Source organism: Neofelis nebulosa, chromosome 14, assembly GCF_028018385.1.
Source record: "Neofelis nebulosa isolate mNeoNeb1 chromosome 14, mNeoNeb1.pri, whole genome shotgun sequence".
In the NCBI taxonomy this organism is placed as follows: domain Eukaryota; kingdom Metazoa; phylum Chordata; class Mammalia; order Carnivora; family Felidae; genus Neofelis; species Neofelis nebulosa.
This window is the reverse complement of record NC_080795.1, coordinates 44,492,227-44,636,405: the sequence shown is the minus strand read 5'-3', so window position 1 is coordinate 44,636,405 and position 144,179 is coordinate 44,492,227. Positions and strand designations below refer to the sequence as shown.

Genomic DNA, 144,179 nt, shown 5'->3' with positions numbered 1-144,179 from the left:
AGGGTTTATTTTATAAGACACGAGAATCAGAAATCAAAAAGGAAAATGTCAAATTTTAAAACTTCTGAAAAGAAGGTAAGTCAGGTCATAAAGGATTAATATTAGAAATATATAAAGAATTCTTTAAGTCAATTTCTAAAAAGGACAAAAAGCCCAACAACAACAACAAAATGGTAAAGACTTTAAACCAACAATTTACAGAAGAACCCTGAGCATCAAACATACATGTGAAAGTTGTGAAAAGATGTCTGAGCCTCACCAGTAAATGGGAATATTCCATTTAAAGAGTACAATTCAATTTCGTGTTTTTAGCTTGGTAAAAATGAAAAATTATGACAATACCAAGTATTGATAAAAATGCAGGGGAATGGGAATTCACCAGGTAGGTAAAATCATTTTGGAGAATAATTTTGGCAAACTCTAATAAAACTGCAAATACACATATCCAACTGAACTGAACATTCCATTTCTGGGAAACACTTCCCTTCTTAGGGAAACTTGTGTATTTGTTTTAGAAACACTGCTTCCAGAAACCAAAAAAGCCTGAAACCACAAAATGCCCACCAGTGGGAATTTGGGTAAAACGAGTAAGTTATGGAGCGTCCATATGATGGAATATTACACAGCAACCAGAAAGCATGGATCCAATCTCTATGTAGCAAAGAAGCCTGATGCAGACAACACAATGCTGAGTAATAAAAGCAAGGTGCAGAATATATGTAGAAAATGATACCATGTTTCATACAAGTTTCAAAGCATGGAACATTGTTATATACTGTTTATCAATACATGGATGTACAGTGAAGTTGTAAACAGAAGGACTGGGAACACGTAGAATTCATCACAGTGGTGACTTTGGGAAGGAAGGAAAGGGAGCAGGTCTCTGGTGTGAGGACATAGGGTATTTTAACTCTGTAATGTTTTGTTTCTTTTTTAAAAAGATCTGAAGTAAATTTAAAAATGTAAGCATTTGTTCATTTTGGGTGGCAGGCACATAGATTCTTTCAGGGGTTTTGTTTTATTTTGTCTTGTTTCCTTAAAAATAAACAGATCTGGGATCACTGTGCCTCACTCTCTTCTTCCAAGGCTGGGCTCTCCCTCACTTCTTTTCATCAGGGAGTCAGGGTCTCCCGCCAATCACGGGAGAAACTTGTTGGCAGACCTTCTCATCTTGTCTCTCAGAGAGTGTCCTTTCTTCCCATGATGCCCAGCTTTATCAAGGAATTTAGCTTCTCTTGAGTTCCTCTAGAACTTCTAGTGGGCATAATATTGACACCAAAGCATCCATTCTTGTGATCTTAGTGGAAAAATCATATAATTTTAAGAGGGCAGTGAGTCAAACTCTGAAATTAAAAGTGGAGGACTATTGCATCCGTATGGTCACAACAGGAAACAGGATTCGCCCCCAGAGGGCTCTGAGACTATTACAGAAGCGTGGGCAGGGTTATGGGAACACGCGGTGGAGCACGCAGAGATCAGCAACGTGGGGAGTCATTACCACCCTAGGGCTAAAGGGAGGAGGAGAAGTCACGGTGTGACTTTGCTCCAGAGAAAAGTGAAACTACGGAGGAGACACTGCCTAGTGGAAGCCAGAGTCATGGAGGGCCTCAACAAAAGCCCCAGATGCCCCCAAAGCAGAAAGAGGGTATGGAATAGGTGAGAAGTACCCTGAGTTATCTTTCCTCCCAGCCCCCACCCCATTCCAGGTGCCTCCCATTGACTGAACCCCATTGGAACGAGTTACAGGGGATTCTGGGAGATGTAGTCCATAGGAGGTCAGTCCCCCGGGGCTCAGAGTAGGGGTGAGCTGGTTTGGGGGTGCGAGCACCTGGTGGCTAACCAGCCTAAGAGCTAGAAAAATCTCAGTCATGGAGTTAGTGAGTGATAGTCACACATTTTAGTTTGGAAGAACAGGAAAAAAAGAGACTCGGGCCAGCTGCCTTTGGAGAAAGGTCAGTTAAGGAAGTGGAAACCAGAGAGGAGAAAGGAATATGGCTTGGGATTTGGGCTCTTGCTGCACCTCTGGGAAAAGAGGCTGGCAGACCTCATGAGGCCCAGAGTGAGGGATGGGAGGAGGGGTGCAGAGGCTTTAAGGTGGGACCAGAAGGAGCTGGCAGGCAGTGGCTATAAAGCCCCATCTGTTTCCTCCAAGTGGGAATTAGTAGATAGCCATGATTGCTGAGTGCACGAATGTGGAAGATGCAGGCAGCTGATGGAAAGCAGGTGAGTAGGAGGAAAAAGGGCCTTGTGTGAGACCTAGCACCTGCAGGTAGGAACCACCCAGACCACCCTTCAGCCTGAGGCTGCCCGGGGCCCCATAGAAAACAGCACTTATCCCACTAACCAGGCTCCAGGAGGGCTAGAGATTCCTTCGGGAACCCCCAGTACCCTTCAGGAGACAGACTGACACTCACCAACTCATTAAGGAGATTTCTCTCAGCTTCTCGCTCCCCTGCTGAGGTCTGCTTGGCTTGACTGAGACACAGAGAGAAGAGCAGCGGGGGACAGCTCAGGCCAGGGCCACATCTGAGTGTTTTTGTACTCCTCTTCTATGCCCATCAGGACGTTCCCAGTGTCTGGTGGCGTGTGTGAATTTAGAAGCTCCACAGTTTAGCAATGGCCAATAGTGAAAGGAGAAGAGCCCACAGGTCCCTCCCTTGGCTGTGACATTTCTGTGGTGTTATGACTTCCACTCACCCCAACCTGAGGCTGCTGTAGTCAGGGAGACACAGCATCTCAGCCTCTTAAATGTGAAAGGGTGGCTCTCAGTCTTCGTGGGGGCCCCAGGCCCTAACTATGAAGTGCCATAGTTATCCATGCACAAGACTGCATGCTCTTTGAGGAATGGAGCTGAATCTGGGCTTTAAAAAATATTTTTCATTTGTACAGCACATATGCAGCTCAGACACTGTTGAATTTCATCTGGTCTAGCCCCGTCCCTTCAGAGATAAGGTGACAAAGTCCCGGTGAAGGGAGGCATATTTCCTGGGGGAACACAGGACAAAGCCTATACTAGAACCCGAGCCTGCATTCCTTGACTATTTGCTCTTTCTACTCTGGCAGCGTGACTCTCCTCGCTGTCCTAAGTGACTTCCTGGGGGAGACTTTCCACCAGGTGAAGGGCGTAGCATCTGGTCTCACAGGTTTCCTGACTGATGGCTTCCCCACTACGCACAGATGGGCTCTTCCTGGCATACAGCTGGGTGCCATGGAAAGCTCTGAACTCAATTTTTTATGGGAAAATGTGTGCTGCCGACTCGGGCTCCCGGGGGACATTTTAGCTGCATGACTCATGGGATATTCAGAGATCCTTGCTCCATTTAAGGGTGATCTATTTACAAGCATGTGTAGGTTTTTTAGAATTTTACAGTAATTTGTGGGGAGGGTGGAGTATATATTCAGAATGTATGGGTCTTTCCTGGACTGTAAATAAAATGTGTGTGTGTGTGTGTGTGTGTATGGGTGGGGGGAGAAAGAGAAAGATGATTATGTAGAAGCTTTCTAGAAACATAACTAACTCCTTCCAGATCTGAAAGGATTTTCTGCAGATTAGACCTTCAGACTATCCTTTTTGGTTTGCTGATGTTGTGCTGGCTGAGGGAGCAGACACAGGGAAGAGATGTGGCTAAGTGAAGGGAGCAGCCTCTCTTGCACAGCCTGGGCTAAGCCACAATTCTGTGATAGCTGTTCAGGCAGAAGCAACACACTCTTTGTCTTCTTTACCCTAGTTTCTAAAACTGCACTGCAGGACGCTCTGTGGGAGGCAGAAGGAGCTGATGCCCCCTCTCCTGTAGGCATCTACCCTACATCTGGGAAGGGATGGACGTCATTCCAGCACCTTCCCCTGGGGAGTCAGCTAGAGATTTTGCTGATGGAAGTAGACTTAATCTAGGAAAGGTACCCCAAAGTGTCCGTCACCCTGGTTGCTCTAAAGCACAGTGGGACAGTCCTGAGGGAAGGGGAGTTTGATGAGCGGGGTGATGGTGGAGGGTCCAATGGGGCTGTCACAGACACCCTAGCTTACTCAGACTGGAAAGGGGGTGTGCAGCCATCCAGATGCTCCAAGAAAAAGCCTTAGAGCCATTCTCACTCTCTCCCCTACCCCATCGAATCCATCACAAGTCCTGTCAGTACTAATTCCCAAACCTGTGTGTCTCCTCCCATCTTCCCACTGAGCTATCCTCATCTGAGCTCATTTTGGTGTGAGAGGGGCTTTGAATTCCTCCCCAATCATCCTCCTTTGCTCTAACTACATCTCTTCCTGGGCCAACCTGCCTTCAAACACCCTGTGGGAAGAAATACTTTTGCACAAGTCTCCCCAGAGGGAATCTTTGCCACCCAGAATCCAGTCTCACTGGCTCCACTAAGGAGCTTGTGTGGCATCTGCAACGCCAGCTCCAGTTTGCAGAGGACTCAAGCTGGCAGCAAGGACTGAGCTGAGATCACGAAGCCCTTGGGACTGGCTGGAGTTCAGAATGCTCTACTGCTTGATCTGAGAAGCAAAAGAACTCGCCTGTGGCTCCCTTGTCCTGAAACCACAGGGCCACATTCTGAAAGCCTGTTCCCACAGCTCACTCTGGCCTGATCAGACCGGTGAAACCCCTTCATTTCTAGATCCTTTCTAAAGCCAGCAAACCAGGGGGTCAAACAGCCAATGTCCTGATGAAATAGACACCATTTACACAAGATATGTTGCTCTGTTGTTTATCGTGGTGGCCACAGCAGGGTTAACTCAAACAGAGATAAAGTCTGTTTACCCTTCTTGTTATGGTCACAACTATAGCTCACATCTATTGTGATGCTTACCTGGTGTCAGGCACCGTTCTATGCAACTCATCAGCTAATTTAATCCTCTCAACAACTCTGAGAGATAGATAGGTATTGTCACTGCCCCCTTTTTTTTTTTTTTTTTTTAAATTTTTTTTCAACGTTTTTTATTTATTTTTGGGACAGAGAGAGACAGAGCATGAACGGGGGAGGGGCAGAGAGAGAGGGAGACACAGAATCGGAAACAGGCTCCAGGCTCCGAGCCATCGGCCCAGAGCCTGACGCGGGGCTCGAACTCACGGACCGCGAGATCGTGACCTGGCTGAAGTCGGACGCTTAACCGACTGCGCCACCCAGGCGCCCCTGTCACTGCCCCCTTTGAACAAATGAGGAAACTGGAGCATGGAGAGCTTGAGTAACTTTCCCAAGGTCCACAAAGTCAGTAAGTGGCAGGCAGCCACATTGTATGTGTAGACAGGCTGCAGGACGTGTGGGCCTTAAACTCCCAGTAAGCAGCTCTTCAGCTTCCAAGGGCCTTGTCCATCCCTGAGCATTCATTAGAGCCAAACATATAATCTCTCTGGCGTCCACTGTGGTTGGGGATGGGGTATTTGATGTAATCTAATACTCTGCTTGTATGCATCCTGCAGGCTTCTCTATCTACAGGAGTTGGACAGTAGTAAATTATCAGACTGATGAGATCAAACGTTGACCTGGTGATTCAATATTCTGCAGAGCTTAGGTCCTATAGATGTATAGGATGTAAGAAAGTGAACGGAATGTTCAATTTTGTGACCCTCTGACACCCCTGGAAAATGTTTTAGCAATCCCTGATCTCTATTTGTTTACAGTCTTTTGCATAAAAGTAGAACTGAATACCTGTAATCACATAGCCTCAGCTCAAATGACCTGTTAACAAAGCTTTCTAACTCCTGGAATCCCAGGTGAATCACTAGCCTTGACTACTCTACTCTGACATTTGATTAACAGAGACAATGCCCTTACACCCTGAAAAATGGCTGCATAATAAAATATTAAGGTAATGGAAGTGCCTGTGAGAGAGAGCTCTTGAAGAAGGAGGGATATTCCTTACAGCAAAATAAAGCAGTCAGATCCATCTGTCAACGGATGCACCACGCACAGGCCAAACTGTGGCATCATTAATAATATATTTTATTTGACCAGAAAAAGTTATCCCCAAAAGCCAAGGCAGTCTTTTGATAGTCTGGGGGAAAGGAATATTTTCACTGAGAAAATATTGAGCTCCTAGAGTATGACAGACTAGGAATGGGGACATAGCAGGGAAAAAGTTGCATTTCTGTGGAGCTGGCAGTCTAGAGGGGACAAGGGACAGATCATCAGGTAATTATGCACAGCATGCAAAAGGTACAGTAGGGATACGCACAGGGTGACAAAGGAAGGCAATATCGGGGGTGTCCCTATGAGTCTTGGGTAGTCAGAAAAGCCTTCCTTGATGAAATAATGTCTAATTCACTGTCCGAAGGGTAAAACAGAAGCAGGGATGTGAAAAGAGAGCCTTGGGTGTGTGCAAAAATCCAGAGTGAGTGTGGAAACTATAGGGGGCAGAGCAAAGGGGAGCAGAAGAGAACACGTGCCCAGTCTGTGGGGATCCCTCAGAGACGGGAATCTGGACAAATTCTAGCCTGTGTAAGGAGAAAGGACCCAGGGTACATTGCAATGCCCCCAGAACTGTTTACCTTTCCTATGCCACTGAAAACACGGTCCATTCAGGGAGCTACAAAACCTCCTGAAAGGGCAAGACATGAGATCCAGAGGTAACCTCAGAGAGGGGAGTATGGAGGGCCTCATCACTTATGCCTGAGGTGGGCCTTTATCCTGTAAGCAGTGGGGAACCACTGAAGGATTCTAAGCAGATTCTGATTGGGAAAGATCCTCCTGGCAGCACTATGGAGGGTAAATTGGGGAGGTAATCAAGACCAGAGGTGGGAAAGCCATTGCAGTCACTCTGGAGGGAGATCACAGTGGCCTAATCCTGGTATAAAGTATTCAAGACAACACTCATTTCTTATTTTCATCACTTCCCCTTGGGTTCCTATGCTTTTTGGAACTCTCTGAAGTCAAGACATTTGTTTTTATTATCAACATTCAGCAGGAATAAAGGGACGGTGCCCAGTTCTCGCCCTCCAAAGCTCACTCACATCTCTCTCTGAGAATATCGTGACTTTTTTCCCCAGCACAGGAAGGAAATACCATTTCCCCAGCTCTTTTTAGGGGTGGGGGGAAAGTCATTCTTCATTTGCTTCTGGGAGATGTTTGTCTTTGGACAGTGTTTGGATTCCATGAGTGTGTGCGTGTGTGAGTTGCAATCCAGCTAATGGGTGGCTCTGCTTTTCTTGGTTTCCTGGATGCAGGCAAACTTCAAACAGTGCAGTTTCCTCCTGATGCTTATCTCCACAACCCATTTCTCAGAATGTCTTGCCCATTAACTTTCAAACAGCACCATTTTCAGTGCCAAACTGCCTGCTGCAAGGTTTGGAGCACCACTGGAGCATAAAACAATAGCATTTCTGCCTCCATCTCCCTCCCATTCTTGCCCATCTTTCTCCTCGCCCCCAACAAAATAAAACAAAGCTTTACACTTCCTGAGAAACACCCCTAAACCAGAACCTACCCTTGGTCCCTAAAAAAGATTCACGGGTCATCACTGTAATGCATTTTAATGCATTTACGTTGAAAATGCAGGGAACACCATTTTTGCAAACGTGTTCCCCAAAGATGTCAGAGATATTGAGCAAAAGAGGCAGGATGACCCAGTACGATTCCATAGATGTCCATGAATCCTTCAGTGGCTCCCCATTGCCCTCAGGAAAAATGACCAATCCACTGGGTATCTGTGTTCTTTTGGACAGTGACTCCCTGCTCTTTAAGCCTTAGGGAGTTTCTATTGGGTAATCTGTGAACCAGGGGAAGAGCTCCCCCTGCTGGCGGGCAGCTCTGTTGCACATTAGCTCCAATTGCCCATATACTCTACTCTGCATGGCGTGTGTTCTTGGAGATTTGTGCATTAAGTTGATCATGTGATAGGTGCTCTTGGAGTGTGCACTTTTAAAAGGAAATCCATGGTAAATCCTTTTGTGAGTCAAGAAATCCTTTTGTGATGGGGAATAATCATTGCTCTTCCCCAGCCCTTCATTTGTTGATGCTATGAATTGGGGGATTTATTGAAGGGGTTCTCTTGATGCTGGTGTTCCTGTTGAAGACCTTGAGCATGGTTCCTGGGAAAAGGCCATGGTAGTTGAAGCTGAGCCTAAAATGCTGGCACATATTACATTTCCATGGTTTGCTGAGGCTCCTTGTAACCCAAAGCTTGTCTCTATGGATTGTCGGTGCTTCTCAAAGCCTGACTGGGGGATGTTGTCAGCAGCCCCAAAAGTCCTCCACTGGCTGATTTAGCTGGACCAAAGCACACATTTGGAAATGGGTCAACTCCTCCTGTGGGCCTTGGCTATAGAATGATCAGGAGGGAGCAGAAAGAGAGAGGGCAAAGAGAAACACCCCCTCCATCAGAAGGGTATCAACTCCTACCCAAAGGGATTGTGCCTGTCACAATTAGGGCTGTTTTTCCTCCTTCCAGATGTTGTATGTTACAGAATCCTTTTTTGGTAGGCACACACATGGCAGCCTTAGCAGCAGCCAGTGCCAGCCTGGAGGCCTCAACAATGGGGGCTACAATTGAGCACAAAGTGTGATGTGCCATGCACTGAGGTATGAATGCTGTGCTCTAGGGACACCATTCTGTGCTGTTCCCAAAAGCACAGACCCAGTTTTGCTTTGTGAATTCTTTATCACCAGTTATAATGAGGCCCCTGTTTGAGCCTGGAGACGGGGCCCAAGGGAATGTGTAATGGGGTTAAGCTTTACGGCCTGATGGCTTGTTCTCTTGTGATTTGAATCCTTTCTGTAAGAACCCACCTTCAAGGCTGGCCTCATGGTTTCACCTGCAGGTCCAGGAAGATAGGCCCTGAGTAGTTCCCAGAGTAGACCCCGTGGAAGTCAAAAGTCTAGAGAGGACAAGCTGCTTCTCTGTAGTTGATTGGTGTCCTGGAAATCACGAAGGAGACTGTCTTGTGGGATCCCTGCTAACCCAGCCATCAAAGGGGGCCAGAAACCACTGAACTTGAAAATTACGTTCACAGCACCTTGAGCTCTGAGCAAGAAGGAAACCCAGAATAAAAAGCACAAAGACTCTTTCCTTCCTCAATCAGGAGGGCAGACAGGCTACATGCATTCGAAAGTGGTTATAAACACCAGGCCCACCAACTACAATTTAGGAGGTCTTCTATGTAATCTGCCCAGTCCCAGATATTTTAATTCTATGTTGCAGGGAGGTAAGTGCCAGCTGGCCACTGACCGACCATGCTCAGGGTTCAGTTCTAAACAGCACTGTTTGGGAAAAGCTCAATCTAAAACAGACAGCTCTGGACGTGTTTAGGTTTTGCTTTCTTTCCACTTTTAAATATTAAAAATTGACTCCAGCTGTGGGGTAGAAAGTAACGCCTAACCTATAAAAACATTGACAAATAAATCACAATGCAATTTGCTGCGCATTTTTGTGAGGTCTAAACACCAGTTCTTGAAAGGAATTTTCCATTATTGCATCTTGGGAAGATAACTTCTTCATGAAAAATTCATTTGACTTTTATATTTCATAAAATCATCACATCGCATTCCCACATTTGGGATCTGCATGTGGGCTGGAGCACCCATGCTTTCAGCTTGGCTTTCCAGACTCCTAAACCTCTCTTCTATGACTTTTGCAGGAAGAGGGACAGCTTCAGGAGCCTTATCTGGTTAAGCTGCATTCCCTGCCTGAGGCCCTGTCCTTCTAGAAACCAGGCTGAGTCTCAACAAAGGACAGCTCTTTTTGAGCTGGATTGAACACCAAACACCCTTAACCAAAAGGTCCATGTATGCACCACACTAGGCACCAGCCCCATCCAAGCAAGAAAGAAGCTCTCAACTCCATTATTTCTTGGTGGTATCACTACTAAGAAATAGCACTTTTCTTTCTGAGGTAAGGATAAAAAATTCATGGGAGGCCCAGAACAGAGGAGGGGAGAGGAGTCTGTGTGACCGACTTAGTACTACGAATTAGACTTTAAGTGACTTTTTTCCAGAAATGATGCTGATCCCAGCCCTGTTTACATGGTATCAGTCAATAAGGTAGGCTAACAAACAGCTCTGAATCTCAGTTACTTATTTCTACTATTATTACATGCCCATTGCAGGGCCATTGCACTGTAATATTCATGTCAGGATCCAAACATCCACTGTCTGAAACATTGTCAATGTTCATGGCAAAGGGAAAAGGCCATCTTGGAAGGCCTTTCATAAGTCATTAAATGCTCACAGCCTATTGGCCAGAACTGATCACATGGTGTGATCCAACCTCAGGGTATGCCAGAATATAAAATCCTACCTGCCCAGAAGACAGACAGCTGGAAAGACTTGGAATGTGGCACTGACAGATATTATATACAACACATCCACCTAAATGTGGAGGTCCTTCTGTGATATCTATATTAGTCAGCAACCCTTTAAGGCCCTGGCCTTAAGAAGATCGTAGTCCTGGGGAGGGGGGCGCATGGGTGGCTCAGCTGGTTAAGCATCTGACTCATGATCTCGCGGTTCATGAGTTCAAGCTCCACATCGAGCTCTGTGTTGATAGCTCAGAGCGTGGAGCCTGCTTCAGATTCTGTATCTCCCTCTCTGTCTACCCCTCCCTTGCTAACACCCTGTCTCTATCTCTCAAAAATGAATAAACATTAAAAAAATTTTAAGAAGATCATAGCCCTGGGAGTAGAGCTGTGGGAATCCAGAATGGGTCAACTATAGTCAGGCTTGTAGTGAATACCCTCTTGGGGTGTCTGCCTTACCCATGTACACCTCTGACTGCTACATCCAGCCTATCTACTCAGAGGGGGTGGCTCTTAGAGTTGCTGTCATGTTGGTACTACACAGCCCTCCCTAGACACAGCTGATTAGATCAGAAGAATGCCCCTAACCAAAACTGAGCCACTAGGATTCTCTGTCCCAGAAATTTAGAATTGTAGTTCAGAAACAGCTAGTCTGGGGCCCCTGGGTGGTTTAGTCGGTTGGGGGTCTGACATTTGATTTCGGCTCAGATCATGATCCCAGGGTCATGGAATCAAGCTCCACACTGGGCTCCAGGCTGAGTGTAGAGCCTACTTAATATTCTCTCTCTCTGTGTGTCTCTCAAATTAAAAAAAAAAAAAAAAGCTTTAAGAAACAGCTAGTCTGTATGGCACATGTAAATTTGGGAGCTCTGGTAAGGCATTTTCTGCCATATGCATGGAAAAAAACTAACGAAATTAAACTGCAGGACAAAAAGAACAATTCAGACATACGGGAAGAAGTGAACACAAGAAAGCCCATGAAGAGAGAGAGAGTGTGTGAGAGCAAGAATAGAGGGTAAGGGAGGGAGAATTATAGCTTGTGTGCCGGGCATATAGCCACTTGAGTCTAGCATAAAATCAGCACCTGGTTGACAAGGAAGTGTGAATGATGTACAGGACAATACGAATACCCACCACAGAAGGCGATTACTTAGATCAAGGGCACTGAGTGTCTGAATCATTCCTGTTAAAATACTGACAGTCTTGGACAAAATAACACTTGACATCATTACCAGTCATAGCTACTTTATGGTGGATACATTTAGTGAGTTAGGTAGCCATTTGGTGATGTCCTTAGGGAAAAGAGCCCAGGATTAGTCAAAAAGATATATATATTACATTCATGTCAGGATCCAAACATATATTTATATTTATATAAATATATATATATATATATATATATATACACACAATTATCAAATATATGGGGGAGGAGAGGAAAGAGAGAGAGAGAACATTGGATTATAGAGCTTTTATTAACCTCTTAAATCTGTATTTCTTTTCTTTCATGCCAAGCGCCCTGGTTCTCAAGGACACAGGGAATGATAGATGAGAATATTCCACAATTACTTATTTATTTTATCCCATATTTCATACACAGCAGTCTCAGAATAACAATACCAATCCTGCCATCATTATGATGACCAAAACCACTTTTAAATGTTTTCTATATGATCTCTCCATTCCCCCCCACCATTAAGAAATAGTTGTACTGTATCTACATTGTCAGAGCATAGAGCTATTAGATACTTTACTCTCCCTCTAAGCCTTCATGTAGTCTTAGTGTGACAAGTAATTACAGTAGCCCCCTTTTCAAAAAAAATTTTTGTTCGTTTATTTATTTATTTATTTAGAGACAGAGCAAGAGGGAGAGGGGCATACAGAGAGGGAGAGAGAGAATCCCAAGCAGGCTCTGTGCTGTCAGCATGGAGCCCAATGCAGGGCTTGATCCCATGAACCAAGAGATCATGACCTAAGCCAAAATCAAGAATTGGACGCTTAACTGACTGAGCCACGCAGGTGCCCCTACAGTAATCCCCTTTTATCCACAGTTTTGCTTTCCACAGTTTCCGTTACCTGTGGTTAACCTCCATCTGGAAGCAGACAATCCTCCTCCTGATGAGTATATTGTCAGAAAGTCAGTAGTAACTCAACACTATAGTCACAGTGCCTACATCTTTCACCTCACTTCATCTCATCACGTAGGCATTTTATCACCTCACATCACAAGAAGAAGGATGAGAACGGCACAATAAGATATTTTGAGACAGAGATCATATTCACATAACTTTTATTCCAGTATATTGTTATCATTGTTCTATTTTATTATTGTGGTTGTTAATCTTCTACTTTGCCTTATTTATAAATAAAATTTTATCATAGGTATGTATGTATGGGAAAATACATAGCACATGAGGGTTTGGTACCATCCAGTTTCAGGCATCACTGGGGGTTTTGGAACATATCCCCCATGGATAAGGGGGGTATATATTTAATGTATATATGTAATGCTCCCCACAAACATCTCTCTGGTTGCTTTGTTCATTGTTGGTTCTCTAGTAGACTTTTTTAGGGAGGTCTGTGAGACCAGTTTTCCTAAATTGTCACATGTTGATAGTCTGTACCCTTTGCAATTGAGAGGCAGGTTTGCTGAATGCAAAATCTTGGCTCACATTTTCTGTTCTTCATTGTCTTGCACATGTCACTCCATTTTCTTCTGACATAAAGTAGTACTGTCAACGTCTGATGATTATTTTTTTCTATTTTATGCCACATGTTCTTTCTCTATTTTTTACTTCTATTGCCCCAAATATTTTTTCTTGTTCATTAAAGTCCTGTGATTTTTATTAAAATATATCATGGAATTGGTCATTCAAGCTAGTATTTCCAGGAACATGGTGTGCTTTTTCCTTCTTATGAATTGACCACTTTGATGTTGTAAGATAGCCTTGTTTCTTTCTGGTAATATTATTTGCTCTGAAATCCATTTTGTGTACTATTAATATACCAACTCTCCCTTCCTTTTTATTATTTTTAATTGTGATAAAATATACATAGTATGAATTTAACATACTATTTTAAAGTATATAGTTCAGTATTATTAAGTACATGCACATTGTTGTGCAACTAATCTCCAAAACTCTTCATCTTGCAAAACTGAAACTTCATTCCTGTTAAACAAACTCCCCATTCTCCCTTCCCCCTAGCACCTGGCCAATTACCTTTCTACTCTCTCTTAATTCGATTGCTCTAGATACCTCATGTAAGAGAAATCATACAGTAATTGTCTTTTTGTGACTGGCTTATTTCACCTATCATAATGTCTTCAAGGTTCATCCATGTCATAGCATGTGTCATAATGTCCTTACTTTTTAAGGCTAATATTCCATTGTATGTATATAGATTTGTATGCCCAGTCATCTTTATAGGTATGATATTTTGTTAATACAATCATCTGTCAATGGGCACGTGGGTTGCTTCCATCTTTTGGCTATTGTCAATAATGCTGCTCTCAACATGGGTGTACAAATACCTCTTTGAGAGCTATTAAGTGGAGCTGTTGGGTCATATGATTATTTTATGTTTAATTTTTTGAGAAACCACTATTCTGTTTTCCATAGTAGCTGTCCCATTTTACATTTGCACCAGCGGTGTACGAGGAAGGATTCCAATTTCTCTACATCTTCACTAAAACTTATTATTTCCCTGGGTTTTTGTTTGTTTGATATTAGCCATCCTAATGGGTGTAAGTTACTATCTCATTGTGATTTTGATTTACTCTTCTCTAATGATTAGTGATGTTGAACATCTTTTCATGTGTTTATTGGCCATTCATATATGTTCTCTGGAGAAATGTCTACTCAAGTTCTTCCCTCATTTTTAATCATGTTTTGTTGTTGTTCAGTTATAGGAGGTCTTTATGTATTCTGTACACTAACCCCTTATCAGATATATGATTACAAATATTTTCTCCTATTATGTAGGTTTCCTTTTTACTCTGTTGGTTGTGTTCTTTGATGCACAGAAGTAAAGTTTTCTTACGATTGCTATGAGTATGTTTTATCTTCTTTCATTCTTTTACTTTAATCTATTTGCCTTTGTAATCCATTCCAATAACCTCTGCCTTTTAATTGAGGGTGTTAAGACCATTTAAATTTATTGTGATTATGGATATGAGTAGGTTTAAATCTATCATTTTATTTTTTTCTATTCATCTCATCTGAATTTTGTTGCATTCGTCTCTATTTCTGCCTTGTTTTTGGATTAATTGAATATTTTCTATGATTTTATTTTATCTCCTTTGTTGGTTTATTAGCTATGACTATTATTTAGTCATTGCTTTTAGGGTTTATAATTTACATCTTTAACATATCATAGTCTACCTTCAAATAACATTATAGCATTTAATGCATATTATAAAAGCTTTACTTCCATCTCTCCCTTTCTGGACTTTCTGCTATTGTTGACATACATTTACTTTTACATACACTATAAATCCTAAAATACACTGCTATTATTTTTTTCTAAACAGATAATTATTTTTTAAAGAAATTCAAATAATAAAAAAAATATACATTATACACATGTACTTACCATTTTTGGTGTTCTTCGTTCCTTTGTATAGAACCATACTTCTATCTAGTATCATTTTTCTTCTGCCTAGGATGTAGTGCAACATTTCTAACAATGCAGGTCTGCTAGTGATGAATTCTCTCAGCTTTTTATATTTGAAAAAGTCTTTATTTCACACTTTTTTTTAAAAGATATTTTTGGTGGATATAGAAGTCTAGATTGATGTGACCTTCTTTTTTTTTTTTTTTTAATTTTTCTTTTATTTATTTATTTATTTATTTATTTTTTAATATATGAAATTTACTGTCAAATTGGTTTCCATTGATGTGACCTTCTTACTTGCATTGCTCCCAAAAACAAATTTGTCCTCATTATCTTGTTCCTTTGTATGTTAAATGTCTTTTATCTCTGGATGATTTTGATTTTCTCTTTATCTGTGGTATTGAGCAATTTGATTGTGATGTCATATGGTTTTCTTCATGTTTCTTGTACTTGGGATTCATTAAGCTTCTTGAATCTTTGAATTCTAGTTTTCATCAAGTTTGGAAACATTTTGAACATTATTTCTTCAATAACTTTTCAGCTCCTGTCTCCTTCCTCTCCTTCAGGGACTCCAATTACATGTCTATTAGGCTACTGAAGTTGTCCCAGAGCTCGCTGATGCTCTGCCAACTTTTAAAAAATTGGTTTCTTCTCTCTTTTTCATTTTAGATAGTTTCTATAGTTACATCTTCAAGTTCAACTATTCTTCTTTTTTCTGCAATGCCAGTCATCTCATCCAGTGTATTCTCAATCTTAGACATTGTAGTTTTTAATCTCTAGAAGATCAACTTGGATCTCTCATTTTCCATGTTTCTATTAAATTTTTGAACATATAGAACACAGTTATAAAAATTGTTTTAATGTCCTTGTCTGTTAATTCTAACATCTGTGTCAATTCTGGATTGATTTCTACTGACTGATCATTCTTCTCTTGTGGTTATGTTTTCCTGCCTCTTTGCAGGCATTATTTTTAGGGCTGTATAGAGTGTCAGGTATGTTTCTTCCAATCTTCTCACATGGTTCTTTCCCAGCTTTGGATAGTACTGATCAATACTTGACTGAATGCCCTATATGACTCTGATCAGATCTCTGGAGTTCTTTCTCAGTATTCTTTCCTGATGACTCTCTCTCCTTTTGGTCTTAACTGGCCTCATAACTTCGTCTCCTCAGCTTGAAGAATCCGCCAAGTTCCTGCTGGATTTCTCCGCCTGTACCACACCTTGGAAACGCTCACAAGGCAGCAAGTTGGGATAATCATGGGGCTTACCTCAACTGCTTCCCATATCTTGGGAATCACTGTCCTTCATTCCTTGATGAGCAGTGTCTTGAAACCAATTGTTTCATATATTTTGTCCAGTTTTTTTGAGTTGTTTCATATTGGAGAGTAAATCCAGTCCCTGTTACTCCATTTTGGCCTGAGTAGATGAGCAATGTGCCTTTTCAATATTATGATTTCAATATTTTTTCAGGAATGTTTTCTTGAATTATATATGTTAGTAATTTTTTTCTGTTCTCTTTAATTTTCACCTTCAGCGATTTCTATTACCTGTATATTGGACTTTCTTTGCCTATCTTCAATATTTATTCTTTTTTTCTCAATTTCTTTTAACTCATTCTTCATTTTTTTATTTTAAACTTTTACTTTAAGGCATTAATTATTGTGCATTTTGCTCTCACTGTTCCTTATAGTTCAGTCTTTGTTTTTGAAATATTTTTTCTTTTATTTTTACATCTTTCCTGAGTTCTGTCAGCTCATTTCTGAGTTTTTCATATTTCTTTATTTTTTTTAAGATTTTGTTTTTAAGCAATCTCTACACCAACATGGGGCTTGAACTCACAACCCCCCAAGATCAAGAGTCACATATCCAATGAGTCACATATCCTGACTGAGTCAGCCAGGTGCCCCGGGATTTTTCCTATTTCTGACCTGTGTTGTTCTTTCAAGTTGTCAATTACTTCCTTAATGTCTTTTGCTTTATTTGAGGTAATAAGTTACAATTTTGATCTGTTTTGCAGATGCATCTTTCCAATGTTTTTATTATTTGTAGGGATAGTATTCTCATTGTCTTGTTTTTAAATAGTAACTTTGTATGGGCTTTGAGTGTTGCTTATTTTTATGTGACATTAGTTTTCCTAAGCATTTAGATTGAGGCAGGAAATGAGGTCCAGGAAAGCTTTTCTAACCACTCTGAGCCCCCTCATCTGTTGTTGTGCAGTGTTAATAAATACATGAGCCTGTTTTCTGACACTTTGGGACTCTGTTCTTTCCCTTGATATTGGACTGGACTTTTTTCCCCATCTTTTTATCCGCTATGTCCTGATCAATTTTTATTACATTCCCATAAGTTTCTCCTAACTGTGGGACTCTGTTGTGCAAGAGAGCTCTGGGTTGGGGTTGAGAATTCAAAGAGCTAGACGGATCCAGCCTCTTCAGTCATTTTTGTCATGGGCCCTGTTATTCACCTGGGTTTGGAAACATCAGCATCCTCCCAGTTTCAACTGCCCTTCTCCAATTGGCCCACTCTGCTTTCCAGTGTGTACCTGTTGTCTGTTTGTTCCCAGGTTTACCAAACCCTGTACACTTGCTTCTCTCTCCTTTGTCCCATACTGATACTGCTACCATGCAGATTTGTGGCTATGAACACCTTGTCTTCATCTGTTTGTATTTGGGGGTTGGTGAGGATACCTTGTTACCTAGTTTTGTTTAAATGTTATCCATGGGTTTTTCAGTTCCACTATCCAGTTTCATTGTCTGTTTTCATGAGGGGATTCAGACAGATTGAAAACTCTGCTGCCATCATCACTCATTTTTGAAAATTCTGTATTAGTGTCCAGTATTTTGAAAGAGCTAGCTCCTTGCTCATTGGCAAAGCCCTAGACAGACCAAAACCAGGGAAGGGAAGTGAGAGATAGGTTTCCTACTAAGAGAAAACAGAGAAAAGCATTAAATGGTTATCCGAAGCCTTCAGTTTAGGTGCTGAGTGTAAAGGGATGGTGTTGGTATTTAGAAAGCTGCTTTGTTTACTTCTACTGAGTAAGTATGAGCTCATTTTTTCACTGTGAGAGTCAAGATGACCTGTGATAGTTTGTGCATGCATTGTTTGATCTAGTATTCATAGAGCTCAAACTGCTTCAGGCTCAGTAACTTGTAGTACCTTGTCTTTTGTTTTTTAATGAAAATGGTCTATTTCCACATTCTTGCTGATACCTATGACTTTCAGCTCTAACATTCTGTGCTTCTAAGGATCTCAAAATATTTCACAGATATTTTATGTATGGCTCTTTTACTGACCTTTGGAGATGCAATTCTGTATTTCAGCTGCCCTATATTTCACTAATATTGGTGATGGAATTAGAATCGCAGGGTGAGAAATTGGTAATTGTCCCAGACTTCCTACTCATGCTTTCCTGCTTTAGCCATGTTGCATTCCCAACTGAGTTTGTCTATCCCACTCTTGAAAATAAACTCAGGTCATTTGTCAAGGGGACAAAAAGGCACTCAGCAATCAGTATGCCTAAATTATACTGAGAATATTTCCCTATTTTTCTCCTTTTGAGCTGTTGGACTTGCCTGGCAATCTGACTTCGTGGAGATGCTCAGAATATTTGCTATAGGTAACTGTTCCATGTTTCATTTGAACCAGATATATAGGAAGCCAAGGAAGAAAATGGGATGGATTCCCAGATATGAAGAACTATGACATTGGAGAACATGGTGGAATTAGGGTAAACTTCATCTCCAGATGGAAACCGTGCCTTTCTAAGATGTCAGATGATTTGCAAAACGACTGTATTTTCTTCAGTGGTTTGGAACAATGTCCAAACAGGTTGTTCATGGTTCTAGCGTCCCACAGAGGTCAGTATCTTTTCAAAATCAGATTCAAAGAAAATGCACTTCAGAAACTAAAAGCAATTTTTGAGGCACACTAGTATTTACTGTACATCTCTAAGATGGGGATCCAATTTCTAATCCTAGACAACACAATGTCCGATCAATTTTTCACTTACCTCCAGTTATTTCACTTCAGAGCTACTCTGCAGCATCTAACTCACAATGTTCTCCAAAACTGTCCCTGACATTCATCCAAAGGGTCTTCATACATGATGCTTTTCACTATCATTATTCTCTGCCCTGAGGCCTCACCAGAAGTTGCCACAGGGATTTTTTTTTTTTTAAACGTTTTATTTATTTTTGAGACAGAGAGAGACAGAGCATGAACGGGGGAGGGTCAGAGAGGGGGAGACACAGAATCTGAAGCAGGCTCCGGGCTCCGAGCTGTCAGCACAGAGTCCGACGCGGGGCTTGAACTCAACAGACCGCGAGATCATGACCTGAGCCGAAGTCGGCCGCCCAACCGACTGAGCCACCCAGGCGCCCCAACCACAGGGATTATTATACCCACCAGGCTGCTCCAGAAAAAGCAGGAGAGCCTCCAGCTCCATATTCCTTGGTCTTCTTTTGCTGCCCACAGAGGGAAGCTGCCAGGATCACTGGGAATTATATTCCTTGCTTGCTCTGCTTTTTTGCAAAGTAATACCAGGAGAGAATTATTAATGGATAAATACCCCCCTTATATATTTAATCAATAGCGGAAAATATATTTGATAAAGCTTCCATATGAGCCCCTGTGGTCAGTGGTGAGAAGGGGCCTAAGAGGCTGGACAAAATTATTACTAGCCAACCCAGTGGGTGAGCAGAGCTTCCAAAACACAGACCTCTGAGGAAATATTGGGGAATGAGTGTTATTGCAGAAGCTGAGTGTATGGTCCAGGCTCCCTAACACCCCTTTGGGAAAATTCAGGTTTGCTTATAGTCCTCTTACAAATGCTTCAATGTTACCTGGGGGTGGTTTAAACGTAGGGAATAGACGGCAAAAGTTGAGGAGGTGTTATGCAGTGACCAAGGGTGATCAAAAGCTTACAAGTGGGCCTAAAATATAGGAACATTTGGAAGTCAGAGAGAGGTGATGTGGCTCAATTAAGCAGGTGGTTAGCAACAGGATGGTCCATCAGGAGCAACAAGAAAGTAGCAATTATCTATACATCTAGAAGGTATTGGGGAACCCAAGGCTCAGACTCATTGGCAGTGCTAGAAAGATCAAGGCAAATATTTTTGTCCTGGGAAAGTAGAGATCCTGGGTATGACAGGTACTCAATGCAGGAGAATTCGATAAGGAGGCAGTGACCAGAAATAGGCCTACAACAAGGAGACTAGTCACAGGGAGTAAGGCAGAACCTAGGTTTTAGAATTCAGAGGAAATATCAGAGAGGAGTCCTAGGAAAACTTAGTGAGTCTGAGCCCCCCAAAGTACAAAGTGTAAGTAAGTACCAAGTGCCATGTAAGACATGCTGCCCGATATCCATCAAGAGCATGAGTTGGGTTAGAATCCTGGTTCTGTGACCTCCCATTTTTGTGACCTTGGAAAGTTAAATTCCAGCCCAGTTTCCTATCTCTAAAAGGGGGGTAGTAATTCCTACCTCACAGAATAGTCATAGACATTGTATGGCACAATCACTGTCAAACACTGGTACTACCGAGTAGGGTTATAAAACATGTTAGCTCTTCTTCTCCTCCTACCACCACCATCATCACCACCATCACTGTATCTTACCCACCCATTCAGAACTGGACTGGCCCCAGAGCCTGGACTGCTGATTCTGCAGACGAGTGTTGGGAAGATGTAGGCACAAGATGCACACACACAAATAAGATGGCCCCAACTTACTCAAGCTTGTTTGTAAATCAGTTGTTTGCCACTTAGAACCCCTGTCTGTAAAAGCTATACCGTAAACAATGGTTGGGTTTCCAGGCTAGCCCACCCCTGCCTTTTTGTTCATGAGACAGAAGCAAAGCATTGAGACAGCATAAGGTGAGGCCACCACATTCACTCCACCTTTGAGGGCTGACCTTCAAAGGAGAGAACTTGACAGCAGAGAAGTAGTGGGAATCCACTTGAGATGAGATGAGCTCATAAGAGCCACATGAAGCCTCTCCCAGAGATTCATGTTCCTCTTAGAGCCGTGCTATGACCCAGGGGTTGCCCCAATCCCCCTAGAATGGCAGCCCAGATGTTCCAGGGTTGAGAGCTAGGGAGAAGGGGGATGATGGACCTTCTTTGCTATTATTCATTATCCTCATTCATCTCTCCTGCTCCTGCTGAAGTAGCTCCAGTGAGTGGGCACATCTGTTCCTGCCATGTGCCAGCTGTTGTAAAAGAATTAAAAGTCCCATATAAGGCCATGATGAACAATTTAATGATGTGACTGTGAATTAGGGCATAGCAGCAGAATTGTCATTTCATTTTTGGACTTAGTTTAGTTGAGCTGACTTTATGCTGTCTGACCAGTAAATGAGCCCTGCGATGCAGCTCTGTGCAGGGACAGGCAGAATTCTCCCGGATGGAGAAGAAGAGGAGGAACAACAACAAAACTTGATCAGGCCGCTCTGTGCCAGAGGAGAGGCAACAAAAAGTCTCAGATTAAATGGGAACTGCAGCAATACCCGAATTATCCGAAATTGCTGGAGAAGAAGGAACTCAAATTAATGCATTTTTTAGACAAACTGAAAGCAAATACTTTTTCCCAAAAATGGAAACTTCTAAAAGCACATTCATCATTGTTCCATGCTGTAATGGAGTTGTGTCCCAAGGAGCTTTTGAGGCATGTAGGGCTATTTGCCCTGGCACTAAATGACCCCCAACTAATGTGTTTTTCTATTTGGAGTCTCTTGTCTCTTTTTTGCTGCCAGCTACCACTTCTCAGTGTGTCATCTCCCAACATGTCCCACTCTACTTGCTTGTCTTTGAACTCTGCAGAAACAGAAGGTTACCAGGGAAAACAAGAAGATCAATATGGTAGAGCAATATCCATCAATTTCATTTGATTCTAAGGCAATAGAGTTGTGTTAAGGGTAGCTCTTCTTCTTCACCCTCTATATATCATCACTGCCACCCACCTGCCTAAAACATACAGAACACACACACACACACACACACATACACACATCATTGATCATAAAGGCCCTGACTCAGTACTTTTCTCCATCCCAATCCCTGCCATTACTGCCTTTAGGCCTAGCTCTTTCAGTCTCTCATCTGGCCCATCTTTTAGAGGACCCTGCTATGGCTCTCCTACAGCTATGTTTCTTCCCAAGGAACAAGGAGTCCCAGGAGCCAAAGCTAGAGTCCCATAGGGAGCATATGCCTCCTCTTTCAGAGCCATGTTCTGGGTACCAAGGACCCTGGGTGTCCTTGCCCAAATGACCCTTTGCCCTCTTTTAGGGCCTCTTTCATTTATCTGTCCTCTAGAGGGTAGACAGTGTTACATGTGCACTCTTAGGGTTAGCCAAGTCACTTGTGATTGAAGAGGTGAACTTGGATGTGCAAGCTGAGGTTGTACAGGTTTAAGGGTAAGCCCCCACCCAACTTGGAATGGAACAGGGCTGGGGTTGAGAAAAAAGAGTGGCACCTGAGTTTGTACTCCTGCTGAATCTGCACAAATCTTAGGGGTGAACTCCATCCCTGCTTGATTCTAAGACTTTCCGATGGCTTTGTGGATGGCCCATCTAAGACAGTTCTAGTTTTTTGGGTTGTTGGCTCCCTCAACTCCAAGCACCTTCATCTGCACTTCAGATCTTAGCATTGCCCTGAACTTCATGAGTACTCCCAAAGTTGCTGGTACTAAAGCACACCAAATATAATTTGCTGACTCAGGCTATTCCCCTCCTAGCCTCTGCCGCCTTAGAGGCACTGAACCTAGAAAACTCAGTCCTCCATTCCTTTCAAAATCTGGATTCCCTTTCCTTACCATTCCTGTAGTTCTACCCTTTGCTGTTCCTTCTTTGATATCCAATTTTATTTCTTTGATGAGCCTAGAGAATTTTTAAAACACAAAGTCCTCTATAAGGAATATTTACAAGGCAGATTATCTTCTCTACCAAAATAAATAAATAAATAAACCCACAAAACTCTGAGAGAGAGCAGCACAGAGGTGAGAGAGAAATACTTTTCACATCTCAACAGATCAGACACATCTCTCAAAGGGCATCCAGACATCCATGGGCTCTCCCTGGCTCAGAGGGTTGCTACCTGTAGTTCAGTGTCTTCTGGGACATCCTGTTCCATTTCTTGACTCTGTACTTCCCTCCTTTCATCACCTAGAGCACCTCTTCCTTGCATCATGTTAGTCTCTCATCTGGCCTCTGTTCTTTTTTTAAAAATATTCCTAATTTTATTTTTTTTTAATTGAAGTATAACAGACATACAGTATCCTGTTAGTTCAGGTGTACATCATAGAGATTCAATATTTTTACCCATTATGAAATGGCCTCTGTTCTTTAAATCCATGCTTGATGCTCCAGCAAGACAAAAATCAGGTTGTCTTACCCCCATGCTTGAGACATTACACTTTCCATGCAGAAGAGGTCTCCCACTCCTTGGTCAGGGCGCCAGGCCCTCCATGACCTGACCTTTCCATCTCCCCAGACTCACCTCTGATCCATCCCAGCCCCAGCAGCATCATATCATATGTAATTCCTCTCCCACATCTTGCCAGAACTTGCTTCTGTAGCTCGGTTTATGCCGCTCCTCTGTCTGGACGACCACTGCTATCCTCCTACTCCTTCACTGCCCACCCCCCTTCACATCTGGTTGTCCCTTTGCACCCAGTCCAGGTATCATACCTTCCAACCTTGTTTCTATCTCCTAGCAAAGGCCAGGTTGGTGGCCCTCTGCTGGCCTCGCACAGGACTGGTAAAGTCCCTTTATCTTAGAATGTATCACATTGCAATGAAATGATCCACTGCTGGGTCTTTAAGTGACTTTAAGTACCTCTAAAGTACGGACTGCATCTTTTTCACCTCTGTGTCCCAGCCCCACTGCACTGAGCACTCAATAATTGTTCGCTGAACAGATCCGAACTGAGAAGAGTATGTGGGTTTTTGTGATACTTATTTCTGCACTAGTGACTCACTCAAATATAGATACCTACCTAGAGTTCTGTTCACTTGCTTCTGGGCTAACTAGGACTAAGGCTGCCAGAAGTCTAGCTAGTAGATGATCAATCTTAATTAATTAAGCAGTTAATTACAGATTTATTGAGCATGTGCTGTGTGCCAGGCTTTGTGGACAATTATACAACCATACTCAAAGGAACAAAACACAGTCCCTGCCTTCAAGGAGATGGTTTTTCTGGAAATTAAAAACAACATCGTTTATGACGGAATATTTTTAATACAAAGGACACTTAAAAATTCTCTTTTCCCTTTCAGTGTCTGAAAATGTTTGATTATCAGTTCCCCTAACGTTCCCAAGCCACAGGGCTTTTGTTTGGCAGCCCTGGTCTGCCCGAGAGGACTGGGAAAATCAAATAAACTATTATAGGGGAATGTGTATTTTCGGGCAATAAAAAGACTCTGGATGTTAGAAAAGCAACTAAAGACTAAAAGGAGAAAAGGTGAAGACCTGTTTCTTTTTCTTTTGGGAAAAAAAAATCAGAACGACCCACTTAGAGAGATTTTTTTGGAATAATTTTGTTCCATAACAATGATCCTGTGGCCCTAGGTCAGTGGTTCTCAAACAGGGGCAGTGTTGCACCCCAGGGGACATTTGGCAATGTCTTCGTACATTTTTTGGTTGTCACATCTTCGGGGAGGGGTAGTGTACTAGCATCTGTGTGTTGGATGAAGGCCAGGGATGTTGATAAACATCCTATAATCCAAAACCCATAATGAAGAATGATCCGGCCCAAAATGTCAATAGTACTGAGATTGAGAAACCCTGCCCTATGTTATAGGGTGGGATTAACACTAACTGCATTCCAAAATTCCACAGAAACAACCAAATGTAGTAATGGCCCTTGGTAGTCACAAGCTTGACCCCTGGGTGCCTCTGACTCATGCATAAGGGTAAAGCCGGGACTTTGACAGGCCAAAGCAGAGCTCTTGGATTATTTTTATGCCGTAATTAGTTTTTAAACACTCTCGTCCTCCTTTCCTTTCCCTGCCCCCAGCTGCCTTTTTTAAAAAAAGGAAATTAAATAAACAAGAACAACCACCAAAATACCCGCTGTTTATGTCACTGGCTTTTTCTCTTTTTTCCTTGCTGATGAAGTAAAACACAATATAATGGAGAAAGAATATAATCAAAGGCTTCTGCTAGGGCTTAGTGGTAGCTCACAGAGCACAGCAAAAGCCTTGCTTATGTGAACTGCTCAGAGAGGCAAACACCTCAAACGGAGATGAAATGCATAGGTGGAATATGATCGTCATAATTTGTTAATTGTGCTTTCCCCATGGTAGATATTTCTGGGTTATTTATTTATTTAAACACTGTGGTATATGTTTGAAGTAAGAATATCTCAATCCATATTGTTCTGTTTTCCCCTGCAAGGGTCATATTTCCTCTGTCAATAACACAAGCTTGGATCTCCTTGAGCCCCAAATTACACTTCCTCATAAGAGATGAAAATGTCACATTTTCCTTGAGATCTTTATTCCACATGACTTTGCTAATGACTAGGGTAAAATTGAGAAGTTCAGGAAAAGGAAATCTCTCCCTCCATCAAAGTGAGTAAACAAACCAAAGGAAAACAGGATGCCAGAAGCTAAAATGGGTAGAGTTTTTAAAATATGTTCCATAGATCTGGAAGATAGCCTAGATCTATGGTTGGACCTCTTTGCCCGTCCACCCAATTATCCCCACAATATACAACAATGTCATATGGCCAACGCTAACAAAAAAATTTCACCATTTTGTTGTAGGTTTTTGTCTCTTGGCATTGAAAAGATGTGATGCAAATGCTTATCAAATCCCTCCAATCTCACCTTGCCCCTGGTTGCCTCAGCACCACCCCCTACCTCATCTGGACCCAGGTGTCCCACATTAGCATGTTAATTCACATCTACAAGCCCTGGTGCGTAATATCTTCTTGGTCTGAAACACTTTCCCTACTTGTCCACCTGGAGAACTTTTCCCCTTCAAACCTTGCTAAGACGGCACCTCTGTGGAAATTTTGCTGACCTACAATATTCTCTCCTCACACTCATATTTCTGTGTCCAGGTAGCAGGTGTTGTGGGTGCCTCACTCATATCTCCTGGGACTACCCTAGAAGCCCTTGGAGATTCCGCAGATAATTCCTGTATGTGTCTATGGTCTTGTTTCTCAAGCATCTGTTTCTCTTGACTTGAGGGCTTTCTCTGACCACAGGAGCTCACCATCCCCGCATGGAGTAGGCAAAAGTGCCAGGAAGTTAATGTCCCAGAAGCAACCCTTAACCACTGAGAGGCAGGAATTCACTGATAAACACCCCGGCTTCCTCACTTTACAACAGCACATTCTGAAGGGTGCTCTCCACCATGTCTCAGAGGGTTCCTAGGAGATCCAAGCCCTTATTGCCCCCAGTCTTTACCTACTTTTTAATATACTCTTGATTGGTTTTTTTCTCCTTCTCTGTTTCACTCTCTTATTCTCTCATTGTGCTTCCTTGGATCACCTCTCAAAGTAATGCATGGCACTCAAATCTTTATCACAAGCTCTGCTTTTTTTTTTTTTAATGTTTATTTTTGAGAGAGAGAGAGAGAGAGCATAAGCAGGGGAGGGGTAGAGAGAGAGGGAAACACAGAATCTGAAGCAGGCTCCAGGCTCTGAACTGTCAGTCTAGAGCCTGAAGCAGGGCTCGAACTCACAAACCCGATCATGACCCAAGCCAAAGTTGGATGCTTAACCGATTGAGCCACCCAGGCACCTCACAAAGTCTACTTCTTGGAGAAGCAAACTAAGATAGTCCTGTACAAACTTCTGTTGTGTAACTGGTCCGTATTATATTTCTTTCTCTCTGTATGTCTTGCATAATTCCTTCAAGGGCAAGAACTCTGTTATTTATCTTATCCCCAGTGCCTACTAAATGCTGGACCCCCTGTAAATGTTTGTTGAAGTGAATAGTCTACAAGGCCTGAAAGACCACCTGCAGAAGACCTAGAAGGCTGGATCAGTGAGTACAGGAAGGAAGTGGAAAAGGAAGTGACTGAAAGAAAACTGAGTTGTGAGGAAAGAACAGATGAATTAATGGTGATTTAATAGCTTCCATAAATAGCAATAAAAAAAAATGCATTGATTGAGGGGAATTTTCCAAGCAGACAGAGTGGTTTGATAAATAAGTGGAAGGCGACCCCTAGGGTGGGATAGAATCCACACTGGCTTTTGGATGGCCAAGGAAAGAGGATTTCAAGCTGTATGGAAGGTGTAGACTGGACTGGACACAGAGTCAAAGTGAAGAGGTGACCCGGCTCCTTTTCAGGAGACACCTTCTTGAATGGTTGAGCCCCAGAGTGATGGGTCACGTGACATCGAAGTTCAGCCCTCTGAGCACTTGCCACCTGCTTGTGTATAGTTTCTGCTTGGCATGAATGCTAACATGGTGGAAAAAAAACACAATTTGGTTTCTAAATGGCTAACCATGTGCTGGGCTGCGTGCAGGTCTATTGTGGAGGGGTCAGTAAAGAGAAGTGAGGGAAGGAAGATGACCCAGATGCCCTCTTGCCCCAGATGCTCGGGGTGGAGGAAGCAAAAAAGCTCCAGGGGCAGAGCACTGGGGTTTTACTTGGGGAGCTGGGGGCATATTGTTTCATCACAAGGCTACATTTTCCTTAATTTTTTTTTTGTATTTTCTATTTTTCCCCCATTTGTGATGATGCGCTCCTGATGAAAATTCTCAACTGATGTGAATGGACTAAGTATCAGGCCCCATTGGGGGGCAAAAATATCATCCCTACCCCCAGGGAGCTTACAATTTAGCAAGGCCATATTTGTAGTCTTGCTAAATATATTATGTGTATTAGAGCACATTTCCAGGAGAGCCCAGAGAAGGGTGTGCTAATTTCACAGAGGGGACAGGGCAAGCTCAGCATTAGAGGAGAGCTGAAGCTAGAGCCAATATTTGAAGCAAAGCAGAGATTTCATCAAGAAGTGAAGACAGGGAAAGCATTCCAGATATTCATTCATTTGTTTATTTTTTCACTTCCTTTGCTGGATATTTACTGAATCCCTATTATGTGACACGCATTGGGGAACAATAGTGAATAATAGGAGAAACTTGCCAGTCAGGGTATGCATAGGCCAGTGCTACAAGCTGACAAGAACCAGCCTGTGACCTGACAGTGGGATAAAGACAAAGGGAGTAATCAGCACATTGTCCTAGGGCACATTGGATGGCACAATATGCTTCCAAGCCTGGAAGATATTGGTAGGGACAAGGGTCTAGGATAGCGTTCAAGAGGAGATGACATCCCAGCTGAGACCTGAAGGTTAAGAAGGCATTAGCCAAGTGAGGACTGAGGCAGAATATTCTGGGCAAAGAGGCCTTTCTGTGCAAAGGCCTAGGGGTGACATGGCCTGTTGAGGAGGTTAGTGAGAGATAAAGACTGGAGAGGTAAGCTGGGACAAGGTCATGAAGGGCCCTTTGAAGGAATTTGGACTTGATTCCTTTGGCAATGGGAAATTATTCAGAGGCCTTAAGCAGGGGCATGCCACGCTCAGCTCTGAAATTTAGGAAGATTACTCTGGGTACCAAGTAGAAAATGAATTGGATGGGAGAAAGAGATCGAAGCAAGAAAAACAGTTGGAAGGTGGCTGCAGTAATTCAAATGAGGGCTAGAAGCCTAGAAATGAGTGCTAATGGCAGGTAGGGATGAAAAGAAGTGACCCAAATAGCACATGCACATGCCTGTAGGCACCAGAGAACACAGTGGAGCTGAGAGACGCCCATAAGGTAGTTATAGCCTAGAGTGAGTGGTAGAAATTGACGGGAATTGAGGCCACACAAATGTTGGGGGACCTCCAATGCCATGCTAAGTTTGGAATTCACTCTACAGGCAGCAGTAAACCATTGAAGGATTGAAGGAAAAGAAGATTATAACTCTAACATCTCTGAAGGATGGATTGGCAAGAGAAAAAACTGTCACCACCTTGGAAGTTAATATTCCAGATGCAAAATTTAGGAGTTTGAGGAGTTTGAAAGTTGCATGTAACAAAAAGAATCTAGGCCCAAAAGAAATGACTGACTTTGGCAAATTCGACTTTCCTCTTTTTGTTCTATTCAGGCCCTCAAAGAATTGAAAGATGCTCACCTACACCAGGGAGAGCCATCTGCTTTACTCTGTCCACCAATTCAAATGTTAATCTCTTCCAGAAACTCTTACAGATACCCCTAGAAGTCACCTCCTATGGCCCAGTCAAGTTGACACATAAAATTGACCATCGTTCATAGTAAGCACTTGTGTTAACCTATTTGCTTACATACTGTTGTAAAGATTAAATTAAATAATGTGTATAAAATTCTCAGCAAAGCAATGGTCCATACAAATTCATAAAGAAATAATAGCTATTACTATTAGTTTTGTTATTTCATTATTAATGTGGAAAGTATGAACTAGGGCTGTGACAGCAGAGAGCCAGAGGAGGGAATCATGTCACCAATGTCATGCTGAATATACACTTTGATAAAAAAAAAAAAAAACAAAAAAAAACACTTTCCAAAAATAAAAGAGAGAAAGAAATGTTCTTTTTTCATTGTATCTGAATAGTTGGAGGTAAGAAAGCCAGCCATTTACTTTGAAATATTATATTATTAAGAAGAAACAGGCATACGGTGAGAATGCTTTGATAGATTTCAAACTCTTCAAATTCCTATATTGAGTATTCTCAATTTTTTTTTTTTCATATGTAGGCTATATTGTCAGTGCAGATCTTTGCAACAGTTAGTCATTTCTTTCTAGTCAGTCATTTCTGTTACATGGAGATTTCAGAGTTTGCCCTTTTTGGGTCAGTGAAATGTCAATTGGTTATTTTTTCCTTTACCTGTACACAGAAGTGAGTTTACCCTAAAAAGAAAACCAAGCAGAAGATGTGCAGTATTTGACATTTCCGGCTCTGCTCAGGGTGCCCTCTGACAGCAGCTCTGTGGCCAATGTTGGGAGCAGCCCCCTTGCAATGGAAGTCTAGGACCACACTAGGAGTGTGACCTGGGCTTTGGGTCATTCATAACCAAAGGACCTGTAGCAGGATGTGCCAGAATAAAGTCGCATCTCTTGAACAGCATGTGCAAACACGAAAGAATTAGAGTTTCTCTTCCATTGTGTCAGGACAGCAGGAATTTTTAGGAGATGCCTCGTGAGGTTATGTCTGGATGAAGTATTAAATATTCCTCACAGGAACAATTGGTGAGTGAATGCTGCCCAAGATGGTACTCTAAACTCTATGAACCTCCCCAGTGGGAAGGAATAAGTAATACTTGTGCAATCTTGTGAAATTATTTTCCTTCAGCTCCTCCTGCTTACACACGTTCTCCGGGCACCCAAGAAAAAATGGTGGCCATTAGTTCATTCGTGTTTACTCAGCAAGTGCTGGTGTCCTCAGGAACATCTCTGGCCCAATACTCTATTTGATCTTTTGAGGGCTGGCTCCAAACTGGCCCCACAAAGGATCTTATTAGTTTTCCAAAGTAATGATAGAGATCATCGTTTAGACATCAGAGTAGAATCATCTACTTAAAAACAGAGCTATCTGGTCAGAAAAGTGGTTTATTTCCCATTGCTCCCTCTGTATGGAGGTCTGTTTAAGAACTTGGTACCACCTAAGTCTGTTAAGACACATGTTGAGTAAACAAGACAGAATTTTATTTATTTATTTATTTTTAATTTTTTTTAAAATGTTTTTATTTATTTTTTTTTCAACTTTTTTTTTATTTTTATTTTTTTTGGGACAGAGAGAGACAGAGCATGAACGGGGGAGGGGCAGAGAGAGAGGGAGACACAGAATCGGAAACAGGCTCTAGGCTCCGAGCCATCAGCCCAGAGCCTGACGCGGGGCTCGAACTCACGGACCGCGAGATCGTGACCTGGCTGAAGTCGGACGCTAAACCGACTGCGCCACCCAGGCGCCCCAGTTTTTATTTATTTTTGAGACAGAGACAGAGCATGGGCAGGGGAGGGGCAGAGAGAGAGGGAGACACAGAATCTGAAACAGGCTCCAGGCTCCGAGCTGTCAGCACAGAGCCCGACACGGGGCTCGAACTCACACACCGCGAGATCATGACCTGAGCCGAAGTCGGACTCTCAACCAACTGAGCCACCCGGGCGCCCCTGGAATTTTAAAATACATAAATTTTTTTAGCCTAAACTTGTCGATGCAATATCAGCCTCATATATCTTGATAGTAAAATCATCAAGATAGACACTCTTGTTTTCCTTCTCTTTCTCTTCTGTTTTTGAAATCCTGTTTTAAATTAGAGAGGAGAAATGGGGGTAAGATGAGCTACAGAGTGAGAACAGGACATTTGGAGAACTCAGCCAGTACGAGGATTCTTCATGCACATTCAAACTAACTCAGGAGCACACAGAAGCCTGCTGACCATACCTGTGGTAGGTAACTGGGCTTAAACCACTTTCAATGGTAGTCCTTGCTGACAGTTCTTAATATATTTTATTTCCTTGATACGTTTTTTAGAAGTTTAGTTATTTATTTTGAGAGAGCGAAAGAGAGAGCTGTCAGCCTGGAGCCTGACGCAGGGCTTTATCTCACAAACCATGAGATCATGGCCTCAGCTGAAATCAAGAGTCAGATGCTTAATAACTGACTGAGCCGCCCAGGCTCCCCTATTTCCTTGATAATTTATGGGCCGACCTTTTCAGAGTGGTTTACAGGTTTCAAGAGAAAGGAAACCTGTAACTTAGTTAAGATATTGAGTATGTAAAACAGGATTAAAAGAGAGAGAAAATTTAGGACGTTCTTGGTTAGTGCTAGGAGTTGTACTGTTGGACTTTATTGTGAGGATTCTTTTCAAAGATAACCCAGGGCACTGGCACTAAGATTTGTGTTCAATTCTATTAGCCCTCATCATGTAATTTTGGATAAGTAACTTAAAGAGAAACGTCTTGAACTGGACAGGACATGGTTTCTGGAATCAGACAGATCTGGGTTTAAATCCTGGCTCTGCTACTTAAATAATTAGTGATCTTGGGCACATTAATTAAGTTCTCTGAGCCACTTTCCTCATCAGTCAGATGGAGAGGGTGATCCTTACCTCACACTATTTTATGTTTTATGAAGAATAAATGAAATATGTGTGTAAGATAACTTTCACTTCCTCTTGGGTTGTTTTTTTTTTTTTTTTTTCCAGCTTTAAAAGATGAATTTTACCTGTACCTATTTCTCTAATGATTTTTTTTTTTTTTGGAGAATCAGTTAAAATTAATTAATGCCTAGAAAACAATTTTAATGAGTAAAATAAATTAGTTTACAATAAAACCATTATTATTAAGAATTAGGTAGTGCAATTGCCCAGGGGCCTCAGGAGTGGGTGGGATTCACAAACCAATTCTGGCCAATGAGCCCCTAGGCAAGTTACTCCTCTGAGCTGTCAGTGTCCCCCCGGAGCAAAGTTGTTCTGGGTGGACCAGCAGATTGTACTGTCCTTGGATGAACACTAAAATCCTCCCCAGGTATCACGATCTTTGATTCAGTCAATGAATAACCTTGCAGTTTGTAAAATGTATTTCCATAGGAAAACATTCAAGGACAAGTAAGGGTTTGTCTAAGAGTGACTTTTGTGGCATCTTCTTTCTGTGATTAGATAAAATTTTCTGATTTCTCAGGCTTTATGATGGTACATGAAGGCAGGTATTCAAATGCAATGCATTTGGTGCTTTGATCCATGAAACATATTTTGCCAAGTTAAAATTCCCTATTTTACGTAATCCAATAGAGAGTCCTTAGCTATTTGTTTCAGTAATTTCCATGAGCCAGGAAATAATACATGTGCATGTGCATGTGCATGGGGTGGGGGGGAGGGAGCTTTGTTTGTAGTGAATTTCACAAACATTTTAACATCAGAGGAGATAAGCTCTGAAAAAATTCAGTTATCTTTTCACAAACAAAATTACAGGTGTGTTAATGCTTTTATAAGTGGAGTCCAAAAATTTTTGTCAGACTTTCCTTCCTCCTGTCATAAACAAGACTATAATAATTTCTCTCGCACTGAACATTCATATTTCAAAGGATTTCTTTCCAAGGGCAAAGCCTACAGCAATATCAACTTCTAGGATAAAGGAGGGTACTTTCATTCCTAAGATAAAATGTGTATTCTTCATTATGCAGCAGGAAGCCTGCAGCTGTCTTGCAATGCTGTCCCCAGGGATTATGCCCTGGATGATCCCACAGTGACACTTTATAATGTGAAGTTTCAACAAGGATCTCCTTTATACAAAGTTCAGTCTTTCCTGAAAACATAGCAAAGTGCCAAGGACTTCAAAGATTTCTAGAGCTTACAGTTATCAAACTGCACATGTATTTCACAATTAAAGATATCCTGTTAAATATCATTTCAAATGTTATCCTTACTGCTTATCAACAATCCTCCCAGATGTATCCTGTTAAAGAACAGGCCAGTTGATATTGAATAATAACCAGCAAATTAAAATTTTTGCCAGTTTACTGAACCTTTACATTTTTGACCATGACATCACGTTTGTTAACTGAAACAAAATCTCTGAAAGCCTCGAGAACTCAGTTTAGGTTCTTCATAGTGTCAAAAAAAGACATGCATGTGAAACTTACAGACCATTTTTAACTGTCTTTCCAACTTCCTAATGTTTCTATAAGGTAATACAGGTAAAAGTCCTAGCACTTATCTACAGTAAAAATTAGTTATCTTCTCCATTAATAAAAATTCCTTTTATCTCACTGATGACGACTTTAGTGTAAACATAAATGTCAATAAGACATTTCCTTAATGGAAAAGTTAGGTCAAATAGGCTAGGAAAACCTCAGTAGAGGTCCAGGGCTGGACTGTCTGAAGCTGTACTTCAACATGAAGAACTCTCTGACCACACAACACTTTCAGAGGAGGGCATTTCTACTTTTAAGATCTGCAGTGCTGAGATTTATTGGGAGCTTGGGAATTTGCATCTAAACTGAAGGGCCTCTACCATAACATAACTAATGTTGAGGAGTAGGATTTATAATCCTCTAGAGAGCCTTAATTATTTGGCCACTACCTCACTTTCATTAACTGGAATGAAAACTCTGGATGGTTTTGAGAACCCAGTGGTAATCGTACAGGATATACTGACATCTGGTGGCATCGATTAAGCAAATACTTATGAATTAAGAAAGAGGGCTGTGATTAAAATTATTGGCCAAATTGCTTTTAAATACTCAGAACTCCTTCGGAGCTTTTCCAAACACTGTTTTCAAAGGCTTTTCTTTTCCTCCTATGCCATTTATCATCTGGCCTAGTCCATTCATTGAAGCCTTCAGTAAAAAGTTATGTTTTAACTCAAGGTTAATTAACCCTAGATTAATAATGATAAGTGTGAACTGTTGACTAATTTAGGACTTCAATTTTAATAATGAGATCTAAACTGTAATCAATTTTTATGGGGTTATTTGGCTTGAAGGAATACTTTAACATGGAATAAATGTGATCCCTCTAGTTTCCTCCTTAGAAGCCAAGAATGGAGAGCTGCCCACAGTAAAACTGGGGTGTGGTGTGTACAATTTCATGCTCCTAAATCATTTGACCTTTCAAAAATACATCTAATCAAATCTAGGAGAGAATTACCACTGTCTTCTTATTAGCATGACTCTCTCCAGAGTTGTCCATCAAAAGAAGTAAAACAATAGTTTCCACCCTGCTTTTCAGAGTAAAAACTGAAGACAGATTTTGACTTGTCCAAAGTCAGTGACAAGTCCATGAATAGAATCCGGGAGTTGCTAAGTCTTGCTTCTTGCCACCTTTCGACGTGTGTTTCCGTTTAGGATGAGTGACCTATAGTCGGTTGTCATGGTTTTTAAAAGAGCTCTGTGAGGTCTGGCTTTTGCATCAGATTCTGGACTCAAATCATGTTTAAATTGTGTTTCCTCTCATCTTTTCCTGGTTTTGATTATTTTTTAAGAGTAGTTGATGGTCTCATGACATGAGCCTTCTATTTTGTATTTTGTGTCTCGTGTTTTGAATTTTATGTGAAATCGTGGGTTTGATCTTTGACCTCTGTTTACTATAATACTGATTCGCCACTAATTTGATAGCAAGCCATAGGGATCTACTGTAAACACGCTGCTCACTTTACACAGCTCTGTTTTACTCTTAAGTGAAGAAATATGTGTGTAGAATATAATTTAGAGACTCTTGCAGAAGTAATAAAAACCACATAAGTTTTCAACTTCCCAGGTAGCACTCAGATTAATCACTTTCTGTGATAGAAGGACCTGGTAAATTGAGAGGAAGTCATCAGTGTAAATAGGTATAACGTCACATTTAGTTTTACTTGGTCAGTGTACTCATCCAGAAACAGGGGAGACGTGGCCTAGACCACACAGCCCCTACCTAGCTCGCCGGGGCTCTGAACCCAGAGAAAGCGGATCACAGGACGGGAGATCATTTTGTGCACTGATTCTGGGGTGGGGAGGCGGGTAGGGGGAGGTGGGCGGCCAGTGCAACTAGGCAGGAAACACACAACACAGACACACGAGGAAGGAGCACCGCCTATGAGTGAGGATGGCAGAGAGTGGGCATCATGAAGGCTTAGTCAAGCCTCACAAACTGGCGAGGTGATACTTTCATGAATTTTATTTCCCATTTATCAGCTTACCAAAAGACAACGATGATTAGTTCTTAGTCCAACAACCACGGAGACCTGAGAAGACTCTGGCAAAGCTCCAAGGAAGGTTTGCTTTGTTGCAGCTGCATCCCGGGGCCCAGGCCAGGAAACTGGAGAGCTTGGCCTCAGGAAGGTAGAGATATGGCAAGGTCAGCATCTGGGGAGGAAAATACCGTCTTTCTCTTTCTTCCTATTACGCCAACTGCCTGTGAGTTGCTGGCCCAAGGAAGTAAAAGGTACAAAAGGGTTGTCTTATCCGTGTATATTCCAAGTCTTAATTCCCTATGGGCTGGTTTATGTTATGCCCAGTTTAAGATCAGTCAGCCCTGATGACTCTGGGCTCGGCTAAACATGGAGCATCGGTGGCTGTCCTTGGAATACTTTCATTCGATAGAAAAGAATTTGCTATTAAAAACATATTTGCGATATTCGACCCAGTCTTCTTTTTTTAGTTTCATCTCCTTTCTCTTAATCATATTCAGAGATAGCATGAGAATGAAGTCATTTGTTTGTCCAGCAAATATCTACTGGGCCCCTGCCTTCTTTACACACTATGGTAAGCAGAGGAGCAAAAAAATACACGCTGCGTAGATGCCCCCTCAAAAAGCGTGTAGCACCGCTGGAGACATGGGGCACTCACTTGTGCAGAGTTAAAGAGCTCTTCAAGAATCTCCCTATCCAATGAAAATATCTAATAAGGCGAGAGGTGCCACAAAGCCTGGTAGGGTTCTGAGGAAAAGGAATGGTGTCAGCAAAAATGTGTGTGGGTTTGAAGGAGGAGAAACAGAACACGAAATCCCAGAGCTCTGGAGAGGTTTGCTAGCAGAGACAGAAAAGGAGCTCGAACTCAAAGGCAGCATTCCACGTGGAGAAGGGGGAGGCGTTTCATGAGCCAGGAGCAAAGATGAGGTAGGCAAGCACAGGGCATGCTTCCGGGAACAAGTCTAACTTAGAGGAAAGGAATCAAAAATATACCTCATGGGGCAGGAGCCCCAGGTTCCAGCCCTAACTCAGCCCCTCACTGCTGGGTCACCTTCAGCCCGTCTATGAAGCCAGCTTTCCCTGCGCCTATTTCTCTGAAAACTGGGAATACTGCTTCCTCCTCTGACACACGTGAAGGGTACTTGTAAAGAGCAAATGAGGTAATACACATGAGAATGCTTGGTGATACCAGCATAAGGGACAGATTAGAGAATGCCTGAAATGCCAGCCGGGCTTGACTCTAATCCTTTAAGTAATAAGAAGCCATCGGACATCTTTGAAGAAGGGGGTGAGTGACATGACAAACAAGATGTGAGGAACCTAATTCCTTCTTCAAGTCCTTCCTACAGCCGGGCAATCAGTCTCTCTTCTCTGCTGACAATTTTCTGTGATGTCTATTCAACATCTCCTGCAGGTGCTGGGAGGGAAATCCAGCCCAGCTCTTGGGAAGGGCTGTGCACGCCTTGAAACAATCATGCCATGTAAATCAAAGGCCTTGCTGCCCCTGAGCCTTCCTGTTCACTTGAGCATATCTATTGTCTTTGGAACGTCATCCAATTTATTCACATTTCAAGATGCCTCAGACTGTGTACAGAGCATTCTTGTACTGTATCACCAAAAAGCATCCTTGTTTTATGATGTGCTGTCTCTGGCTAGGCAGCTCTAAAGATCATTAGCTCTTTTCCCCATTTCTCTGCCTTGCTAAATCCAAACACACTTCTAAGCTCCTAAATCTTTTTTAATATTACCCACCTTTGGGGAGGAATAGGTTTACTCTTTCTTGCATTTGAATATCACTTTAATCACTACTAAAATTTATGATATAACAGAGTTTAACTTAGGGATGAGTCATTTTTCAGCAACAAATTAGAAAAGTATTAAGTTTCCAAGATATCAAATACAGCTAATTTTAAAGAGCATATTATCCAACTTAGATTTTCCTTTCTTTGTTTGAAACAACTGAGAGGTTTGAAGAAAACTAAAGGACAATCTCTAAAGTCCTTTTTAACTAACTCCTTTTGTGTGTTTCTGTGATTTTTAGTTCTTACCTGTCTAGGTAAATGACTAGGTGAATGAATGCATGAATGAATAAATGAATGAATGAATGAGTTGAAATAATTAGATCTAGAAAAATATGTTTATTTATGTATCACTTCAGTTCCTTTAGCAAATGTTTCCCATAACGGGCCAGTCAGTAAATATTTTCAGGTTTACTCTTATGTGGATCCTGAGAAACTTAACAGAAGACCATGGGGGAGGGGAAGAAAAAGCAAAAAAGTTAGGGAGGGAGCCAAACCATAAGAGACTCTTAAAAACTGCGAATAAAATGAGGGTTGATGGGGGATGGGAAGGAGGGCAAAGTGGGTGATGGGCACTGAGGAGGGCACCTGTTGGGATGAGCACTGGGTGTTGTATGGAAGCCAATTTGACAATAAATTTCATATTAAAAAAATATTTTCAGGTTTGTGGGCCTCATGGTCTTTGTCACAACTACTCAGTTCTGCCATTGTAGCATGAAAGCAGCCATGGCCAATACAAAAATGGTGGGTGTGGCTGTATTCTAATAATGTGTTATTTACAAGAGTGGGCAGTGGGCAGGTTTGGCCTTTGAGGTGGTCTGATTAATTTGTTCTCAAATTTCCACGTGCACCAGGATGACCTGAGTGACTTGTGACCAGAAAAGATGCCGAGACCCCAGATTCTGATTCCACAGATTCAGGCTGAGGCTCGGGGTCCCAAGGTTATTCTGATATACCAGAGTTTGGGAACCTCTGCTCTTTTTCCTTAAGAAATGCAGCTCTAAAATGTTATCTACCAAAATTTTGATAAGAGACTCATAAGGGACTCATAGAAGGGAGGTTTAGACAAGAGAATCAAAGTTGGCCCTCTGACAACACATTTTTTTTTTTTTTCAACGTTTTTAATTTATTTTTGGGACAGAGAGAGACATAGCATGAACGGGGGAGGGGCAGAGAGAGAGGGAGACACAGAATCGGAAACAGGCTCCAGGCTCTGGGCCATCAGCCCAGAGCCTGACGCGGGGCTCGAACTCACGGACCGCGAGATCGTGACCTGGCTGAAGTCGGACGCTTAACCGACTGCGCCACCCAGGCGCCCCAACACATTTTAAATTGAAAAAATAGAACAACTTCTACATTTCTAGAAGTTTCAGGGACCAATAATTTCGACCCGTAATTCTAGCTAGCATCAGTTTTCATAAATCATCTAAATTATGGCATTCAAATAAGTTATAGAACTATAGCCATAGCCAAATAATATTTTGGATGTAGTCCTTAGGGTGTAAATTGAATTTAAAGAATTTCAACTGATTTTAAAAGGCTCATCAGCCTTCCAGCCTCTAAAATAGTTTACTACTACTATTATTAAAATTATCGCAGCCCAAAAATTATTTAATAATAAGAGCTTTACAGCCCATAAAATATCCCCATTGTTTTAGCATAGCATCAGTTGATACTTTATAAATCTGGATCCAGACTTTTTCCAAAAGCTTGTTGAAAGCTACTCAGCAAAGCAATGAAAAGATAGAAAATATTTTTTTCCATATAGAAATTGAGAGGAGCATGGGTCCCACCCTGTGCAAAAGCATTTCTCATACAAAGAAAAGACACTCAAATTATAAACAGATGGCCAATCACATGACAATCAATTAAAATATATCAGGTGAGGTCTGGTTCCAAATTTGAATTCCATTTTTGTTGGCTAAGCCCAAGAGTTTCCTTCACAGTGGGATGAACGGCTACGTGGAACTGTAGGCTCTGGCCACTCCCTGTCCTCCCTCCCAGAATGGCAACGACAAAGACTACTGAGTAAGCAGAAAACTTGGCATCTGTGGAAGTTTGCCTTGAGCCCATCTGCCAGCTGGTGGTGATGGATGGGGGAGTGAACGAGAGCCCTTCTTGGCGAGTGGATGAGTTTCCATTTGGCGCTCTTTTGTTATTCAACCCAAAATGAATAATTTTTATTATCTTACTATTTTCCTTCTTTTTTTCTTTACAGTATGCTGTCCTCCTGACATACTGTACAAATACTGGCAGGGTTTAAAAAAAAAAACATCAGAGTTCAATTCTCGAATTTTAACACCGGATCGATGAACATATATGCACAAATTGCCTCATTTCCTTGCACTGCAATTTTGATAAATGAGGAAATTACACTTTTTAATGTATTTACTAAGACAATAAACAGGTTAATCTTGCTGTAAGGCAGTTGGGTATCAGAACAGAGGAAGTTCAATAATCTGATATTTGAAGTTGTTTTTATTAAGTGATACAAAGCTGTTTCAAATATGTGGTTAATGATGCAAGACTTTAATGCCTGTATAATTAAGAAATGATTTTTATATTTGCATTTGGCAAATATAAACTAACTTATAAATGCTTAGTAACATGTAATGATCTCTGTATGTGTCCAAATCCTCTTAAACCCAAAGTACCCCCTCCCAATGATGACACATTTAGTACTCTCTGGTTTTTATTTTGAAAAGCTGCTAATCCTCAGCTTGTCCTCACTAAAGCGAACACTGGTGATCTCATTGGTTTCGTTCAAAGCAAGGTGAACCACACTGAAACCCTTTCTGAAGCCTCTGGTAATGCCTAACAAACGGCTCTCAGCAATGAACGATTGTCTGCCCACACACCACACATGCTGATCCTTTTCCAGTGGATGGTCAATAAAACCCATAGTATTCTGGAACTGATTCTTAGAGGTCAAACTTGTAACTGTATTTTCCCCAAGATAGTGAAATAAAATGTCTTTATGTTTGCTTGATTTAATTTTCCCCCAAAGAACCAGCATCATGGCCCAAGAATGTTGGTTTACTACCAAAATGATATTTTATCTTAAAGTCACAATACTCTTAATTTATTCCTCTGGATTGTATTCCTCCTGTCTCTCTCTTCAGTTTGAAATCAACCCCTGTACTTCTCTCATATTGTGATCCAAGAAGATGTATATTCGTATCACATCTAATATACATCTCCCAGACCTCCACTGTATGACTTTCACTTTTGATCTTGAAGTTAAACAGTGATTTGCTTACTCACACCTCCTACTTGTAAAGTGAGAGATCTTTGAGTGGTTTCTTAACTTTCTACATAACGTGCTACTAGCCTCCTTAAGAACAACATAAGGAACATTTTGTTGAAAACTTTTAGGGTATATTTCTAAAAGCAAAGTGGATAAAGAAAAATAAAGAATGACTCATCCATACTAAAGGAAGACTTTGCTTACAGATATATACTTTTTCCCTTCTTTTTCTTCTTCTATCAAGTATCCAACTGTACTATATCAACATCTCAGATAAATAAGGCTCCACAGTTCCCAAACAAGAAAAAGCCAACACAAAGATACTCTTCTGGGGAAATTTGTGTCTTCAATTCTCTCTTCTTTAGATGATGATCCACCATTTTTGAAGTCAAGTATTCTCCCTCCACTATTGTATCGGCTGAAATCCTGTTCATTCTGACACTTGACACCCTCAGTAGTGTCCTCTAACCTGCTGCAACCAGGCAACTATACTCATTCTGATTTACTCTGTTTCTGACGGTATAGTGGCCATAGACTAGCCTTCATGATTTCATACCTGTGCTTTGTGGCTTGCCCAAGTCACATAACCAGTAAGCTCCTATGAAGAAATGAAACACCATGGCTGCCACACCAAGTTCTAGAATCTTCCTCTCCACATCATGAATTGATGAATCTCCTTGAGCACTGCTGTCTGTCACTCTTTACTCAGAAGAAGGAAAAGGTTTTTCTTTCCCCAAAGGACTATAACTTAGTATTTCATGTGCTTTCCAGCTACTTTGTCTCTCCCGAAGTTACATTCTTCCAACTGGTTCTCTACTCCTTGGATTTCTCCCTCGGTCCTTCAGGGGTTCCTCATCCTCTTATCACTCTTTGCAGTTTTGAAGTTCCCCAAAGTTTATCTTCAGTCACCTTCTCCTTTTGTGTTCTCTACATCGGTGACTTCATTTATACCCATGAGTTCAGAGACTGCTCAAGTGTAGATTACTTAGCTCAAGTCTCTAGCCCTATAGTCTCTCAAGTTCCACTATTATATTTTCTGGTATCTGTTTAACACCTGCAGAGTGTGTGTGTGTGTGTGTGTGTGTGTGTGTGTGTGTGTATGTAATGATTTCACCAGTTTTCCTGTATCAGCTCTTTCTCGTACCCTACCAAGTTCTCCCCAGAGAGAATTGCAAAGTTATCATTTCTTTCTCCTGCATCCTCACTCCAAATGCTAAGCAAATCGTAGAAGTCTGTCCTTCTTTTCCATTCCTAGTGGCATCTCCTTAATTCAGGGCCTCTTCATCCTGCTTCGTGAACAAGTACAATAGTTACCTCTTTTTCTCACTTCCTATCTCCCTGCTGCAGCCCTTCCTACACGTCACTTGAAGCCAGGGAATAAATGATGCCAAAGCAGAGGAGGCAAGTCTAGGCAAGTACCTTGACCCTAAATAGATGGAAAACCAAGATTTAAAGATCAAGGCAGGATAAATCAATACATCAATATTTTTAAACTGTTGGAAAATATAGGTGGAAAGAGAAAGAGAGAGGGAGAGAGAGACACCCTGAAGGGGTATCATGATAGCTAAGTAGGGAAGAGCCAAATACCAAAGAGGTCAAAGATATTTCTTTATCTCTGATGCATTCTACTTCCTTACATCTATTTTCTTATCATATCACCAACAAGAAATCATATTTACATTAAAGCAAAATAAAAAATTGATGGCCAGTTCATTTTAGTTTTTACAATTAATTGCACCTGTCAGATTAATGAGTCTCAAAAGATTCGTCAAGTAGGAAGTCAGAGCAGTATTAAATAAGATATAAACCTAGATCCTGGGAATGTGCCAAAGTGTTCTTTTTGTGGGAGCAATTATTTCTGCTGTATCAGTCTCAACACAATCTCCTTTATAAGGTTGTATTGTATACATGTATCCACCAATGCTGAAGAAAAATTGTTAGGTTTACCCCAGGTAAACATTTAGACTTAACAGAAAAAACAAAAAAAACAAAAAAACAATCAAACACATTGCGTCCTTGAAATGAAGTGTTTCTCATTTGACCACACTTTACCATTTGCAACTGAATCAAGACAGGACAGAATAACTAACCATTAAAAACTCCTGGGTACATTTAGGCTCCAACCAAAGGTAATCAGCCCTGAGGAGGGTTTATAGAGTTATAAAATTCATATGCATCTTTATTTAGAACAGATTTTTGCCAACTGTGGTTTCCAACCCATTAGTGAGTTGTGAGAACAATTTAGTGGGGCTTGATCAACATTTTTTTAAAACCATGAAATACAGGGGCGCCTGGGTGGCGCAGTCGGTTGAGCGGCCGACTTCAGCCAGGTCACGATCTCGCGTCTGTGAGTTCGAGCCCCGCGTCGGGCTCTGTGCTGACAGCTCGGAGCCTGGAGCCTGTTTCCAATTCTGTGTCTCCCTCTCTCTCTGCCCCTCCCCTGTTCATGCTCTGTGTCTCTCTGTCCCAAAAATAAATAAAAAACATTGAAAAAAAAAAAAATTAAAAAAAAAAAAAAACCATGAAATACAATAAAACAAAATTGTTAGAATGCATCAAAAATTGTAAGACTATTATTTCAGGAAACTTTTTATTTCAGTAAGTATATTTGTGTATATGTGTGCACTACACCATAAAAGATATATCTTCTTGTGTGTTGTGGTCAAAAAAGTTTGAAAAATTTAGGTCAGTATAATATGCTTCCTACTGCTTCGAAAAAAATAACAGCAGCAAATTCCATCAGATTATACTGCCTTCCATTATCCTAGCTCTTTCTAGAGAAGCTGCATTAAAAAGACACCCTTCCTCTCTCCTCAGCAGTACCTTCAGTGCATTCTTATGCCTGTGATTCTCAAAGTGCTGTCCACGAAACTGTGCAGGTCCCTGAGACCCTTTCCGAGAGTCTGCAAGTTCGAAAATACTTCGTTGTGACACCAGGACATTATTTGCATTTTCAGTGTGCTTGTATTTGCATTGGTGGAGCAAAGGCACAACAGCTAAAACTTCTGGGGCCCCAAGCACCAGCCGAGGCAGTGGCACCAAATCGTAGCAGTCAGTGTGTGTGGCATTGCCATGCATACATTCGCGGATTTTTCTTAAAATGCCAATTTCGCTTAACAGTGACCCTGATGCAGCAGTAAGAAGTATTACTTTTATTGGGGCGCCTGGGTGGCTCAGTCGGTTAAGCATCCAACTTTGGCTCAGGTCATGATCTCCCGGTTCATGTGATGGAGCCCCGTGTGGGGTTCTGTGCTGACAGCTCGGAGCCTGGAGCCTGCTTGGGATTCTGTGTCTCCCTCTCTCTCTGCACCTCCCCTACTCATGTTCTGTCTCTCTCTCTGTCTCAAAAATGAAATAGAACATTTAAAAAAGTAATCGTTTTATTAAATGTTTACCCTTGAGCACATATCGTTCTAATATTCCGTGTCAGGAAGTAAGAAGTTGTCATAAGGACCTGGACGCATCCCAGTTGTGATGGTCGTGTCTTAAGGAGAATCCTTTGTGTGGTGAGCGAGCTAGCCGCTTTTCAGTGAAAGAGCATTTTTACTTGAAGAAGCTATGCTTATTCAGATGTTGGTATTTGGCAGACATCGTCTCTAAAATGAACAAAGTGAGACCATCACTTCAAGGAGAACAACTGAAAGTATTTATTGCCAAAAATAAAATTTCAGCTTTACAGAAAGATGAATATTTTAGAAAACTTGACAGTGTGGCAACACTTAAAGAACTGTAGGGTGAAATCAGTGGTGATATTGACAGAAGTGACTGTTCGATACTGTGGAATGAAATGTTTGGAACATTTGGAAGATCTGCATGACTCAGCGAACCAATACTTTCTGAACGACCACTGCACGGTACTAGTACAAGATAGACCGTTGGGTTTTGCAGGGATGGGGCACAAAAAGTCACTGACACGGTTTTAGAATCCACCAAGTTTTCAGAAACCAACCTTTAAGACACCAGCACTTGCTGAGTTCTGGTGTCACATCAAAAGGGAACATCCAGTTATCTAAAAGGGTTCTTAAAATACTTCTCCCTCTTCCAGCTACATATTTGCACAAGGCCAACTTTTCTTCATCTACTTCAACCCAAATGATGCATCGCGTGAGATCGGACGCAGAAGCTGATATGGAACTACAGCTGTTTTCTATTAAGCTAGACATTAAAGAGACTTATAAAAATGTAAAACAATGCCACTCTTCTCACTTTTTCTCATTTAAAGCCCCTTATTTATGTTATTATGTAACGGGCTTCTGTTATTATGTAACGGGCTTATTATTTTTAACGGATAAAATAAATTAAATTTCTTTTCACGGCTTTAATTTCTAATACAATAAGCACTGGTAAATAAAACACGCATAAACAAGGCTCTCTGGAGTCCTCAATGATTTATTTTTAAGAGTAGAAATGACCCTGAGACCAAAATATTTGAAAACCACTGTCCTGGATCTTATTTGATTCTTCTTTTAAAAAATCACCAAATCCAAAAATAGGAATGTATATTTGAGCTTCCGAGCCACCAATCAACTGTACTGTTTAAGACAAGCTTGCTAACAGGTATGAATTGGGGATATTTAAGGCCATTTCTAGATTTAAAAAATAAATTTCCTGGGGCGCCTGGGTGACTCAGTCGGTTGAGGGTCTGACTTTGGCTCAGGTCATGATCTCGCGGTTCGTGAGTTCGAGCAGCCCCACAATCAGGCTCCATGCTGACAGCTCAAAGCCTGGAGCCTGCTTCGGATTCTGTGTCTCCCTCTCTCTGTCCCTCTCCCGCTCGTGCTCTGTCTTTCTCTCTCAAGAATAAATAAACATTAAAAATTTTTTAAAATAAATTTCCTAACTGAAGAATGTTTAATGTACACATCATATAGCAGGTAAAGTTCACATAGGGGCCCCTATAAAACCCTTAATATTCTCTCCCCTGCTGATCTTGCTTTTTAAAGTGTTTGCTTTTAATTACTATATTGTCAAGCTGGGGATCATGTAAAACATAACCTCTATTGATCAGTAGAAGTCACAATTCTAATCTGACACTTTAAATTCTTCATCTCACCCTAGCTGTGCATCACACGCGATGCAAAATGCCTGTCACAGTGTTCCCCACATCAAGAGCTTTTCTTGATGAAATGTCAGTGCAAGAACCCATGCCCCAATGTCTCCAGAACACTCCAGAAAAGACGTTAGCCTGCAATGAAAGTTTGTATGAAATCAACATGACTTAATTACATTCATCATACTGAAAATCAAATTCTGTGCCAATGATACATGGCACTTGGAGCTTATTTTACAAACATTAACTAATTAATCTGCAAAACATCCCTGAGAGGCAAGGCATAATGATATATGAGCTGACAACCTAATTATGTCTAATTATTCATAAGATTTCTCCCTTCCAAGTGTTTTCTATTGCCAGTTCAGAGAAACAGGCCTGCTACGTGCTTAAATCAGATGTGGAAATCAACTATCACTTATTCCATCCAGAATTCTCTTGCTACAGAGTGCCCACATTTCCTTTTAGAACAGATCATCCTATACCATTTTCCAATGGAACAGTTCATAGAGACCCCAACGCCCCCCCTACCCCAAACATTAATCTAGTGCTGAACTCACAGTTCTAGATCTTAAATGATAATTCTTTGCTCCTTTCTTTCCCCAGGGCAATTTTGATCATTATCCCAATTTCTCTGACCAGTTTTGCTCTATTGTCCTTTCTTCCCACACTATCTTTTTCCACTGTAAAGATACTCACAGACACAGACCCAATTGCCGTGCATTCTTTCCTCCAAATTTTGTCAGCAGAAGGCCAAAGCTGCCTTCTCCGTGCTTTCGTTTCTGTCGCCTCCTTGACTTGAACACTTTTGGGAGTTCCTCAAGCTCTCTGCATAATTCTTTCACTTCTCATCCCGCTTGAAACTAGGCAACTTTGTTCTGATAATTCCACTTCGGCTTCTAAATTTTCTCTTTAGCAGCAAGTTGGGCCTTGAAAGTGAATGCCATATGTTTAAAAACATTGCTAGAAGACATATTGTGAAGTGGGATGTTACCATTTGTGGGGGGGGGGGGAGGGTATTATACAATTCTGCCTAAAAATGCATAGATTATCTCAGGAATGGGAAATAAATAACAGTTCTTATGAGAACTATATTAGGGTTCCCCAGCAAAACAGAACCAACAGGATGTATGTGTGTGTGCGCACACGTGCGTGTGTGTGCGTGTGTACAGAGAGGAGAGATAGATTTATTTAAGGAATTGGCTCACACGACTGTGGAAACCAGTACATTCAAAATCTGCAGGGTAGGCGGATAGGCTGAAAATTCTAGCAAGAGTCGATATTGCCTTGAGTCTAAAGGCAGAATTTTCCCATCTTGAAGGGAATTTCAATCTTTGCTCGTAAGGTCTTCAACTGTTTGGATGAGGACCATTCACATTGTGGATGTCTACTGATGTAGATGTACAAAGTCTACCAATGTAAATGTGAATTGCAACTAAAACATGCATACCTTCACGGCAACATCGAGGGTAGTTTTGACCAAACAACTGGGCACCGTAGCCTCGCCAGGTTGACACATGAAATTAGCTTCACAAGGTCCTACCTTGTTTCAGAAAGCATTTAAGGCAACCGTCTACATTTTCCATCTTTGTAACTTTACCAGCTAACAAAGTACCTCCAATACTAAGTGTTCACTCTTCGGTGGCCAAGTAAATAAATGTGTGTTGGACTTGTGTTTCCAATAAAATTATAAACTTGAGGGACAATATTTATCTTGCATTTCCTAAAGCAATCAAATAGTTTAACCCAAATTCTCCAGGGTAGTACTGATTTCAGTACTTGTCACACCATGTGTCCTCATTTTTAATTTGTAGAAAACATGGTTACCATACCTCTAACAAGTAGTTTCATGCTGAACACAGTCCTTAAATCTCACTAAATACTTGCTGATTAAAATGGAAAATTCAGCCCGTGGACATTTTGCTTACAATTTGACAAAATACAACCAGAGAAGATCATCGTTTCTCCTCTCATTTATTCATGAGACACAAAATGCAGTCTGGTTCTTATGTTTTAAATTTTCCATGTCCAGTACAGGGTGTGGTTATAATGAATTGCTGAGCCAATGTGAAGTAAGATACTTGGTAATCAAGGGCAAGTTTAAACAGTGTTGAACATTTTTTTAGAGTGAGTAAACATGCAGGTAATACATCCAGGAAAGGGCTTGTGTAGAAAGGGAGGGGCACAATTAGACAAATAAAAATCCCTATTTATGGATTCTCTATGTTGGTAATATGACCTTACAATTTCAAGAGGAAGGTAGATGATTTTTTTTAAGACATAAGAAGACATAAGAATCAAAAAATAAATAAAATGTTTTTCCAACAAAAATTACTTGGGGCTTTTCTGGACTGCTGGAATTATTTTCCTACTTTATAATCTGATGTGATTTTTAAAACTCCTGGTTTGTTCCAAAACGATATCTCAAAGGAGTACAAGTTATACCACTCGGAGTTTGGATAGCCTTGGTGAAAATTTAAAGCTATTATAGAAAAATGAGTGATGAATTATCTTCAAGGAAGCCAGAAAGTGCTTGAACCAAAGCCTTCAGATACTCAGTCAAAAAATCAGTGAGATTTAGTGATGGCTTGGGTACAGGGGCGAAGATATAAAAGAGATGAAAGATGTCTTAGCTGCAGGGGGGACTGAAATTATGCTGATCTCATTATGAGAGACAGAGAAATTAGGAGAGAGAACCGGTATGGAATATTTAGCAGAGGAGTGAAGGTGATGAGTGATTTGGAACATGCTGAATGTAAGTGAAACATGGAGATACCCTGTAAACAGCAGGCAAGAAATCAGAACCAGAGCTGGAGTTCCGAGGATCTTTACAATGGAATTTAAATAAGGCCCTACCTATTAACCACAGTTATTCCTTGCCTCCTCTATGCCTACCCAAGTCACAAATTTAGTCTTCCCAGACTCCAGCTGGATGGGATGATTTGCAGACCCCCTACTTTGAACCCTCTGGAACATGTGATTGTTCTCTTCTCACCTGGAATGTTCTCTTTCTTTCTCCAGCCCCACACCCAACAACCCCACACTCCAATTTTAACTCAAACTTCAGGTTTTACTTTAGATGTTGCTTCCCTGATTGCCCCCTTACACACACACACACACACACACACACACACGTACACACACACACTCCTGTGTTAGGTTAGTTGCCTTCCTATGAGTTTCCAGAGTACTTAGTATTTATTCCCCCCATTATACCATGTTATAAGCTGCTGGGGCACCTGGGTGGCTCAGTCGGTTAAGCATCTGACTTCGGCTCAGGTCATGATTTCATGGCCTGTCAGTTCAAGCCCCAGGTTGGGCCCTGTGCTGGCAGCTCAGAGCCTGGAGTCTGTTCCGGATTCTGTGTCTCACCTCTCTCTCTGCCCCTCCCCTCCCCCTCTCAAAAATAAATAAACATTAAAAAAAAAAAATAGGATCCTGCTTACTCATCCTCCTGTCCAACCCAAGTTTAACATTCCCAAGGGCAGGCACTGACTGCATTCTTCCTGCTCGTTACCATGCTCCTAACTCCGCTGCACATAGCAGGCCCTCAATAAGTGAATTACCAGAAAGGGTTGAATAAAGGCCAGATCACAGAGGGAAAAAGATCTCCAAAGGCATGACTGAAAAAAGAGGATGGTAGTTGACACTATTAGATCATTGATATTTCAAGTAGCAAGCTTGGAAATGCCTTCAAAAATTAATTCCCTGTTGTACGTGTATATCCTGTGGAATGGGCGTTGAGGCTACGGTGTTGTGTTCTCGTATGGTTTTTCTAGGGAGACATGTAAGGGCAGAGCACAGCCATGTGGGTGGTGGGTGTATCTTCTAAGAAGCCTGAAGCCTTTCTCTAGGGCAGCCACCTGGGAAATAAGTGGGTCCTCAGACAGGAAGTGAAACTGAAGGGTGGGTTTGAGGGTGCATGGAAGAAGAGGCTTGATCTTGCTTCCTTAGTCTGTAGCTATGCCTTCCAATATAGGGGCCACTAGACACATGAAGCTGTTGAGCACGTGAAATATGCTCTCTTGGGGCACCTGGGTGGCTCAGTTGGATAAGCGGCTGACTTTGGCTCACATCACAATCTCACAGCTTGTGAGTTCGAGCCCCGCATCCGGCTCTGTGCTGACAGCTCAGAGCCCGGGGCCTGCTTTGGATTCTGTGTCTCCCTCTCTCTCTCTCTCTCTCTCTTTCTCTCTGTCCCTCCACTGCTCTTGCTCTGTCTCTCTGTCTCTCTGCCTCTCAAAAGTAAACATTAAAAAAAATTTTTTTAAAGAAATATGCTGCCTGAATTGAGATCTGCAGCAAATTCAATACATACCAGATTTCAAACTTAATACAAAAAATATTGAATAATTTTGATTTTGATTTTAATTTTATTTGTTGAAATGATAATATTTTGGATACAGCGGGTTAAATAAAGTACATTATTAAAATGAATTTCACTTATTTTTGTTTACTTTACCAAAGCTACTAAGACTTTTGAAATTCCATATGTGGGGGGTGCCTGGGTGGCTCAGTTAGCTAAATGTCTTACTCCGGATTTTGGCTCAGGTCATGATCTCGCAATCATGAGATTGAGCCCCACACCGGGCTTCACGCTGAGCATGGAACCTGCTTAAGAATCTGTCTCTCTCTCCCCCTCTGCTCCTCTCCCCTCCCTAAAGAGATAAATAAATAAACTTAAAAATAAAAATAAAATAAAATTCCATATGTGGCTCACATCATATTTCTTTTGGACAGGACTAGTCTGGAGTAAAGAGGGGGTCTCGACATCTCTGAATGTCCTCCTGGGTGGAATTGTTTAGGCAGAAGACGACATAAACCTGAAAGCCTGAAAACTAAGCCAGGTGTTGTCAAAGAAGAATGACTTCTGAGCCTCTCTTTCTCGTTTCCACTATCAGTAAGGGCTTTCTTTCTGGGGTCCGCATGTGCTGGGCACCCTGCTAGATACTGAAGCTATAGGATAAACCAGGTGGAGATGGTCTTGCCCTTACGAAGCGTGATTCAATCCCTCTCCTCAGGACATTTTCCTTTCACTACTGCCACCCTTGGAGGAAAGCCAGTGGGGGAAGGAAGCACAGCACTTGTTATTACTTTTGTTTGTTTGCAGTTGTGATGAGATTTGTGGAATGCTTGCTCTGTCTTCTTCAGGCTCAGGGGATGCCTTGTCTCGCTGAAAGTTCATTCATAATTCTACAAAGCAGGAATTATTATTATTCCCATAAAGGGCAAGAAACTGAGGCATGAAGAAGTAAAATGACTTGCCCAAGCCACACAGCTGGTTGGAGACAAAGTCCAGATTGAAACTCAGATCTACCTTAATCCCGTTCCCGCTGGCAACTGCTATAACCCTACACTTCATTTCCTCCCCAATACACCGGCGACACTCATACTAATGGCTCCAGTTCATGGATATTTACTAGGTGTAGGCACTGTCCTAAGGGCTTGATGCTTACATAGTTAATCCTCACAATTCCCTTCAGGACTGTGGTTCTTGTCATTGTTATTATTATTATACAAATGAGGAAACTGAGTCCCAGAAATTGAAGGAACAGGTTCAAGATCATACAGCTACTAAATTGTGGCATTATTTGAATATTAGTCCTCCTACATTTAGAGTTCTCTAAATATTCCATCTTTTGAAAATACCCATAAAAGATATTTTTTTAATGTATCTGGTAGGGGGTGCGTGGGTGGCTCAGTCTGTTAAGTGTCTGACTTTGGCTCAGGGCATGATCTCATTGTTCTCCAGTTCGAACCCCGCTTGGGGCTCTGTGCTGGCAGCTCAGAGCCTGGAGCCTGCTTCCAACTCTGTCTCCCTCTCTCTGCTCCTCCCCCACTCATGCGTTCTCTCTCTCTCTCTCTCTCTCTCTCTCTCTCAAAAATAAATAAGCATTTAAAAAATGTGTTTGGGGGGCGCCTGGGTGGCGCAGTCGGTTAAGCGTCCGACTTCAGCCAGGTCACGATCTCGCGGTCCGTGAGTTTGAGCCCCGCGTCAGGCTCTGGGCTGATGGCTCGGAGCCTGGAGCCTGTTTCCGATTCTGTGTCTCCCTCTCTCTGCACCTCTCCTGTTCATGCTCTGTCTCTCTCTGTCCCAAAAATAAATTAAAAACGTTGAAAAAAAAAATTAAAAAAAAATGTGTTTGGTAGGTAAAAGCCAACTCTCTTTGATTAGGGACTAATATCTCAAGCCATTTTAGAGAGAGGAATGAGGACCTTCCAGAGCTACTCTCTCCTCCCTTAAGCAGCCAGAGGAGAAAAACACTGTCTGATGCAATTCAAAGAAGGTACAAATCCTCCTATACTCATCCTTCAGAGTTGGAAACATTCTGCATGGTCATCAGTCCAAACCTCTCATTTCACAGATGAGCAAATGAGAGATAAAGGGACTTGCCTGAGGCCACACAACTGGTTTGTAGCAGAGCAGGACTGGAGCATGTGTAGTTTCTCACAGTGTTTGACTCTCTCCATAACCTACACAGCCTCCCGAGGACTGAGGAGGTCTGGGGAAATTGGAGGGAGGAAGTGAGCTGCCCTATTGGCTGACAGGAAGCAAAGCTAACACTGTCTCGTCGCACGCAGAGTTTCTATGCCGTCCCCAAAGCAAATTGAGCACAGCACTGAGCAGGGTCCTGCGGGAGAACCACTAGACCAGTCCATGCTTGCTTTAAAATCCACAGCACACCATTGCTATGACAGGCAAACAGGACAAACCATAGAAAAACAGCATTAGCTGTGCACGTGAAAACAGAGGCTTTTTCTTTAGTTGCTTTTTTTTTTTTCTTTTAATCATGTGCAATTCCAGGCTTTTTCAGAGGGAGTGTGTGTCACTGGGTAGAGCAGCAGTGATTCTTGACCGGCTGGACAGGTTTAGGAAGTTGTGTTGGGGAGGAGACGCCTCCATGAGACGAAGATGACTCTCCGTGCTGATCCTGGAAAATTTCACACACAGTGACAAAATTTTAATTAGCAACCTGGACCTAAAGCTGTTCCTGGATGCTACTCTCCAGGCATCAAGCTGTTCGATGGCTCAGGAGCCCACCAAACCTGGACTTGCTGTCTGTCCCTGCACACACTGACACTTTTCACTTTTGTCCAGGGCGTTCTCCCTTCCTGCCTTCTCTCTCCTTCCTGACACTTATTTTGGACGCACTCTTCCCTCAGGCCCTGCTCAAAGGTCAGAAATGTCTTGAAGCTTTTCCAGACCACTTTCAGCTGCTAATCACTCCTTTTCTGCAGTCTTAAGTCGAAGGTCCCACTGCACTTAGCACCTAGTTAACGAGTTCATAGTTGGTTTGCATTTACCTGTCTCTTTACGTGTATGTTCTGTCTCCTGAACTGTAATTAAGCCACTCAAAGCAAGGGAAAGATCTAGTTCCCCCATGAATCCCAGATTTCTTCCTGGCACAGAGCTATGAGAGCAGCAGGCATTCAATAAACCTCGGCTACTGCTGATGACAGTATGATGATAATGTCGATGCAGGAGAAGGAAAAGGAGAGGTGGAGAAAGATAGAAAGTAAATCCTGTTCAAGTAAAACGGTCATAGAAAACCTACAGGACAAATTGGATTACTACAGAAACCAAGCTCCAGGCCAAAGAAAAGTGGTACAAATGATCAAATTTATGTCTGTGAGACTTGTGCCTGCCACATTTGTCACACCTGGTTCCACAGGCCATTTCATTGGTATTCAATGCAACACAAGATCATCTTATTCCCTCCTTGAGGAGCTCACTGTCATGGTTAATTTTAAATGTCAACTTGACTGGGCCACAGGGCACACAGACGTTGGGTCAAACATTATTCTAGGTGTAATGTGAGGGTGTTTCTGGATGAGATTAGGATTTGTGTCATTAGACTGGTAAACAGATTGCCCTCCCTGATGTGGGTGGGCCTCCTCCAATCAGTTGAAGGCCTGAATTAAAAAAAGAAAGATTGAATAAGACAGAGCTCCTTCTGCCTGATTGATGAGCTGGAACATCAGTCTTTTCCAGCCTTCATTATTGAACTGAAAATTTGACTCTTCTTGGGTCTCAAGCCTTCTGTTTAGACTAGAACTGACACCATCAGCTCTCCTGGATCTCCAGCTTGCTCACTGCAGATCTTGGGACTTCTCAGTCTCCATAATCACATGAGATCTGTATCCATATCTTTATATTTATATCTGCATCTCCTATTGATTCTTTCTCTCTGGAGAACCTTCACTAATTCGCCCACCTAGCTGGCCTTCTTAACTGAGCAGCAGAAGTCCGGACTCTGCCGCAGCATGGAAGATATAAACTGGAAGAAAAGGGTAATACCAAGATATGGGTAACTACATCTTGACCTCGGATTTGTGGCCATTTGTCTAGCCCTATATTTCCCACATCAAGGCGTCTTCATTTGGCAATTACATCTAAAATCTGTTGTGTTGTCCCCTAAAACTAAGGTTCTTATTTTTCTCTTAATGTCTTCTCCAGTTCACGACAAGCCTCATCAGTGACAAACCTATTATATGGTAAGAGCTGAGAGGCAACTTTGCATGCCCCACCTCCATCTGCCCAATTCTTATTCCTTTGACAGAAAAAATCCTTTGGGTTAAGATGTCATGTTACCAGGAGAGTCTGTTTAGAATGCAAATAGCCATGGAAGAAGACCTATTAATGTTAGTATCTTGGCATGCACCCATTCCTAGATGCCACCTTGAGAGTGGAGACCAAAGGAATGAGACACAACACAGTACAGTTTCAGAGGAGGCAGAGGGAAAGATGTTGGGGGACTGGCTGGGGAGGACCAGCTTGGGTGGGACACAGCCTTGGGAAGTCCCACACAGTCAGATGTCAGTAAAGGCACGAGAGGATGCAGAAGGAGGACAGGGGCTAAGGAAAGAGGCCTGGAAAGAAGTCAAGAGAAGGTCAGAGTCCCAAAAGGGGGAGGGCACTAGACTAACATTTTGCCAGTTGGACACTTGTGTTAGGACTGGCTCTGGTACCGTTTCTCCAGGCCTGAGCCCAGATACTCTTATCAGCTCTCTCCTCCCTTGGCCTCTCTCACCTCCCTCGTGATCTCTCACTAAATCCTGCTGTTTTCAATTCCATGTCGCTTGGATCCTGCCTTCATGTCTGGTTCCCAGATACAATTCTGCTGCTGTCGGCCCTGAGGGTCACACCAGGACTGTGCTCCACCCTTCATCCTGGTTCCATCCTTGCGGGATATATCTCCCACTTTGAAAATCACCTCCCTCTCATGTGGGTGATCCCAACACTCCCTTCTCCCCGGGGCCACCTGTGGCTTCAAAGACACGCGCTAGTAAGTGAAACTCCTGACTCTCCCTTAACGGACTCCTAACCTGCTCCCTACCTAAGGTCCTTTTTAGGAATAGCTAACACTCGTATAGTGAATTACAGTTTATAGAAATATTGCCATCAACTATAACCTGGCTGGCACCCCCAACACTGAAACCACCCAGGCAAAGACTACTCAGGCTTCTATTGGTCATTATTGCCAAAGCCAATGAATACCTTTCATTTATTGTCTTGCCCTTCTCTTTGCCACCTGTGGCATAATTCAACATACCTTCATTTTGTTAATCTCCCCTGCCCGTCTCCCTGGCATGACTCTATGCCACTTCTTCACGGCACTGGCTATAGCCTTTGTCCACTCAGCCTCCCTCTCCTCACCTTGGTAACTGCCCCCACCTCCCTGAAGAGAGTGAGCAACAATCCCTGTGGGCCAAGCATAAAACCAAATCTCTCTGCCCTCAGTAATTGAGCCAGAGATGGGTCACACGTCCCAAATCAGGCCAGTTTTCCACCAGGACTTTCTAAATGAAGCTGGTTGGGGCACACCTTTAATAGATCTGTGTTGCTGTATAACAAATACTCCCAAAATCTCAGTGGCTTATAACAACCAATATTTATTTTCTCATCCATGAGTCTGTAGGCCCGATGTGGCCAGGATTGGCCTCAGGTGTGCTTCCCAGGCTTCATTCTCTCTGGACCAGCGGCTACTTAGGGCCTACTCTTCTCAGAAGAGAGCCCAGGAATACAGAGCAAGATGAAACACAGGATGCCTCGGATGGCCTTGACCCAGAACTGTCACATTGTCACTATCCACATTTCCAAAGCAGACCGTGTGGCCAAACCCAGCATCACTGAGAAGCTGCCTGTAAGTGGGAGGAATTGCAGTCACCTGGTAATTGGAGGGGAGAGAGGTGGGGAGGAGTGGGAGTGGATAATACAAATATCCCTGCATGGGAGTGGGGCACGAAGAACCAGGAACAGTAACCAACCTGTCACACTCCCTTTACCTTTCTGAACCCAGGCTCGAAGGATGGACATTAGGAGTCGCTCTGGCCATGCCCCCACCATGTGGGGCTGGCCTGAGGATGAAGCCCGTGCCCAAAAATCAGTTCCTGGATCTAGTGGTCCGGCTCCATCCCTGCCGTCCCGGGTTTTAGTTATCAGTTATTGAATTTCCCTTTGGTTTGGGATTCTGTCACTCACTCGCCAAGAGGACCGGCAAGTTTCTTCTCTTAACTCTCAAGTGGTCCTTGTTGGCCTTGTGTTCTGCACTCGGCTCCTCTCTAGAAAAGGAAGGAGTCAGCAAACTCTGGTTTGTGCCAGCCACCTGTTTCTTGTAAACAAAGCTTTATTGGAACACAGCCATGCACATTAATTTACATACTGCCTGTAGCTGTTTCTGCACTGCACCGGGAGAGTTGGATAGTTATGGTAAGAGACCATATGGTCCACAAAACCTATTTACTATTTGGCCCTTTATAGAAAAAGTTTGCCTGGTCCTACTCCAAAAGATGGAGGCCATGTGGTTTCCCTGGCCAGTCTCATCCACCTGCACACTGGTGACTCCCAAATCTCTCTGGCTCCAGACCTCACCCCTGCATCTTAGGATAATCGTGCACATCGTTTTCTGCTCAGATGCTCCACAAGCTCCTCAAATTCAAGGAGCCTTCAACTCCAGCTGAGCTCACCCTCTCCCCCTAAACAGAATCCTCTTTCCTAGTCCCCAGTGTGGGCAAGTTGTGCTGCCTTAGCAGCCAGTAGCCCAAACTAGAACACATCGTAGACTCTCTCTTCTCTCTCGTCCCCCTACTTCCCATGTCCTCCCCCTCATTCCCTTCTTCTCTCTCCCTCCCCTGCCCCATCAACAGGTTGTGCTGGTTTTGCTTGGAAACATTTCTGAAATCTCTCCACTCTCCAGCCGTCGTCATGTATCCTCACTTGAGTCATTGCAGCCTCTTAACTTGTCTCTCTGTCTCTGGTGTTTTCCACCTAAACCATCCCTGCCCTTCCGGCAGGGAATCTTTTAAAGCACCAATCCTGACCTGTTGTAAACTTACTCAGTGGCTCCCATTAGGAGTCAAGTCCAACCTTGATACCCCAGCACACGAAACCTAAATTTCCTGGCCCTGCTGGTCCTCCTGTCCCTATTCTAGGGTAGATCTCCTCTCACCCAAGACTAATGTGGAAATATGCACACTATGCTGTCTCTGGCCTCTGGCCTTGGTTTATGCCTGTTCCTGCTGTCAGCCCTGCTCACCCCCACCCCTCTTCTACACTGGCTAACTCATCCTTCAGGATTCAGAACACTCATCACCCCCTTCTAGATGACCCTCTCAGGTACCACTTACCTTCCCAAGCTGAGCTGCGAACAACTTTTTTCTTGTCTCCCAGCTCTCACCCTAAAGTTACCTGTTTACCTGTCTGCTCACCTCGCTGTCAGCCCCTGGGGCACAGAGCCCATGCTTTATTTATCCCTGTGCCTCTGGCTCCTGGCACCAAGTGTTTGGTGAACAGAGCTGACTGTAAGGTGTTTCTCGCTCATATTACCAAGTACTGAATGTTTACAACAGCCTTTGAAATATCATTCCCAACTTTATGAATTAGGAAACTGACTTTCAGAGAATTTGCCCAAAGCCATGCCGCTGATAAGGAATAGAAGACTGAACTTAAATCCAGGTCTACCGACCTTGAACTGTTGGGAAATTTTGACCACAAAACCTTGCTTTTTTTTTTTTCTTGATTAATCCATTGTATTAGTTATAAAACATATCACAGTTATGAAAGTTATGTCACAAGACATAAATGTGTATCTTTTGTAGTAATAATAAAATAAATAAATAAATAAAAATAAACATTTCTACAAAGAGCTCTGTTATCCTGGTGCACCTCGCCTACTATCAGTGTGCAGAAGTTTCTCTGAGGTATACACCTAAGAGTGAAATTCATATATGCACCTTCACCTTTACCAAATAATGCCAAATTTGTCCAATGTCAATAGCATCAGCAATGAAAAGGAGTTTCTGTTACTCCACATCCTTACCAATGTTTGGTATGTGCTGTGGTCTGAATGTTTATGTCCCCCCCCCCAAAAAAAATCCATGTGTTAAAATCCGAGCCTCCCCAAAGATTGATAGTAATTGTAGGTGAGGCCTTAGGAAGTGGAGCCTTTATAAATGGGATTAGCGCCTTATAAAAGAGGCTCTAGAGAAATCTCTAGTCCGTTCTACCGTGTGAGAACACGGCAAGAAGTTGCTGGCTATGAACCAAGAAGAGGGTCTTCCTGAATGTGACCATGCTGATGCCTTGATCTTAGACTTCCCATCCTCAAAGCTGTAAGCCAAGAATTTCTGTCGTTTATAAGCTATCCAGTCAGTAGTATTTTGTTATAGCAGCCCCAATGAACTGAGACAATATAAATTTAAAAAAATTTTTTTGCTTTCCTGATTATCGGTGAGATGGAACCATTTTATATATTTATCAGTCATTTTACTTTCCCTTATGAAAAATGCCTGTTTATGTGTTTGCCCATTTTTCCACTGGGTTATCTGGCATTTTCTCATTGGCCCATGGGAGTTATTTATATATTCTGGATGTGAGCCCCTGTCAGTTATGTGTCGTGACAAATAATGTTCTCACTTTATGACTTATCTCTTTATATTTTATGGTCTTGATTTATGAAAGTTCTTAATTTTTATTGCAATTGCGTGTATCAATCTTAACCTCTGTGGTTTGTATTTTGTGTGTGTGTGTGTATTTGTTTGTTTAAGGAATTCTTCCCTCCCCCAAGGTCATCAATAGTAAAAGATAGCATTTACGGAGTACTCTCTGTTTCAGTACTCATTATCCCCCCTTTTACAGATGATGAATGCAAAGCACAGAGAAGTCAAGCAACTCCACAGCAAATCAGCCGTGGAGTCAGGTTTTAGCTTCAAATGATGTGGCATCTGAATAGAATTCCTTGAGTTAACTGAGGAACAGACCTCCACCATTTCAGCACTAAAAATAGGCAGTTGATTAAAGGCTTTTGGTGTCCTGTAAAGTGAACAGGACATCCCCTGAAGAAGCCTCCTAAGAGGTAGAGGCCATCACAAACCCCAGAGCAGCCTCCAGCAACTCCTACGCAGCCAGGACCAAAATAGCTCACACAGCATTCTTGCCGCCTCCTTGTGAACTGTGTGGAAAAGAACATTGGTCACGAATTCTTTGTTCCAACCACCCCCACACACCAGGACAGCCACAGCAACTTCAGGGGCATCTTGGAATCTGGAGAACAGCATGTCACCGGCTACACATCACACGGACCTAGTCCGTACCAAGTGCTGTCTTCCTCTACAATTAGAAGTTGTTTAAGTAAATGCAAAGAAACAGAAAATGATTTTTTTTAATTAAAAAATAAGATGGGGGCGCCTGGGTGGCTCAGTCGGTTGAGCGTCTGACTTCAGCTCAGGTCGCGATCTCACAGTTTGTGAGTTCAAGCCCCGCATCGGGCTCTGTGCTGACATCTCAGAGCCTGGACCCTGCTTTGGATTCTGTGTCTCCCTCTCTCTCTCTCTCTCTCTCTCTCTGCCCCTTTCCTGCTCACACTCTGTCTCTCAACAATAAATAAATGTTAAAAAAAATTTTTTTAAAGAAATAAAAAATAAAATGGGAGTGAATTGAGTGTAGAAGACTATGGGGGTCAGATTATAAAGTGTCTCATATGCCAAGCTTAAGAAGTGTGAACGTTACTGTGTCAATGGAGAGGTTTGGTAGCATTTTAAACAGCAAAGTAACACGATCCATTTATTATCTTGCTTGTTAGAGACTGTATGACTAGTTACAATCTGGCTGATAGAATATATGAAGCAGTGGTTGTGCCAGGCTCTGCTGATAGTACCCTCCCACCCCATCCTGGTTTCTTCCTTGCTGACAGAGCTCGCCTCCCACTTTGGAGACTGGAAATGCTCAGGAATCACTTTCCCAGCCTCCCTTGCTGGTAGAACGTGGATGGGCATGTGATCCTAATCCTAGCTAATGGGACCTGAAGGGGAGTCTGCTGGGAGAGTTTGAAAAGGTTTTCCTCTTCAGTAAAGAGATGCATCAGAAGAAATGCCTTGACTTTTTTCTAAATGCGGTCATGTTTGCATGCGATGCCTGGAGCTGCCACTGTGCAAAGGGAAAAGCCTGATACATCAGGCATAGTAGAGCAGAAAGATGCAAGTGATGACATCACAGAGCCACATAGAACCACATTCCCTCCAGAGATAACAGGTGTTTTTTCTCTAAGCCACTTGCATTGGGATATTCTGTGACTTGTACCCTAAAGCATCTCAACTGATGGAAGCATTAATAAATCGCCAACACAATGTGATATTACAGAAGATATTTTAAAAAAACATTCTTCCTTCAGATATTAATTTGAAATAAATGAGCCTCTTAAAATTGCAAGTAGTTAGCTACCATATTAACTGTTCCTTGAACATTTTGGGTGCTCAAGCAAAAAACTGCAGAACTTGGTGGTTACTTGTCTTCATACTTCTCTACCTAAAATGATTTTTTTTTCTCGTTTCCTTCTCTCACCTGTGCACTTCCCCTAACAAACACTGAAAAGTTTCTCCCAGTTTTTCCACTAGGCAACTATTCTCTTTTCATGAAGGTCTCTCTGTAATGAAATCATGGCAGTCAAAACACGTTATGTAAGAAGAACCTCAGCATTTTGTGAACAAAAGAATTGTAAGTTCCAGTGCTTCAGGCAGCAATATAGAATCCTAAAAATCTCAAGATATCTTACAAATCCTTTGTAGTAACCCAGTAGAGTTAAAAAAAAATTTTTTTTTTTTACGTTTTATTTATTTTTGAGAGACAGAGAGAGAGAGAGAGAGAGAGAGAGAGCCTGAGCAGGGGTGGGGCAGAGAGAGAGAGGGAGACACAGAATCTGAAGCAGGCTCCAGGCTCTGAGCTGTCAGCACAGAGCCCCCATGTGGGGCTCGAACTCGCAGACCGCAGATCATGGCCTGAGCTGAAGTTGTGTGGTTAACCGACTGAGGACACCCAGGCGCCCCCCATTCTAACTTCTTATATCCAGTAGCTGGCAAAGTTTCAGCAATTCCTTCTGGTTCCATCGGAAGGAAAACCCATTTCTGAAAGAAACGTTGGGGTCCTCCAGCTACCGCAGATTCCTTCCTTCCTTGCAGGGATATTTACTGAGGACCTATCAATTGTTGGCATCGAGATGTAATCGATCCAACCTTTATTCTCGTGTTGCTTACAGTATTTCCGGGAACTCGTGACTTTCCCACATACAAACAACTTTGAAAAAGCAAGTGAGAAAAGTCATAGCTGGAGCTGTCAGGTACAGACGGGGCGAAGGGAGGAAGGTGGCTGGCCGCGCTGGGTTGGATGCGTTTGTCTCCCATTCACTTCCGTGCGCTGCTGCCCGAGCGCTGGCCGGGGCTGGCAGCGAGACACCTCCCTCCCGGCCCTGCAGGTGCGGTACCCCGCCCCCCCCCCCCGCCCCGAGCGCTCGGGGGATCAGCCCTGCGCGGTCTAGTGCGCCGCGAGCCGTCCCGGGAGGCCGCGGCCGGCCGGGCTCCCCGCGGGCACCTGGCGCGGGAAGACTGAGGCCGCGCGGGGTGGGAGCCGCACCTGCCGCCGCGCGGGGGGCGGGAGCCAGGTGGCCCCGGCGCCGAGCAGGAAGTGGCTCCGGCGCGGCCGGGGCGCGGCCTCGGCAGGGCGCGCCCCCTCCGCGGTGCCTGGCGGAGCGGCGGGGCCGGGAGCGGCCGGAGCCCGAGCCCGAGCGCCGGGAGCGAGCCCCAATGGCCGCCGCCTCGGCTGCCGTGGACGAGCTGTCCCGGAACTTCACGTACGGGGCGCTGGGCGCCGGCAACGGCTCCCTGTCGGGTGCGTGGTACCGCAGGAACCAGGTAAGGGCCGGCCGGGCCCGTCGCCCGGTGGGGACACGGGCGGGGCCGCCCGCCTGCCGGCTCTCAAAGGACACCGGGCTGTAATGTTGCCAGCCGTTCACTTAACTGCCCCTGATTGGGGAGAGCGCGGGCGCCCCCGCCGTCTTCCCCCGGGGCGTCGGTCCCTGGGACGGGGGCGCAAAGGTCCGTGGCTGTGACCTCCGCGGGGTCAGTCCTGAGCCTCTCGGTCCCGAACACTCCCGCCCCTCCAGCCTGAATCCGCCTTCTCCAGGAAGGATTCTAGGAGTGTGGGGTGAATCTCTTTCCACCCATAATCCACCCCCCTCCCAGGATCATTTTACAGTTAAAAAAATAATAATAAGTGACACTCCATTCTCAGAAGCAGGGAGCTCATGAAGGGCAACCAAATGTCACCTCCGTGCAGATGCTCTGCGTGCATGTGTGTCCCCACAGTCTCAGCACACAGCTTTTCCATTTCCGTGCAAAGAACACCGGTATTCTCGGGTTGCAGTTGCAAGACTCCCTCCTGTCTCACCGGAGTATTACTGGGAAAACATCGTCGGCCTAAACAAGGCCAGTTTATGCTGGAAACATACATTGAACGAGATCAAAAGGGATTGGAGCTTTTCCTTTCTTTCTGGCTTGGTTTAAGATCAGAAACACAGTTCTGGCGAGCCCATCCTCTAGCCGTGTTCATATTCTTTCAAGTGGGGGCCCGTGATCTTGATGTAGTGGATCCCAGGCTTCCACCTGTGATCATAAGTGTGTTTTGTCTTGTTCTTTAACAAATCCGTGGGCCTTCTTATTTTACAACAATGTAATCAAACTGGTTGTTACTCTTGGTCTAAATCATGTTTTCATCAATAATAATAGGCCTAGCATTCCTTTTATGCTGGAAAAGCGTTTTGAATATGCATTTCTAAAATGTTAAAATTTTGTTTTCAGAAATTTAACACAGATGATTACTTATATAAAGACAAAATAAGCATGTTCACCCTACTAGTTTTCAACAAAGAGGAGAGTTATTTGCTTTAAATCTGTTTTACTGCAAAACATCCTAAAGTAGGAAAAATGAGGGGACTTTGAGCCTCTTTGTATGTAACCTTTTGGACCTCTTCCTTCACAGGAGTTACAAAAAAAAGAATTGCTTTTTATGGGAAGCTCTTTGAGTCTGTTAAACGATGCTTATGCTCGTATAGATTATAAGCATGTTACAATGTGCTTGTGCTAGAAGTACTCCCAGTAAAGGTTTAAGAATGGACTGTTTTTCCTTTGGTAAAGAAATTAGAGGGTCAGTAGTTGTGACCTACAATGGCATCATCCAGAACAGGAAAAAAACATTGTTTTCACAGTGGAAACCCCTGTAATCAGTTTTCTTTGATGTTTCCTGGAATTCAATATTGTCTTGGCTCTCTAACATCAACCACGTTACCACGTGACATAAATGTGAGGCCTTAACTTTATGTTTGCAAGGTCTAACTTGCCATTGACAGTATATATTTGTACAGGTTTAAAAGGGTGTATCTAGGCTATGTTCATTGAAATTACTCAGCTGACATCTAAACTATAGCTCGTTTGAGGTAAGATTGTATCAACTTTTCCCATTATTGTATAAATTTAGGCCATCTTTTAAGGCTTACAGGACTGTGAAAATTGATTTTTTAAAATCCATTCAGCAAACATATTATTGAGTGCCTCCAGTGCTGGCCAGGTCAAGTAAAGATAAAATGGAGTCTTTTTTTTTTTTTTTTTTTTCTTTTCTTTCTTGACATAGTTGAATGTAGATGACTGGAAATGGGGGTGGTTCCAGAAAAACAAAGTGTGAGATACAAGTTTAAGACGCTCCCACTCAGAATTAGCTTTGGTTGCTGGATAGTCAGGGTTTAATCAATTTTACCACAACTAAACTATTTGATGACAGTGTCTATTCGCCAACAGCTCAGTCTCTCTCTGTCTTTCCAAGTGATAACCATCAGACTGATAAATTAACCTTCCTCATAGAAAAAGACCAACACTTTCACATAACAGATGAATATTTAACAGTGGTCTCTTAGCATCAGTGTTGTCCAAGGCAAAAACGTGAGTGCTTCTAGAGGAGGAAATCTCAAAGCAGGTAGAAAGTAGCAGTTCAGTGGGGAAAATGTTTTGGGGAACCAGAGAAGTGAGGTCTTTGCCCCTTTTTTGGTCACTCAGGAGTCTACCTATGAAAGTACAGATGCAATAGAATTCTGTAAAGGTATTTTCTTCCTGTTCGACCCACAAGTTTTCAGTATAAAAGGTAATATTTCTAAGATGGTTATTGAGCCCCCTGCTTTGTACAAAACACTGTAGTCTTCAGATCCAAACCCTTCCTTCTAGGAGTGTTGCTAGGTGCTTGGAGAAATGAACTATGCAGGTAACTCCAAAAGCAGGCAGCATGCTTTAAGTGTCACATGAGTGATACAAAGTCCTAAAGAAATTCGGAGCAAGGTGGCTTTTCGTAGGGGCCATCAGGGGTATTTTGTGGAAGGGTGGTATTTAAGCTGGGCACTTAAGGGTGGACAGAGTTTCACTGATGGAAATGTACAGGTGGAAGTCATTCCAAGAGAGGAAAAGTCTGGGGACCAAGGACAGACCATGAGGCCGGGTCAGGTGTCTTTTTGAATATTTTTGTACCTAGTGTACAAGTCAGTAGCCATTCTGGTTGCAGTGGAGCATGGAGACTGTAAGGTGGAAATACAATTTGGGGTCTTAAATATGGCCATGGATTGCCTTGAAGGACTGGTTAAGAAATCTGGACTTTGTAGACAATGGGGAGCCATCGAAGGCTTTTTGAGCAAGGAGTGTGAGAATCAAAGCAAATTAAATAAAAGGAATTTAAGGCTAGCAGGATGCAGAGGCCTCAAATTGGCTAAATCCAGCCCACAGATGTGTCTTGTTTGACCGGCAGAGAGGCTTTAAAAAATGTTTAATACATTGCCAGCCTTAAAAGCAAGTCGATTGTATATGAAGTTTCAAGTTTCAGTGATCTCTTTAAATGTTAGAAGTTCTAGCAGCACTTGGCCCTTTTCCCCACCTGTCCCACAAGCTAACTGCGCGTTGAAGTTCACAGTTTAGAGCAGCTGTGCTCCCCACCTAAGACCCTCCCTTTGCTCTCATCTCTTTTACCTACTGGCCCCCGTAGGCATTTATTTTGCAACCAGTGTTAGAGGCTGTAGTCTAGTCTCTGCTGTGAACTAGAGAGTGTGGTTAGGCAAGTAACTCTGGGCTTCAGTTTCCTTTCCAGTAAAACGAGGGTTGGAATAAAAGATCTCCAGTCTCCCTTTTGCTATCTGATTGATTAAGTAGTGCCAAACCAGAAAGGTTATGGAAGGAATGGACAGAAAGGATGGATGTAGGAAATATTGTGAAGGAGGGGTTTTGACCCTGGTTCTTAAAGTTTAAGCATGTTGCTAAGTATCTAAATTCACAAGGACATTGTCAAAAAGGTTTATTCTGCATAGGGTGAAATGAAAATTCAGAATTTTTTATGTCCTTTATTTGCACTTTTAATTTTCAATGGCTTGAATTTTTAAAGTCAACATATTTAAAGGAAAATTGATACGACTTGGCAGAGAAAAGGCAAAACCAAGAGACTGACATTTGTTATGCATTTACTATGTAACACTTTATAGCTGTTATCTCAGTGGAGCCCCCCAATAACCTCGTAAGGTACAGATTATCTTCTCTGTTCATGTAAGGAAACTTGTGTTAAATAATTTGCCTCTAGATCTTACAACAAGTAGGTCTAACTACAAGCTATTCTTATTCCTTGCCTGAAGGCCATTGCTTAGAAACTAAGGCTTGAAAAGAATGTGGTGTTAAGAGGAAAAATGAGGGGGGAATGAATAGGGCTTGTTTCATTGCACCAAAGAAAAATCACATTGAGTTTTATGTTACCCTTTTATTAATTTTGCTTTGCTACCATCTATTTCTTTTCTGCTGGTAGCTCACCTGGCTATCTCTTAAAGAAAGAAAAGTGCCCAAACTTATAAATAACCAAAGGACTGGGTAGAGGTTGCTGGTCCTTTCCATTTCCTTCCCAAGAAAAATCCCTTTTTTGTTTTGTTTATGTTTATTGGGGTTTGGTTTTTGTTTTTTGTTTTTTTGCCTTTCTTATATATCCAATGTGGCATTTTCCCATTACCAGGTTTTCTGTGAGATGCATGTATTATGGGGCAGCAAGAGGAAGGAAGAAGCAGGTTACCTCAAAGCAACTATATCGAAGCTTTCGTAAAAAAAAAAAAAAGTCATCATCATCATCATCATCATCATCCCATGGTTTTGTTAGAGGAAGAGTCTTTTTTTTTTTTTTTTTTAATAAAATTTTTTTTTTTCAACATTTTTTATTTATTTTTGGGACAGAGAGAGACAGAGCATGAACGGGGGAGGGGCAGAGAGAGAGGAAGACACAGAATCGGAAACAGGCTCCAGGCTCCGAGCCATCAGCCCAGAGCCTGACGCGGGGCTCGAACTCACAGACCGCGAGATCGTGACCTGGCTGAAGTCGGACGCTTAACCGACTGCGCCACCCAGGCGCCCCAGAGGAAGAGTCTTAATGCCTCTGTGAATTTGGCAGACAAGATGTTTACATTTCAATCTACCTGATATCCTCCTTATGGCTTGATTTATACTAACTAGTTATAATATTTGTATTGATGCAATCAACAAAATTCAGGCTATGGGAAACTTTGTCATTTTATAGGTTTAAATGGTTCCATTTCTTCAAAAATCATTTTTACAACAAAAAAAAAAGGGAGAGAATGGATAGAGGAGCTGTAGATTAAAATAGACCTAAAAAAATAAAAAATAAAAATTAAATTAAATAAAATAGGCCTAAAAACCCTATCTGAAAAAGGATGCACCTTGGGTGATAAAACTAAAGGGAAGGCAAGACAATGATTGCAGTAAAGTCAGGCCAGTGGTTCCTTGTGGGAAGGGAAAGGGTTGTGATGGGGTGAGGCAAAGGGAGGGCTCTGGGTGTGTGCCCAATTTCTGTGTTTTGATCTGGATGGTGTTATAAGAGTGTTTACCTTATAATAATTCATTCAAGTAATTTATTCATCTCTGTCATTCTCTCTGTGGTTGCCTGTATCCTACAATTTTTTTAAGTTTAAAAAATAATGTTAGCATTGCTACAGCTGTTCAACTTACATGCTTTTTACCCAGGTAGACAATGGTATACCATATACACCCGGTGGGAAGTGGTATGCCATTGCCACTTTGCTTAAACAAACAACTGAGAATTATTTAGGCAGTTTCTTTTTAAGATGTTGATGATTGTTCAAGTTGGCGTTTGAGAGCTTACCATGGAAGGGATGATATTCCCCTAAACTGTCCTTTTTGGTTTTGTATAGTGCAGTTTTAAAAGCTCAGTCTTTTTACCAGAGGTGTTGGCAAGTTTCCTAATTTCTCCAAATCTTGGCTTTCTCTATTGGAATGGTAATAACAGTATGCCACATACTTTCTATGGTTGATATAGGAATAAGAAAAGATGATGTATGAGGGCGCCTGAGTGGCTCAGTCAGTTAAGCACCTGACTTCGGTTCAGGTTATGATCTCACGGTTCGTGAGTTCGAGCCCCATGTCAGGCTCTGTGCTGACAGCTCAGAGCCTGCAGCCTGCTTCGGATTCTGTGTCTCCTTCGCTCTCTGCCCCTCCCCTGCTCATGCTCTGTCTCTCTCTGTCTCAAAAATAAACACTAAAAAAAAATTTTTTTTAAAAGAAAAGCTAGTGAATGTCCAGAAGTTAGCAAAGTGCCAGGCACAGAGAAAGTACTCAAATACTGGCTATTATTACTAGTCGTATTACAGTCAACCTATATTATAGGAAATGCCATGAAATATATATTTCTAATAATTAGCAATTGTTGGACTTAGTTCCTTGTAAATGGAAAGAAATAAGAGAAATCATACTAGGTGTTTGAGGTAACTTTTCTTTCTTTAATCTAAAACCACTGACTTCTCTATCCAGTGCCTTCCTCATTCCCTCTGGTGTTTGCTGCCCCTTCACTCTCCAAACGTATTCACATTCCAGAACACTTCCTAATTGCAGTAATTTCCTAACTGGAACGCTTGGTATCTTGAAGCACTAAGGCAAGGATTCTTCCTATGGCTTCGGCCACTTTCCAGACTCCTGGGCTGGGGAGATGGCTGTGTAGCACTGGGAACAGTGACAGACGTGTTTGGTGGCAGCAGTGTGGTCACAGTACCAGACACTGATCGTAGTTTAAGCAGAAGGACCAGCACTCCCAACCTGGGAGGGACTGTTAATGTTGAGACTTCCGTGCCATTTATTTTAGCTTGGGTGTGCTTGTTTATTTGTTTTCTCCCAAAGACCCAACATTATTCCGTTTGCACCTCTTGATAATTCATCTCCCACTGTGTTCCAGATAAACCTACCTTTTCCATGAAGTAAAGCTCATTGCCCAGTCTTTCCTGGTCCACAGAATGTCCTGATTGCCTGGAAGCTGGAAGGTAATAGTCCACATCCCCTCACATAGTTCCCTGCCTGTACTTTCTCTTGTCACTTGCCCAGCCCTTGGTCATTCTTGGCATGGCCTCCTGTCATCTTTGGCACAGTCAGGAGGTACAGACTATTCCCTTATATAAATACAAGCTAACATATGCTTCGTCCTGAGCGCCGCACCTCAGCAAGGATTGTGTTTGTCCTGGCCTGACCCCTTCAGAGACCCTGGCCTTGACAGGTCATTCCTACAATGAGAGTCCTGCTGCTTGCCTGCAGTCTCACACTGGTTTCCTAAATCACCCACCTCTCCTTCTGTGTACCCCTCCAACTGGTTTCTTCTTGGAGTAACTTGGACCACTGGCCTTTAGTTCTGTCTTCTAGCTTAGCTTAGCTTCCCTACCAAGAATGTTTTGTAATTAAGAGACCTTAGTTTGCAAGTCACAGAAAACCTGACATTAACTGCTTAAGTAAAGGAAAATTGATCAGCTTAACATGAAAGTCCAGAAGAACTCCGGGTCCACCTAAGCCTTGACCCAGAGGCTCTAAAAACATGGTGAAGGCTCAGTATCTCACTGTACTCTTCAACTTTTGTTCCTTTGTTCCTTTTGTTCCTTTTGTTCAACTTTTGTTCCTAGAGTTTGTTGGTTCCACTTTTAGAAGATTTGCCCCACTAGCCCACATTCTCCCTTCCACTTCCAGGAGGGGAAGCTTGACTTTCTCAACCGATGAAAATAAATGGGCTTTAGTCTGACTGGATGAGGTTAGGTCCATGGCCTTTCCCATGCCAGTCACCAAAGCTAGAGTTACTGGGCTTGGTGTCCCCGAAGAATGTGGGAAGGACTGGCTGCGAGAGGGGTCCTGTAACCAAGAAAAGGAGTTACTATATGGCCCTAACAACAGTGTCCTCCTGAGGATTATGGTCTTCTTGGGCAACTCTCAAGCTAACACCCTTTGCAACTCATCTAGGACCTTCCTTTTCTGTATCCTGTCTCACATGAGCAGCCCCCAAAAAGTTGCCTCCTATTTAGCCTGCTTGTCTTTGTGGGTGAGACCTGACTAGTATAATCTCCTTAGAAGCTTAGATTATAAGATCAATTTCTAAAATATTTTTATTAGCACAAGGTCTAAGTGGTGGCTTACTTCACCCCTCACACACCTTCAAAAAAAAATCTACAAAGGCCCCCTCTCTTTCCTATTGATGGAAAAGTCAAAGGGAATCATTTGGCAAAGGTAGTGTACCTTGCTTAGTCTCTATCTTGACTCTACCTGCTTAGAAATTTCTTTACCATCAGCAATCACCTCTTCAGTAAGTTGGAAACTCCTAAAAGTTTAGTGGATTTAGGTGAAAAAAGGTATGGTATATGAAGGCAATACTGTGTGCAATCCTAGAAGCCAGGTTAGCATTTCTAATATCTCATTCGAGTTTGGTGTTAATCCTGTGAATTTTGGGTTTTTTTAAAATTTCTTCTTCAGTCTCTGGACTTGTAGATGGCTGATTGTTCCAGGGCTGTTAGGGACATAACTTTGTGTTCCCTGTTGTCACAGCCCATATTGAGCTTGATCAGCTAATCAACAAATGAGAGCCTAAAATGCAGTCAGTATTCCACTCCATAAAAATCACATGCAAAGAGCCCTTCTTAACAAAGCAGTGTTGGACAGTGATGTCAAAGAAATCAGAAAACATGGACCATGTCCTCAAAATGTAGACATATATATGATGTATCATATGTGTGTGTGTGTGTGTGTGTGTATTTTGTGTGTGTGTGTACGTGTTTATGAGAGAGAAAGAGGGAGAGGGTCAGGGAGAGGGAGAGACTGTTTTATCATTACTTGATAAACATTTGAAGGGTGGTGTGAAACTACCCCTTGCTTATACTATCTGATGGACTGTTTACATTAAGCTTCTAGACTAACATAGTACAGGTATGTATTTGTAAATAAAAGAGCCAAACAGAAGAGGAAATACTATCATATACCTTTAGATATGGCTCTCTGAGTCACAGCAGTGGAAAAGTTGAGTGGTTCTTTGTGAGCAAGGTACAAACAGACCTCATATTATAAGCAGCTGCCACAGCCATAAAGTAGAGAAGAATTGTGAGTTATATGTAGAATGTTTTATTAATCTTTGGAACTACATTTGGAGACCCAAATCATAGTCACTATCATTGGCCCGGAATGAGGAGCTTGGGGATAGGGGAAATTATCTTGGCTGTGAGGAGTGGCCCTTTAGAGGTGATGAAACGTGCAAGTCACGGTGCCTAAGAGGTGTAGAAAATTTGAACTTGATTCCTGCCTTCTGTCAGGAAGATTTGGTGTGGTGGGTGGTAAGGGCCACAGAAGTCTCTGGCAGAAGTCTGTCAGAGAATGGCGATGTCGTTATTTCTCCCTCATATTGAGGCAGAAATTCCCCCGGTGGCTGATGCCTGACTAGACGACAGAGTTCAGTCTCCAGGAGGATGGAACTGACCAAACACAGAGTTCGAGGCAAGCCAAAGGCCTTTTGCTCTTCAGAAGGACAGGTACCCCAGAAACTCAGACAGGTGTGGAGGAAGGAGTTATAACTATGGGAGCTCTCAGGTTCCCAGCTTTAGGGTGGAAAGCCTCTTCCACACCCTAGGCTGGCCCCGCAAAAGGCAGACTGCAATCTTGCTTCTTTGAAGACAAGGGATTACAGAGTTTTGAAATTATTATTATGAATGTGTCCTTGCAAAATTTGAAAGTTATGGGACCTTATATCTGTCTGGATGGAAACAGTAGCATTCTTTGTGTTCAGCATGTCTGACTTTGTTTCAAAGATTCCCTTCCCAACCTTATATGAGGTTGATTTGTTTTATAATGGAACCAAGTTTAAGACTTCCTGAATTGGTATCTCACCTCTCTTGACTATTGTTGCTCTCCTTTTAAGAAAGTGTTAAAAGCACCCAAAGCACCTTTGGGAAAACAAAATTTTCCTTTGGGAAAATTTATGGGAAAACAAAAATTATTTCCCATAAATTTTTTCTACTGTAGCTTAAATTTCTCTAAGGCAAAAAACATGATGGCTTCTTGGTAAGCTTAGGAAGGCTTATCCTTAATGGAGTTTGGTTTTTAAAAATAATGAATGTACAATTATGTAAGTAAATGTGTTCCCAAGGAAAAGACAAAATGTAATAGTTCTTAATTGTATGAGAAGGCAATATGTTGGGCTTTTTCTGCCTAGGTTTAAGGTTGATTACAAATTGGCATGGAACTGCTTGTAGGATAGCAACAATATACTGTGTTATGTAATGCACATCTATTCTTTTGGCTTTAAATCACCAGATTTGGATCCAATATCATGAGACTTTTTCAGGATAGAAAGGTAATAACCTTATAGCATACAATAACCAAGATAACAAATTATCTTGCCTGTTCATGCCTGAATATTTTTCTTTCTTTCTTTTTTTTTTTTCACATATGGGATTATAGTTTTAACTCAGTTTGGAGTATTGCAGACAACTCAATTATCTACAAGGGCAAAGGAAATTAGTGGTAAGAGCAGTCTAACCCATTCAGTAATCCAAAAAGCATTACATATTTCAGGTTGTCTCCAGTGTTTACCACTATGAATATGAAGATTGTTTCTTCCTGGCCCTATTGTGATTAACTCTCCCATTGTCCCTGCTTCTTCTCTGAATTCCTGAAGTAGTCTCCTGAATGGCCTTCCTGTTCTCTGGTCTTGCTCTGTGCCAGTCCATCCTCCACACTGCAGCCAGAATAAGTCTTCTGCTTTTTTTTTTTTTTTTTAATGTTTATGTATTTGTTCTGAGAGAGAGACAGAGAGTGTGAGAGGAGGAGGGACAGAGAGACACACACACAGAATTCAAAGCAGTCTCCAGGCTCTGAGCTGTCCGCACAGAGCCTGACATGGGGCTCGAATTCATGCACCGTGAGATCATGACATGAGCTGAAGTCAGACGCTTAACCGACTGAGCCACCCAGGTGCCCCAAGATGAGTCTTCTTAAAAGTAAAATCTGGGGGTGCCTGGGTGGCTCAGTCGGTTAAACGTCCAACTTCAGCCTAGGTCATGATCTCACGGTGTGTGAGTTCGAGCCCCACGTCAGGTTCTGTGCGGACAGCTCAGAGCCTGGAGCCTGCTTTGGATTCTGTGTCTCCCTTGCTCTCTGCCCTTCCCCCACTTGTGCTCTGGCTCTCTCTCTCTCTCTCTCAAAATAAATAAACTTAAAAAAAAAAAAAGGAAAATCTGGACCTATCCTCTAGTTTAGAGTCTTTTGTGCCATATATAACACCACCTACAGATTCATGGCACACAGCATCTCCTGCCTGCCTCTCCAGTCCAACTCTGCTGGCATCTTCGGCTGCAAGGCCCTTCAAGCACCCTGTTTACTGCAGACATAATTAAGTTAAAGATTTCGAGATAGGAAGATTGTCCTGGATTATCTAGATGGACCCTAATGCCATCTTTGTGTAAGAGGGAGGCATAGGGAGATTTCATACGAAAAAAAAGAGATGAGGTGGCCACAGAGATTGGAGTGGCAGAACCATAAAGCAATGATATGTCAGCAGCCATCAGAAACTGGGAAAGGCAAGATATGAATTTTCCTCTAGAGCCTTCAGAGGGAATGTAGCTCTGCCATCTTGGTTTCAGCCCAGTGAAATAGACTCTGGGCTTCTGGCCTCCAAAACTGTAAGAGAATGAATTTCTCTTGTTTTAAGCCACTACCAGGTTTGTGGTAATTTGTCATAGCAGCCACTTCTGTGGCTAATATACTCTCCAAAGTAGGCAGATTTGCACTCTCTGTCCCTTCTGTTTCCATAGCATCTATCGCTAGTACAGATTTCACAGGTGGTAGTCTGTTTGTAATTGGTGCTCTTTCTACTTCTTCTGAGCTCCTCGAGGGTACTTTGCATCCTCAGTTCCTGACATAGAACCTAATGTTCAGCAGTTGTTAAATAAACACCAAACAGACGCATGACTGAATGAATAGCACCACAGGTGAGCTTCCTCAAGCTGTCTGTCTCCCATATCTAGCAGCTTCTCTCCAATCACTTGCATGGCATGTCCTTTCCCTCTACATTGTGCGTTTTTCCCAGGCAGTGTCTACACGTGGTTTTAAGCTAAGTGATGGTTTTATTTTTCTCCATAATATCTTTCCTTGGTTCAGCCAGCTTGCTTTGTGTTTCTTGCTTTTCTTGCTAACATGCCTTCTTTTAACTCTTTTTAAATGAATCCATATTCCCTTTAATTTCATTGAATCTGTAAAGCAGTGATTTTTTTAAACTTCTTCGTTTGAAAATTTTCCAACTTCTAGAAAATTAAGAAGAGTGGATAATAAACACCACATGTCCTTCACCTGGAGATTCACCAGTTGTTAACATTGTGAAACATTTGTTCTCTGTGTGTATGTTTTGTACTTTATGTTATGATATGCCATTTGGAAGTAAGTTGTACACATTATGAGTCTTCATGCCTAATACTTAAGTATTACGAAGTATTGCGAAGAATTTGGGTATCCTCCTGTCCCTTTCTAACTGTTCTAGAGATGAGGTAGTTGTCTACCTGTTTACAACGTGCAAATGCAGAATGGCCCCAGCTCATTCCTGAGAGTTTCCCATGAGACACGGTGAACTGAACACCCATTTCTCAGACGCGTCATCCCTTTGTCAATTTGGGCCCTTAACGGTCATTCCTACAGGGATTAGTTGACCTAAATCACTCAACCTGTGGCATTTCCAGTACTAGAAACTGAATGTGTCATTTGCGCGTTCAGGCACATTTTACTGCCTGGAACGGGAGAGACAGCCTTACTCCAGCTGCAAGGTGAATATGACTATTGCAGTGTTCAAAACTAGCCCTGAAACTGTGGTTCTTTTGAACCACGCACTAGCTCCACTGGGTTCTGATTCTAAATTTATGTTTGAAGGCAAAGCCAGGAATATGTTTGAGTTCAAAGCCGGAACTGAGACAGACTATTACCAAGTCCATACACCCCTGTTATATCCCACCTCCATCTGGCCAAACCACCCCCACCCATGGATTAGAGGTCAACAACTTTATGCAAAATATCTGAAGAACCTTCTGGCACAAAAGGTAGGATAGAAGATAGTTCTTCCAGATAACACTGGAAAACATCACTGATCCTTATCAGTGCTGGTATTTTGAATTTCATTCCAGATAAATTCCTAGCTGTGGCTCCCACCATCTGTTTACCAAGACATCCTGGAAAAGTCAGGAATTGAGCTACGGTGGTGACAAGAGTGAGCACTGAACGAATTGAGGGCATGTTTCCGTGTGTCCAGCCCGTGCTTCTAACTGCATTATTAAGGGGCGGAGCAACCTTTCCCTTTGACTATTATCTTTGCTCTATTTTACTTGCACTGAGAGAAAGAAGCAGACTCTGATTTTAAGAGTGTAGTAAATTGACACTGACTAGCCAGAAGGTTACCTATTGCAGTCAGAAATAGTGATTCAGACATGAGCTGGGTGCCTTGCTGCCAAAGTTTGCCTGCTTCTAGCTGTGTGACTTTGCACAAGACACTTTCCTTCTCGGGCCCTCTGTTCTCTTTCCTGACCAGTCTCCAAATGAGTGAGGGGAGAAAGGGGGTCGGGGAGAGGAGATCTCAATTTCCAGTGATTCTAAAATGCTACAAAACATAACACTCTGAATAAAGTAATGATGTAAACTAGACACCTGTAATTTAAATGGCAAGTTTATAAGGGCCTGCTCACTATATGCAAATGATACTCCTGTTTGCAGACGAGGATTTTTTTTAATTTTTTAACATTTTTAATTCATTTTGAGAGAGAGCAAGCAGGGGAGGGGCAGAGAGAGAGGGAGACACAGAATCCGAAGCAGGCTCCAGGCTCTGAGCTGTCAGCACAGAGCCTGACTTGGGGCTCGAACCCACGAACCGTGAGATCATGACCTGAGCCGAAGTCGGACGCTTAACCGACTGAGCCACCCAGGCTCCCTGAAGATGAGGATTTTATAGCCATTAAAGCACATTTACCAGAGCCTCTAATTGCAAACAGCATTTAATTTTGGTTACTTCAAGTTACTGTATGTTCTTGAAGGTAATTCAATCATCTTATTTTAAAAACACTCCAGATTTGAAGTTTCCCTCCTTTCAATTAGGGACATTAATGAGGATTTACTGCATTACTATTATTTATAATTATGTGTGAAATGAACTTAATGAGTATGCAATTAACCTTAAATAATTAGGTAAAGTTTCCGAAAAATGAAGAATAAGATATGCCAGTTTTACTGAGTGTTATCAGGAAACTGTTTCAAACACCTGCTTTATACCTACATATTTCTTATTCTTTGCATAATATGCATTCACTATATTTTTAAAGTCAGCAAGCGGCTTTTTATTGTACACTGGTAGAAACTCTTAATTGTTGAAATCTGAGTTCCCGGGCAAGCTTGTGTTCTCACAAAAACTGTGTATTCAAACTCCAGTTGATTACAAAATATTCCCTTTGAGATCTTCCTAGGACCAAAGGCCAAAATGTACTATTTCTAGACAGTTTATAATCAGTTCAAACAGCATTTAATAAACAACTTCTTTGTGCCAGTTCCTATACTAGTCATTAGGATTACAGAAATGAGTTGATAAGTAAGTCACAGCTCTGCCCTCAAGGAACTTAGAGTCTAGAGAGGAAATGAGCTTGTACAAAATCATCACAGTACAGCCTAGTATATGTAGACATAGAAGTGTATAAAGACTACTCAAATCAGAGGAGGGAAGTCAGGAGACTGACCTAGAAGTCAGATCTGAGGAAATTATCCAGAATTCAGTTTACAGAGATAAAGAGTTGGAAAACATGATATTTTAGGAAACAAGGAGGATAGAATTTAAGAGTCTCACATGCTGGTAACAGGAGTTTCCATGTGGAGGGAATAGAACAAAAGGGGGATGACATTCAAAGAGAGGAGTGTTAAGAACTTAATTGGTGAAAGACAGGAGTCCTCAAATTGAGGAAGCATGAGTTCTAAGCAGAAAGTAATTCACATGCTGAAAAATGGTAGTGAAGCTGCTGAAAACCAATGACAAAGACAATCTTAAAAGCATCCTGAGAAAAATACCAGACTATCTGCAAAGGAGCGGCAATTAGGTTGACAACCTACTCCTCAACAGCAAGGGCTGGGAGACAACGGAATGATATTACCAGAGCACTGAATGAAGTAACTGTCAGCCTGTATTCCTGTACTCAAAAGGGAAAGATGACATAAAGATTTTTGCAGAATGAGAGAGAACTGGAATTCAAAGCTTTGACTGAAAGAGCTAATTAGGGCTCCTGGGTGGCTCAGTTGGTTAAGTGTCTAACTCTTGATTTTGACTCAGGTCATGATCTATCTCACAGTTATAGATGGAGTCTCGTGTTGGGATCTGTGCTGGGCATGGGAACTGCTTAAGATTCTCTCTCTGGCCCTCCAGCATGCACTCTTTCTCTCCATCTCTCTCTCTCTCTCTCTCTCTCTCTCTCTCTCTCTCTCTCTCTCTCAAGAAAGAGCTACTAAAGTTTTATTCAGGAAGGACATTGAACCCAAAATAAAAACTAAGATATGAGAATGCGATATCCAAAAAGTAGAAACAACCGAAATGCCCACCACCTGATGAATACATGAGTAAAATGTGGTATATTCTTACAATGGAATATTTCCTAGCCATACAAAGGAAAGATACATTCTCCATACCTGATACATGCTGATGCATGCTACAGCATAGTAAGCCTTGAAAGCAACATGCTAAGTGAAAGAAAACAGACACAAGAAGTCACATATTGTATGAGTCCATGTATATACAAGGTCCACAGCAGGCAAATCCGTACAGACAGAAAGTAAATTGGTGGTTGCCAGGGACTAAGGGGACGAGAGAATGGGCAGTGACTGCTCATGGGTGTGGAAGTTGTCTTGGGGGTGAGGAAAATGTTCTGAAATCAAGACAGTGGGGATAGTTGCAGAACTCTGAATGTTCTAAAAGAGTGTTGAATTGTACACTTTAAAAGGGTGAATATGATAGTACGTGAATTATATCTCCATAAAGCTATGTTTTTTAAAAGAACAGTGATGAGCAAAGAAGTAGATGAACGTGAACAAATAAGCAAGTATTGATTGTATGAAGGAATCATAACAACGACTTGTTTGGGGATATAAAAGCAACGTGGGACTAATAATAGACCACCAAGCACATAGGAGGGAAGACACTGTAGCTAAAACAAAGTTTTTATAATGTTCAGGAGGATAGAATGTTTATTAACAGTGGAATTTATGTCAAGAATGCGTGATAGATTTAATATTAGAGCAACTGTATGACTCATACATATTGCTGTTGGGAGTGTAAATGGTACAGCCACTCTGGAAAGTAGTTTGGCAGTTCTTTTCAAAACTTAAAATAGGCTTACCACACAATCCAGGAATTACACCTTTGGCATTTATCCCAGAGAAATGAACTTATTTTCATGCAGAATTTGTACACAGTGTTCATAGCAGCTTTATTCATACAGCCAAAAACTGGAAACAACTCAAGTGTCATTCAGTGGGTGAATGGTTAAATATGTTGTGGTACATCCATACCATGGAATACTACTCAGAAATCAAAAGGATCAAGGATTATTGATCCAACTTGGATGAACCTCAAGGCTGATGCCGATTTCAAAAAATTTATAAACTGCATGGTTCCATTTATGTAGCATTTGTGAATTGATATAATTCTAGAGATGGAGAACAGATTAGTGGTTGCTACAGGTTAGGGTTGGGGAGGGGAAGAAGATGGGTGTATCAGTAAAGGGTAACAAGGGAATCTTATGGTGATGGTACAGATGAGGATCTTGTCACACACACACGCGCACACGTGTGCACACACACACACACACAAGTGCTAGTATAGCTGGTAAAATCTGAACAAGATCTTTACCAATTCTGATTTCTTGATTTTGATGTTTTAGTATAGTAGTGTAAAATGTGAACTGTGAGGGGAGGCTGGGGGAAGAGTACTTGGGGGGTGCCTGGGTGGCTCAGTTGGTGAAGCGTCCAGCTCCTCATTTCGGCTCAGGTCATTATCTCACGGTTCTGGAGTTCAAGCCCCACAGCGGGCTCTCTGCTGTCAGTGCAGAGTCTGCTTCAGATCCTCTGTGTCCCTCTCTCTGTCCCTCCCCTGCTCATGCTCTCTCTCTTTCAAAAATAAAATAAACATTAAAAAAAAATACAACCAAAAAAGAGTGCTTGGGACCTATCTTTACATTTATTTGAAGCCTACTGTGAATCAATAATTATTTCAAAATAAAAGTTTAAAAAACACAATAATTACTAAAAGAATACAAATAAAGTGTATAACTTCCTAGCCAAAAGAGTAAGGGGAAGAAAAAAGAGTGCTCAATCAATCCAAGAAGACTCTGGAAAGGAGAAATTAGAAAGCAAAGAAAAAGCAAAATAACTGCAAATACAAAAAAAGATGGTAGAAACAAGTGAAAATATATTTTTACTCACAATAAATAAAATGGACTAAACTTCCCGTTTAACAGAAAGTCTCAGGTTTTTTTTTAATCCAGTTATTTTCAGTGTATAGGAGAACTGACTAAATATAATGACACAGAAATGTTGAAAGTAAAGTGATATGGAAAGTGGCAAATATCCAAAGAAAGCAGCTACATTATATTAATATCAGATAAAATAAACTTTAAAGGGAAAAGGTTATTGAGATTAAAAGAGTCAATATATAATGATAAAAGCAATAATTAACTGGAAAGATAAGACAATCCTGAGCTTTTATATACCTACCTAACTCCATAGCCTTAAAATATGTAAAGCAAAATTCAATATATTTAAAAGGAAAGTGGTTACATCCATGTTTAGTTAGATTTTTAATACACCTATATTAGCAATTGATAGGCAAAGCAGTCCGAAATTTATTATCAAAGATTTGAGCAATGAATTAATGGAGATAGGTAGATAGATGGATAGAAAAAAAAATATATATATAATATGTTAACCCAACAATTAAAAATACTTTCTTTTCAGGAGTTCCTGGGTGGTTCAGTGAGTTAAGCATCCAACTCTTGATTTCTGCTCAGGTCATGATCTCACAGTTCGTGAGTTCGAGCCCCACATTGGGCTGTGTACTGACAGTGTAGAGCCTGCTTGGGATTATCTCTTCCTTTCTCTCTGCCCCTCCCCTGCACACTCTCTCACTCTCTTTCTCAAAACAAATAAACAATTTTTAAAGAATATTTTCAAGCATACATGGAATACTTATAAAACTTGACCATACGCTATTAGGTCACAAAACAAATTTCACTTTCCACCATATACTAGATGAAAAAGCAAATGTTAATTTACACACAGCATATTTTCTGTCCACAACTCAATAAAATTAGAAATTGGTAAGAAAGCAATGACCAACATCCCCATTCATTTAGAAATATTAAAATACAGACCTCTGAATAATATAAGGTTCAGATAAAAATAATACAATATTTATGAAATATTTAGAACTAAATGCCAATGGAAACTGTGCATGCCAAAAGTATGCATGGAACCAAAACAGAGGGTGTACTTAAAGGAACACAGGGGTGCCTGGGTGGCTCAGTCGGTTAAGCGTCCGACTTCAGCCAGGTCACCATCTCGCGGTCCGTGAGTTCGAGCCCCGCGTCAGACTCTGGGCTGATGGCTCAGAGCCTGGAGCCTGCTTCCGATTCTGTGTCTCCCTCTCTCTCTGCCCCTCCCCCGTTCATGCTCTGTCTCTCTCTGTCTCAAAAATAATTAACGTTAAAAAAAATTTTAAAGGAACATACATAGCTGCACTTGCATATGTTATTATATAGGAAGAAAGAGGAAAAGCTAATGAGTTGAGAGTCTAAATGAAGATGAAAAACTCAGTAAAGAAAGATAATAAAAGCAAATCTGGGAAGGAAAGAAATTGATCTAAATCAACTTCAGAAAAAAGTTAACTTCTCTTCTGGAAGTGAGAAGAGACTGTAAGAGAGCTAGCTACAATGGGAACGTTTTATTTCTCTGGGCCAAAAAAAAAAAAAAGTAAATACTTTGTGTACTAAAAATTATTTTATTGTTTGTAACAACTTCATTAAAATGTAATTCATATAGCATACAGCGCCGAATGCTGTAAAAACACTGGTTTTTAGTACCTTTACAGAGTTGTGTGGCCATCACCACAATCAACTTTAAAATATTTTCATCACCTCAAAAAGAAACCTTTCACCCTTGAATGCAAACTGGTGCAACCACTCTGGAAAACAGTATGGAGGTTCCTCAAAAAAGTAAAAGTAGAATTACCCTATGACCCAGCAATAGCACTACTAAGAATTTATCCAAAGGATAGAGTGCCGATTCATAGGGGCACTTGTACCCCAATATTTATAGCAGTGCTTTCAACAATAGCCAAATTATGGAAAGAGCCCAAATGTCCATCACCTGATGAATGGATAAAGAAGATGTGTATACACACACACACACACACACACACACACACACACACACACACTGGAATACTACTTGGTGATGAAAAAGAACGAAATCTTGTCACTGCAACAACATGGATGGAACTGGAGGGTATTATGCTAAGTGAAATAAATCAGTCAGAGACAGACAGGTATCATATGTTGTCCCTCGCAGGTGGAATTGGAGAAACTTAACAGAAGACCATGGGAGAAAGGAAGGAAAATTAGTTACAAACAGGGAGGCAAACCATAAGAGACTCTTAAATACAGAGAACAAACTGAGGGTTGATGGGGTTGGGGGGTGCAGGGAAAATGGGTGATGGGCATTGAGGAGGGCACTTGTTGGGATGAGCACTGGGTGTTGTATGTAAGTGATAAATCTTGGGAATCTGCTCCTGAAGCCAAAACTACACTGTATGTTAGCTAACTTGACAATAAATTATTAAGAAAAAAAAAGCAAATAAGAGAAACCTTCCACACTTTGGCTGTCATCCCCAAGCCCCACATCCTCCCCATCCCTAAGCAACCACTAATCTGCTTTCTCTATTAATAGATTTGCCTACTCTGGGCCTTTCATATAAAAGGAATCCTTTAACACATGGTCTTCTGTGACTAGGTTCTTTTACATAGCATAAAATTTTCAAGGTTCATCCAGGCTGTAGCATATACCTATGCTTCATTCCTTTTTGTGGATAAATAATATTCCATTGTATGAATATATACTACGTTTTGTGTATTCATTTGTTGATAGACATTTAAGTCATTTTAACTTTTGGCTATATTATGAATAATACTTCTCTGGACACTTGTGTACAAGTATTTGTGTAGATATGTTTTCATTTCTCTTGGATATATACCTAGGAGTGGAATTGCTGAGTCAAATGGAAATTCCACGCTTAAAATGTTGAGGAACTGCCAGACTGTTTTTCCAAAGTGGTTGCAACATTTAGTATTTCCATCAGCAGTGTATGAGGCTACTGATTGATCTACATCCTCACCAACACTTGTTATTATCTGACTTTTTGATTATAGCCACCTTATTTGGTGTGAAGCGGTATAGCACTGTGTTTTTCATTTGCATTACCTGGTGACTAATGATGTTGACATCCTCTCATGTGCTTGTCAGGCATTTGTCTTCTTTGGAGAAATGGCTATTCAGGTCCTTTGCCCATTTTTAATTGGGATATTTTTCTTTTTGTCATTGAGTTGTAAGAGTTTTTTTTTTTATATATTCTAGGTACAAGTCCTATATCAGATATATGATTTCCAAATATTTTCTCCCACTTTATGCACTGTCTTTTCACTTTATTATTAGTGTCCTTTGAAACATAGAACTTTTTCATATTAATAAGGTCTAATTATTTTTTCTTTTGTTGCTTGTGACTTTGATATCTTACCTGTAAGAATCCATAGCCAAATCCAAGATTATAAAGATTTACTCCTGCTTTCGTCTGAGAATTTTAGAGTTTTAGCTCTTAAGTCTTTGATTTTGAGTTAATTCCTGTATGTGTTGTATGATCAGCAGCTGTACTATTTTACATTCTTTTCAGCAGTGCACAAGGGTTCCAGTTTCTCCACATCCTTTCCAACACTTGTTATTTTTTGGTTTGTTTTAGAGAGAGGGCTTGAGTGAGGGAGAGAGGGAGAAGGGGAGAGAGAGACTCTTAAGTAGGCTCCACACTCAGTGCGGAGCCCAACATGGGATGGGGCTCAATCCCACAACCCTGTGATCATGACCTGAGCCAAAGTCAAGAGTTGGCCGCTCAACAGACCAAGTCACCCAGGTGCCCCTGTTTGTTTGTTTGTTTGTTTGTTTGTTTTTATTATAGCCCTCCCAGTGGGTGTGAGGTGGTAGCTCATTGTGATTTTGATTTGCATTTCCCTAGTGATTAGTGCTGTTGAACATCTTTTCATGTGCCTATTGGCCATTTGTGTAACTTCTTTGGAGAAATGTCTATTCAAGTCCTTTGCCCATTTTTATTTTTTCAGTCATTTGTGGCTCTAATTTTTTTTAATATGAAATTTATTGTCGAATTGGTTTCCATACAACACCCAGTGCTCATCCCAACAGGTGCCCTCCTCCATGCCCATCACCCACTTTCCCTTCCCTCCTACCCTCCATCAACCCTCAGTTTATTCTCAGTTTTTAAGAGTCTCTTATGTCCTTTGCCCATTTTTAATTGGGTTATCAATTTTGTTGTTGAATTGTAAGAGTTCTTTATGTATCTTGAATATCAATCTTTGTCAGATATATGATTTGCAAATATTTTCTCCCATCGTGTAACTCACCTTTCACTCCATTAATAGTGTCCTTTGTTGCACAAAAGATTTTAATCGTGATGGAGTCCAGCTTATCTAGTGTTTTTTGTTGTTGTTGTTTTTTCGTTTTTTTTTTTTGTTTTTTTTTTTTGTTTTTTTTTTTGCCTGTGCTTTTGGTCTCACATCCAAGAAATCATTGCCAAATCTTGCTACCAATTTCTAAACACTCAGCCTGGTAGTGAGTTCAATTCAAACTATTCAGTGAGTGATTTAAAGTACTGAAGTAAGTTATTTCTATTCTATAATTTACTGTTGTAATTGTGGAAGATTTCAAAATTATCCATTCAATCCCAAACTTCTTATGAAACTTTATTTTCGTGATTACTGCCAAACGCATTCGATTATAAATTGAAAGCATGGAAATAGCACAATTATGATACGATTTTTCCCCATGAGGAATAGTGATCAAAATTATTGCCAAGTGCCTTTATTAGGAAAAGAACATTCTTAACTGATTAAAGGCTATGGATATTATATATCAACTATTAAATGGGTTTTCAACTTTTCTGCTTCATTTTTTAAAAACACTGAATTTCACTTCAGCACATATAATAAAGTTTTAAAACTTCAAAGGCCATTTTGCATTCTGAAAAGAGCTCCTTGTGGTTATAATATTCTTTTGAAATTCAAATAACTCCTTGGAATTTGAAGCTAGCTAGGAGTTGTGTACTGTAGAAAGAGAAGGGGGAAGATCCCTGATATCACTGCTAATTTATCCTGCTAGAAAGATATAACGCTTTTGTGCCTTGATAGGAGCAGTAAATGCATCTTTTGAAGTAAACATGTTCAGCAATGTGTAAAACCTTATTTTTTTAAAGTTCATTTATTTTAAGAGAGAGACAAAGAGAGAACCGGTGGGGGAAGAGCAGAGAGAGAAGGGGACAGAGATCCAAAGTGGGTTCTGGGCTGACAGCAGAGAGCCCAATGTGGGGCTCGAACTCACAAACTTCAAGATCATGACCTGAGTTGAAGTTGGATGTTTAACTGACTGAGCCACCCAGGCTCCCCAAGCACTTATTTTTTAATCTCTTTTTAGTTCTTGTTTTAAACCATTATATACTTTTTCCAGCACGTATTTTTCAAGAGCCCCTAATTTTATAAAGTAGATGATGTAGGAGATCCAAGAGAAGCCTAAGACATGGTTCTCTTCCCTCAGACAGTTTGCCATCTCTTCATAGAACCTAGTGATGCACATGACAATCTAAAAGAAGAAATAGGGGTGCCTGGGTGGCTCAGACGGTTAGGCATCTGACTTCGGCCTAGGTCATGATCCTGCACTTCATGGGTTCGAGCCCCACATTGGGCTCTGTGCTGACAGCTTGAAGCCTGGAGCCTGCTTCAGATTCTGTGTCTCCCTCTCTCTCTGCCCCTCCCCTGCTTGCACGCTGTCTCTCTGTCCCCAAAAATAAATAAATTTAAAAAAAAGAAGAAGAAGGAATAAAGGCACTTACCATGTAGAGTCTGAGAAAGCAAGATCAGAGAAAGCCACAGTGTTTCTCTACAGTCAACTACATCGAATATAAAACTACTTTACCAGTTCCCCATAAGCCGTCCTCATCTGGACCGTACCACAGCATATTTAATGGAGTAGTAGGAAAATGTAATCTACCCCCGATGGAGATCATAGAACTTTAGAGGGAAAGGGATTTTGGAAACATCTTATTCAACATCTTCTTGTTTACTGAGGCCAGGGAGCTGAAATAATTTGCTCAAAGTTACCTGTTAGAAAATAGCAGATCTGGGACGCCTGGGTGCTCAGTCAGTTGAATGGTCGACCCTTGATTTCAGTTCAGGTCATGATCTCAGGGTTGTGGGATCAAGCCCCATATCAGGCTCTGTACTGGGCATGGATCCTGTTTGAGATTCTCTCTCTCTCTCTCTCTCTCTCTCTGTCTCTCTCTGCCCCCCTCCCCTGCTTGTGCTCTCTCTCTCTAATAAAAAAAAAATGTTAAAAAAAAAAAAAGAAAATAGATCTGAATCTCAGATTCATCCTTTATCTCCAAGGCCAGTGATCTTTCTTTCATACTACAGTCCTCCAGAATATGTTAAGAGAAAGGAGAGAGGGAGACCAGATGGGAAACAATTTTACGGTCCATCCTTGAGGCAATGAACCCTGCAATCAGAGGGTTTGCTGAGGAAAATTGACAGAAAGGATAAATAAGAAGCACCTTAGAAAAAAGACCTGCTATTTTCTTTATTTTAGTGAATTAAACAAATATCTAGAGAATTCAGTAAAGCATTGAGCTAGTTCTAAAGAATAATATTTGACTAAAGTGAAAAAAACCAAATCCTGACAAAACCACTATTCATAATCCAATGATCCTGGCAAATGGGTGCTATGTAAATATTTGCTGAATGAATGAACAAATGAATGAATGTATCAACTTAAATTTTATTGGTTTTTTTGGGGGGAGGGGATTTTTAGTAAATATCTTACAAGTGTTACTGAAAAAAGAAAACATTTTCTTCTACAGATTCACCTTTTTGGAGTTTTGCTGGCCATTTTAGGAAACTTGGTCATCAGTATTTCCCTAAATATTCAGGTAAGAAGTAGCTTGTTTTTCTAAGTGTAGTTTGATCTAGGGACACATTATGGCTTGAAGGGGTCTCAGGCACTTTTGCCCTCCTGGGATCCTTCCTCCACAAAAAATCTAAACAATTATATTTTATGACCTCACTGACATAAAGACAAATATATCTTAGGCTGGATTGCGTTCACTTTTTTCTTCTTCTAATTTTAAAAGAAATTAAATGTTTTTGTGGGCATCTTAATAGTATTGCATATCCTAGGCAAGGTGCCTCAGTAGTTTGTAAATTTGTACCACAAATTTGTACCAAAGTTGTTCATAATCTTGGCGTAAACCAAGATTTATTTTTAATGTTCTGTGTTTTCTTCTAGTACTTTTATTATTTTTTTAAGTTTTCAAACATAATCTAGAATTGTATATACTTCTTATAAGAAAGTAAGTTCAGTTGTCATAAAATCAATAAGGAAATTGGGCTTTATGTAATGGCCATGAATATATATGTTTCAAATACAAAAAATACTCAAACCAGATGTAAATAAGCATCTATCACCCCAACCCCCAACTATCAAAGCATTCTGCCTTGCTATGTTTATTGTGGTAGCTACTTTGACTCATACGTTTGAATCCATTTTCAAAGGATTTTCCTTTAGTAACTTATTATTTTTATTTCCCGAAAGTTTATTTTGGCATCTGAACTTTTTTGACATTCTGAAAGTAGTGTTAAGACACTTAACTCCTTAACATACTCCTCATCTTTGGAGAGGAAGACTGGTACTAACTTTACAGTTATCAGAATTAAGCAACATTCCTATGTGAGAAGGCCCTTTCCTCCACAAAATTCTCCATCAATGGGAGTCACTTCTGCAGTTAATATGTTTGGAACAAGCAGAAAGCCATAGCAATTGTTCTGTAATAACCTGCAAATAAAAGCCATGATGCAAATGCATAGGACCAAAACTTTTCAGGGCAAGTTTTAATTTGTGGTAGAGATATCTTCTTATTTGCATCCTGATTTCCTTCCAGAAATATTCTCATGTCCAGTTGGCACACCAGGAACACCCAAGGCCATACTTCAAGAGTATGTTGTGGTGGGCTGGGGCCGTGCTCATGGCCGTTGGGGAGATGGGCAACTTTGCAGCCTATGGATTTGCCCCCATTACTCTCATCGCTCCGTTAGGCTGTGTGTCTGTTACAGGTGAGCCATTTCTCTGTGTTTTGACAAATAGAAAGTTTTAGACATCAGAATAATTGGCAGAAAAACATACAACTTAAACAACACGCGAACAAAGGAATGAAGTCCTATTTTCTTAGCAGGTTAACTTGGAACGATTATACTGCTGGTTTCACTTATCTGCCATCATGGGGCCATATTTACAGAAAGAAACTTGCATTTTGTAGCTGTAGTATTGATATTTGAAAGCCTTATTTCCGGTGTGTGCGTCTTAATAAATTAATAGTAACAGCAAATGTTATACCATGCTTTTTAAATCGTTAATGAATTATCTAAAAATATTTGTACAGTGTTGTATTTTATTCAGATGTTAAGCTGATGTTGCTTGTAGTTAGAGCATTTGATGCCTCATTTTGACTGCATAGTTCAGTATCTCTTTTACACTAAGGATCAAATATTGGTTATTCTCCATTACTATAAGAATGTGTACATTTACGGTAATGTCACAATTAACCTATTTTTCAAAATTTATATGATGTACTAAATATATATAGAAAAGAGATATGAGATGTTGCTAAAGACTAAAAAAAAAGAGCAAAATCACTGCTAAAAAGATGAATAAATTTTCCAAGACTTGTTAAAATCAATAAAAATCCTTTTAATTTTACTCTTTATTTGCTGCTATGGAAACAGCATGTTTCAAAATGTCTGTGAATTTGAAATCTTCACTGAAATAGAAGCAAGTTGATGATTATTGTCTGGTAACAACTAGATCATAAGATGTGCTCACGTGTCCCGATTTTAATATTTCTCCTAAGAATATGATATTCTTAAAGAAAGCAGAGTTTAAACCAAAATAATGTGTATTCAAAGAGAATTTTATTTTATGTTGAAAGTAGTTTCTCCTTCTTAATCATTCAAAATATCTTACTCAAAATACTTCCGTGGTGTACTAGGGTAGAATATTTAGCAAAGAACACTTTTGTAGCTTTCTAGAAATTGTTCAGTTAAAATTACCATACTGTTACTTCTCTGAATAGGCACACAATTTATATAATCATTTACCATTTTTAACATCCCAATAAAATGAGCAATTTTAGCATATCTTCTTTTTGCTACACATACTATGTATGTGGACATTGTGGATTTCTTTTTTTCTTCTCAAGATCTGACAAATAATAGATAAAAGATCTCGTTATATTGTCACCTTGGGACTTCTACAGGCCCCAGTTATTCTGAAAATGTTGTGTTTTTCTTCATAATGACTGTATATTTAGAGCTGGTTTTTATTTCTGCTTCTTGTTTTGCTTTATGTTTCATTTCCAGGAAGTAGATAAAACAGTGTCCAGGAATATAAACAGACACCTGGAGGAGGGTTGGTACACTTAGTTGAAATTCTGCAGTTATCTCGAGTCACTCAGCACTGGGAATCCTTTCCTCTGGGAACAAGAAAAAGAGAGCTGGTCCAACTAGCTCAAAGGAAGGGGAGTGTGGCTGGACTTGTTGTAATGGTCAGAGATTTCAAAGAAATGAAATATAGCCAAGCTCTGTGGGACCTAAAGTGAGAATTTGGAAGTCGCCAGAGATTAAGGTCACCTTGATACCCTTCACAGCCCTTCAGCTGAGCTGCTTGCGAGGCTGCTCCTCTTGGCCTGACTTGCTCAAAGCTCTCATTAGTAATAGGAAGCTTAAGTTTTCCCACTCACCTTAGACAGTGCCCTGTCCTCCCCAAGCCCCATGTGGGGCCAGTCCACTCATGTTCACACTCTGAGCTCACTGGTTTAACAGGTGGACCTTTCTTAATGCTACATTCTTTGTGTGCTTTTAGCCCCAGTTGATATTTCAACGTTACAATCTGTTTAACAGCCTCCCTGTCTGCCCATAAAATGGTTCAAAGAAGTAAACTTACAGCCTCAAATACAAGCCATTTCCTACTTTACAATCTTTGCAAACTAGTATATGCTCACGAGTAAATATTCCCACAGCACTCCTGAGCTGCATTTAGGTTGTGAAGTGTCGTGGGTGGGTTGTGGACCACTGGTGATTGAGAATAGTCCCCAGCACAAACCCCTACCACCCTGAGGTTCCTTATAAAGATTCTAGAAACTCTAAAGGACCTGAAACAAAAAGGAGAGTATTTTTAAAATAGCCATATCATATGGCTCTGTCTACAGATGAGGCAGAAAAGCGTCCACACTTTTCTGTGCTGGAACTTTCCCCCCACTGTTATGTCTTGAGAAATTCATGAAAGAAATCAAAATTTCCTTCTGAGTTAAAAAAAAAAAAAAAAGATAGATAGTATACATCACAGTGTTGCATGGGATGGGAGATTGCATATTCTTGTCTGGTCTGTCTTCTATCTTTTGTTACTTTTAAAATTAAAAAAAAAAAAAGAACGAAAGAAAATTAAAATCCAAAACTTTAAAAAAAAAAAACGCTTGAGCTCTGAAGTCCAACCGAAGGGTAGGTACTTTCTGCCATCTTCCTCCCTCTGCCGAGGTGATCTGGTTGACACCAACACACCATGCTCCTTTTTTCCTTTCCGGAAGTGAGGGGAGATACCGTGTGGGTAATCATGTGTTCTAATCTCGCTACCCACAGCATGGCAGGCCCCCTAATATGTCAGACCTGCTGTTTTGCATTACATAATCAAAATTCCTTTTCCCTTTGTAAGTTTAACTGAACAAATTGTTTTTAGGGCTAGTATGTAAGAAACACCATGGTAAGCAGTATGGCTATATCGGTTTGTGCTCTTCTCACAGTCCTGCCTCAGAGCATCTTCCTTTCTCCTTGCTTTCCCCTTCTCCATGTGTTCTGCCGCTCCTTGCTGACAGGCTCACCTTGCAGCCGCACTCCTCAGGCCCTGGTTTTACTGGTGGTTCCAAAGGAGGCAAAGAGCTCCATAATCAAACAGAGTTCTGTGACATTGGTTTTTTTTTTTTTTTTTTTTTAATGTTTTTTATTTTGTTTTTGAGACAGAGAGAGACAGAGCATGGGCGGGGGAGGGTTAGAGAGAGAGGGAGACACAGAATCCGAAGCAGGCTCCGGGCTCTGAGCTGTCAGCACAGAGCCCGATGCGGGGCTCGAACTCACAGACAGTGAGATCGTGACCTGAGCCGAAGTCGGAAGCTCAACCGACTGAGCCACCCAGGCGCCCCTGTGATATTGGGTTTTAAATGTAAGCCAGGTTTCATTAGTGTCGGGTTTCTGGGCACACTGTCAGTCTTTCAGAGGCAGGTGCAGTCAGCCAGGTTTTTGGAACCTACCGACCACAAAACGTTTTTATATGAAGCATCCTCAAAGGACAGCAGTTCTGGGGCGCTGGGAGACTCAGTCAGTTGAGCATCTGACTCTTGGTTTTGGCTCAGGTCATGATCCCAGGGCCGTGGGACGAGCCCTGCGTCAGGCTCACTCAGCACCAGCTCCGTTCCACACTCAGCGGGAAAAAAAAAAAAAAAAAAAAAATCCCTGCTTGGGATTCTCTCCCTCCCTCCTTCTGTCTGCCCCCCCCCCAAAAAAAAAGAGAAGAAAAGAAAAAGGACATCAATTCTGCAGAAAACCCTTTAGGGAATTCTTAAGGCAGTGCTCACATTAATAATTCTCTAATCTCCACTGCCCGGCACGAGCGAGTGATCTAGCCTGTCTGAGTCTTAAGGATTGGATAATGGGAAATAATCCTGGCAGATCTGAATGCCCAGGCCTGGGTCCAGCTTTCTGAGAATGTCAGAGCCCTAGTATTCTTGCGTCACCTTACGCTTTCTCCCTGAAGGTCTTTCTCACTGGAGAATACATCCAAACGCTCATTCTGACTGATAACGCTAGTTACACTGGCAGTATGGTTAGTTCTAGATGTTGACTTGTGTTTGTGTTTCCATTAGTTAAGAAAGCTTAGTGGTTATTTCTCAATTTTGTCTCTAGCCTAGGCTGGATATTTGTCCCAACCAGACAGGGCAGTTGAATGGTCCAGAACATGAGCTCTGGGGCCACACTGCCAGGGTTCAAATCCCAGCTCTGCCGCTGGAAAGCTCTGTGGCCTCATACAAGTTATGTAAACAGGTTCATGCCTCAGATCGCTAACCTGTAAAGTGGAGATACAAAGAGTTCTTACCTCAGGGGGCGCCTGGCTCGCTCAGTCGGGGGAGGAGCGTGCGACCCTCGATCTCAGGGTTGTAGGTTCAGGCCCCATGCTGTGTGTCGAGATTCCTTAAAAATAAAAAATAAAGAAGAGTTCTTACCTCAGAAGTTGTCCTGGGGAAAAGCAGAGTAAACGCAAATGGCTGAGAACAGTGTTGGATACGTACTGCAGAGTTTGACATGTAGACAACACTAGCTACTGTCACTGTGATTTATAATTATTAGTATTACTTAGAAACAAAGCTCATTCTTCATAAGGGCATCCCTTCCCATGCCCCCAGAAGATGGCTGATGATTAAATTCTCTAAAATGGAGGAACCAGTTTAAGAAATGCTTTCCATTGTTCTCATCCATGTAATGGCTCATTTTCAGGGAGCAGAGAAGTAAGATCCTCACAGCTCATTTGTTCAGCCATTGAGCAGCAATTACCCCTTGATTGTTCCACATGTTTCCTACTGAAATGTGTTGGAAAATACCAGAATTTCCAAATAACCTACCAAGACAAAATACATTTAAAAAAACACACACACAAAAACAAAAACAGGGGCACCTGGGTGGCTCAGTCGGTTAAGCGTCCAGCTTCAGCTCAGGTCATGATTTCACGCTTTGTGGGTTCGAGCCGCCCATCAGGCTCTGTGCAGACAGCTCAGAACCTTGAGCCTGTTTTGGATTCTGTGTCTCCCTCTCTCTCTGCTTCCCCCCCCCCCCCCACTCACATTCTGTCTCTGTCTCTTAAAAATGAATAAATGTTAAAAAATATTAAAAAAAAAAACAGACACAGAAATTTGTCCTAGGAAAAGCATAGCAGCCTAAGATGTGTGTGTAACTTTCTGTCTTCTTGCTCTGGCTTCCTATCACTTCTGTTTACTTGCTAATTAACTTCAGAGAGGCCGAAGGGCAGATTTCTTTCAAGGTCTAACTGCAATTTGAGAATGTGTTTTTAGAGAAACTGTTATACCAAAAATCTAGTAAAAAGAAATAAGTTGGATATTCTGTGGAGTTTGTAGTACAATTTTAAACTACTACTAATCCTTCCCTCCCCAGAAGGTCTTTCTTGGCTTCTAGACTAAATTAAACAGGCTTATTCTCTCTGTTCCCTTAGCACCCTACAGGGCCCTCTTCTTGTCTACATGGTGTCTTTTTGTGAATTAGAAAAAGGCAGCCTTTCTCGTGATACGTTATTTCTGTTTGTCTGCAAATTACTGTGATACAGTGATTTCACTGGTACAGCATGCTTAGGCACCATCTGTCATAGAATTGTCCTGAGAGATACACAACTCAGCAAGATGTGAGATGTGGGTGGTGCTTTCTCAGATTTTGTGTCTCTGTGCACTGTACAACCTGCTCAACCACACACACCAGCCCTGGTCCTGCATTTCCCCTCCAGCAGCTTTCATCATGCTCACAATGACCTGTTTAATACCTGTCCTTACCATTTAACTGAGACCTAGGAGATGTGACCGCGTGTGTCTGCTTGCTTTCCGTCTGCTTCCTCCAGGAAAGCATGGTACAGGGAAATCACACAATACAGCTTTGTAGAGCTGGTTTGAATTTGAAGTTTGATAAAATGAGGACAGGATGTTCTGTTCTTGGGTGTTGGAAGAGAAAAACATTTGCTTAAAAGCATAATGGTTAAACATTCCATTGCAAGGAACTCATGGATATTCACTTTTGTAAATACTTAAAAGGTTTTAAGCCTGTCCTTTGGGGGTTAAGTTAGATTATTTGTGCATCTACAAAGTACAGGCTTTCATTTCACATTTTCCTTTTTTTGTTCATCCTCATGACTGATCTATGCTGTGCTGAAGCATTGAGAGATGGTTAAAAATCATGACGCCATCAACAACCGAAAGAGTTGAAGTCACATGGAATTAAGGAGATTCATGGTAGACCTTACTCGGTATAAAATTAATTTGTGGGGGCACCTGGGTGGCTCAGTTGGTTGAGCGCCTGACTTCAGCTTGGGTCATGATCTCACGGTTCATGAGTTCAAACCCCACATCGGGCTCTGTGCTGACAGCTCAGAGCCTGGAGCCTGCTTCGGATTCTGTGTCTCCCTCTTTCTCTGCCCCTTGCCCACTCATACTCTGTCTCTTTGTCTCTCTCAAAAATAATATCCATTTAAAAAATCTTTTTAAAAACAAACAACCCAAAACAACAACAAAAAATTAATTTGTGTAGGGGTGGTAAGGGAGTGGAATATGAAGGAAGGTTGTTGTAGGGCCAGGGAGGGTGGGAGAAATAGGGCATAATAGAAGCACCAATGACATTTCTCAGTTCCGTACCTCTGAGAGTATATTGATTTAAAGTAATTTGAAGAGAGTTCACAGACTGTATCAGCCTTTCCAAGTTGAATTCAGGCAGTAATTTAGAAATAAAGGCAAGAAACAAATATTGAATGAGCATCCACTATGTCAGGTAATCTATGAGACACACAAACTTGCTATTTTACTTCATTAATGCCCAGATGTATAGAAGTGAGTAATGAGTAGATGAAATTTGAGATGAATTGTATGAGATCAAACACTTGGAATTTTACGTGGAATGATAACATCGATAGCAGCGAGATTTCCTTGGCCCTCAAATAATTTCCTAAGAGAAGTAGTCACTGTGTGATGGGCTAATTTGGATGAAAGTTAGAGAGCCAAATGCCCTGAGGAAATGAGGAGAGAATGAGACATGTGACTCTTAAGTCTTTTCCATCTCCAGTTTTCCCTAACATGCTGGCTGTGGCCCAAATGGAAATTCATGATGTGGGATATATGTTGTTTCGTGTATTTCTGTTGTGCCGTGATAGAGCTGTAAGCTGAAGTGTGTCTGTAACCCATTAGACGATGGTCCTAGTGTAGCCAGAAAGCTCTGGTGAGGCCTTTTTGGAACTCTAAAGAAGTCATCTCAAGCAGAAACTTTGGTCTCCAAGATTTTTATTAGAAACAAATGAAAGGAAGCATAAACAGACCAATAAGCAAGTGACCTGTAGCATTCCACAGACCTAGATGCTGCAAATTCTCTGTCCTTTGGAGGCCCGTGCTTAGTGCCAGCCTGGATGAAATCACGAGAGCTCTAAACCGCATGGGCTGCCTGTGGGCACTTCACGCAGACGTTTATTTTCATGTTGGAAATATGCAGAAAATATCCCTTTCTCAGTGGCTTTGGGTTGTCTGCTCCAGCAGATTTGTCCCCAGACCAGCCTAAATAAAATGCGCAGAATTAAACTCTGAAGTTCTCATTTTATGTCTGCTCATGCACTTAGCTGAGAGCATTCCTAAAACCTAAAAAACTCTATTTGAAAGGTCTTTGCCACCCATCCTGACTTTTTGAGGATGTATTTCTAGAGAAGTTGCTACTGACGAAGTAATGTGCTATTGAATTTATAATACAGAGTTAATCTTCTCAGCGACAGAGTTTTTACTTTTTCAGAGTCTTAATCCAGGTACATTTCCTTGTTTGAAATTATACAAATTACCTATGAATAATTTCTCCAGTATCTTCAATAAGTGACGCAAGCAAATTTTATATTAATATGAACAACTTGACCCCTGCATTCCTGCCGGTATGGGTGGTAGGACTTTTTTTCTCTATAAAGAAACACTTTTCAAACTCTCACATTTTCAGATTTTCAAATCCTAACTCCATAGAGTATGTGGTAACTGACTTACTTTACCCCTACAGTTCTGCAACAGGGAATGATAATTTTGGGTCACTCAGTACCTCCATACAGTTAGAGTTGATTGAGCCTGGGAGCACGCTCAATGTGTCCACATGTTTGAAGCTTGATGGTGAGTGCCAGGAAAGTGCTTTCGTGGTTTGCTTTTTAGCAGTACAGTAAAGTTGCCGTTGTAAGTGGTCAGAAACCACAAGCCAGATATTTACATGTGAGGATCTGTTTGTAGCATTGTTATATAAATATGTTCTTTTCATGTCATGGGTTATTTTTTATGAAATGGTTTCCTTTACTACTTTGCCTTCTACTTGACTATATTATAAAGATATAGCCTGGTTTCCCTTCAGATCACAGAGGCTACCCAATGAATGGAACGTACGCTAAGTGAAAATTGATGACGTTTTCATTGCAGACCAGGTGAGATTTCAAAAACTGGTGTCTTGTAGATCAGATCATGGCTGTGTTTTGTTTGGCTTAAGCAATGCTTTTAAAGAATACAAACTAATTTTCCAGTTTAAAAACTGGACCATGAAACACAAAAAGTGGTTTGCCTTAAAGAATCAGATTTGGTAACCCTGGACTTGCATGTGGCTAGAGCTGAATTATGGCTGCCACTTTTCACTGATCTTGTATATTCCAAGTCACCACGGCCCTACTGCTCCCCATAGCTACAGTTCCCCGCCCTCATCACACCAGCCCCCAACCTCATCATCACACCCTACCACCCTTCATCGCCCCAGCCCACCATCTTCATTACTTTTTTCCTCTATAGAGGATTGCCTACTTGGCCCCTGTATGCATTTGAATTTGTAACCCATGGACCAAAGGTTTGTTTGTTTTGTTTTTTATAACTGAATCAGATATGAATATTATATCCATAATCACAGATGAGTAAAGTGTAATTGTTTTAATTTTGGGTTAAATGTGTCTTTTAAGAAGTGGTCACGGTGGCATGAAAAAGAATAAAATACCTAGGAGTAAATTTAACCAAGGAGGTGGAAAACCTGTACCCTGTAAGCTGTAAGACATTGATGAAAGAAATGGAAGATGATGCAAATAAACGGAAAGATAGTCTGTGCTCAAGGATCGGGAGACTTCATATTGTTAAAATGCCCATACAACCCAAAGCAATCTATGGATTCAATGCAATCCCTATTAAAATTCCGACAGCATTTTTCACAGAACTAGAAAAGACAGCTATAAAATTTGTATAGAGCCACAAAATAGCCAAAGGAATCTTAAGAAAGAAGAATGAAGCTGGAGGCATTACGCTCCCCGGCTTCAAATGATATTACAAAACTATAGTAATCAAAACTCTTTGGTATTGGCATAAAAACAGACACAGATCAATGGACCAAAACAGAAAGCCCAGAAATACATCTATGCCTATGTGTTTAATTAATTTTCTACAAAGGAACCAAGAATATGCAATGAGAAAGATCAGTCTCTTCAATAAATGGTGTTGGGAAACTGCATAGTCACATGCAAAAGAATGAAATTCGACCAGTCTCTTACATCATACACAGAAATTGACTCAAAATGGATTAAAGACCTGAATGTAAGACCTGAAACCATGAAACTCCTAGAAGAAAACATAGGCAGTAAGCCCCTTGACACTATTCTTGGCAATGATGTTTTTGGATTTGACACCAAGAGCAAAGACAACAAAAGCAAAAATAAACTAGCGGGACTACACCAAATTAAAAAGCTCTGCACAGCAAAAGAAACTATCAACAAAATGAAAAGACAAACTACTAAATGGGAGAAAATATTTGTAAATCATATATCAAATGAGGAGTTAACATCCAAAATATATAAAGAACTCACGTAATAGCAAAAACGACAAATGATCCAATTTTAAAATAGGCACAGGGTCTGCATAGACTTTTTTTTTTAAGAAGACATACAGATCACCAACAAGTACATTAAAGATGTCCAACATCATTAATCAATAGGGAATTGCAAATCAAAACCACAATGAGATATCACCTTATACCTGTTTGAATGGTTATTATCAAAAGATAAGAAGTAACAGGTGTTGGCGAGGATGTGGAGAAAAGGGAACCCTTGTGCACTGTTAGTAATGTAAATTGCACTGTTAGGAATGTAAATTGGTGCAGCCACTATGGAAAACAATATGGAAGTTCCTCAAAAAATTAAAAATAAAATTACCATGTGATCCAGAAATTCCACTTCTGGGTATTTATCCAAAGAAACAAAACAGTGACTTGAAAAGATAATATGCATCCCTGTGTTCATTGCAGCATTATTTACAATAGCCAAGATATGGAGACAACCTAAGTATCTATCAATGGATTAATTTTTAAAAAAATGGTGTATATTCATGATGGAATATTATTCAGCCACAAAAAAGAATGAAATCTTATCACTTATGACATGGATGGACCTTGAGGGCATTCCACTAAGTGAAGTAACTCAAAGAAAGACTAATACCATATTATCTCACCTATATGTGAAATCTGAAAAACAAACAAAAAAATCAAGCTTATAGATACAGAGAACAGATTGGTGGTTGTCAGAGGCAGGAAATGGGAGGTGGGTGAAATGACTGAAGAGAGTCAGAAGGTACAAACTTCCAGTTATAAAATAAGTAAGTCATGGGATGTCATACACTGCATGGCAACCATAGCTAATAGTACTGTGTTGCATATTTAAAAGTTGCTAAAAGTAAATTTTAAAAGTTCTCATTATAAGAAAAAACATTCTGTAATTATATATGGTGAGCAATGTTAACTAGACTTAATATGGTGACCATTTTGCAATATATACAAACATCGGCAGATTTAATGCAATCCCTATCAAAATACCAACAATGTTTTTCACAGAACTATAACAAATAACCCTAAAATTCGTATGGAACCACAAAAGAATCGAATAACCAAAGCAGTCTTGAGAAAGAAGAACAAAGCTGGAGGTGTCACAATGCCAGATTTCAAGACATGTTACAAAGCTGTAGTAATCGGAACAGTACAGCACTGGCAAAAAATAGACACAGAAATCAATGGAACAGAATAGAGGGTCCAGAAATAAACCCACACTTATATGGTCAATTAATCCATGACAAAGGACGCAAGAATATACAAGGGGAAAAAGACAGTCTCTTCAACAAATGGTGCTGGGAAAACTGGGCAGCCAACATGCAAAAGAATGAAACTGGATCCCTTTCTTACCCCATACACAAAAATAAACTCAAAATGGATTAAAGACCTAAGCGTGAAACCTAAAACCATAAAACTCCTAGAAGAAAACATAGGCAGTAATTTCTCTCACATGAGCTACAGAAAAATCTTTCTGGTTATGTCTCCTAAGGCAAGGGAAACAAAAGTAAAAATAAACCGTTGGGACTACATCAAAATAAAAAACTTTTGTACAGTGAAAGAAACCATCAACAAAACAAGACAGCATAGTGCTGAGTGGGAGAAGATATTTTCAAATAATATATCCAATAAGGGGTTAATATCCAAAATACATAGAGATCTTATTCAACTCAACCAAAAAAAAAAATACAATTAAAACATGGGCAGAGGACCTGAATAGATATTTTTCCAAAGAAGACATAAATGGCCAACAGATATATGAAGAGATGCTCAGTATTCTTAGGGAATACTCAGAATTCTTAAGGCAATCCCTATAAGTAGAATCTTTAAAAAAATGATCTTAAAAAAATTGAATAAACAAGCTAAAAGCAAAATCAGACCTATAATTATAGAGAACAAACTGATGGTTTGCCAGAGGAGAAGGGATGGGGGTTTGGGCAACATGGGTGGAGGAGAGAGGAAGATACGGGCTTCCAGTTATGAAATGAGTAAGTCATGAGAATAAAAGGCAACAGCATAAGGAATACAGTCAATGGTATTGTAATAGTGATGTAACGGGGCAGATGGTAGCTACACTTGTGGTGAACACAGCATAATGTACAAACCTGTCAAATCACTAAATTGTACACCTAAAATTAATATAAGATTGTGTGTCAACTATACTAAAATAAAAAATTAAGTTTAAAAAGAGCGCACTAATCTTGATGAGAACTGAGAAATGGATAGAATTGTTGAATGTTGTATACCTGAAACTAATATAACATTGCATATAATTATACTTCGGTAAAGTATTAAGTGACAGAATCTTAAAAAATAAAACAGAAATACAAATATAAAATCATTATGTTGCATAACTGAAACTAATATAATGTTGTATGTCAATTATGCCCCAAATTTTAAAAAGGATTTAAAATATTAAGTTGTCAGGTCACCTGGGTGGCTCAGTCAGTTAAGTGTCTGACCTAGGCTCAGGTCATGATCTGACCGTCCGTGAGTTCGAGCCCTGCATCGGGCTCTGCGCTGACAGCTCAGAGCCTGGAGCCTGCTTCAGATTCTGTCTCCCTCTCTCTCTTCCCCTCCCCCACTTATGCTCTGTCTTTACCTCTCTCAAAAATAAATAAACATTAAGAAATCATTTTAATAAAATAAAAAATTAAGTTGTCATAAAGGGTAAAAAATGAAAAGTAGTAAATAAATGTGAGCAAGATATTTTTCAATGGCCATAGTATAATGCATTAAATAGTTATTGAACTCTTCTGCGCCATTAAACCTTTAGTAAAAAATCATTATTTGGGGGGTAAAGAGAGTTTAGTAAAGTGCACATATATCTTAATGTAAAAAGGGAATCCTCAGTTATCTATTCTACAGACACAAAGATCTAAACTCACCTGTAAAAATCTACCCTTGAGTTTGATTGTTAACATCTAGAAGTTTGATGCTTAACTTCTGTTTTACTGATCCCCATTAGTAGCTATTACAGAAGAAAATCCAAATCAAGTTTGTACAATCTTTCTGAATTCTCACGCACCAGATTAATTTATAGTTGTTTGTTTTGTTTTTTTTTTCCTTTCGCTTGAGGCCTGCTATGGATTTTAGAGCATCAACTATTTTTTTTTTTTTTTTTAATTTTTTTTTCAACGTTTTTAATTTATTTTTGGGACAGAGAGAGACAGAGCATGAACGGGGGAGGGGCAGAGAGAGAGGGAGACACAGAATCGGAAACAGGCTCCAGGCTCCGAGCCATCAGCCCAGAGCCTGACGCGGGGCTCGAACTCACGGACCGTGAGATCGTGACCTGGCTGAAGTCGGACGCTTAACCGACTGCGCCACCCAGGCGCCCCGAGCATCAACTCTTATAACAGCCAGTCCTTGGACCAAATCTGAATGATGTCAAAGGAGGCAAATCAGGGACAAATGTGGGATTCATTTCAGGGAGTGTTAGGAATCCCAACACCAGGCCACAGCCGACCCCTGGACCTGACACCCTCGCCCACATCTAGACTTGGTTTAGCTGAAGCCACCAGAATCTTGGTTGGCCTTTATCTAATTTCTTCTGGAAATCCAAATCAGAATTCCCACATGTACGTTTCTTTATATCAACCTTGACTGGACAGGATACTCTGTTCTGATTACTAATCTGAGTGTCATTTAATGGCCAAAAACAGAATAGTTGACTCACCCATAATAATTGTTGTTGAGAGTCTTCCTGATAATGAAGCATTACAACTTTAGGGCTAAATGAAGACATTAATAAATGGCTCCATAGGAACACTGTAGAAGCTTTTTTTGTTTTTTTTTCTCCTAACAGAAAATATTCCTGCTATCTTCCCCCCGCCACCCAACTTCTACATAACCACTGATTACATTTTGGTACATTATCTTTCATATGCTACCTTTCACCTTTTCTTTTTTAATGCATTGTGGTCATTGTGGTTCAGTGTCTGCCTCTGGGGTCACCATATGACACTGTGTAATGAATTTAATCCAGCGTCCACAAGTACTCTCTGTGTAGACCCATGTCTGTGAGCACTCTGTATCCATCTGTGTCCGTATGAAGGCTAGAATGGAAAAGCGTTCTTGAGCCTCTTGCCCAAATATGCCTCAAGTCAAAAATGCACATAAAATGTGAGTGCTGACGTAAATGCTCAGTAGTAACTATAGGTTGATCATACCTAGTCCAAATCTGTTTAGTTTACAACTGTGTCCTGTTTTAATGCTTTTTAAACTATTGATCTTGGGGTGCCTGGGTGGCTCAGTCAGTTGAGCGTCTGACTCTTGATTCAGGGGGATTGAGCCCCACCTCAGTCTCTGCGTTGAGCGTGGGGCCTGCTTAAGATTCTCTCTCCTTCTCCCTCTGTCCCTCCCCCTCTTACATGCCCTCTCTCTCAAATTAAAAAAAACAAAATCAAAAACCAAAAAAATTGTTCATCTTGAAATGCTCTATTTTTGAATATTAAGTTTCACTACAGGAGCAAAAGCATAGTGGTTCTTTCCTCTTCCTAGATGTTCATCAGGCAGTGGTGGTGGTTATAGCAACAACTAGACAGGGTTGAGTTTGACAAATCTCTGATTGCAACTATATAGGAGGCACTTCAGTTTATTTTTTCTCATTTTAAAAATTTACTGTTCTACTTAGAAGTTATGTTATTAGCTGTTGCTCAGATACTGTCTTTTTGCTCAGCACAGCTCTCATTTTAACCATATTTTGAAAGATAAATGAATTACAAGTAAATGTTCCTTAACAGAATGTTCTTTTTTATTGCTTCGTTTGCTAGATAAATAAAACTAAAAAATCTTATTTTCTTATCTAACAGTTTGGTAGAAAACCTCATATTCTCTTAAAACAGAAAAAAATGAGTATGGAAATGCATTAGATATAAGTCCTTTCAGAAAGTAAAAGCATATTAATGTTCTTAAAACTCTGATAAATATTTTGTAGCCGATTGATATAATTCGATGCATATATGTCAAGTTTATTGTTACCAATCATGTCCCATTTTTCTTTTAGCAATGAAATTGTCACCTACCTAACACTTTTCCCCTATCTGTTCTTTTTTTTTTTTAATGTTTATGTATTTTTGAGAGAGAGAGACAGAGAGCGAGAGGGGGAGGGTCAGAGAGAAAGGGAGACGCAGAATCTGAAGCAGGCTCCAGGCCCTGAGCTGTCAGCACAGAGCTCGATGTGGGGCTTGAACCCGCGAACCACAACATCATGACCTGAGCCAAAGTTGGATGCTTAACTGACTGAGCCACGCTGGTGGCCCCCATGGGTTCTAAAAATGAAATTATTGGGGCGCCTGGGTGGCGCAGTCGGTTAAGCGTCCGACTTCAGCCAGGTCACGATCTCGCGGTCCGTGAGTTCGAGCCCCGCATCGGGCTCTGGGCTGATGGCTCGGAGCCTGGAGCCTGTTTCCGATTCTGTGTCTCCCTCTCTCTCTGTCCCTCCCCCGTTCATGCTCTGTCTCTCTCTGTCCCAAAAATAAATAAACGTTGAAAAAAAAAATTTTTTTAAATGAAATTATTTTTGAAACTGGTTGAGCAACAAGAAAAGAAGGAAAATGATGCCTTTCTACCTTCAAGGGAGGCGATGGAGTGTAGTGTACAAGAAAGAGCTCTGGACTGGGGATAAGGAAATGTGGGCTTTGGTTCTGATTCTGCTGTAATATAAATGTTTGTTAGTGATTATTTATTTTTGGTGGGGGGGGGGGGTGAAGAGAGAAGGAGACACAGAATCCCAAGCAGGCTCCAGGCTCTGAGTTGTCAGCACAGAGCCCCACGTGGGGCTCGAACTCACAAACCATGAGACCATGACCTGGGCCGAAGTCAGATGCTTAACTGACTGAGCCACCCAGGTGCCCTGTAATATAAATGTTTGTTAAGTGAATGGATCAATGAATGAACAAACAACTCCTCTGGACATGTCTCCCAGATATAAAGTTTAGAACCTGAAGTACATTGTCTTTGTATCTCTTATCAGCTCTAAGGTTTCCTCATTCCATGTAAGCAATGTCTGCCTTCTTACTAGACTCCTTTGCTGTGAAATAGTCATCTTAAGGATTGTTATAATGGAATACATTTGGATTTGGTACGCGTTAGTAGTGATAATTCACCTATTTTTTATTGATCGATCTCCCTCCACTTGAAAACATTCCTTATGTAATTACACAGGAGGTCAGTGATGGGATGGGAATGGGGTCTTGTTTTTTATACTTTTTCTAGTTCTCTGAAATGTTAAATTAGTTTCCCTGAATTGTTTTGGTCCAAATATGAAATGGAAAATTTTCATACATTTTCCCCCTGTCCTGAACTCAATTCTTAACCTAATGGGCTATGTATCTGTACAGGAAACATTGCTTTAATGTTTTAAAGTCACATCACCCAATTAAGTTCATGCTTGGTGGACATTTTTCACACTCCGTTTATTCTGTGTGAAATGTCCATTCCGATAAATAACCTGCCCAGGAGAATTTTGCAAGGACTTGAATAATAGCTCAACTTGAATAAGAGAGAGCGAGGTTGAGAAAAAGATGGAGAAAACATATGAGAATCCCAGCTTATCTTGAATGAGGGTTTCTGGTATGGATTTATTTTGTTTTAAATCAATTGCCAGAATAACAGATATAGTTATATTCAAATTTAATTGATTTAATGGATTATTATACAGGCTTATTAAAATTTTTATCTATGAAAAAATTTTAATGATGTTGCAAATTGTTTGTAATATGGTAGCTAAGGAAACTGAAAAAAAAATTGCATTATAGTTTCAACTCTGCTAAGGTAAAATAAACATGCCAACATACTAACTACAATTTTCTCTAGGTGATGAGTTATTTTTATGATGACTTTTCTTCCCTATTTTCTTCTGTATAGTTTTACTTTAAAAAACAAACTTAAAAGCCTTGCTAATAATTTCTGTTAAAAATTTAAAATTCAAATTATGATGTGTATTATTTTGTAGTATTGCAAGTTTGGGTTTTCCCATGCCTCTACTCATAGAGGAATGGCTCCGTAAGAGGAACAACTCAGAGAGATTCAACTTACCCTACACAACCTGAGGCCATAGAAACAGGTCAAGGCTCAGTTAGAGGCTGAGGATTCAGTAGCCTCAGTAATGGGAAAGAGGGTCTTATACTATGAGGGCCAGTAAATGCAGGGCGGAGATCCCACCAACTCTCTTATCTATGTGCTAGCTACACCTGGGAGATCTTAGAAAAATAAGACATCTCAGAGTAAAAGGAACTGATAGTCTTTGTTGGGGGTGGGGGATAGGCAAATAAATCTTCCGTGTAACATGAAAGCTATATGACAAGGGGTAATCAATCACACCAAAGAGTGGATTGGTCGACTGGGTCTGGGGGAATCCAGAGGTGATACTTGAGTCTAGAGTTGGTCTCAAAAATGGAGGCAAAGTTACAAAGGGAATAACATGAATAAAAGTCGTTTAGAATGAAACTAAATGAGGGGTGCCTGGGTGGCTCAGTCAGTTAAGAGTCTGACTGTAGCTCAGATCACGATCTCACAGTTTGTGGGTTTGAGCCCCGCGTTGGGCTGTGTGCTGACAGCTCAGAGCCTGGAGCCTGCTTCAGATTCTGTGTCTCCCTCTCTCTCTGCCCCTCTCCAACTAGTGCTCTATCTGTCTCTGTCTCTCAAAAATAAAAAAAATAAATAATTGAAAAAAATTTGAATGAAACTAAATGATGGTTCTGGGAATTATGATGATTTTAGTAAGGGTGGGCATAGAATATAAAAGAGATCGAGGACAAATGTGTGAGGAAAGTGGCAGGAGCTTGAGGTCTATGCCTGAGATGAAGCCCAGTGACAGTGGACTGAAGAGGAGGGTGAACTGGACAGTTGGTGAAATCTGGACCTGACAGACCCAGGATGCTGTTGGACGTGTCGTATGAAGGAGAGTGGAGACTGGCAGGAGTCCTAGGATTCTGGGGCTCCTTAGAGGTGTCATTGGAATAGACTTTACCAACTGAGCCATCCAGGTGCCCCTTGGAATAGGAATTACAGGAGGAGATGAAGGGAAATAATGAGTTTCAGTCTGGCATATATCGAAAATTAAAACTTCCTTCTTTCCATTCTTTCTTTCCTTCCCTTCTGTCTCTTTCTGCCTTTCCATCCCTTCCTGCTCTATCTACCTATCTATCACCTATCCATCTATTCATCTATTCATTTAGTTATTTAGTAACATTTGTTTTGCCCTTGCTGTCCATGGGGCATTATCCCAGCCACTGTCCTAGGTCCATTGTAAACCAGGCCAGTTTTTATGTATCCTCAACCATGAGGGGGCGAGAGGGAGTTGTTTTCACAGCCACAGCTGCTGGATGTCTCTGACCAGGACATAGCTAATCAGGTATAAGACACAAAGAGCTTAATTTCTTTCAGATGGTACCGTGTAATGTACGTTTTTTATATTGGAAACACCACTGATGGCCATTTCCTTTCTAGGTAGTGCCATTATTTCTGTTATGTTTCTGAAAGAAAATTTAAGAGCTTCAGATTTACTAGGTAAGTAATTATTTAAGTCATGTAATTATAGCACTGCTTGATCAGGAAATAAATAATATTATCCATAAAAAAAATATGTGCTTTAAAAACAGGGAACAAATTGCTGAAATGGATAAATCTCATTTAGAGGTGACCAGGATTCTTTCTTGGAGTTGCCATCTGTACTTTCATGTGAAGTATTTCCGTTTTCATTGTGCCCACTGCCCATGCTGTTGACCACAGCGAATTATTATTTTATACTATTATTATGAATGTTATGAAATTTTCATGAGCATAATAAAATCCAAGAAAACATCTGTATTACCTAATAGAGTCTTCCACTTCAAAGGATGTATTTGTTACATTGTCAAGTGAAAGTCCTGCATAAAAATGAAAACCACACAAAAATTAGATGCACCAATTAACCACCTAATTTGTATTTTGCTCTTTCCAAAAACAACAGAGAACATTCCCCTTCAGATTTTCATTTAGAAATACAGCTGTTAGTAGAAAATAATAACAGCCTTCCTGGCTATAAGAAGGGTTGCTATTATATAGCAGAGCCATCATGTTATTGATTGTATCTTCTACGTCTTACTAGAAATATCATGTGAGAAGAATTCTGGAGGTTCATATTTTCTTCCTTGACAAAGTCTTCTCTGAATTGCTGCTGACATATGATAACGAATATGATACTTTAGGCACTTTAAATAAAGGAGTGGCTGCTCACTTCCAAGGAGATCACATTTTTAAAAAAATTTGAGCTTTAAATGTGACGCCAGTGTTGGTATGTTGAGCATTTGTTTTCCCTGATTGTGTTTCCCTTGAGCCTGTTGTCTTGAAAGTGTTTTCACTTTTTCTTTTTCCTCCTTGGTTTGATTCTGCTAGTAGAGTTTTTAGTCCACATCATCAAATTTGTCATGGTTAAAATGTTTTTCCAAATGCACTCATATATGCATTGTATCTTTTCAAATATATTATTTTTCTACACTCTTTTTTTTAATATATCTTGGTTTGTGGAATAATTTGGGGAAGATGTACAGAATTAGAAATAAGAATGAGCAATGCCTGAATTTTATAAATTAAAAACAAATTACATCTTACATTATTTTTCTCATTTGTCAAATGCCTTAAGGAAACTCTAAATCATTTTATCTAACATATGTCATCTTTTATAGTTAATGGTTGATTAATGTTTAAATTAATCAAAAGTATTTGATGAAGTAATACAGATGGATATATAGGGAGACTTGCTAACTATTGTGAACACTGGTGATAAAAAGATGGCGAAGACGGAATCTCTGCCCACAAATAATACAGTTGGTGATAAAATATGTACATAAATAAGTTTTTTAAAAGCAGAAAGCAGTATGTATCCTAATGCCTTGAGGCTTTAGTTAAGAACAGGATCTCTCAACCTCAGCACTGCTGACATTTTAGGCTGGAGAATTCTTCTCTGCGGGGGGCTGTCCTGTGTGTTGTAGGCTGCTTACCAGCGTCCTGTCTGGCTTTTACCCATTAGATGACAGGAGCACCCTCCGCCCTAGCTATGACAACCAAAAACAACTTCGGATATTGCCAAATGTCCCCCGAGGGACAAAACCACCCCCAGTTGAGAACCACTGGTTTAGAATAAAGAGAGGTTACTCTAGTTGAGAAGCTCAGAGAGAATTTTTTTATAGCAGAGGTAACACTCGAACCAGTTCTGATAGCTGGATAGGACAGGCACGGGCAATACCCAAGCATTTGGAGGAGGGTGTACAGAGGGACGAACACAAGAAGTATTAACAAAGGTGCAAAAAGGCAGGGTAAGTTTTCTATTTAATATGGCACTCAACTGCTGCCAGTTAGGATCGGGAAAAATTAATGAAAGTCACAATTATGGAAAGGGAAGAAATAGAAATATCAGTGTATGCAGATGATTTGATTATATACTTGGAAAACCCGAGATCAACAGAACATTACTAAAAGCAAGAAACTAGCTCAATGTCAAAGGATGTAAATTAAACTCACTTTCATAGGTTCAAATCTGGATTCAACTTTCGCTGTCAGCTATGTGGCTGACATGATATTACCTAACTTCTCTAAGCCTCAGTTTGTTGACAAACATAGAAGACTGTTCTAAGGATCAAACTGGATAATTCATATAAGCACTCTGAGAAATATAAAGCCCTGTTGATGTAATTGTCATGTCTACGATCAGCTTCATTCCTGAAAGGTAATATTAAAAATGTAATATAGGGAATAAGAAACAGACATATACACACACACACCAAAAAATAATAATAGTAAATTAAACCTCTATTAATTCTTTGATTCTTTGCTAATTTCTCTTATTTTAATAATAGCTAATATTTATTAAACATTTCCTCTTTCCAGGTACTATCAGTGTTTAACATGAACTATCTCATTTAAATGTAGGAACAACCTATTTACAGAACTGATACTTAGGTTAAATAGCTTGTCCAAGGTCATATAACTAGTAAATGGTGGACCAGTATTCTAATAATGGCAGCCTGATATAAGCATAGCGTAATGGTTGAGGGTGAGTCTCTAGTGACAGAGAACTGTGTGACCTTTCAAAGTTACTTACTCTCCTTAAACTTCATTTTCCTCACGTTTCAAATGAAGATAATATTACCTATCTTGTAGGATTAAGTGAGTTCCTAGAGGTAGAAGTCTTAGAACAGGGCCTGTCATGTAATAAATCTTACATGTTAGCTATGATCATGATTTTTTTTAATGTTCATTTATTTTTGAGAGAGGGAGAGAGAGAGAGTGTGAGCAGGGGAGGGGCAGAGAGAGAGAGACGCAGAATCTGAAGGAAGCTCCAGGCTCTGAGTTGTCAACACAGAGGCTGACATGGGGCTCAAACTCAGGGACCACTAAGATAATGACCTGAGCCAAAGACAGATGCTTAACTGACTGAGCCACCCAGGCACCCCCAGCTTTGATCATTATTGCTGCTACCACAGTCACACATCCCTACACTCTAATGGTTCATCAGAGGAAACATTGATTAGGATATTTTTGCAAACTTTAATAATTCAGCTAATATTTTCCACAATTCTAATTGGGTATTTTTGCCTTCCTAATTTAATGCTTTGTGAGTAGGGCTCTGTAGCTGATCCCATATTTGTTTTGGACTATAGTTAAAAGTGATCAATTCTTAACTTTGTTGTCATAGGAATACGAAAAATTGTAGCCACCTATCCCATACCCATGCCTCCAAGAGCAAGTCATAAAATTATCTTGATCTGAAATGTAATAACCCATTTCATACTTACGGAGAAGGATTTTTCCCCAACCTCACTCAGTAATGTGTTAAATCACATGTATTTTCTTTGTGTCTGTATTGTTGTTGCCTTGGGAAAATTTAGCTCTTTCTGTTAAAAGCTAAAAATGCATTTTTTTTTCTTTACAGGGACTAAAACCAAACAGAGAAAAGAGTAGTTAGTGGCTTAAAAAAAAAAAAAAAGGATTAGCATATAAGCATGCTAAAAATTAAATTGTCAAAATGTGCAAAAGAAAATCATTTATTTTTCCCTGCCTCAAGCAAATGAAAGTTTGTTTTTCATGATGGAACAAATGAAGATTTTTTGGGCCATGTGGAAACAAGCTGAACTAATTTATTGCCAAATGTTGCTCTGTGGCTATGAAGCTTTTCACCACTAGCCTCAAAAAATGACCTCACAAAAGCTATGTCTGAAAGGAATTGCCAACTATTATTAACTCAATGACAGGGTTTGGACTGTGCTCTGATTCTTAGTGGATTAATAACTTTAAATTATTTTAATGATTATTTTTCCTTTAAAAAGCACCAGATTTCTCTCCCCTTCATTCAGCCAAAACCTATAGTATTTCCCCCTCTCTCCTCCCTTAGTCATCAAAAGTACTAAATCTAACAGGCTGTGAGAACCTAGTTGACTTAAGTCCAGATAGTATCATCATAAGAAAAAAAAAAAATGACAGTCAATTCATCAGTACTCTTCAGAGACCAGTAACTTGATTATTTTAAGTCACCTATAAATGGTTTCCCTGGATAGAATGTCAAGAGATTAAAAATGACATGAAGACCATCTCTTTCCTTCTTTCTTCCACACCAAATGGTCAGCTTGATTTAGGGCTAGTATCTAGAATACTAATCTAGCCAAACCATCATTTCTAGTTGAGGGAACAGATTGGCTCTTTTGGTTTCAGGGTTACCTCAAGAATGGGAGACTTTCTGATGGTAGGTTCAGGACTATTTGGATTCACTACATTATTGAGACTTCCCAATCCAGGGCTTCTTTAAGATTTATGTATTATGGAGCGGCTGGATGGCTCAGTGGCTTAAGCGTCCAACTCTGGATTTCGGCTCAGGTCATGATCTCACAGTCATGATCTTAAGGTCATGAGATTGAGACCCGCGCTGGGCTCCACACTGGGCAAGGGACCTGCTTAGGGATTCTCTCTCCCTCTGCCCCTCCCCCAGTCACAGGCATGTGTGTGCTTGCTATCTCTCTTTCTAAAAAAAAAAAATATATATATATATACGTATATATATATATATACATATACGTATATATATATACGTATATGTATATATATATATGTGTATATATACGTGTATATATATATATAGCGCTACTATGAGCCTGAGGAATCTGGAGAGATTGTTCTGAGGGGAAGACATCCCAAATGGTTTGGTGTTAAGGGAACCAGTTTATTCTGTGACTCGTGGTCACAAAAGCAACAGCGAGACCCCCATTGATCAGGAGACATACCATAAGGACCAAGAGAATTAGACTGCAATATTTGTGTTGGAATCAGGTTAGCTGAACATTAAAAAACTCTTAAGGCTACCAGAAGTCAGGTCAAGCCAGAGTCCAGAAACTAGACACTAGTCAATTAAAACTAGCTGGCATCCAGTTGGGGAGTGGGGTATTTCAGGTTTTACCTAAGGGGAAGGGTGGGTTGGGAAACCAGGTGTCAGCTGAAGAACTGTACAAAAAGATCTTAGAACCCAAGGCTTCCATACGCGAGGAAGTCAGCTTCTAGGTGCCAGTGAACAGAAGGATCAGAGGAACCTGATTCCAGGCTGTTTTCCCTTTGACCACTTTTATACTTCATTCTTAGCCCACAAGTATCCATAGGAGACTTTTACAACAGAAGATCAGTAGCCTCTTGAAACAGAGGCTGCATTCTCACAGCTGGATCCAGTTAAATGTCAGGCATTTCCCAAAGTATAAAATATTCCTCAAAAGACTCCTTCAGGATGATATAAATGGTCAGATATGTTTAGAAAATATTACAATCATATCCTCTTCTAGGAGATTCACAGTGAACACTAGCACATTGAGGATCTGAGGGGGTCTTCTAGTAAAAGAACTATTCAAGTTTGTCTAACTCATCTCTTCCCAAATAGATTTGACTTGAGACTCTTTTTGGTGGAGCATCTGCCTTATGAAGCTGGTTCCAGGGAATACCAGTTTGAAGATGCTTTTCTAAAGGAACCTCAGGGCTAGTCATGAAGCCCAGGGACCACTGCCAGGGAGAGTTGATTCTGTCTATCCCCAGTGGGGATGTTGCATCTCGCTTTAGGTTATGCTTTGTACGGCTCCTGGGCTGTATACCTAGGCTGGGGCACCACCCACTGAGCCTACAACGTGAATGACAGCCCTGAGTTGTCCATTCATCAGCCCTGGCTCTTTATGGATACAAGAGGTGGGAGAGTGTAATCGTTAAGCAAATGGACTACCTAGGTTTTAATCCAAGCTCTCCACTTAGCAAGAACATCCCAAACAAGATCATTATATAGCACATATATAGTATAATACTTTAACAGTATAGTTATTTTTCACAGATTTGTTGTAAGCATTAAGTTAATTATATATAAAGCATTTAGAATTGTGCTTAGAAGTATTAGGTATTACTATTATTATTATCATCACATTTTAGTATGATGGTGATGTAATGTAACTCTCATGTCAACCATACTTGTCAATGAAATTAACAGTTTTAAGAACACCACTTCCAAAAAAAAAAAAAAAGATTACCCTCACTTGGTATGTACCTTCCCACCATACCTAGCCCATTTACTATAAAGAGCAGAGATGAGCTTGTTTCCCTGTTGTGCATATGTGACAAGTTTATAGGAAGAAATTTTATTAACATTTGTGTATTGTGTCAAGCTAAATCTGAAACTCCCACAAGATCACTGTAGAAATTTAAGTGACTTGAGTTTGTATTTGATGAGAAAGTATATTTTGTACAGGACTGGCCATGAGGGTGGCAGATGCATCATGTCCAGCACCCATTCACTGACCCCACCTGCCGCTCACCCACAGCTGCCTGACTGCTCCATCTTTGGTTCCCTCTGAGGCTCAGCTCTTGGTGCTTTGTGCACTAGTCTGCTGAGATTAGCAGTGGGTAGCAAACATAGTGCCACTAGCATTCTCTGTGTTCTGTTAAGTGTGTTATTTCCTTTCTTCTGTCTTCGTAAGACCAGTGGGGAGAAGTCTTCACCAGGCAGTCAGAAAACACCAACCAGTTCCTTCCTGTTCAGTCCTTCCATTCTCAAACTGGATTGTTACCCTTTTAGAGACAGCCCCAGTGACAGTCCATGATCATCCCTGGATTATAATATTAAAGATACAATTTTGAATACATTTTTTTTAACGAGATCATAAGGAAAGTGGAGCCATCCACTATTTCAACAAAGCATAAAGCATGTTTACCAACAGACCCAAGTATCCTCAGTTTCTCTGCTGTAAGAAACCAAAAGCACAAACGTATGTTTAGTAATTAATGTGTTAGTATTTTATCTTGGTTGGAAAAGACTTAGATAGCCAATGAATCCAATCCATCATACAAGCAAAACTTTAAAGTTTCAGATTATCAAAGACTTTGAAAGTTATAAACATTTTCATTTATTCAACCTAGTTGGGTTTTTTTTAACAATTACCCATGAGAACTTTAAGACAAAATTAACCGTCATTTTAAGTCATCTTTTTGCTGACAAATTGCAACAAAGATAACACAGGCTTATTTAACTTTCAGTAATCCTTGGCAGAATAAAAGTTTTATATTTCATGCTGATAACTCTAAGGACATGTCTATCTTAATTAATCCAACAAACTTAAATTAGTTTACCGAATATGTTGCACCTAGGTCCACTTAAAAGTCAATCAATTTGTTCCCCGCTGTCAGTTTTTTACCTGGGGAAATCTGAAGTGGGTGGTTTAAGTCCAAGGGGGTACTCTTTGCTCTTTGATAGCAGGGCAGGAGGAGCAGGAGCCAGTAACACCAGAGGCACGGGGGATGGTATAGGAGCAGGTTATTTGGGCTGTGCAGAAACAGGAGGAGGGCAGGTGCTGAACAGAAGAGGTGAGGTGCTGCTAGCAAGGCTGGAGGCAGGTAATAGCCCCGAGGGCAGACAAAGAGGATCCCTGGTCCTAAAGACCAAGCTCAGACAGATGAACAGACACATATTTTCTTTCCACCGACAAAAGGTGAAAACAGCCAATCCGTGTCAGGCCAGAGAAGACAGGGAATCTCCCTGAAACAAAAGGAGTTCTGGCCTCTGCTTGGGAATATTCTTTAAGCCCCTGTCCTGAGGTTTAGTGACTACCACAGACAATTGGCTCCAATTATCATAGCCATTAATAATTCAGGCAGAAGCCGCCACATGCAATAAGAAGCCTCATTTGTTTCGTCCTCTCAAGATATATTTTGAGAAGAAGTAAACAAAGATGAGTAATTCAGGAAAAAGAGAGAGGCATGTACAGGATCCTGGCAGCAACTTGTTTACAGGGGAGACAAAGGATTGGCACATAGAGAACAGGACAAGACACAGGTAAGGTGGTAGAGGGGCCCAAGGCAGCTGAGCTGGTGGGTTGAGGGTCGAGGGTGAGGAGAGGGGGGTCCTCAAGCCCTGTAAAAGAATATGGACAGATCAGAGTTTGGGTACAGCACCATAAAGGCCTGGCCATATGGGATTTCAATCCATTTTCCCTGACATTTACAAAAAAAAATTCTAATTGATAAATAGTATTGAAGTTTAAGTATCTGTTAATGGGCCATTTTTCTTTGTCTCCTATGGAGTACTGAGGGTATGTGTTATTGCAGAAGAAGATGAGTCCTTTCTTCATTAAATCTTGCAATCCAAATTGTCTCCAGTGGGTTAAGAGACATCCCAAGGGGGAGTTTTTGGGGAATGAAGAAGAAAAGTCCATTACCATAATCCCCCTGACTGTTGGATGGCATTCCACTCAGGGTCATATCAAGGGTTCCTAGTGTTCAGAGCAACCAGAGCTTCCCTGAAAAAGTTGTTAATGAATACCAGCCTGTCTACTGAAGAGATGTCAATATCCCTGCAATTCCCCCATTGCATTCTAGACTACAAATTGGTGCCAGTGAATAGACTGAAATACCATGGAGAACCTGCCATTTTTAACCGAGGGAGACACTAAAAAAGTTCTACAAGGTGAAATTACCTAATACTGTAATTCAAGTAGTTAGTAGGGGACATTGATGAAGAATAGTAAAGATAGAAATCCATCATGGTCTAAGTGACATTCCAATACATGTTTTACATGTATTGTACATGTACAATACATGTAAGCTTTACAGACAACTTCCCAGGAAATGGCCCCCAGTTGGGTCTTAATTCAGTTGATATTGACATTGGTTTTGGCTGGTTCCCAGTGGTCTCATGGCCAGAAGTGGCTAGACCAGGGATGTGGAGGGGATCACATTGGACCAATGAGGAGGAAACCTCGCATGGAAGTCTTAAGGTTGTCAGCAATCCTAGTGACAGGTGTCTGTCCCATGCTTTGTATAATAACAGGGATAAGAGTGCCTGGGTGGCTTAGTCGTTTGAGCATCTGCTCTCGATTTTGGCTCAGTTCATGATCCCAGAGTTGTGGGATCAAATCCTGTGTCAGGCTCCGTGCTGAGTGTGGAGCCTGCTTAAGATTCTCTCTGTCTCCCTCTGCTCCTCTCCCCTGCTCACACTCGCTCTCTCTTTCTCTGTCTAAAAAAAAAAAGGAGGGGTGGATAAAGAGAGGGCATCAGGTTCTGGGTCTTGTTACCATTCTGGCCAGGGTACTAGCTTCCAGTCAAAAGGCAGGCCTTTATCCTCCCTGGAGAGTAGTCACAGGCTCGAGGGTTGCAGCCAGAGCAGTCAACATGAGATTGTTCCAATAAGACCATATTTCTTGAAAACCCCCTGGAGTTAAAGTAAAAGAAAAGAGGGAGTAACTTAAGTTTGTACCAAGGCTCAAAGTCTAGACAAGAAGAACAGCCCTAGGTTGGGTACCAGAAATGTTGTGGGGCTGCTGAGTGAACAGTCAAGAAAGAATTCTTGAGATACTTTCAGTGCAAAAAGGCGCTTTTATTATAGCCCAGGGACAGGACCCAGGGGCAGAAAGAGCTGCCAGTTTGGGATTGATTTTTAAGCTTTTCTGAGATAGCTTTTGACTCCCAGTGGTCTGTATCCTGAGGTAGGTCTGTTCCAGGGTCCTCTGTCACATCAGGCTTCTGGGTGAGCTTTCAAATCTATTCAGCTCTCCAGAGCTGAATTTGGCCTCTTGCTCAGCCAAATTCTGGAGTCTAGCAGGTGTGATAAGTTCATTGTACCCAGAGATGAGGAGACTAGGTCACAGAGGGATGAATAATATGCCTAAGCTCTTCCAGCCAGCAAGTAGCAGCGAAATTTGAAATCTGTGGGGGCAGTTTCAGCATGGATTAGCCTTTCATGATCCAAGTTTTGATCTGTAATTTAATCATTTCCATGGGCAAAGGGCATGCCAAGGGCTGCTTCCCTTCCTGGAGTATCTTATGCTACCAGATTACTCCCTTGGGCAAGTGGGCCAGCAGAAGGTAAATTAGCAAGTTTCTAACTTAGAAATCTGTGTCTTTCAAATGAAAGAATATGTGTGGCTTCGCTGAGAAAAAAAATATCAGGAAATGACATCTTTTAGATGCCACTTTTAGAAAAAGATGGGCTATAAATACATTTTAAGGAAATTTATTTAAGGAGCTGCTAATGACTATCTTCAACACTTTTACACACTTATGGAAAATGTGCGCATGATCCATACAGGAGACAGTGAATCACACAAATACAAATGATACCAAGTAGACAAGCATATAACAGGTAGCAGCTCTCTAGAACTGCCTTTGTAATTGTCACAGGAAGCTGAAATTAAAATTATAAAAAGAAAGAATGTGCGACCTACTGAGCTGCCATAGAGTTCTTTACTAGATTCCCACTGATATGGGGCTCAAGTGAAATAATGTATGTACAAAAGTACTTTGAAAGTACAATTGTAAAATCATCAGTCATTTCATTTGAGTTCAAGGAGTTTTGAAATGGAGCGAAGGTCTACCTTGGTGAAAATGGGCACAGTATGCAAATGAGGAAGCAGATGTGAGGCAAGAAAGGAGATGTCAGGATGTGAACCAGGGACCCTTTTGGAAAGTTAAGTGAAATAATGCAACATCCAAAAATGAGATATTATGCAGACTTGAAAAGAATGAGGCTGTCCTACATACACTGATGTGAAATGTTCTCCAAGATATTCTGTTAAGTAGAACAAAAGCAAATGTGTATAATATGCTATCATTTGTGTAGAAAGCCAAAACTTATGCAGTCTCTCACACACCTGCATAAAACATCCCTGGAAAAGGAAATCTAAGATTTGGTGGCAGTATTAACTTCCAGGAGGGGAACTAGTGTGCCATAAGGGTGTGAGAAAGATTTAACTTTTCACTCACCACCCTTGTGTGTCTTTCAAATTTTTTTCACCTTACGTTACCCATTCAAATCTAACTTTAAAAAAAGAAATTTAAGGGGAGGGTAGGTGATGGGCATTGAAGAGGGCATCTTTTGGGATGAGCGCTGGGTGTTGTATGGAAACCAATTTGACAATAAATTTCATATATTAAAAAATAAATAAATAAATAAAAATAAAAAAATTTAAAAAAAGAAATTTAATTGACACTAGATACAGTTATAGGAGATAAAAAAAATTACTGGCAGAGGAATTCAATAAAAATAAGAAATTTGGACTTCACAAAAGGAAGTTGGAAGTCTCTGAGTTTTTTAAGTTGTATTCAATGGATTTATTCTACTTCAGTATACCAAGTTTAGAAAACTGTGTGTGTGTTTTTTCATTCCATCCTCCTAGGAACCTAATATTGAACAATTTTCTTACAAGATCCTTTTTTTCTTTTCCAAAGAAAGGACAGGGCTGAACAATAATTTTGCCCAAGTTCTTATGTATGATTTTTATTATTTTCTCTTTATTGCAATGCTTAATAATGTATATTGTTTTTTCATTTTTAAAATTCTCATTAGAAATAGCTTTTACAATTTTGTATGTAATTTCTGCCTTCACAAAGTATTACAGAGTAAGTTCTTACATTAGAAGAAGCTTATTTTATAGCTTCTACAATACCTTGAATAGCTATTGTCTCGCTTGTGTGAAAAGTCAAATGCTATTTGTTCTCAAAAATTAGAGTTCAAAACCCTAAATCATTTGATTAAGAGGAACAGGAAATTGGTGTCTTTGAATTGTGAGATTTTATAGACAAACCAAATTGCTTCAGGTTGGAGTCAGTGCTGGTTGTAAATTATATACACAACAACACTGACCTCAGTTATGAAACAAGTTGAATTATGTTTTCAAGGGTGCTATCTGAAAAATGCTACATATATCATTTTTCTTTGCTGATTATTAATAAATAAGCAGTCTTCAGTGTTATTTGCAAGGTCAAGGCCTCCCTCTACTCCTCCTTATGTGTCCCCTCTTCCCATACACATTTCTTTCCTCCATTATTTTTTTAATATGAAATTTATTGTCAAATTGGTTTCCATACGATACCCAGTGCTCATCCCCAACAGGTGCCCTCCTCAATGCCCATCACCCACTTTCCCCTCCATCCCACCTCCCATCAACCCTCAGTTTATTCTCAGTTTTTAAGAGTCTCTTATGTTTTGGCTTCCTCCCTCTCTAACTTTTTTTTCCCCTTCCCCTACCCCATGGTCTTCTGTTAAGTTTCTCAGGATCCACATAAGAGTGAAACCATATGGTATCTGTCTTTCTCTGTATGGCTTATTTCACTTAGCATAACACTCTCCAGTTCCATCCACGTTGCTACAAAGGGCCATATTTCATCCTTTCTCATTGCCACGTAGTACTCCATTGTGTATGTAAACCACAATTTTTTGGTTGATGGACATTTAGGCTCTTTCCATAATTTTCCATAATTTGGAAATTTCCATAATTTCCATAATTTCCATATTGTTGAGAGTGCTGCTATAAACATTGGGGTACAAGTGCCCCTATGCATCAGTACTCCTGTATCCCTTGGATAAATTCCTAGCAGTGCTATTGCTGGGTCATAGGGTAGGTCTATTTTTAATTTTCTGAGGAACCTCCACACTGCTTTCCAGAGCGGCTGCACCAATTTGCATTCCCACCAACAGTGCAAGAGGGTTCCCGTTTCTCCACATCCTCTCCAGCATCTATAGTCTCCTGATTTGTTCATTTTGGCCACTCTGACTGGCATGAGGTGGTATCTCAGTGTGGTTTTGATTTGTATTTCCCTGATGAGGTTTCCTCCATTATTTTAAGTAATGTGAAAGGCATGACAGTAACACATGGCTTACATAGGTTTATAATGTGATATTTTACTAAGTTACTCCTAGAATTCTAGATTCTAAATTGGATTAAATAAATCTTACAGCAAAGTCAGCATTCACCTTTGTCATTTCTGTTAAAAGGTCTCTAATAAATGGCAATGATTAAGGTGCTCTTTTACCAGAGTTTCAAAGTGTAAAATCACGTGTGTGTGTGTGTGTGTGTGTGTGTGTGTGTGTGTGTGTACAAGCTGCAAAGATGAGTGAGTAGATCATCAGGTGTTGAACTTCCCCACTCTCTGGGCTCTGATGGATCTATCATTTTCTTAGTGGTCCGTGTGGAAACAAACAGCCAGCTTGGATGTGTTTTCATGTCTCCAAATGCACGTGTTCTGATCTTTCCCATCTTTGGGGAAAGGTTTTCTGAGGAGGCAAGGATTCATCTGAAACAACAAGAAAAATCAGAAGTCATGTCCTACCCCATCCTTTCCCTGGCCCTTATCCCCCTTTTAAAGATAATGCTATCATGTGAATGCAGGATGCTATCTAGGGATGGTTTGATGAATTGTATTTTAACAGGGAGGGGCTGTAGGCATTTTTTACAAGCAATACTCCGTCTATAGGTAATGTTTGCATTGACAAAAAGCCTTAAATATCCCTTTTCAACTTGGTTTGTCTTTTCAATTTTATTTAAAGGTATGACACTGGGATTTGCAGGAACCTATTTATTGGTGAACTTTGCTCCAAATAGAACTCAGTCTATCTCTGCAAGAACAGTACAGTATTACTTTGTTGGCTGGCAGTTCCTGATCTATGTGGTAAGAATTAAAAAAATTTTTTACTATCCCATAAACTATATTATCTAGACCACTTGTACCTACAGATGTTAGAGAATGAATATAATCTTTGCCTCTCAACATTAATATCTCATTAAACCATAAATAGATTTGACTAATACCAAAGTATTTGAAACACTAAATCAGCAATAGAGCACCCCCAGTTTCCCAAGATCCTATTCTTGACCTGTCACTGGAACAATTTCCACAATATTTAATCCAAGAAATTACAAAGCAATGTGTTTTAGGACAACTCAAAGTAAAAACACAAACCCCAAAAACCTCTCCTCCCAGGTCAAAGGGAAATACCTGAAGACACATTTTAATTCATTGGCTTTAATTCAAGATAGATATTTTCTTCAAAAAAGTGTTCATTGAGAACATGTACCAGATTGTCTGGGGAGAAGTAGACAGCAGAAGGATAATTCTGAGAGATGTGTAAAAGAAAGAATGGAATGAGCTGATATAGAAATTTGAAGCCACTAACTGGGATACTTTATTTGATGTAGTGGCTGTACCCCGTGAGTATAGAGAGAACGTGCTTGTGGTGGTTGATGTGTAACTTGTTTCAGAAGTCAGTTTATATTGAAGAAAAAGCGTATTCCAGGAGGGGCAGGTGGTAAGAAGAAAACTGGGATAGACTACGTGACCTTTAACCGAGAACTATATTAGTAAAATAATTGTGAATTCAACAAGAAGAATCAAAGCACAGAGAATCATACATATTTAGCATCAGAAATGATTTTGAAAAGCTATCTGATCTAGTCCTCTGCCATTGAAATAGGTAAAATAGTATGACCCTACTTCATATACCTGTTATTCAAAACTGTGCCATTGGCATTTGCAGGGACATGTTTACTGGTGAACTTTGCTTTAAGTGTAACCCAGGATATTACAGTGGGAACTATATGATATTACATTATTATCTGGCAGTCCTTAATCTTTGTGACAGGAATTCTATATATCTCGCCATCTCTGATATATAATTCCGACCACCAGAACACAAATGCTTACAGGTGTTTTCTCTTTCTAGTCTCCCTCTATACTGCTTTCTTTTACTTAAACAAAGATAATTAGGTTTCTCTGTTTTTGTTTTTGTTTTTAAATCCTCATCCATACACACTCTTCAATTAACTGTCCTATTTCCCTTCCACTCTACTCTCCCCTCTACTTTCCCAACTCCTATTCACTCCTCACTCTTTATCATCTGATAGATCCGTGCCCCCCCCCCTCAACAAATTGCCAAATGGAATTGCTTTTTTGGTCCTGCTGTTTTTTGAACCTTGTGCAGCATTTACTCATAACCCACCATCTTCTCCTTGAACCCCTCTCTTCCGTGGCTTCCTCAATTTATTTTCCCGATTTCTCCTCTTCCTCTCTGACTAGGCCATCCAATACTCTTGGTGGGCGCATCCTTCTCTCATGCCAACCACTCTTTTTTTTTTTTTTTTTTTTAAAGATTTTTTTTTTTTTAACATTTTTTATTTATTTTTGGGACAGAGAGAGACAGAGCATGAACGGGGGAGGGGCAGAGAGAGAGGGAGACACAGAATCGGAAACAGGCTCCGAGCCATCAGCCCAGAGCCCGACGCGGGGCTCGAACTCACGGACCGCGAGATCGTGACCTGGCTGAAGTCGGACGCTTAACCGACTGCGCCACCCAGGCGCCCCGATGCCAACCACTCTTGATCTCTTCATGCTACATATTCTTCCAAGGTTTTCCAGTGTGATCTCATTGACAACCCCCATCATCCTTTAGAAAGACTTCTAAATCCAGTCTACATCTCTCTCCCAGGCGTCTTCTGAGCTGCAGTTCTGTGTTCTCATCTGTCCTCTGATTGCTCATCCCTGTCTTGGACGTGTCATGGGTTCCTCGAATGTAACGTCTCAAAAATTGAACTCAGTGTCTTCTCTCCTAAACTCTCCTCCTTTTTATATTGGAAGGCTCCCCTTCCCCTGTACATCAGACTTTAGGACTGGACTGCCTAATTCAGATTAGCCTTCTTCAGGTCTGTCATTCTTTGTGTCTCTCCTCTGCCCCATTGTAACTTCCTGCTTGTCCAGCAGACCCAGCCCGTTAACAATCACAGATTTTATCAATCAAATCCATTTTCATGATAGCTGAGGCTTGAAGTCCTACCAACGTATTATTATTATTTGCCTACAGGCAAAACAGATTCTTCATCCAGTAAGAAAAGGGTCACCCAATCGGTGACCAGAAAATGAATAGCCCGAGTTGAATCCTTGGGAGATTAAATATGCAGCAAGATTTGATTTCCTGGAATAAGCAGCAGTGTTTGATGATGACGTGTCTTATATTATTTTAATACCAGAGAAAACATTTAAAAGAACGAAACTACTCTTTCTTAAACCTTCTATTTCCACAAAAGAAACTCTGACATTACTTGTATTTTGCCGTTTTCCAAAGTCAACTCTTAAATTCATTCATTCATTTATTCACTAGTTCATTCAACAGACTGGACATCCAGGGTATAGAGAAGAAGTCCTGTAACGAATTTTACAGCCCTGGGAGAGACCCATATTCCCATAAAATAATGAAAGTATATTTGAAAGTAAATGTCATCCAAAAATGTAACTAATTCCAGATATTATAAGGTAGCATAAAATAAATCTTTAATAAAGTCACATTTGAATAACACTATGGGGGAGCGCCTCTCACGGTCTGTGAGTTCGAAACTCGTGTCAGGCTCTGTGCTGACGGCCCAGAGCCTGGAGGCTGCTTCAGATTCTGTGTCTCCCTCTCTCTCTCTCTCTCTCTCTCTCTCTCTCTCTCTCTCTCTCTCTGCCCGTCCCCCTGTCACGCTCTGTCTCTGTCTCTGAAAACTGAATAAACCTTAAAATTTTTTTTTTGAATTAACACTATTGGCTTTAGACCCTAAAGGGAATATATCTACATTATCTTAGTTTGGAATTTAATCCATTTTATGTTACCTCTCTAAAGACTCTAGATGTTACCAATTACATGCTAAGCTCTTGAGCTGAAGTTTGGCTTAAATCTGACATCGATGTTTAAGTTTGGCTTAAACATCGAGGTAATTAATATTTAATCCTTAGAGATGGAGGTTTCCATGCTTTTTCTGCAAACCATGACTGCAGAGATCATAATTACAGCAATTAAGGCTATTCTTTGAAGGATCATTCATCTAGCTACTCTTGTATTACACTGAATAGAAATGCAGTACCTGAACTGCTTTTTAGGACTGATCAAATAACTACTCAAATGAATAAGAAAGCATTTTAGAGTCTGAATAAGCTGTACATTTCTCAAAAGAGGATTGTAAAATTGTATCCCAGGCTGGCTAACAGCATCTCCCTGTCTCGGGTGTTTACCGGCACCAGATGGATGTCCATGGAACGTCCATGTTCGTGTTACGTTTAAGGCTTGCGTGAAGTAGAAGCCTCAGAAACAAGGCCCAGGAGCCTGTATCTCTTTTGTCACATCATCCCATGGCCCGCCAGTACTCCTTACCACCAGAAACAGGGTGATGAGTGCCTTTAAATCTAATTAGATGAGAGAACCAATCCAGAAAAACCCAGTCAATTCAGAAAACTCATCCTGAAGATTCTGTTCTTCTGGAAGGACTTCAGATACCAGAACCTAAGTTAGCTTCCAATTACTTCCATAACGAATTGCCACAGACTTAGTGGCTTAAAGCAATACAGATTTATTATCTTAGAGTTTTAAAGGTCAGAAGTCCAACACGGGTCTCACTGGGCTAAAATCAAGGTATTGGCAGGGTTATATTCCTTGCCTGTGCCTCTGGAGGAGAATCCATTTCCTTGCCTTTTCCACCTTCTAGAGGCCACCAGCCTTCCTTGACGCTGTTCTTTCTCATGTTCCATCTCTCTCTGACCATGCCTGGGATGGTTCTCTGCTTTTTAGGGCTCGTATGATTACTTTGAGCCCTCTTGGATAATCCAGGATAATCTCCCCATCTCAAGGTCCATAGCCTTAACTGCATCTCCAAAGCCCCTCGGCCATGTAAAGTAACATACACACAAGTTACGGAGATTAGGACATGGGCATCTTTGGGAGGCCATTATTCTGCCTACCAGACCTACGTCATTTAACCCCTCTGAGCCTTGGTTTCTTCATCTGTAAAATAGTGCCTGCTTCCTCAGGTTGTGAGGATTGAGTGAATTGGCACAAGCAGAGTGGGTGGTGAGCCTGCAGTTAAGTGCCGTTATTATTTCTGACCTCTGAGACAGCAATCAGCAAAGCAGCCTCTCCCTGGGTCTCAGCAACCTGTAGAAATCACCGCCGCTTTAACAGTGATATTTTCAGAGAGGGGGAGAAATGTTGCTAGGAAAAAAAATTAACATTAATTCATGCTGCTTGAATATTTTATTCCTGGGAGCTCCGCGACCTCTTGCCACAAGGCAGAATGCAGGGCAATGACAGCCATTCTGTGAGTCATAGGAGCTCGTGTTAACCACAGAGATGGAATTTGGAAGAGAAAGAAAGGAAAGAAAGAAAGAAAGGAAGAAAGAAAGAAAGAGAGAAAGTCATATTTGATATTTAGAACTGATAACTACCCTCATTTCTCCCTTCCCCCAATTAATAATCCTCCCGCTAACAGATTTAGCTAAGACACTCTGTGCATTAATGCAGGCTGAGCCACCTTCTTTCCAGCAACAAATACAGTGGTCCCAAATGCTGCCGTGAGTTGTTTATGTCAGTGTGAGAAACGGAAGCCTGTGGTTGAGAGGGGAGTGAAGCCGACAGGGGTATTTCTGCTAACGATTGATGAGCTGCACAGAGGTGGGGACACCCAACCCATGTTGTGATGGCAGTCTGGGGGAAGACAAAGTGATAGGAGTTTAATAGCCTTTGTAGCATGGCTTGATTCAATTAAAGACCTGGCAAAAAGTCCTTTAAGAAAAAGTTAAAGTAATTGGTTTAATTTACCAGGAAAAAGCTGAGGGATGACTTAATCTTCCACATGAGATGAAAGGTTTTTAAATGAGGAAGATATGGTCTTGCTGCTTTCCATGCCCACAGAGGATTAAACAAAGAAAAAAGCAAACCTTGAACTGAAACAGTAGAGATTCATGTTGATTTAGAGATGGCTCCATAAGTAAAATATAGTCCTGAATGTACTGAAGTCCGTAACTCTAGTAATTTTTAAGGAAAAAATTAGTGGTGGTGTTTTATGTCAGAAAAGTAAACATTCATATTTACGATTTCAGGCCAGGGATACTACCTCTTTGAAAAAAAATTACTTGCATCAGGCTATCTTAAGGACTTCAAAAAAGAAAAAAGTGAAAACAAAAATAAAACTGAGAACTCAAAGTTACATTAGAGTTTTCTTATGGGCAGGAAAATTTTAGACATTCAGTCAATTAATATTTATTGAACACTCAGTTTATTAGACATTAAGTCTTGGTTTTTGGCAAGGTGTTCATAATAAATTTGAGGTGTAATTTATTCATTAATTCCATAAATACTCATTGAGTAGCCGACTGTGCCCAGGCACTAAAGACAGTAGCAAACGGGACAGATAAAGTCCCTGTTCTCATAGAACTGATGTGCTAGTTGGGGAGACAGACAAGAAACATACAAATGCATGAACAGGAAATATTCTACACTCCACAGTAAATGAGGGGTCGCTCTGTTAGAGCAGTCAGAGAAGACATCTTGGAGGAAGTGATATGTAAGCTGAGTGACTCCTTTGAGTGACTAGAGTGACTAGAAGGAGCCATCTTTGGGAGATCAGGGAAGGAGTATTCCAGGCAACTCCAACAGTTAGTGCAGTTAGTGCAAAGGCAAGAGCAATCTGAGCATTGCAGAGAACTGGCAGGGGGTGGGGGATCTGTGCCTGGCAGAGGTGGGCCATCCAGGATTTTATTCTTAATGTGATAGAAAACCATAGGAGATTTAAGCAAAGGGATGACTGAATATAATATATAATTCTATTACATATATCATCCTGGATAAATCTCATAAACAATGCACAGTGGGGGAAAAAAGCAAGTAATCAAAACCAAGTATGGGGGCGCCTGGGTGGCTCAGTCGGTTAAGCGGCCGACTTCGGCTCGGGTCATGATCTCACGGTCCGTGAGTTCGAGCCCCGCGTCGGGCTCTGTGCTGACAGCTCAGAGCCTGGAGCCTGTTTCGGATTCTGTGTCTCCCTCTCTCTGACCCTCCCCCATTCATGCTCTGTCTCTCTCTGTCTCAAAAATAAATAAACGTTAAAAAAAAATTAAAAAAAAAAAAACAACAAAAAACCAAGTATGATTCTGCATGTATAAAGTCCAGACATGTGCAAAAATAAACAAGGCGCTGTTGGGAGACACATGAAAGGTGGTAAACCATAAAGAAAATGAAGAGTAAACACAGAATTCAGTGTAGTGGTTGCTGGGGAGAGCCGAGGAGGAGGGGGGTGCAATTGGGGTGGGGTGCACAGGAGACCTCAAAGTATGGGTAGGTTCTCTTTCTCTGGCTAGGTGCAGGGCACATGACTACTTGTCATATTATGTAAATACCTTATATGTGTATCATATACATTCTCTATGAATGACCTAGTTCATTATTCAAATTGTGCTTTTAAATGATTCCTCTGGCCGCTGAATGGCTGGGTTGTAGAGGCAAGAGTAGAATCCGAGACGAATTGGAAGCTGTTGCAGTGGTCAGAGAGAGGGCGGCGGGGAGTGATGGAAAGGAAGGAGTTGCTGGCTGGTGCAAAAGGTGTGTGGTGAGGCCATTCATTGCAGGGGTGAAGGCCCCACGAGGGATAGGTGGGGAAGGAAGGCCTTCAGGAATTTACTGCCCGCATTTGTGTGCTATGCTATTAAATGTACACGTGGAGATGTCTAGAAGATAGTTGGGTAAATGAGATCAGGGTTGCCGATCTCGGCATCGTTGGCATATAGGTGAGGTTAGAGCTCTGGGTCTGGATGGCTGAGGTTCCGTATATTGTCCTCATATGTTTGTAATTGTCCTCAGGAACGCCAGGCACCCTCAATTCTCACAGGGGAACGAACTGTTGCAAAACCAGAAAGAGAAGTGTGGCATTCAGAAGACTGTGTGTAAAATAATTTATACTCTACTCTTTTGCATCTTTTTCACTTCTAGATTTTCGAAATATTAATTTTCTGCACCCTCCTCTATTTCCATAAAAGAAAAGCAATGAAGCACATGGTGATCCTGCTAAGCCTGGTGGCACTTCTAGGTAAGAACGTACTGTTCTCTCATTCTCCAATCTAACCATGCTAAGTGAAAAAAGAGGTTTGAAGGAGAACACTTAAGCATTCTGTTCCTTTCTCATTGTTTCTACTTTTCAACTCTGATCTGCAGAAAGAAACCCAGGCTCAATCACGCAAACTGTATTTTGCACATCCATATCTACAAGTGGTGTCTGTTTAGTTCCTTTAAAAACATGTCAGCGTTTTTACTTCTGAGTAATTTTATTTGCTGACAATTGGAGGATTTTGTTTCTTAGGATGTAATTGAAAAATATTAAAAGAGGAACAAAAGAATGATCCCAATTGAAACTTTTTTATCAGGAATTACTTACCAAAATGTGGCTAATATGAAATGTAAATGTAAGCAGTATGATTTTCTTAAATACAACATTTCTTTCATTCATTGTTTGTCTACCCATTTCCTTTTTTTTCCCAGGATTTTAAAACTGATGGTTCTGTAAGCCCACTGTGTATTTTTAAATCTGCCCTTTCCCCCTCCTCACACACACACACACACGTCTTCATATAAATCAACACTAGGAGCTCTCACTAATCACTTGGAAAATTGCCTTTTAAAAAGTTATTTATAATTCTTTTTTTTCCTCTTCCTTGCCAATAAAATGAACCATACGTCGTGTGTTGTTTGCTATGATTCTGTAGATTATACCTATACCACTGGGACAGGCAGCAACCTTCATGCTAAGGAGGGGCTGAGTTTCATTTGTCCATCTTCATTTCACAAACTAGTTCTCTCCTTTGAATTGGAAGATTTGTACTTGTGATAATTACTTGTAGAAATGAATTTATACCACGGTCAGGTATGCTGTTGATGAAAAGAATGGAAGAAGAACTTTACTGTTGTTTCTTTCCAAATTGCCAGATAGGGAGAACAAAAGCAAACAACTAAGAGATAAAATGCACATTATATAGGAAAATATTGAAAATAAAGGACATTTTAAATAGGAAAATAAGATAACAGAATTAAGATCATACATAGCAGTTTATGATCATAAATGTAAATAGGGTAAATTCACCTAATAATAAAGAAAGATTCCCATATTGGGCTTCAGAAAAATTCCCAAATTGATTTTGAAAAAAGATTCTGAAATTGGATTCATCCACAGTTCTCTGGTTTAGCTCCACAAGAGTTGTAGAAATGGTGACCTTTTGGGGCGCCTGGGTGGCTCAGTCGGTTAAGCGGCCGACTTCGGCTCAGGTCACGATCTCGCGGTCCGTGAGTTCGAGCCCCGCGTCGGGCTCTGTGCTGACAGCTCGGAGCCTGGGGCCTGTTTCAGATTCTGTGTCTCCCTCTCTCTGACCCTCCCCCGTTCATGCTCTGTCTCTCTCTGTCTCAAAAATAAATAAATGTTAAAAAAAAAATTTAAAAAAAAAAAAAAAAAAAAAAAAAAAGAAATGGTGACCTTTCTAACCGGCCCTTGCTGGTTGTGAAATACTCTGACTTCATACATAAATGTCATCTAAAACAAGTTAACTCAGACTGAAAGTAAAAGAAAGCAAAAGGGCATACTATTACTATCTAAGTTAAAATCCAGGCAGAAGCAAAGGCTCCTGGAGGCCCCATATTAGTATTTAGCTGCTCATCGTGGCAGAATTGAGGGTTGGGAGGGGGAGACACCAAGGCCAGGGGCCCTCAGGAGATTCAGGCAGCAGCTCTTTTGAAAACGATGTTAATAGAAATATGAGAGGAGTAGAAGACTTCTCTTAGTTCATGGAAGGTAGGTAGACAGAAAGATCTATAAGGACAGAAGAATGAGTCCTCAACGCTGCTCTAACGTTGAACTCTAAATCCTGAAAACAGACCATACACCTGCCTTCAAGTGCCTGTGTGACATTTACAGAAGTTAATTGTGTAATTGCCCACAAAGAAATCCTTGATAAATTCCAGGAAGTCAAAGTATGGACCACATTCTCAGATCACAGTGAAATAAAAACAGAAAATAATAACAAAAATAACAGAAACCAGTAAAACTGTAACATCTGGAAATGCTGACACTACTTTTAAACTGCAGCTGGGCCCAAGTAGAAACCAAGCTTTCATTGCAGCATATATTTTTAAATTATTATGAAAACACTTAATATTAAACCTGTAGTTTATGACTAATGCTGTATTCAGAAGGAAATTCATTACATTAAATGTAAGTCAAGCACTCAGCTCAAAACGGGAGGGAAAAAAACACTGAAATAAAGCTGAAGCAAGCAGAAAGGAGTGATTAATAAAGGTAAAAATTAATGAAATAGAGCACAGAAAAACAATGGATTGATAAATAAACCCAAGAATCTATTCTTAAAAGACATTAAAATATATCCTTCATAAGACAAAAAAAAAAGGAAAAATCTCAAATATACAAAATTAGAAATAAAAGCAACAACAAAGATGAAAATTTGATTAAATTGATTATTTTTTAAAGGAAAATAGATATGGAGGACATGGAAGAACGGTTTAAAAAGCTACATCCTGAAAAGAACCAGGCCTACATACTTGACTTTCTTTTTTTTTTATTGTATGAAATTTATTGTCAAATTAGCTTCCATACAACACCCAGTGCTCATCCCAAAAGATGCCCTCGTCAATACCCATCACCCATCCTCCCCTCCCTCCCACCCCCCATCTTTACTTTCAACCTAGAAGGTTAAATCTTTAAGAAACAGATTCTGTTTTGTTGTTGTTGTTCACACTATTCGAGGACATAAGAAGAAAGCTTTCCCGTTTTGTTTACATAATGAGTATCAATACTGATCCCAAGTAGCACACAGTAAGAATACCCTGTACTAATTTCCCCACTCAATATTAATGTAAAAGTCTCAAAAAATTAGCAAGTAGAATCCAGAAAAAAAAAACCCGACATACTTCATGACCAAGTGGTCTTAATGAAGCCGGTTCTTTCTCTCTGTAACGCTTACAATTTATGCTTACATATCCTACTTACATATTTACATTCTGATATTGCTCATCTTCTCCACCTAATCAGTTCTGTGAGTACACAGCCATGTCTGTTCTAGTTACACTGTGTGTAATTACCTAGAACTGAGGACAGTGAGCACAGAGAAAACATTTGAATTAACTAAATTAATTATGGGAATGAGGGGCGCCTGGGTGGCGCAGTTGGCTAGCGTCGGACTTCAGCTCAGGTCATGATCTCACCATCCGTGAGTTCAAGCCCCGCATCAGGCTCTGTGCTGACAGCTCAGAGCCTGGAGCCTGCCTTGGATTCTGTGTCTCCCTCTCTCTCTGACCCTCCCCTGTTCATGCTCCGTCTCTCTCTGTCTCAAAAATAAATACACATTAAAAAAAAAAAAAAAAGAAATCCATTGATATAGTTCATCATGTTAATGGCTCAAAAAGGGAAATATCATGTAAATATCCAGATGCTGAAAAGACATGTTAAAATTTAATATCCGTTCCTAATAAAGAATTTGAAATGTAATCAGAATAGAAAGATATCTGTGTTAAAAACATATTTCTCTCTTTTTAATAATTTTCACTTTATTGGAAAATTATTGACACATAGAGTGTATGTATTTAAGTACACCACGTGGTAATTTGATGCGCATATACATCACAGAATGATTACTGAGCTCATGATAATGAATGCATTTGTCACCCCCTATAGTTAACATAGTGAACTGTGTGTGTGTGTGTGTGTGTGTGTGTGTGTGTGTGTGTGTAATGAGAATGCTTAAGATCTCTCAGCAACTCTGAAGTATACAATACCACATTATTAACTGTAGTCCCCATGCTGTGTCTTAGATCCTCAGAATTTACTCTTCTTAAACTAAACATTTAGACCCTTTGACCTACATCACTCCCTTCCCCCTACTCCCTGCCCCTGACAACCACCATTCCAGTCTCTGTTTCTGTGAAATTGGAAAAATATATTTCTCTTAAACCAAAAGCTGAAGCCTACATGCTGGAGAAATAGCACAAGTGCTGTCATCATACTAAGAAATGAGGAAAAGATTGCCCACTCTTCCCTTGATACTTATCTGTGCTGGTTAGGCATTTTACAATGATCACTGATGACTTCTACAAGAAAAAATGATTATGGAAACCATGTAGCCGCTTTGAAAAATAGTTAGAGTGTCAAATTAAATGGAAAATGTAGCACACAACACGGTACCTACCTTCGTTGTGATTAAAAGCGCGCATGAAGCAGACGCTGGAGATGAGTGAGAGGTAACAGTAGTATGCAGGTGGATTTGTTTTTACTTTATTGTTAATATTGTTCATGTGATAGATTAAAAAAATGAACTAAAAAGAAAATAGAAAGTGAGGGCAACCAGGAAGAAAGAAAACTGGCTTCTGCTGAGGGGCTCCCCAGGCCTGTGGCTGCAGTCTTTCTTAAGTCTTAAAACTCCCAACCGAATACTTCCAACTAGGGGCACCTGGGTGGCTCAGTTGGTTAAGCGTCCGACTCTTGGTTTCAGCTCAGGTCATGGTCTCAAGGTTTGTGGGTTCGAGACCCGCATCAGGTTCCACACTGATGGTACCGAACCTACTTGAGAGTCTCTGTCTCTCCCTCTCTCTCTGCCCCTCTCCCGCTCTCTCTCTCAAAATAAATAAATAAAATTTTTTTAAAAAGATGCTTTCAACTGATCAGGAAGCTGAGAAACTAGGAAGTCCTTCTCTATGCTTAGCATACTCAGATTATGGAAGCCAAATTAATAAGTGAAATATTTGTGGCTCTAATAAGGAGACATTGGTAGCAATTTGGGAAAGTCTCTGGAAGGAACAGTTGATGAAGTCGGAGGAAACCGAGAAGACCAGATTTCAAACACAGGTCAGCTATGTCAGGCAAAAGCAGTACCACTGTGATGACGAAAGTAATACATGTCTATTGTTGAGAAATAAGAAAAACAGAGAGGGCCATCAAGAAAAAGGTAAAAATCCATATAACTGAGCACTGCCTCACAGTACTATGGGAATGTGACTGATAGTCTGTAGAAGGCAACTTGCCAGTATATTTCAGAAGAACAGCATCTGTCACAGAGCGCCCCCCACCCCACTCCCCCGCCCCATAGCTCATTTTCCTAGGGCAATTGGCAGAGTGCTTTGCAAAGATATATGTTCAGGGATATTCATCACAACCTCATTTTTAATTCCAGAAAAAAAAAAAGGATGTACCTAAATAACCTAAATATGCAAAAAATAGGGAATTACCAAGATGAAGTATAATTCATGCAAAGGCATACTTCACAGCTGATGAAAATCATGCTCAGAAGAATATTTAATGGCATAGAAAATACTTGATGGCAGTTGAAACTAGGTTCCTAAATAGTATATACTATTTGTTATATATATATATAACATATGTATATACATATGTTATAATGTATTCATATCCAGAGACAGGAAAATAGCTACAAAGAAATATTCCCAAATGTTAAAAATGACTTGGGTATGAGTGTTGAGATTACAGGTGATTTTCATTTTTCTTTCCAGGCTTTTCTGCATTTTTCCAAATTTTCTTAAAGGAACATATAAACTTTTATAGTTGTAAAAAATGACTTTAAATGTTCTTCATAATCCCAGTGCCTAGAGATAACTACCGATAGGATCTTGACATTGTTTCTTCTGGCATTTTTTCCTAGCTTTTTTTTTCTGTATATAAAAATAGAAAATATATAAGCACTTTATATTTTTTATGTATACATTAGAATGATAGCATATTAAATTTTGTATTTTCACCTGTCCTCACCAACCACATTCCCACCCAAAAATAAAACAGAAGTACTTGTCACCAGCCTAGAAATAACTTGCAGAATTACAATAAAGAGTGATTAATTGGTTGGTGATTGTACATGCTTTGGAAATACAGTGATTAACTATATTAGCAAACCAATAGTTGGTTTAGCTATTTAATAAAAAGTCTAGTTTTGTTTTTGTTTTGCGGTCAAGTATAATTTAACATCAGATGGTAGGTAGTTGCATTAGATGACCTTGAAGGGCCTTTGCAATCCTGAGGTTCTGAGGCTAATGGAATAGTGTGTTCAACTCCTTCCCCATTAATGATCCCTTTGGGAAACCTGGCTGTTCAGACCACAAGGCCATAACCACATTGTACTCTAATTTCAAGCAAAATTTTGAAGAGGAAATCAAGGTCCCTCAAGAGCTAACCTTACAAACTTAAACCATCAAGTGGCACACATCACTGCAGATAAAATTCCTAGATTAGCTGAGATAGGACTATTGTCATAATCTGTAGAAAACATGTAAGATGATCAGGTCAAAAGCTATTTAAAGATGAAGAGGGACCCAGTTGTAAGGGCCTCTTTGTTCAGATTGGGGGTTTGTTTTTAGAATTTGTCACCTGTTCTCTGTTACGATTTTTAATGGAAAGGAAAATGCCTGATTTGGAAGTGTGCCCTGGTACTCTTCAAGTTGAAGTATATTTTCAGTTTTTGGAAAAGGAGGTTATGGGAGGCTTTCCCTGGTTGGCCATCAGCTGCTATTTTAAACATTCTCTCTATATAATGCCTTTTCAAAAGCTAAAAGGGATAAAGCTCAGATATATCATGACCAGGTAGACCAACAGCACAAAGAAAATGTTTCTTGTTCTCATTGCCTTTGACTTAGAGTTATTTGATTTCACGTAAAAATTATTTTTTTCACTTTCTGTAGGTTTCAGCTTAGTTACGGAATTAGATGCGACATTAAATTTAAGCAACCTAAAACCAAAAGAAAACACTATTTTCTTCCTACAGAGACATGGTGTTTCTAGAAAATGCCTCATTGCTTTCATATTATAACCTTATCAAGTCACTTCTTCATTGCTATTTGGAACCTATGAAAAATTGGTTTGCCTAAGGCCAGGTTCCTCTTTAGCATAAGAGTATAAATAGAAAGTGCTTATGTAATCCTTAGATTTATGGTTGACTCTGAGAGATGGATACTCAGCTCTGGTCCTGCTTCCTATTACTGTCTTCAAAAAAAATTTTTTTTTCATGAGACTTCTAGACATTTATGAACAAAAAGCCTCAGACATAGACTCAGTACAATTCTTAGTAAACTCACAGAGGGAGTCGCTTTCCATTCTCCAGTTTTCTCATCTATTTGGCTTTCGATTTTTCAGTATCGTTTAATAGTTATTTTCCCACTCATGTCACAAGGACTGTCTGACTTTGCTTCTCTCCCCCACCTTCATTGTTTTCTCCTCTCCCATCTCCTAGTAATTATAACCTCTGCGACATCCTTTCAGCAGTGAGGGCTGGAAAATAAGCATCTTGCTCCCAAGATAAAAAGCACCCAGTCGCGTAGCAGATCTTTAGCTGATTTAGGCAAATTCAAAGTGCCGCACGGCTTGAGCGGCCGGGCTACCCCTTGTCCGGAGCCACGTCCTACCCCCACCTCTCACAAGCCTGCGTCCTGAAAGCATGACTGGAGTATTGACCACTCTACTGTGTAAGCTTCAGATATTTGTTGGTAATTCTGTCTCAAAAATGTATTTTATTTGTGTCTCCTGTTTTCTTTTTCAGCCTCGTTGACTGTCATTTCAGTAAAAGCAGTCTCAGGCATGATCACTTTTTCTGTGACGGATAAAATGCAACTAACTTATCCCATCTTCTATATCATGTTTATCATCATGATAGCGTCTTGTGTTTTCCAAGTCAAGTAAGTTAGCTTCTACCTATTCACTAATCTTTCAACATTCCCGTGCTTCTCTGAGCATTAATCTTTATTGGCGTCCGTGGATAATTAAAATGAGGTGTAACTGATTTCTGAGGGTGAAGGGCCTTCAGCTTGTCCTCAGCCAGCACGCCTTGCTTTCTCCTTGGCGTCCAATAATAAGTTTTTACTAAGCTTTGCCTTCATGTCTTGTGAGTTCTAAAGTATGGCCGCAATCGAGCTAAGTGCACTCTGATACTTTCCTGATGCTCTTCTGCTTGTAATTAATATCCATCGTACGCAGGTTGTCATTAGCAATAAATCAAAGGGGAAGGTCCACATCCAGGATTTCATTCTAAATATAGGAAATACATGAACCCTTCACCTTCATTCTTAGCTCATGCTCATTAATTGCCCAGGGATGGACAAAACCAGACGTTTGGCCAGGAGGGAAATCCTTTCCCCAGAACTTTGCATCCTTGGCCAGAATTTTCTTTGTACCCATGGGATCGCAGAATGATTGTTTTATGTTTCTCTTGGGGCCTAAGAGTGGTGACATGGAACATTTTAAATTTCTGTTCTTCTCTCCCCCCCACCCTCCGCCACCTCCTTCTGCTCCAGTCACTTCCCCTTCGTTTCACATCATGATTATGCCTTTGCCTGCGAGGCTGTCTTTAGCCAGCCAGAAAGTTTTCTCTTTATCCCAAATGCTGTGCAAAAGCTCCATCCCGGAGCCAGCTGGGAAATCAGGGCCTAAACTCAGGAAGAGTTTAGGGAAGAGTTCCCTCCATAGATGCTAGCAGCAAAGCCTAATAGTTCTGGGTCGGACATGGGCCTGTTGCAAGGAAGGTGGAGAGTGACTGGAAAAACCCAGTGTTTTGTCACTGTTTCATTTGTCATTTCCTTATGAGAATGAGTGTGTTTCTAATGCTTGAGCCTTGCCACTTTGTTTCATCTCCCTTTCTTCTTCCGAATTCATCAGCACGGCTATAACATCTTTTTGGAATTTGGTGATTAGCATCATTAGCTTTAAACTCAGCTTTATGAATTTAAGAGGCAGGTACAACCCAAGGCACCCTGCATTCCCACCACCCTTGTCCCAGTCCCTGCCTCTTCCACACTGATGCCCCGTGAATGCCCTAGAAGTGTAGAACTGGCCACCCATCAAAACCGCCTGAGGAGCGGTCTGTTTGTTCATAGATAGGTACATATACACACACACATATACATGCATGCATGTACACACACGTGTGCTCAGGCACACCTGGGATCTACCCACAAAGCATTTCTTTTTAATTGTGCTAGGACAGGACCTAAACATCAGTGCTTTTTAAAATTGCTCAGTTGACGTCAATGACAGGGCAGCACGGCTTCACTGTGGGAACCTGAGTCGCGCTGGTGGCCAGAGTGCGAAACTGAGCTCCCCACATGTGCTGTGCAGCTGGAGCACGGAGCATTGTTTTTGAAACATTAAACATTCCTTTACTTCTCCATCTTCCTTCTTGGCATGTGGCATGTCAATGGATAGCTACACTATTCCCCAGATATGATATTTAACAGATTCTAGGGTCTATCCTAATGAATCAGCTCCAGTGTGATACTGGTCCAGCAGCTTGACTCACTTCCAACTCAAACTTCTGTGGCCTCAGAATATGATTAATTGCTTTTCATTGTTACTGTTGTTGGTTTAAACAGACCATAAAACCTGACATCTGATCTCATACATCAGATGCATATAAGCTATGACTGCTGATTGGAAATGCCCTTTTACTGCACTTCCTTTCCCTTTGTAGTTGTAGCTTAAGGACATGCATTTCTTGAGGTTACTGTTAACTTGTTGCTGAACATCTCTTAGAGCCAGAGCTTCAGTAAGTGCCTTCTGCTCTAGGTTCCTGAATCATGCCACGAAGCTCTACAACACAGCGATGGTGGTGCCCATTAACCATGTTTTCTTCACAACCAGCGCCATTATCGCAGGTGAGCTTGGGTTTTCTCTGATCGGGTGATTCGACCCCCGCAAAAGCATAAATAAAGCTTCTCTCGGAGTAAACAAGACAGCCAAGGAATCTTCGGTTAAAAGGACCTACGTAGCCAGGTATCATACCCTGCTCACCTCCACCTGGGTCTGAATTTGCTCCATAACATCCTCGCAGACAGGTTATTCTGCTTTGTGGGAAGGCTTCCCAGTGCTCTCTGTCTCCCGAGACAGCTTAGTCCTGTTTTGGATCCCCCTAATTATTTGGAGCACTCTAATTATTAGAAAGTGTTTCCTTATAGTGGGGTTGAAACTAGTCTCCCCGTAAATTCAAGACTCTCATCTTAGTTCTGCTTTCTGGAGTCTTCTCCTTGCCAGCCCTTCTTTTAATTTTTTTTTTTTTAATGCTTATTTATTTTTGACAGAGAGAGAGAGAGAGAGAGACAGAGCACGAGCGGGGGAGGGGCAGAGAGAGAGGGAGACACAGAATCCGAAGCAGGCTCCAGGCCCTGAGCTGTGAGCACAGAGCCCGACATGGGGCTCGAACTCGCAGACTGCGAGATCATGACCTAAGCCGAAGTCGGACGCCCAACCGACCGAGCCACCCAGGCGCCCCTCCTTGCCAGCCGTTCTGATAATCAAAGCAGCTGAAGGGTCCTCTTGTGTCTTGTCTCTGGGCCAAACATTCCTCTTTCCATTAACTCCTCCTTCCTTGCCCCTCACCGCTGATCACCTACATCAAAGACTGGGGTCCAAAACTGAATCCAGTGTTCCAGGGAAAGGCAGGCAGATGAGAATAGAAGCTACTATCTTCACTGCTCTGGCCTCTATTTTTCTACTATTACAGTCCTTTTGTATGTATTGACAATTCAGAAACATATATGTGAGACACAATAGTGTTTTTTTTAAAAAGCATAAATTTGACTTCACTCATATGAGGACTTTAAGATACAAAACAGATGAATACAAGGGAAGGGAAGCAAAAACAATACAAAAACAGTGAGGGAGACAAAAACGTAAGAGACTCTTAAATATGGAAAACAAACAGAGGGTTACTAGAGGGGTTGTGGGAGGAGGGGTGAGCTAAATGGGTAAGGGGCATGAAGGAATCTACTCCTGAAATCATTGTTGCACTGTATGCTAACTAACTTGGATGTAAATTTTAGAAAAAGAAGAGATTAAAAAAAAAAAAGCATAAATTTGAAACTTGGTCCAAACCAAAATATAATAGATTCCAGTATACCACTCCTAAGGTTAGTACTGTTATACCCTAGTTTATTGGCTTGTTGGATATATTTACTACCTTCTTATATTGGAAGTTCATTTCCCAAAGCAAAGTTTATGTATTTTGGAAGCAATTAGGGATTATGTTTCCTAATTGACACACCTTTCTTATTTCATGGCAATGTGACTGCCAGTGGGCAGTTTTTAAAAGTAATCGATGCATTTTTTATTTCCCAAAACTGAACCTTACGTTTAAAGAGAAAGATCATATACCAAGACATCTGGTTTTTTTTTAGAATTTTATGCTTGCTGACAAAAGAAAGTATGAAAAGATGGCGCATTAGTGTGCCCTAGAATTATTAGAAACAAAAATAATAGGACCCAAAAAGAGGTACAGGCATGACATACAGCCTCATAGTTAATGTTGTAAAGACGTGTAAAAAATGTACTTCCCTTGAAAAGAACATTTTTGTAGTAGGACCAACAGGGCTGGAATCTCAATATTTAGCACGCCAAGTAATTGATGAGTCAGGGAGGCTGGAACTTTCTGGAAGTGATAATAGTTCATCTGCTATTACTGAAGTATGGAATGGAGATGAAGCTTCTTGACTAATTTTCCTTTTTTGCCCCCATCAAAAAGTCTAACTTAAAATTACAATGTGATATCATATTTTGCCTACGAACTAGTGAAGTTTTTGTTTTGTTCTTTTTATTGCAATAACTAACGCCAAGAAGGCTGCAGTATTACTGGCACTCTCGTGGAGTTGAGTAGCATGGTACTACCCTCCGAGAACTGGGTTTCATTGTCTTCATCAAGAACCTTAAAAATGTTTCTAATCTTTGATCCTACAACTCAACAACAACAACAACAACAAAAATAACCCAATTTAAAAATGGGCAAAGGACTTGAACAGACATTTCTCCAAAGAAGATGTATGAATGACCAATAAGCACACGAGAAGATGCTCAACATCACTAATCATTAGGGAAATGTAAATCAAAACCACAAGGAGACACCACCTTTTACCCATTAGGGTGGCTACTAGCAAAAAAGAAAAAAAAAAGAATTAACAAGTGTCAGTGAGAATGTGGAAAAATTTGAACTCTGTGCATTGTTGATGGGGATATAAAATGGAGTAGCCACTCTGGAAAACACTATTCCTCAAAAAATTAAACGTAGAATTACCATACAGTCCAGAAATTCCACCTCTAGGTCCATATCCAAAAGAATTGAAAGCAGGGACTTGAACAGATATTTGTATGCTTGGGTTATAGCAGCATTATTCACAACAGCCAAAAGGTGGAAGAAACTCAAATGTCCATCAACAGATGAGTGGAATAGTATGTCATACAATGAAATATTATTATCCAGCCTTAAAAAGGTAGGACATGCTGAGACATGCTACAACATGGATGAACCTTGAGGACATTATGAGATAAGCCAGTCACAAAAAGACAGATGCTGTATGATCCCACCTATATTAGGTATCGGAGTAGTCAAACTTACAGATATGGAAAGTAGCATGGTGATTGCCAGAGAGGCTAGAGGAGGGGGAAATGGGGACTTGTCATATAATGGGTAGAGACTTCCAGTTTTGCAAGGTGAGAGGGGTCTGGACATTAGGTGTACAATAATGTGAATATACTTAACTACAAACTTAAAAATGGTTATGATGGTGAACTTTTTGTCATTTGTATTTTACTATGCATTTTAAAAAAGATGTTTCTACTCTTTGAAGCAGAAATTCTGCGTTAAGCAGCAATAACAAGAAAGATCCTGGGGTGCCTGAGTAGCTCAGTCAGTTCAGCAACCAACTCTTGATTTCAGCCCAGGTCATGATCTCACAGTCTGTGAGATCGAGCCCTGCATCAGGCTCTGCACTGACAGCGTGGAACCTGCTTGGGATTCTCTCCACCCGCCTCTCCCTTCCCCCATCTGCACATGTGCGAGCTCTCTAAACAAATAAACAAACAAGCAAATTAACAAATAAATAAATGAAAAATCCTAAAATGCTGAGAAAAAAATACATATAAAGAAGTTTATCACTAATTTTCCACAGTAAAAAAATTTCAAAACAGCTGAAAATGCCCTTAAAAGAAATGAATATTATAGGGCAGTTACTTAGAATAACATGGAAACATTGAAATGATTACACAAAAGTGTGCAATAACATGGAAAAATGCTTCCAAACCTGCTCATCCATTCAACAGTTATGTATTAGGACTGAACGTGGTTCCTTCCTGTACGAAGTTTATTCTCCAGGTGAGGAGATGGGCTTCTGAGAGCACTCCTTTCATATAGGGCTCTGTCTTGTTCATCATGGTGTCTGTAGCACCCCGAACAGTAGCTGACCCAAAGGACTCAGTAAACATTCGTTGGCTAACCAGCAAGGATAACACCGCACACACAAAAATCCAATTCCAAGTAATACATAATTTAAAGATGGCTTTAAGAGAAAAACAATTCTGTGAAGGCTTTGGGACCTTAGACCAAGAAGAAATCCTTGAGACCAACAAGGAGAGAAGAAAAGTTCCTCATAGTAAACAACGCATCCTTCCACCTTTTCCTTCCACCAAAAGGGCAACCAGAAGAAAGAGAAGGGAGAGGGGGTTGACAGTGAGAAATGGGGCTGGGTGGAACGACTACGGCGCCCTCCAGTGGCTGAGTGCACACGGGGCATTGCCAAGAGTGACAGCCTGGGCGGCCAACAACTGCCTTGAAGGGAATGCTGTGTCAGAGGCCCCAGAGTCCACGCAGGCTCTCTGGTCAGGCTTGCTGACCCCTAGCCTAAAACTGTAGGTAGGAAATGGGACTAGAGTTTTGTTTTCTTGCGTGTTCCAGTGGGCTAAATCCTAAACTGGATAAGAAATTTCTATTTGCAAAAGTTATGTTAATTGTGTTGATTGTATAATAAGAATACATTACATAGAGCCTACGAATCTATGTTCTTTTTGAAATCACTGAAAATCTGAGTGTGGCTTGCAAATATTTTCAAACTAAGCTACTGGATGTGCATTTTAAGGGTACCTATGCCTAGAAAAAATAATACATTAACATAATTTAAAAAACAGTGTGTAGCTTTTATATATATTCTTACCCTAAAATTAAGTTTGTCTTTCGTTCCCGTTATAGGTATCATATTTTATCAGGAATTCCTTGGTGCAGCTTTTCTTACCATATTTATATATATTTTTGGGTGAGTAAGTGTCTCAGAAGTAAGGAATGTGAAATCCTATTACTTTTATGTAGGATTTTTGGCATTGTACCTCAGGTATAGAAAATTGGAAGGTAATATAAGAAACATTAGTTTCCTGAGCTCTTAAAAGAAACATATTTTTCGATTTAACACCCTACACAGGGTGCTATATGACCCTACACAGGACTCCGTGTCTTTGACTTGGTGATTTGGGTATCTCTCTGAGGGTTCTAAAACTGGGGATGTTCAGTTCCAGCCAAAGTCTCGATAAATCCACTGGTTGTTGTAGCTACTCCATGACCTTTTTGTACTAAATCAGATTTACCTCACTCTTGGAAAATTCTAGGTTAGATCTCACTCAGGAACCACAGATGCTTCTGGGATTATCTAGAATAAAAGGTCAAGTCTAGGACAGATTATTAGCTTTGGACCTAATAACATCAGATTGGTGGTACCCCTTCCTTGTATCTGGACGCCCATCATTCCCCCTTCCTGGAGATTTGGTGGGCATCATTGCTGACATCCTTGCAAACAGAGGGCAGAATGTTGACAGAATGTCACCAATGTCTAAGATCCTCTGTTGGTTCCAGCTGGCACTCCCTTAGCACTTTAGCTGTTTCTTGATCTGGTATTCTGCATGACCATTGTTATGCAGACTTGAGCCCAGACTATTTTCAGTGTAGAAAACCATCTAGCTTGAAAATTCAATTTCATAAGATGCTTGGGCGAGCCTAAGCTTCTAGGATCTGGAAACTATGACTATTCTTATGGCCAAGGACAATTAAATTTCTTAGAAAATTAAAGAACTTTGGGGTTTTTTTGTTGTTGTTTTTTTTGTTTTTGTTTTTTTTTTTTTTTTGCTTGTGTTGCATGCCAGTAATGGGTCTGGGCATGCATGGATAGAAAATGAGACCTAGTGTCTACCCAAAGGGTTTAGAGCCTGATTTAGCGTCCAGATGGTAAAAACCTGGGGCAGAGATTTATTGGAAGCTGCCCAGGTCTTGGTTCTGGGGGAAAGTATTATTCGCTGCAGCAATTAAGACAAGTTCTAGAAGGCTTACCATGAAAAACAGAAAAAACAAGACCAACGGAATTTGTGTCATCATGTAGAATATGGAGCTCGGTTATTTAACACCATGAGTTGTTTCAGTGTTCTTGTGTTCCTTATTAATATTACTCTTACAGGTGTTTTCTGTCATTCCTTGGTGTGTTTCTGATCACAAGAAATCGAGATAAGGAACATCTGCCACAGTCTTACATTGATTTTGGAAATATTCCTGGTAAACTGTCTATTCTTTAATTTATGATGGAAAACTTTATCCATATAAATTAGTAGTCGCTGCTATTATTTGGGGTGTTAAAATTACTATAAAACATAATTCTTCTTAAAAAAATGTACATTTAGCGATGAAACCAGAAGTGATGTTTTAACTGTAAGTGTTAGTAATCATTTATTTGAATGTCAATTTCGCACAGAACACTGGGGGTATAAAAGAACTGGCCCTGTTTTCTTGATTTGGGTGATGTCGCAAATTTCCTTTTTGGATTTCCTTAAACTGAAAAAGGGTGAGGGGTAGGAGTGGGGAATGGCTGCCAACAGCAGACCCCTGCTGCTTGGGGAGCCTTTGAAGGAACATCTAAGGGCAAGAGGTTGGGCTGCTAAGGAATATAGTTCCTGGAAAGACTGCGGTGGCCTCTGCACTGTGGGACCAAAAGGGATGTTCTTCACAGTCACCTGAACATGAATAGCTTCTTCCCCTCCCCCACATTTGCCTTCATCCTGATCCACGTAACATGCACCGTCTTCCCAGTCCCCCACTCTCACTGGGAAATAACTTGCTTTAGTCACGTAGACAACAGAAGCAATGTTCAGAACAAAGCAAAGTTTGCTGTGTCCTCACCCCCTCTCCTGCCCACCCAGTATCTCCAGCTTTGCTAGGGATTTGGGGTGACCTATAGGTTTCTAGACGGAAGTAACCATGATCTGACAGCTTTCTTTACCATTCTGTTAGGCCCAAACCTTCGAAGCAAAATTCATTAAAGCCTTCTCCCTATGACTGGGAAAATGTGGCCCAAGAAGTTCTGTGTTCTCTTTCCCTCTTGAGTCCCCTGATCAGCTAAGAGCATTCAGGGCAAGAATTGGCATTCACGGCAAGGGTGTGCATTATAAATGACGTGTATGGTTAGAAGTTCTTGGGTAGAAAATAAAGTTTTCATATTTTTAACGCGAGTTTTCATTTCACAAAGCCCCATACATAGGATCAGTAGCAGCTTCCAGAATCTGCTATGAAAGTCTGTTTTCTCTGTTGTTACATACTTAGAACAAACACGGAAAAGGGGGAAGGACACCGGGCAGGAAGGTGTGGAGATGAGTGGATGCTTCATGTCCTCCCCGTGACTGATCCAACCTGGTTTCCATGCCCAGCACAGTGGGCCCTGTGCGGTGGGGAGACAGCTCTCTCCTGTGGACGGCGCATGGTCACAGTCAAGGGACATGGAGTTCTGAGGCCTTTTCTTCCCGGTGTTTATCTCTTGTTTAGAGGGTGACCACATATTATAAAAAAAGGTGGGGGGGAATAAAATGTGGCTTGGAGAGAGGAGAAATTATTAAGACTTATCCTTTTGTATGAGCACAAAAGATTTTCTGTGATTACTATCTCCACAGGGAAACAAACACTGGACAAAATACAACCAGATTCAAATGGCTTATCCTATGGAACTTTGCCTGATGGAAGTGACTCAACGAAGAGCCAAAGTGGAGAGAAGAAAGAGGTCTAAAATGCCGAGAGGGATGGCTTCTGGCCTGTTATTCGATATCACCTTTGAAAAAAAACTGCACATGTTCCATTTGTGTCCACAGCTTTTCTGTGCTGACATGTGCTAGCTAGCATTACCCGTCCTTCACCGTGTCTCCATTTGTGCGGACAGCGGGGCCTTCCTAAGCCTTGACAGTCTCATGTCTTCATGGAATGTAATTTGAAGTGTTCCCCACACCCTGGACTTGCCCCTAGTGAACTTCTAACTGGCTAGATCTTAATTAGGGCCTGGCTACTCAAGCAGGACTGTCACACAAAAATGTGCGTTCACGATTTGGCTACAGAGCACATAGGCTCTTCCCACTCGACTTAGAGCGTCAGCTGCTTTGCTTTAAAGAGACATGTTAATCCCACAACCTCATTCTGGTACCAAAGGTTTGAGAACATTCATTTCTCCTACGACATCTTTTATGAGCCTCCCCCATAAAGATCTCACCTTTCTATTCCTAAGTTAGAATGGTGAATCATCTTTCCTGAAAATGAGCCCTATTATAACCATCCTTTTATCTTTAAAATTAGAGTTTGTTGGGGCACCTGGGTGGCGCAGTCGGTTAAGCGTCCGACTTCAGCCAGGTCACGATCTCGCGGTCCGTGAGTTCGAGCCCCGCGTCAGGCTCTGGCCTGATGGCTTGGAGCCTGGAGCCTGTTTCCGATTCTGTGTCTCCCTCTCTCTCTGCCCCTCCCCCGTTCATGCTCTGTCTCTCTCTGTCCCAAAAATAAATTAAAAAAAAAAAAAAAAAAAACGTTGAAAAAAAATAAAATTAGAGTTTGTAAGTGGCATTCTGTGATGGTGTGTACCTTGGCTAGTGAACTTTTTCAGATTAAGAAAGGAACCACCTCAGAATTAGGACTAATTTTTCAAAAAACATAGAATGATGAACATTTGCTTCAGCTGTATGATCCTGTTATACTTGAGTTGAAATTGAAAACTTCATATCCTATGCCTGTATTTGTTTAGTTCTTACGACTTATCTACTGGGTATATTTTAACTCCTGACACAAGGGTCAAAACTCATATTTAAGTTCTTAGTGTTACCTTCACTAGCATACCATTTCTTCCCCAAGTTATTATCTCGAGCTTTATAAATTCTTCTAGGCAAAAGGACAGCTATGATTAGAGACCTGGATTTTAGCCATTGAAGTCTGTAGACATAGCCAGGTGGCCCAAGCTGAGACCACAGAGGAAGGCCATGTGCTGCTATACCCTGCCTGGCTCCACTGCTGTGACTAGTCAGATACCTACTAAGATATATTTGTAGGGAGAGTCCATAATCATATCTGTTATTTATGAACTGCTAATATATTAAATGAGAAGAAAAAAGCTAGCCTTCACTGTAACCAAAATCAAGTAATAAGCCCTATCCCTAATGACATTTCAAAACCTTCAGATCACGTCTGACATGCCAGTCCAAAATTGTTCAGGCCAGTTGTCTGGCATTTGTAAAGGTTGTTTATCTCGGAGCTCTTGAGACTGTCGTCTGAACTGCTTTGGGTCTTTCAGCCTCGTTCCTTGTCGTAACCTATGCTCCTGACCAAACCTGGCCACAAAGGCAAGATCCGAATCTATCACCCACGTATGAATAATAACCTAGAGCCCGTGTCTGGCTTTTGAACTCCTGGTAAGAATTCCTGCTGTTGTGGAAAGTATCCCCCTAATTCAAATAAAACAGTCCTATAATTTATGGCATGTTTTACTGAATCGGTCCAACATGTTGGCACTTGAAGGCTCAGCTAAGAAATGTGTCTGGTGTCTTAAACTACAGATTTCTGATGACTCTTAAAACTGGTTTCAAAGATTGCGAAAATATTTAGACTAAAGAGTTGTACTTGAAGTGGGACTCCA

General features: G+C 40.9%; 1 protein-coding gene and 1 long non-coding RNA gene across 6 annotated transcripts; one reads left to right on the top strand and one right to left on the bottom strand.

Annotated features, from left to right (window-relative positions):
* Positions 1-763: 763 nt before the first annotated feature.
* LOC131494931 (uncharacterized) lies at positions 764-2,717 on the bottom strand. Its single transcript, XR_009253658.1, has 2 exons — positions 2,415-2,717; positions 764-1,297 (listed from the first exon to the last, which is right to left on the bottom strand). It is a non-coding gene; the product is annotated as an uncharacterized LOC131494931 (long non-coding RNA).
* Positions 2,718-60,788: 58,071 nt separating this feature from the next.
* Positions 60,789-142,867, top strand: NIPAL2 (NIPA like domain containing 2). 5 transcript variants are annotated; one of them, XM_058698681.1, is made up of 14 exons: positions 61,641-61,754; positions 68,164-68,248; positions 73,111-73,216; positions 85,477-85,545; positions 86,554-86,725; positions 94,508-94,614; positions 104,792-104,851; positions 118,155-118,276; positions 125,391-125,487; positions 132,995-133,130; positions 135,013-135,101; positions 139,457-139,520; positions 140,706-140,800; positions 142,186-142,867. In XM_058698681.1, exons 3-14 carry the CDS (start codon positions 73,201-73,203, stop codon positions 142,296-142,298), a joined length of 1,140 nt encoding a protein of 379 aa, XP_058554664.1. In that variant the 5' UTR covers positions 61,641-61,754; positions 68,164-68,248; positions 73,111-73,200; the 3' UTR covers positions 142,299-142,867. The 5 variants fall into 5 exon arrangements, with proteins under 5 accessions (XP_058554669.1, XP_058554668.1, XP_058554667.1 ...); XM_058698683.1 differs by lacking the exon at positions 68,164-68,248 and having other exon boundaries at positions 61,642-61,754; XM_058698686.1 differs by lacking the exons at positions 61,641-61,754; positions 132,995-133,130; positions 135,013-135,101 and adding an exon at positions 60,789-61,183.
* The last annotated feature ends 1,312 nt before the right edge of the window (positions 142,868-144,179 follow it).

What these genes read in the sequence shown, in the direction of transcription:
- NIPAL2 (XM_058698681.1), top strand. An exon ending in GGCAGTTCCTGATCTATGTG is followed by an intron (nt 118,277 to 125,390) that starts GTAAGAATTAAA and finishes TTTCACTTCTAG; the next exon opens with ATTTTCGAAATATTAATTTT. An exon ending in TGATTTTGGAAATATTCCTG is followed by an intron (nt 140,801 to 142,185) that starts GTAAACTGTCTA and finishes CTATCTCCACAG; the next exon opens with GGAAACAAACACTGGACAAA.